Source organism: Limanda limanda, chromosome 19, assembly GCF_963576545.1.
Source record: "Limanda limanda chromosome 19, fLimLim1.1, whole genome shotgun sequence".
NCBI lineage: Eukaryota > Metazoa > Chordata > Actinopteri > Pleuronectiformes > Pleuronectidae > Limanda > Limanda limanda.
Window position 1 is genome coordinate 19,339,125 of NC_083654.1, and position 113,297 is coordinate 19,452,421.

Consider the following 113,297-nt stretch of genomic DNA (forward strand, 5'->3'; position numbering starts at 1 on the left):
GGACGTTGTTGTGTGTCCGTTGCGTTGCTCTGTGTGTTTGTGTCGTCCTCACCGAGCTGCACAGCGGAGGTCACACGCTGGCACCGGGGGGGGAGAATCTCACTGTAAACACACTCTGACTTCAGGGATTGAAACCTGCTGCAGTCAGACATCTTGATTCTTTTAGCTGAATGAAATGCTGCCGGGATCAGAAACTGAACGTGTGCCACAGGCTGAGTTCACTTCTTCCCTAGTTACGAGATGTTCCTGAGGGATTAAAGTGACTCTGGGACACTTGGTCGCTTCTCGTCCAAGTTACACAACAGCGGCTCCTGGACTCACAAATCTGTGTAAAAGAGCAACTTGACAACGGTTTCAAACTTTAGATTCTCGTCCTCAAAGGGTCAAACTTCTTTTTTTTTACTTCAGTGATGTTGACACATGTTGTCACCGTGTTAAAGGTGCAATCAAAGAATCCAAAGCGTCCTGATCGCCCCCTGGTGGCTGGCTGCACACTACAGGTCATAAACCCAGTCTCCTTCATGTTAGTGGATGGGACATGGGCCAATCTAAAAACTACACATCAAATAACTTTTTCTCAAAGATGGTTTCTGTAAATTTAGTTAGTTCTTTTCACCATGATCATCATTAGGATTATTTTATACTATTCTGACTATAGATGCCTTGAACTAAATCTTACACACTTGACCTTTAACTCCAATAAACTCTTGTTTTGGTCTCCACCTCCTCAGGCTCAGTAGCATTGAAAAACTCTTTTGCTTTATCTGTCTTCAAGGATCTGAAACTTTTTCTTCCAGACGTGAGATTTTTACAAGTTAACTTCTGACCTGATTTGTACAATAAACAGGAAACGACTCTGGGATGAATCACTCCGGTGCCTGGTCGATATCAAAGTGAGTCTGTTTCTCTCTGTTGTGTCTGGACCATCAACACAGGACACTGACGATCTGGATCCATCTGGTCCGGAGTGCCCCCCCCACCCGTTACCACGGTGTCCACTAACCAGCACCAGGCCCGAGCTGGAAACACTACGAGCCGCGGCCCCGCCCCTGACGAGTCAATCAGCAGCTGGGCTATTTATTAACTGCAGACGGGTGGAAGTGTTTACCACAGCACATGACGGTGAGGCCCCCCCCCCTTCCTTCCTTTTGCCCCAGTGAGACATTTCCATGAGGTCAAAGACACCAGTGGGGGTCCTGAGACACGTCCCCATGATGAAACACACGGCTTGGGTTTCACAAGTGTCGTCACTCCCTCCCATCCTCTGCTGGAGGGACGCCCGGCCAAATCTGACCTCCCATTGGGTTGAGTGGGGGGGGGGGCACTCATGCCACGAGATGTTGCAGAACGAAGATTTACAGCTGATTCCTCGAAACTGTTTCTCTCACACACAAGTTGCACAAAGAAAAAAGAAACCGGTTTGACCTCTGAAGGGTTCGGCAAACTGTGTGATTTGTGTTAATTGTTGTTATTACTGTATATATTGTTGTTTTGTTTTTATGTACAGTGCAAATATTTCCAATATGTGCAACTTTTCAATTTACTAAGAGGTTAACTTATTTTAACCTCAGTTGACAAGTCACCAGAGTTACTTTTACACACAACAACACACACACACAGCTGTTTTCTTTGTTAATGAATATTAACGGTCACCGCATATTCCAGAAAATCTCTACACCTTAGCACATAACTCTCTCACTGTATATATTGTCTCGTTTTATATTGTTTTATATAAATTTATATATATATATATATATATATACAGTGGTGTATAAAGTACTTGCAAGCCATACTTGAGTAAAAGTACAGATATCTGACCTGAAAGTGACTTCGGTAAAAGTAGAAGTCACCCGTCAGAAAATGACTTGAGTAAAAGTCTTAAAGTAGCTCATATTAAAAGTACTTAAGTATCAAAAGTATCTGGTGTTGAAATGTACTTAAGTATCAAAAGTAAAAGTACAAGTACCAAAATTAAAAATGCAAAGTGCTTTTTATAGTAGGCCTATACAGACACAAAACAACCCAAAATGTTTCTCCTCAAGATTTATCTCAACTGACTGAAAAATTATAACAACAATATGAATATAATGTAAAATTGTTTACCCCTAGATGAGAGAGAGAGAGAGAGAGAGAGAGAGAGAGAGAGAGAGAGAGAGAGAGAGAGAGAGAGAGAGAGAGACAACCTCCGCTGCTCAAGTAACGAGCCAGTTTCAGAATGTAAGAAGTAGAAAGTACACATATTTTTGTTCAAATGTAACGAGTTAGAGTAAAAAGTCGTCAGGAAAAGAAGTACTCAAGTAAAGTACAGATATGTGAAAAATCTACTTAAGTACAGAAACAAAGTATTTCTACCTCGTTACTTCCCACCACTGCATATATATATATATATTGTTGTTTAATGTCTGATTGTTATTTATGTGCACCAACCACACCAAGGCAATTTCCTATATGTGCAAATATACTTGGCAATTAAAAGAATTCTGATTCTGATTCTGACCGTCTGCATCGAGGAAGAGAAGAAGGGAACTCGTCCGTCTCACGTTATAAAAACCGTCTCTTCTCCGTCTCTGTTGTTCCTTTGATGCACTGACACCTCTTCCCTCAGACTTCATGACCTTTACACAAAGACACATCCCACCTCTCTCCACAGAGGCCTGACGCTCCTCCACCCCCGACCCGGGCCCGGCTGATAACAAGCTGAAGTGCTGCAAAGTGGATTCCCACCTCCAGGGATGGACGGCCTCTCTGAGCGCCGCCATGTGACCCGTCGTCGTCATCTCAGAAACCACGAGGCCGGACGCCAGCTGCTGAAAGCTCCAGAGCCGCCAAACATAGCAGCCGAGAGAGAGAGAGGACGCCGACCACAGGGCGAGCGGCCTGTGGGAAACCCTCTGAAGATTCTCAGTTCAGCGTGTTAAATGACCGGGTATATGATATGATTTTTATATAGCACTTCTATGCAAGTATGTGTAATTATGTGTTGTGTGGGGCCGCAGACTGTGCAGTCTGTCAGGAGGAAGTGGAGATCACTTCAAAGTGCATGAGAGAGATCTGAGGGACGCTGCATGTTTTATGTTTGTGTCTCAGGAAGGTGGAGTGTCCGTCCTGGCTTGTTCTCATCTCACCTGTCCTCATGTCTCACCTGTCCTCATGTCTGCTGCAAATAAGCACCATAATAAGCATATTTGAATATTTGCACTACTGCACAAATTGCACATTCATCTGTAAAGATATATATTAAGATATATATATTTTTTTTTTCTATTTTAAATTTTTGATATTATATTTTATTGTTATTTTATTTTATTCTTTTTTATTCTATTTTATACTATTTCTATTTTTTGGGGGGGGTTGAAATTACTGAGAGAGAGCCTGTGACCCAAGTATTTCATTGACAGTGACTGCTTCATGTTATCTCTGTTCATTTGACAATAAAAATCTTGAATCTTGAATCTTGAATCTTGAATCTTGAATCTTGAATCTTGAACCTGACATCTGGACAGTCATGTGATGCAAGCAGGTGATGGATGAGTCTCAGGGGGAGAAACAGCAGCAGCTAAATCAATCAATCAATCTATCAAATATTATTTGTATAGCCCGTATTCACAAATCACAATTTGTCTCATAGGGTTTCAACATTGTGAGACATCCTCTGTCCTTAACCCTCAGCAAGAGTCAGGACAAACTACTAAAAACCCTTTTAACAAAAGTAAATATAAAATCTAAATTTAAACAGTAAAAATACATAGAAACCTCAAGGAGAGACATGTGAGGATCCGTCAAGTGAAGGAAAACATCATCAGGATAAAGGTTTTAGCAGCAGTGATGAGGGTAAACATTCTGAAGGATAACTTCAACACTATATGTCAAATATGTAAATGTGAAATGCTTGTTATGATCAGTCTGAGCATGAATCTGGATTCAGGAGCAGTGATGAGATGCCCTGAGGAGCAGATCCTGCAGATGGATGCTCCTGTTCCTGCTCCTGCTCCTGCTCCTGCTCCTGTTCCTGCTCCTGCTCCTTCTCCTTCTCCTTCTCCTGCTCCTGCTCCTGCTCCTGCTCCTGCTCCTGCTCCTGCTCCTGCTCCTGCTCCTGCTCCTGCTCCTGCTTCTATAACAACACACTATATGTCAAATATGTAAATGTGAAATGCTTGTTAGGATCAGTCTGAGCATGAATCTGGATCCAGGGAGAATCCACGAGCAGAGATGAGATGCCAGGAGGAGCAGATCCTGCAGATTGATGCTCCTGCTCCTGCTCCTGCTCCTGCTCCTGCTCCTGCTCCTGCTCCTGCTCCTGCTCCTGCTCCTGCTCCTGCTCCTGCTCCTGCTCCTGCTCCTGCTCCTGCTCCTGCTCCTGCTCCTGCAACAACCCATCACAGGGTTCCATGCTGTGCTGCGTCATCCAGACTCCACTTTGCTCTCAGGAGGAAGCTCGTCCTGGCTCAGAGAGGAAACCTGCTGGACTCGCTTTAGTGGATGTTTTGTTTCCAATCACTGGAATATCTCCTTTTAAACTCCAGACTCTGTTTCTGTGCCAGCTCCGCTAATCCGCAACCCCGGTGTGAGGAGCGAGGAGGATCTCCATTGGACCCTCCTGGCTCGTGGGTGGGGGCGGGGCTGGAGCCGAGGTGATCCCCGGGTTTAAAAGCGCAGAGATCCTGAGAGCTCCGGAGCAGTGCGTCACAGAGAGCCAGGAGAGAGGATCCCCTCGATACACAGACACACACACAGACACACACACACACACACACACAGACACACACACATCCAGGAGACGACACATCTGGATCCCTCCACAGGCAGTCACACATCCAGGAGACAGCTTCTCCTCAGGCAGAACATCTGGATCCCTCCACAGGCAGAGACACCTTTTGCGCCTTTGGACTTTTCTCCCTCCTTCACTTGAAGAAGCAGCTTTCCACCTATATACTTATTTTTTAACTTTTTTATTAAATATCTCATTCGGTTTGTTTCGGTCGTGACTCAGAGAGGAAGGATCCTGAGTTTGGATCCTGAGCCACAGCTGGGGAATCTCTCCTCTTCGCTATATGGATAAATAATCTTCTCCATCTGCAGCTGCTCTCAGTTTCATCTGCTTCCTGCCCGAGGACGCGACATGAAATCGGCTGAAGAGGGTGAGTGTGACTTCTCTCTCTTCTCCTCTTTTGGTTTCTCACGTCATCACAGCGCAGTGTCAAGCTTTTCTTTTTTAAAACGTGGCGTTTTTATTCCACTTCTCTCTCACTTTTACTTTTACTTTTACGCACGGATCCTTTGCGCAAAAAGAGTTATTTTTTTATCCTGAATTAGAAACTTTGTTGCACTTCCCTCTTTATTGAATGTGTGTGTGTGTCCACCCTCAGTGTGTGTTGTGTGCAACTCATGGTGTCAGTGTTAATGTGTAGATACAGTTACTTTTTGTGTTGCCCCTCCCTGCTGAGCTGGGCATGGTGGGCGTGGCTCTGCTGCTGCTGCTGCTGTGAACCTCCCCCTGACTGAGAGCTGTTCCCAAAATAGTCAGAATTGAACCTGTGCTAATGAGTGGTGACGGTGCATTGTGGGTAAGTGAATCACAGGGCCAGTATCGAGCCTCACTGATTGGCTGGTCGCCCCTCAGGGTTCCTGTTTGGGGGTCCCGGCTCATTCACAGCCGAGTAATTAGAGAAAAAACAAACTGCGAGCGGCGTTTTAAACATCAGCATCATTTTCTTTTATGACCCGGAGTCACATGGTGCAGCGGTGATGTCATAGCCTTTATGGTGGGGCCCCTAATTCTCTGTAGCTCACAGCAGACAGGAGCTGCGGTGACTCCAGATCCACGAGCTCCGGTGACCTCAGCCGTCGCCACAGCCGGAGCCGAGTTTCATACGAGCCAGCGGGAGCGTTGGAATGAGACCATGAGCCCCCCCTACCCCCCCCACCCCCATCCAATGCACCTTTACAGCATGCAAATAAACGAATCGTGTCCCTCCTGTGTTTATTCTTTGAAAGCTGTTGGAACATGGAACTGGCCAACACAAGCGTCAGTGTGTGTTTTCTTAATGTTACAGTTTACAGCAGCGTGTGCGTTAAGTGGCAGAAACCTGGCAGCTCGTGGCGTGGAAAAAAAAACCCACCTGGTCTCTCGCCTCCTCGGGTTATTTTTAGGCCGCAGTTATTTTTGGCCGCTTTATTCGCGTCTCCCACCCGATTTAATTTGCACGATTCGAGCCGTTCAGAGAAGCTTTGTGTCCCCGGCCTGGTGCGTTGGGGGGGACTAATAATTTAGTAGCACTTAAATGGCACTTACTTATAGCACTCTGTAGTTTTGCTTTTATTTTTGAAAGAAATTGTACTTTCTTGATTCTTGTTGTTCTTGGTTTGTGCCCTCGGGGTTGAATGCACTTATTGTGAGTCGCTTTGGATAAAAGAATCAGAATCAGAAAGTATTTATTGCCAAGTAGTTTTACACAAACCTGGAATTTGCTCTGGTTATTGGTGCATACAATGAACATAGAAACATAAAAACACAATAAATACACCACACATAAGAATTACAATAATAATAATAATAAAAAAAACAATAAATAAAAAAAAACAATATATATTTACTCACTATTTACTTCTTATTTACTCACTTTTTCTAATATTTATACAAGGTAATATTTATACAAGCATCAGCTAAATGAAATGAAATGTAATGTAAAACTTCTGCAGATGAGGTGTGAAGTCTGAAGGAGCCGGGTTCAGTCCCAGTAGGGAAGCAGCTCGTTTACCAGCATAGCCAACGGCCCAATGTGGCAGTGAAGCAGCCGGTGAATGTGTCTTTAATTCTCACGCTAACAAACTCCCACCCTTTGCCTTCCAGATGCATACGGCTTCACGCCAAACGTCAGTCTGTCCCTCACGCTGGGCAGCCCCTGTCTCCCGTCCCAGTACCACAGCCTCCAGTCCAGCCCGGTCATATCCGTGTCCGTCCCCGAGCCGCTCGGCTACGACGCCCAGGACGACCTGAGCGCCGGCGGTTACTACTCGTCCCCGAGCAGCCGGCCGAACGCAGCGCCGGCCCTGGAGAGCCCTCGCATCGAGATCACGGCGTACGGTCAGTTTCCCGAGGACGCGGTGGAGGAGAGCAGCCTTCCTGTTGCCAAGCGACTCAACTCCATCGTGACCTTGACCCTTCCCAGTGGAGAAGGTTACCGCGACCCCAGCTGCCTGAGTCCGGCCAGCAGCATCTCGTCTCGCAGCTGCCACTCCGACGCTTCCTACGAGTCAAACTTCTCCTACAACTACGACAACTCGCCCCAGAACTCGCCCTGGCAGTCGCCCTCCGTGTCCCCAGGGGGCTCCACCCTCGCCCTGCCGGGGGAGGGCTGTGCCGCCGGTGCCTCCCCCTCCACCTCGCCACGCACGAGTATCACCGATGACACCTGGATGGGTCAGCGCGGCTCCAGGCCCAACTCCCCTTGTGGCGCAAAGAGGAAGTACAGCTTGAACGGCAGCAGGGCGCCGCACAAGCACTTCCCCTTCTCCCCCAGCCACTCCCCCGGCCTCTCCCCTCACACCTCCCCCCGCCTCAGCGTCACGGAGGAAAGCTGGCTTCCAAACACCAACCAGTACACCAACTCAGCCATCCTGGCGGCCATTAACGCCCTGACCACGGACGGAGTGGCCGACCTCGGGGAGGGGATCCCCATGAAGGCCAGGAAGACCAGCCTGGAGCACAATCCCTCCGTCAGCCTGAAGGTGGAGCCAGGGAGCGAGGAGCTGAGTCACCTTCACGATGACGAGCACTCGACTCGCATGTTGATGAAGAAGGAAGGATACTGCGGCGGGTTCCTGGACGTGCCACAGCATCCGTACCCCTGGTCCAAGCCAAAGCAATATGTAAGGTAAGCAAACAGCCGCAGCTTCAGTTAGAGAGAAAGATTTTGGCCGTTAACGATTCAGACTTAAAGGAGACATATTATGCCCATTTTACCACAAGTTGATGTGGTTCCTTGGGGTCTTAATGAAATGTCTGTAACATAGTTTGGTCAAAATACCACAAGGATCATTTAAACCTTTGTACCCTGTCTAAAGCAGCCCTCCTCAGATTGACCTGTTTTGACGGAGCTCACCCCGGAGCTCACGCCATCATCCCCATCATCTCACCGGCTCCGGTGGTGATGATGGCGATGGTGGTCCAACGCCATGTAGCCAGACTCCCTACATGGGCATGGTGTGACTATGACGTGTATTCTAGTCGTAATCCCATTGGACGCACTCTAGCGTATCGTTTCTGACAGAGAGGAACCACAACAAATCGCGGGAGTTGTTTTTTTTTCAGGGTTTTTGGGACGGTAGACATGCCAGAAACCCAAAGGAACGTGTAGAAGCACTACAAAAGTGGAATTTTCATAATATGTCGCCTTTAAACCTTAAAAAATGTCTTAGTTCTCCAATTATGAATTTAATCTACAGACTCACTGTGCATAGAAACTAACAAGAGGTAAGTTAAGCATCTGTAACACAAACACATATCAAACTGTTCTGCACATTCTACCTTGATAAGTGCATCTAAAATAAGCTCCCCTCCCTCTCTCCCTCCCTCCTCTCTCCCCCCCGACAGCCCGTCCCTGCCGGCTCTGGACTGGCAGCTGCCGTCCAGCTCGGGTCCGTTCAGCCTCCAGATCGACGTCCAGCCCAAGTCCCACCACCGGGCCCACTACGAGACCGAGGGCAGCCGGGGGGCCGTGAAGGCCATGGGGGGAGGACACCCCGTCATCCAGGTCAGCTGAAGCCTTACCCTTTTAAAGCAGCACTATCTTGTTTTTTTAACTCAGCTATAGCGCCCCCTACAGCCACTGGGGTGATAATTCTGAATGCATTGTCCCACTCAACGACCTGAAACACAGCTGCCAAGATCCCTGGTGGCCCTGAAGCAGACGAGCTGCCGTGGTAACAAATCCACCAAATTCTGTTTAGAATTCTTCATATTTTAAAGTTTTCCGCTGAATATTGGAGATAAACACTGGTTTTTAGTGACTTCTGAGCCTTTTTAACTGATCTGAAGTGAGTTCCACACGTTACAAAGAACCGACGTTCAGGGTGAGGAGAGGGAACGAGAGAGGGAACTTTCTCCAGCTATTTAAAAGTTTTTAAAAGTTGGCTTATGTTGCTTTATAGAGATTTTCGTCCACCTGAGACCCTTCATCACAGGTCTCACATTTCAAAAAGCTGAGATCACTTCAGCCAAAGTCTCAGACTCACTTCCATCGTCTCCTTTAGGGAACCACCCAACTCCACTGGTTTCCTGTGGTGATTAGACCAACACACGGTGCAGCCATTAGCCTGCAGCCACCTCCACCTCTTCAACCCCCCCCCTCCCTCCTCCTGTTTTCTACCTCACGTGTTAAAATGGTTTCGGGCCGACATGTGTTTCATGACCCGGCTGTTGAGTTGGTCAGAGATGTCACATTTCTGAATGGAATACCGAAGGTAGACAGGCCGGTCGGCTCAGTCACTTCCTGTCCAGACGAGAGTGAGTCAAACTTTTCCACTGCGTCCGTCCAGCGCAGACGGTTCCAGAGCGAAGCAGCACCGGCCAGTAAACGCTGAGTCATGAGCTTCAAACCACAGGAGCTCCGGTGGTCGAACCAAAAGGAGAAAAAAATGTGGACAACTGCAGATATGTTTTGGTTCTAAAGGCATCTGGTGCCCCGAGCATTACTCCTCACCGCTGACCTCAGCCTCTGGGTAAATAGAAGGGCCTGAGGGGAGGAGCCGGGTGAAGTGAGCGGTGAGCGGCGCCGTCACTTCAGTGAAAAGCTTCGGAGGTTTTATCAACACGTTACGATGAGTCGACACGTTCAGCAGACGTTCGTCACACGGGAGGCAGTGATGTTTTAGACTGAGTGGTTTTGCCACAGAGGAGAAGTGAGCTGGTACACGTGTGAGAAGGGAAAGCTAATGTTGCTACGCAGCCATTTTAAGGAGAAACAGAAGATGTAACCCAAAGTAAATACTGTTATTACTAAGTTTTGGCTAAATAGTGCGTTCACACTGGAAAAGTGACTGAACAACTGATACTGGATTTCATTGGAAAACAGGGATATTGATATTTTTTTGTGTAAATAATGGTGACATAGTTCTTTAGTAACGTCTTTGTGGAGTTGGTATTTCTCTACGTTGTGGTTTCTTGTTCCTTTTCGTCAGAACGAGTTAATTGATGCGTCTGTGATGAGTTGAACTCAACAGATTATTTGGGCTTCAGGTCAGTTCTCAGTTTGGTTTATGAGAGAGGAGGAGTTTTCACAGCTGGACAAAAAAAATTCTAATAGATACCAGATAACGATAAGATGTCTTGGGAAACCAAAAACAAAAATGATTAAATGTTAGTGGAATCAAATTATGATTGATTTCATGTAAACTGACTTAGAACCCTCAGTAAATACTGTTTAGCATGAGTGAGTAGGAAGTTTACACATGACTGTAGTTTCCCTCCAACGTTTAAAGTGTTTTAACTTTAATGGAGTTGTGTTAATTTTATCTTAAAGTCTCCTTCGGGGTTTTGTGGATCACGGCACCCCCCCAGTGGAGCGTTTGGTACGATCCAGTGAGCCGCAGCAGCCGCAGCACATCTGTAAGACGCACGTATGAGTCCATGAGAAGGTGCTAATGATTTAATGACGGGGATCTGGGTTCACACGGCTGAAATAGAGAGAGTGTGTTCAACTCAAACCCCCCCCCCTGCTCCTCCGCCAGCTCCCAGCCCAACCACACAGACTTCCCTTTGTTTAGGAGAGTTCCCGTGTGCTCGGCTGACATCACCGCTCGCCGCTGCGTCCTGCGGAGGCGGCAGCAGCAGCGTCTCAACCACACACGTTTCTGGCCCCGGGCCCCGGTGGAGAAGCTGGAGGGAGCTTCAGACCAGGCGGCCCCATCCCGGTGACCTCCTGATTACATGGTGCAAACGGCGCTGGCTGCCGAGGCCTCTGCGGCTTCTGGGCCCGATGCTCCCGGGACTCCAGCCCTGCCCAGACTCCACAGAGGTTATTCTGGAAGGTTCCTGTTCAGTGTGGTACACGTCGAGCTGCACGGGCTGTGTGCTGTTCTCTCTCTCAGTGCCGCCGCCGCCGCCTCGTGCAACCACACCCCCGCCCGTCCACCGGCGGCGGCAGACTGAAGTATAGTTCCCGTCTAAAGTGCTGTGTGCAACGCTCAGGGTTTCATGCTGAACTCAGAGGAAATACCCCTGTTCCAATCTGTGAGGTCTTCTCCGTTTGAAGTCGACTTTCATAACCCAGATTCAAACCTTTGTTATTTCGCAGTCATGTGTCTTTTTTCTTGGCTTTGATCCTTGTGATCAAATTTTAGATTTCCCAGCAAAAGTCGTATCATGTGAAACACAAAGCGTGATGGCATGAATCACTCGTCTCACACTGGAGGATCCCTCTCTCCACTGGAACACAGGAGACGTTATATGTGTGTGTGTCTGTCTGTGTGTGTGTGTGTGTGTGTCTGTGTGTGTGTGTGTGATCCCCCTTTTAGGGCCTTGGAGAGGTTGCCCTTCTTTCCCTCCTCTCCGGTGCCTTGAGCCGCCAGAGTCTCGGCATTCCTCTTGTGGGTGATAATACCAAACGCAGGGAGGGGCGGCGGTGTGGAGCTGCCAGGGTGGGGTGGGGGGGGGGGCGCTGGGTTTACTTTCGGTGGAATCACAGGGATTTTAATTGCAACAACAAATCATAGCTCCCGCCCGCCCGCTTGCTGCAGCTGCTTCTTTGCAAAAACATATTGTGGATTATAGAGAGCGAGAGAGGGAACCAGGAGGGAAGGTTTCTAGATTTGCAAGATTACAGCCTAAGATGATTTGAAGTCTTGGAAGTGACGGATGATGAGGCTGACACGAGTCCAGAATGTTTCTAGAGGTTTCATGTTTTGAAAGGAAAACAACCAAAAATACATCTAAAGACTGTGATCTTTTCTATTTGTCTAGACCAGAGGTCTTCAACAGGGGGTCCCCCTAGGGGGTCGCAAAATCTTTGGTTGATTAGACAATTTTTTAAATTTTTTGTAATTTTTTTTTTTTTTTTTTTTCCACGAATTTAAATGTCTTTCAATACACATTAACATGCATCCAACGTATTGTGAGGCTGATATGACCCTCTGCCTGACAACCTCCATCCGTCCAAGATTAGATAAGTTGTGTGCTACCCATCAGGGTCCGACATCTCACTAATGTGGGAGTATGTGTGCCATCCACAGATAGCTTGAGGATTCACTGTCTCTTCTGCATGTTTGTTTAAAATAAAAACATGAATCTGTGAATTACTTTAATAGCTCAGTGTTGTATGCAAGATGTACACTGGGTACGGGAAGTATTCAGACCCCTATAAACATTTCACTCTTTGTTTCATTGCAGCAATTTGCAAAAATCCAAAAAGTTCATTTTATTTCTCATTGATGTACACTCAGCACCCCATCGTGACAGAGAAAAACAGAAATGTAGAAATTTTGCAAATTTATTAAAAAAGAAAAACTGAAATATCACATGGTCATAAGTATTCAGACCCTGCACCCATGCACAATATCAGGGTAGTTATGTTTATACATGGCACTAGGCCCACTTTAATATAAAACACACTTGTATACAATATACATAGTAGGGGGTCCCTGCTCCATCTCTCCACCTGTTTGGGGGTCCTTGCCCTGAAAAACGTTGAAGACCCCTGGTCTAGACTTTGTTTCTGATCGTAACTCGGAGCAGATTATTAATAATCTGCTGCTAATTACGAGTTGAAAGTAAGCACCTCACCCTGCGAGCCGCGGCCTCACCTCATCACACCCCCCCCCCTCTGCTGCCTAAATAAACAGCATTGCTAGGCAGCAGCCCATTTCCTTACACAAATACACAGAGCTCCTGCAGCTCTCAGCTCTGACAGGGAGCCGCCTCCAAATCACATGTTGTTCCTCCCGCTCGCTCGGAGCCTCTCGCTCGGAGCCTTTCGCTCTCGCTGCGGCCGCTCGGAGCCTCCTCTTCTCTTCTGATGTCATTGAAAGCTGCGGTCTTTTCGTTTCAACACATCCCCCCCGATCGTCTCAGCGCACACGTTCATCCAGAGAGTGGCGTATGAATAGATGGGGAGCAGCGTCTAAACCTCAGCGCGGCTTTGAAGAGGTTTGATGATGGAGACGTGCACGGGTTGTTCATTTTGAGTCTTTTTATGGTATATTCTGATCAGCTGAGATGTCGATGTCGTTTGTAGAAGTTGAAGATGAAGGAAAGGAACGCGGACCCAGTACTTACAAGTATAATAATGTTTATTACACAAAGGTAGTACAGGTCAGAACGAGCTCTAGAACCTCGGAGATATCACCCAGGCCAAATAGTGAAGTCTGACCTGCCGGGGTCTTACACACATTTATATAGAGAGTTTGGTGCCGCCCATGACTTCAGGTAAATGCCGTTCCCCATGAGATTTCTGACTAAAGAGGGACATGTTTTTGTGTCCGAACATGAAGACACATTGGTCAAGAACATTCCTTCTACACCCATCCATTAGCTAGTCAGAGGTCATTCCCAAAGTCAAGGATCATTTCGAAAAGGGAGAGAATTTCTCTCTGAGAATGTCTGAGAGTCCAGAAGTCAGGTATCATAAATGTAAGCCTGTCATTATGTTTTAAACACACACCAAAATGATCTAGTCTAACGAATATACAACATTTTTTTTATGTAGCCTATGTTTTGGCTTGGGTGACGCGGTGGAGCAGCGGAAGGTTCTGGGTTCGAACCCGACACCTGTCCGGGCGTTGTGCGTGTCCAGGGTGAACCCAGTGTCGCCTGTGATTGGCTCCAGCTCCCCTGCCACCCTCCCAGGGTAACTAGGGTTTTAGATAATGGATGTCATGGCTCAAGATGAAATAATGTTCCACACGTCATCATGTATAACTTGACTTTTACTGGCCAATGATACTTGTCCCTCTAATTAAAAAACACTTCAAGAGCCGCAAATTGCTCAATTTTGCCGAAAATTACTTTTCGAGTCAAACAGCATCAAGTCTGTTTTCTGGGTTTTATAGTTTTAAATTCAAAGCTGAACTCCATTTGCTCTCCACATGATAACGTCATTGGTGAGTCACTCCACATGGGATAAAACACCAGAAATAGCATATTTATCATTTTCTGATGATGGAAATGTCGCCAAATCACTTTGAAACCCTCTGTGGTCGACGATGACGATACTTTCAAATATCATCTGTGAAGTGAAAACACAGACTTGGACTCAGTTGATGATATTTTCACATTTGTAAGAGTGGAGAGTGGAAAATGAAAAAACGAGAACGAGGTGGAAAAGCTCCACGAAGGCCAGATGCTCTTCTATCTTTGCTGTGGGAAAAAAATACTAATTTAACCACTCGAACACTTAATATGCACATTTTGTTCATATGATGTTTTGTAGAAATATTCCTATATGAGCACCGCTTGTATCTCAAGTCTAGTTTTCCCTTGCTCTCTTAGTTTTGGCTTCAAAGTGCTCTTCTTCCTCACGGCTCAGGCTGAATGGAGAACCTACAAAAAACAAAAAACTTAATATGCACATTTTGTTCGTATCATTTCTTCATTCTGTTTTGTAGAAATCTTCCTATATGAGCTCCACTTTTATCTCAAGTCCTTTACTCTCATAGTTTTGGCTTCACAATGCTCTTCTTCCTCCCGGCTCAGGCTGTATGGAGAACCTACATAACTCTCAGTCGCGGTGTCAGTAGAAGCCGCTCTTCTCGTTCCTCAGGCTGCGGCTTCGGGCTCGCTGCCGGCGCTCTGCAGTCTGGGTGGCTGAGGTCATCCTGGCAGGAGGCCTCCTGTCAAGTAACACCTCAGGAGGTCTGGAGGCGCAGCCGCAGCCGGCAGCACTTCTGTTCTGTCTCCAGCTCCGCCGGGCCCGGATCATTTTACTGATGAGAATCAGAGGAGGGTCGCTAGTGAGAGTTTTTCTTGACCCTGAATGACCCGGGCCTGACGGGGCTGACGTGACCTTGACTCCTGTGAAACTGGAGCTCGGTCTTGTCACGAGCCGAGCGCCGGGGATCACACATCCCAGCGCCGCTCGCTGTCGGTGGTTTCACTGCCCCGGAGATTCAGCTCCTGCAGGATCAACATCTTGGCAGGACTCACGTGAGCTGATGGAGGAAGTGTTTTGTTGGCAGTAATTTAAAGAAGATGGAGATGGTGATTAGAAGATCCTGAATGGCCACTTTGTTTGGAAAGCATCTGGCTGAGAGCCTGAACTCTGACAGACCCACGTTTGTTTTTGACAGAAAGCAAGTGAAGGCTTCACCCTGACCCTGGTTTCTCTCCCTCTCCCTCCCTCTCCCTCTCTCTCCCTCTCCCTCCCTCTCCCTCCTCACAGCTCCACGGCTACATGGAGAGCGAGCCTCTGACCCTGCAGCTGTTCATCGGCACAGCTGACGACCGGCTGCTGAGGCCTCACGCCTTCTACCAGGTCCACCGCATCACGGGCAAGACGGTGTCCACCCCGAGCCACGAGGCGCTGCACAACAACACCAAGGTGCTGGAGATCCCGCTGCTGCCGGAGAACAACATGAGGGCCATGTGAGTGATGAGAAGTATGAGAACTGGTCAAGTGTGTTGGATAAGTCTCCAGGGACGAGTCCAGGTCAGGTCTCATGTCTGTTAACTTGTCTTGGATCAGTTGGAAGGTTTAAGTCTGACTCGCACAAACCTGAATAAATCTTTTTGACATTAAGAGTTAAAGGGCATTAAGGGTATTACAGTCTCAAACAAGACCAGGTCCACAAAACCTGAAGACCTGAGACTCTGCATTTAAGACGAAGCCAAGGGAACTTAAAGTCTAAGTCAAGCAGCAGCCGAATAATTTCTTTTTTTCAATTTGGATCAGCTTTTCTTTTTCTGGGATTTATTACAGGTCAAAACGTGACAGACTTATTTGACCTTTGATTTTCAAATAACGTCCTTGGCAAGTCCAAGTCATCTTTCATTAATGATCTGATGTTGCAACCATTTCAAATTTATAAATAATAATAACATCGATAATAAACTTTATTTATAAAACACAAGTGCTTCACAGACAGATAAACAGGAAACACATGCAGTGCAAATACAAATTTAAACAAGTAAATGCAAGAAAACGAATAAAGTGAAGCAATGAATCCAACAAACACCTGGTTGGAAGCAATATGGTTATAATAACAATAAAATAAAACAATAAAATAAACAAAGTCTGGAAGTTAAAAGTTTGTTTGGACTCTGGACCTGAAAATAACCCAAATGTTATAAAGATTCCGGCTCCAGCACCGACATCTGATTCTGTTTCTGCCAATAAACAGCAGCTGCTCAGCAGAGTCACATCCCAGTTGTGAGTCGAGAATCTGAAAACTTCAGGAGTTTGATCCAACAGAAGCATTTTCTCTGAGGGGACATTTCACAGCCCTAATTAAAACCTCTTAGATTGCTTCCATACTGAAAAATAGAAGTTTATAATCCAGAGATACGTGGGTTTGCTTGTTTTCATGTATCTGTGCGTGTCTGCGAGCGCCCTGGCCTCCTGCAGTGTTTGTGTTTTTGAAAGTGTTTTGCCCTCCGCACACAGACGAGTGGCTTTCCCGTTTTATAAGCCTCACAGATCAGATTACTGAGGAAGCTTCCAGCCGCTAACAGGGACCTGGGGTTTCTGCCGGAGCTGCAGGCAGCGGCAATCTGCTTGCATCAGCACTTTCTGCACGTTTTAATGGATGCAACACATAAGCTCCCGTTATACAACGACCTCGCCCCCCCGAGGACACGGTTTCTCTTCCCTCACGGAGCACACGCCTCCGACTGCTGGAAGTTCAGACGAGCGATTTGCGTGAGATGTATTTGTTTTGACACCGCGACTTATCAACGTTTTATTACGTGAGAGAGAACACAGGCGTCCTTAGATCTGTGATCTAGCGCCGCTGGGACTCGAAGGTTTGCTCTGACACGAGCCACAGAGTCAAACATATGAGGGAGGGAGAGAGACAGACACGTGAGGGAGGGAGGGAGAGAGAGACAGAGGGAGACATGAGGGAGAGACAGACACATGAGGTAGGGAGGGAGAGAGAGAGAGAGACAGAGTGAGACATGAGGGAGAGACAGACACATGAGGGAGGGAGGGAGAGAGAGACAGATGAGACAGGGAGGGAGAGAGAGACACGTGAGGTAGGGAGAGAGGCATGAGAGGGAGTGTGAGATAGAGAGAGAGACACATGAGAGAGAGAGACACATGAGAGGGAGAGAGAGAGACAGACACGTGAGGTAGAGAGGGAGAGAGAGACACATGAGGGAGAGAGAGACACATGAGGGAGAGACAGACTCATGAGACAGGGAGGGAGAAAGAGACACGTGAGGGAGGGAGGGAGAGAGAGACACATGAGACAGGGAGGGAGAGACAGACACATGAGGGAGGGAGGGAGAGAGAGACAGATGAGACAGGGAGGGAGAGAGACACACGTGAGGTAGGGAGAGAGGCATGAGAGGGAGTGTGAGATAGAGAGAGAGACACATGAGAGAGGGGGATAGAGACACATGAGAGGGAGAGAGAGAGACAGACACGTGAGGTAGGGAGGGAGAGAGAGACACATGAGGGAGAGAGAGAGAGAGACACATGAGAGAGAGAGAGAGACACATAAGGAAGGGAGAGAGAGAAACATGAGGGAGGGACGGAGAGAGAGAGACAGACACATGAGGGAGAGAGAGAGAGAGACACAAGAGGGAGAGAGAGAGAGACAGACACATGAGAGAGGGAGATAGAGAGACACATAAGGAAGGGAGAGAGAGACACATGAGGTAGGGACGGAGAGAGAGAAAGAGACACATGAGGGAGGGAGAGAGAGACACATGAGGGAGGGACGGAGAGGGAGAGACAGACACATGAGGGAGAGAGCGAGAGAGACACATAAGGAAGGGAGAGAGAGACACATGAGGTAGGGACGGAGAGAGAGAAAGAGACACATGAGGGAGAGAGAGAGACAGTCACATGAGGCAGAGAGAGAGAGAGACACATGAGGGAGAGAGAGAGAGAGACACAAGAGGGAGAGAGAGAGAGACAGACACATGAGAGAGGGAGATAGAGAGACACATAAGGAAGGGAGAGAGAGACACATGAGGTAGGGACGGAGAGAGAGAAAGAGACACATGAGGGAGGGAGAGAAGGACACATGAGGGAGGGACGGAGAGAGAGAGACAGACACATGAGGGAGAGAGAGAGAGAGACACATAAGGAAGGGAGAGAGAGACACATGAGGTAGGGACGGAGAGAGAGAAAGAGACACATGAGGCAGAGAGTGAGAGAGACACATGAGAGAGAGAGAGAGACACATAAGGAAGGGAGAGAGAGAAACATGAGGGAGGGACGGAGAGAGAGAGACAGACACATGAGGGAGAGAGAGAGAGACAGACAGATGAGGGAGAGAGAGAGACACGTCCTAAATTAAATCATTAATCAACTAAACATGTTTGAGCTGATAATGAGGCCGTGATTAACTTGCTGTGACTCCAATTAACTGGAAATAGATTCAAAGATGGCGCTGGACGGCTCCTCCTCCTCTCTGCTTCCTGAGACGTTTCCCTCAGGCAGCGTTCGGACGCCTCAGTGTGAGGTTCTGCACTCGGCCCTCGTGTGCGTAGGTGGCGAGCTGAACAGCTGGGGTCCTGAGCATCAACACCTGATTAGCTCGCCCCTGGTGTCTGGCAGCAGGAATGTGAGGGAGTGTGAAAGTTGACATTAACTGGTCTTTGAGGAATGTGGCGTGGAGGAGCCCGGCCGCGGAGAAGCTGGAATCTGTTTGAAAAGTTCTCTGTGAGACGCTGGAGAGTTTATAAAGTGCCTGATGAAGAGTTCGACACGTTAAAAAAGAATTTTACTTTGCTTGTAAAAAAAAATGTGCAAAAGGGGAACCATCTGCTAGAGATCATCAGAGAGATATCGATGATGTAATAAACGTTCCCAGCCATTGGTTTCTATAGAGTTTGACTTTCGCCCCAAGAGCAGAAGCACTGAGGTGTGGACGCTCGGTCGGGGGGGGGCTGGTGTGAATCTCCTCCGTCAGGGTCGAGCTGACGGAGCCCGGAGCGAAGATCACAATCCACTTGGCTGCTCGGCGCCGTAAATCAGCGCCTGATTAACCGTGACTTCACACATGTCATGACTGCACATGCTGGTTTGTCCTCGTGGTCGCTCGGACCCCCTGGCACACTCACTGACTCTTCATCACGCTCTTCATCATCTTCTTCTTCATCCGCCAACAGAGTCGACTGCGCCGGGATCCTGAAGCTGCGGAACTCGGACATCGAGCTGCGGAAGGGCGAGACGGACATCGGGCGCAAGAACACACGCGTGCGGATGGTTTTCAGGATTCACATCAACCAGGCGACCGGGAGGACGCTGTCCCTGCAGGCGGCGTCCAACCCCATCGAGTGCTGTGAGTCCAACCTCTGTCCTCTCCACCCATAACACCTCCTTCACTGTGCTTTAATGCAAATGGAGAAAAAACATTATCGTGGTTAGGGTTGCAAAGGGGCGGAAAGTTTCGGGTAAATTTCTGGAAACTTTCCATGGGAAGTTAAACTCGGGAATTTTGAAAAAAACTAAAACTACGCAAATGAAACGCTGAGCAATAAAAACATCATTCAAAACTCTATTTTAAAGATGTATGGAACGTTGAGTTTCAACCCTCCACTGTGCATTCTTCCATCACATGCACAGATAACTCCCAGCATCCTTCACTCTACAGCAGGGCTACTGAGGCCTGCTGTAGTGTGCAGGACTAGTCAGGTAAGTTTCAATGATATTACTGGGGAAAATATATTAGCATGCTGATTGAGGATTGTTCATCTGTTCATCTAGCCTATTTCCATTCATTTATCCATCAATTGTAAAATATGTTTACAGACGATTCCAATTGTTTGGCTAACTATTTATATCTCTGGCATTGCATTAGTGTTTTTTTACAAACTTTTTTCTCATCTTATTCTACAGAACAATGCCACGTGCACTATCTCATGTGTGGAGACATTTCACCCCATCCAATGTAGAAGGAAAGGCTGTGTACATTTGCAAATACTGTGCAAAGACCTATGTTAAGAATGACACAACGATGCAGAAGCATATAGTCAAGTGCCCAAAGTTTCCTCAGGACTCAAATCAGCCTATGACACAACAAAATGTTTATATTTATGTCTGTATATGACAAGGTAAATACAGTTAGTTTAAATAACCCACAACATTTCCAGTTTATCCCAGTTAATTCCCGTATATTCCCGTTAATTCCTGTTAATTCCCATGGAAAGTTTCCAATTTTGAATATTCCCGGAATTTTGCAACCCTAATCGTGGTACAGTGGTTAGTCTAATAGATCAGAAGGTTCCTGGTTTGAATCCCACTCAGGGCATGGGCCTCCCTGTGTGGAGGTTGCATGTTCTCCCCTGTGTCTGTGAGGGATTCCTGTGGCTCCTCCCTCGATCCAGACGTGCAGATCGGGGTTAGACTCTAAATGTGAATGTGTGAATATAAATGTGAAGGTTGTTTCTCTATGTATCCGCCCTGTGATTGGCCGGGTGATGAAGGTGTACCTAATGCAAGCTGGGATTGGCTCCATCTCCCTTCCAACCCTCAAATGACAGATCAATAACAAATACACATTAAATTATTGCAATTCAGCTCCATAACTTTAGCTGAAGAGGTTATTTGAGCTTTGCTTGATAAACTCCATTCCCGGTGGCGTTGACCTTCCTCTGGCCCGGGAGACACTTCATGTGGTTCTGGCTCTCAGCGCTGCCACAGAGATTAACTCTTATGAGGTAAATGAAAGACAGTAGTTAAACCGTGATCTCAGCCCCTAGAAATAGAGCATTGTTAGTTTTTTGAACGTCTGCCACGGAGCAATTGTTCCCGACCAGAAACTCCCTCTGTGTGCGAGCGACAGACGCAGGCAGAGGAACTCGGGGATGAGGGAAAGAGTGATGGTTTCCAAAAAGACGGAGAATTAGAGTTTTATCAGAATCAGAGCGGCAGCAAAGAAGATCATCCCAGGAGTAAATACATTCAGCTTTTAATCAACCTCTATTTATGTGTCCTGGTCCATCACAATAAAAGCACCAGATATCTTTCCTAAGAGAGGTCTGGCCGAGACGTAAAGACGTAAATCAGGGATAATCTCAGGAAAACTCAAAGCAAGCAGGGGAACGAGGCGAGCCGGCCAAAAGGTAAGAGAGTCAGGGAGAGGAAACCGAATATTTGAGACCAAACATCCACCATAATTTGACCAAAACACAAATAAACAGACCAGCCGCTCCCTGCTCACGGGCAGATGTTTACAGCTGTGAGAGCTCCGGCCCTGGATGCTCAGGTCTGCATGGGGAGTGGGTGTGAATCAGCCCGAGCACCGAGTCCTAACTCTCTCTCTCTCTCTCTCTCCCACAGCCCAGAGGTCGGCCCAGGAGCTGCCGCTGGTGGACAAGCAGAACCTGGAGACGTGTCCCGCCCACGGGGGGGCGAGGATGCGCCTGGACGGACACAACTTCCAGCACGACTCCAAGGTGGTGTTCGTGGAGAAGGCTCAAGGTAAAGAGAGGAGGGACGTGAGGAGTCTCAGTCCAGCTGTGTGTGTCTGTGTCTGTGTCTGTGTGTGTGTGTGTCTGTGTGTGTCCCGATGTTGGAGAAACCCCAACACTGCTCCCTCCCTCCCTCCCTCCCTCCCTCCTCTCCCGCCGTCAAAATATCCTCCCTCTTGCCAGAGCGCCACATGTGGTGCACATTAATGCTCAGTATTTTTAACCCAGCAGATTTACATTTGCAGAAGTTTCCATTGCCTGTTCGGCAGAGGAATGGATCACAAATGCAGCATGTGTGTGTGTGTGTGTGTGTGTGTGTGTGTGTGTGTGTGTGTGTGTGTGTGTGTGTGTGTGTGTGTGTGTGTGTGTGTGTGTTTGTGTGTGTGGGTGGCTCTGCACGTGGTGTGGATACGTACACTTTTTGTGTGTGTGTGCCAGGCCTCAGTATTTGTTTCTCTCTCTCTCTGACTCGAAGCCCTTTGGGTTTGGAGTGGGGGGGGCGAGGGGGGGGCGAGGGGGGGTGGGGGGGGGACTGCTCCCAGATGTTGATACCAGGACGTTTACAAACAGCAATTTCCTTGATTAGCTGCAGTGAAGCAACGTGAGGCAGCGACATGTAAACACGTGTGACTCATTCAGAAAGAAGAAGCCGAGGGGAAGAGGGGGGGGGGGGAAACCTTTTCATTGTTCCACCTGTGAGAGGAAGGATTCCAGGCTGCACCCCCCATCCCCTCCTCTTCCTCCTCCTCCTCCTTCTCCTCCAGCACAGTACAATGGAGGAGTGAGATTGTTTATCAAAAGAAGAAGTGATTGTCCGAGCATCTCTTCCTGAGAGAAAGAACAGATCACATGAATCGTTTCTCATCCTGCTGCTTGAATTAGGGAAAGAACTTTCCAACCAACGAGCAACTGAACACGTGAAGAATATCCACTCTCTGATATATAGATAAGAATAATAATTTTTACTGTGAATTAACTAAATAAAGATATCCACGTTTAAAAACACTTTTTTTAATTATTAAAATCAGGATCTGCACAAAATCTCACATGATCCAATTCACAAAATGTCTAAAAATGTTAAAAGATGGGAATAAATTCATGGATCTGCCCCCTGATCCAGATCCGCATGAAAAATACATAAGTTGTTTCCAGACTGCATCCTTCTATCGAGTTTCACGCTCGTCCTTCAAGTAGTTTTTGTGTAATCCTGCAAAATAACAAACAAACATAACAATTTATTACTTCTTAGTTGTCAGATATTTGAATATAATCTAAACTTGGCCTGTTTCTGGAAGTTTTACAGAGCAAATACTTGAGGTTTTATTAAGCAATGCTTTTTGTTCTGTGGGTTTTCACTCTGCAGAATGAGTGAGTAGAAGTCGCTCTTTAAATCAGTAATAGAGGAAAACTGTAACATATCATCTTGAATTATTAAGAATCATAAAGTTAAAGTCATATTAGTCATATCTAGAGGATATAGGTGAAAATCTACGCACACATTTCCGTCCCTCTCTTAATTTGACTGTTTTCTAAAGGTCTGAAACATCAACTCTATAGTAATAATCTTATGTCGAACTATATCTCAAGAAGATAAAGAGTTAGACGCTGTTTAAAGCTCCAGAACAAGCTTGTAAATTAACTTTGGCTTCTGATTCCTCTTATCATCTTTTTCATAAATAACAGATTCAGGTTGAGATGAGGATCAGAGAGTCACGTGATCGACTGAAACTCTGATCTGGAAGAGAAGTCGTTCTTCCATTTGTTCTGTGTCAACAAAGGAGGAAGAGAAAGCCCACAGCTTCTTAGTGGTTTGCTCTGGTCTGGGTCGGTACCTGCGCTGGTTCTGGTTCCGAGCTCCGAGTCTGACAGGCTTTAGGACCATGTGCATCTCTGGCCCCGGTGTCGATGGCTGTGCTGCCTTGTTTTTGATGAGGGTTTCCCTGCGTTTGGCACCAGCCTCAGATTCCTGGGCAATCCGACCATGGAAACACCCTTAAGCCAGGCTTCCACAACACTAACCCCCCACCCCCACCTCCACCCCATCCCCTCCACTTCTTCACTTCCCTCCATCCTTCCACTCCTCCATCCAAGCTGCCTCTGTGCCACCAGCTCCGGGTTCATTAACCCTGAGAGAGCGGATCGTTCCCAGAGGATCGGACCTGCTCCTCTCTCCAGCTGCTCTCCCTGTAAATAGATCAGTAAATGGATACAGAGGAGACGTCATGAACCTCGAGGGAGACCTGGCGTCATTGATATAAAGAAAAATAAACACAAGATGCAAAAAACCCCTCATCTGCATCTTCGCGTCAGAAGAGACAGAATCTGGGAAGTTAATATGGTTTTGCTGTTATGTCGCTGGAGCCAAAGCCGAAACTCTGAGAAACGGTTTTAACGATCAAACTCATAAATCCCGAGCGGTGGATTCCGAGGCCGTAAAGAGCTTCAGCGTTTAATTTTACCAATGGACCATTTTCCTGCAAATTTTCCAATTAAGCTCGCTCACAAAAAACCCTGCGGTCAGAGAACATGTGGGCACGACACATGCAAAGAGAGTTGTGTGTGGACATATATGTGTGTGTGTCTGTAACCCTGTGTGTGTGTATGTGTGTGTGTGTGTTTGTGTGTGTGTGTGTGTGTGTGTGTGAGTGTCAGAGTTTCCGCTGCAATTACAGACAGGATGGGTCACTCTGCCTGAAGACGCTGCCAACAAACCAGAACTTTCGTTTGTTTTGGTTTCTTTTTTTTGCGTCCGATGATCTTAACGAGTTTTCCACTCTGCTGACAAATGAGAATCCTGGGGAAACACTGGCCTGAGTGTGAGAGAGAGAGAAAAGAAAAGAAAGGAGGGGAAGAAGCACATGTTGTTTCCCCTGCATGCACGGATTAATATTCATGTTTGTGAGTGGGTTGTTGTTGCGGCCCCTAAAGGAAATCCCTGCCCCCCCCCCCCCCTGTGGAGACACTCTCTGTCACCTGCTCCTCCCTCCTCCGAGCTCGGCGCCTGAAGACGGTGACGTGGGCTCTCATCACGCCTCCGTCTCCCGCCTCCACCTGAAACACCTCCAGATAACATCGGTGCAGTTGTCGCTCCTGGTTACAGCCAATCAGCCGTGAGAGATTTCAGACATCGGGCTGTAATCTAAACCTCAGCCGGTCGCACCTTGCTTCCATTCGCCCCGGCCTGCCCCGGAGATCCAGTCTGTGATAAATCAGAGTCACTCCATTTGTGAAATGAGGCCCCGGCCTGTCCTCTCTTCACCTTTCTGTGGTTTTGCTGCTCTGGTTGTTTTCTGTTGGAGGAGTTCTCCTGATGAGATGTAACGTCTGAAAGAAGAAAGGCTGATCTGCAAATAGAAACACAGAGAAACAGAGAAACAGAGAAACAGAGCGACAGGAGAGTGAACACAGAGTGAAAACAACCTCAATCAAGATATCAGCTCCCAGATAAATACCATTTGTTTCATCAAGATCCAAGAACTGGAAATCTGAAAATCTCACAAAGTTGAAGAAAGTGATAAAAGATTCCTGGATCCGCCCCTTTGTCCCAAAATCTGATATCATATTTCATGGACTATATCTCATCCTTCGGTTTCATGGAAATCTGTTAATATGGGTAATCCTGCTTACATGCAAATCAAAGTTCTTGAATAAGGATTTTAAAAATGAATTAAAAATGAGATAGAGAGACAGATTTATAGACTAATGCAGACCAAAGCAATCAATAACAGAAAAGATAACAATAAAAGAAAGTTAAGATTGTAAAATATATTTAATAAACAAGGAATTTAGTCAAATAAAACAGAATATGATCAATTATAATGATAACAAATAAATATAAATTATAAAACCTATGAAATTATGACTAGATGAGTGAGTTAAAAGTTAAATTATCAACAGTTCAGAGCATAACAAACAATATAAAACCTTATATTATACACACAGACCTATATTGGTTTAACCTTGATGGTTTGTGCATAAAGTATATTAATATCATGTCATATTTCATACCACAGTATCCTGGTAAACATACAGCAGCTGAACTTTCTTGGCTGTTGTAAAATCTGTATTAATGTTACATAGAATACTGTGTATACTCTATATGTGTATACTCTGTGTAGTTTCCCTTTGTGTACTTTCTTCTGCTCCGTGTTTCTCTTTCCTTCAGTTTATTTTTCCCTCCGCTCAGTATTTATCCTTCGTGATTGAGAGCAGCTTAATGTGAGCAGCCTCCCCCAATGCAAAGAGCACGTTCACATCTGGTCAGTTGTGTGTTTGTAACCGTCTGTATCACCGTCAGTAACTCAGCCGCCCCCCCGATCCATCGAACACAATCCATGAGATTTCTGTCGACTCATTTCCTTCACTTCCTGGTCTCTGGGCCCGGATGAGCCGGAGATCCAGACTGAAACCCCCCCCCGACCGGTTCCCTCTTAATTATCGCAGGAGCCTTTTCGTGTAAGACGACCTGAAAATTGAACTGTGGCGGGATTACGGCGTCGCGCGGCTGCCAGATGGCGTCTGGAATTACCTGTAGAAACCCACAGATAACCATCCTCATCCCGTTAAGCCCGGGAGAGACAGGAGAGTAGCAGTCAAGGACACGGCTGGGGGGGTGGGGGGGTTATTCCACATGTGTTAGCATCTAGCCTCGAGCCGTGGTTTTGTTGAGTTGCTGTTTCTCTGGTGGCGCACATGCTCCGCGGGCTTCGGTTTGGTTCATAAAACAATGACTTCCACTCGGTGGTTTGGCTGCTTCAGACACTTCGGAGAACAATGGGTTGTTTTCATAAACAAATCAATTACAGCCACATAAACAGCGGGGATTATGTTTTTATAAATTACAGTGTATGATTCATAAAGATCTCGTCCGGAGACGAGGTTCTTGATGAGCGCGCTGCGGGCGCCTCCGAAGCTCGAGGTTAGCATCGAGCGCTGGAATGTAACTCAGTACTTTCACTTACTTACTGTAGTTACGTACATTTTTCATTTGTCTGTACTTTTACTTGAGTGGATTTATTTTCAAGTACTTTTCACTTTTGCTCCACTGCGTTACAATGCTCACTTTGCTTTTTGCATTTAATCACAAGAGAGTAACCAATCAGAGCGGACGGTAAGCATTAGACCACGCCCCAAACTTTCTTCTAATGTTACATTTTCCACCAAGAACATAGGGATCTCCGCCATTTTGCTTTAGCATGTCACTGCAGAGGTTAGCGTAAACTAACCTCCCTTGTGCTGCTGGACATTTTCGTAGGAATACACACAAAAATATATGCAAAACTTTTCGTAAGATATTTAACGAGCTGTTTCATGAGAATATGTTGATGGAGAAACACCTGAAATGGATTAAGAAGAGACCGTAACATTGGCTTTTACTTGTAATACGTTAAGCATATTTAAAAGCAAGTACTTTTACTCTTGTGGCGAAGTTAAAGGTTCAGTGTGTAGTGACATCTAGTGGTGAAGTTACACTTTGCAACTACTAAAAAACATCTCTAGGATTATTTTATCCCTTTCACCTAAATCACCATTTTTACTTCTACTTCAGTACACTCTTGTTGACTTCTTGGTTTGAGCGTAGCGGACGTTAGTGGTTGTGAGTTTCTGCCGCCATGTGTCGATCCAGAGGTCGCCTGAGCTCGTCTGAGCTCCGCCCACTCCGCCCACACGACTTCCCGAGTCCACGTGTTTTCTGGGCGGCAGGACGGACGGAGTTCCAGTCGGAGGACAAGGGAACTCTTTCAGCGTGCCACAGCGGCCCGGGCAGAGCATGTGTTTATATTTACTGTACGTTCTGAGGGCTTGGGCACACGCCACCCGCTGCTTCACTCTGGGCACCACAGCTTCACTCCACCCAGCTCCAATTAGTGAGCACAAGGAGCCGCTTGATTCCGTTTATAAACCCAACTTGACAAATAACCGTATTGTATATTGTTGGATGCCCCTCGGCTGCCTCGGCTCTGCTCAGCTCACCTCCTCTGTGTCGGTGGACTGCTCTGTGTTGTGTCGGTTCTGGGAAGGTAACGACTTGTGTAGATTGTTCCTAACGAGATTTGAATCTTAGTTCTGGTGCTGGGACGCAGCCGAGGAGCTGGAGCGGCCCGCTGGCTCCTCAGGTTGTTTACCTCAGAGAGCAGCGTGGAACCAGCCGGTCACAAACCAGACTGAGCCCGGTGAGGTTTGGAGAGAAGCTGTAGCGGCAGTTTCTCTCCGTGTGTTGGTGCAGGCGTTGTGCAGATGTTGCCCCATAACGCTGGAACATTTTGTGGTTATCAATTATCCGCTACACTCTTTTCAAACAAAGGCATCCCATGAATTCAGCTGTTTTCTTCTTCGTCTTCTTTTTTCTTTCCCCGGCTCTCGAGAAGTTTCCTGGCAGTAGGTGCGCCCGGGCACCGAAAAACAAATTGCTCGGTTGGATTTTTCTATCTCTGTGTTGCCCGTGAAAAACGATGTGACTGTGAGTCAGGGAAAGAAAAGCACACGAGGGGGAAACAGAGGGAGAGAGGGAGATCTGGAAAACATGTTTACCTCCTGTGGCTCGACTGCGAAGGCTTCCCTTCTGGACCGGCTCCCAAAGAGAAGAGCGATGGAGAGAGAGAGAGAGAGAGAACGATGGAGACCAGAGGTTTTCATTTTATAGACACATGAACAGATATAAAGTCAAAGCTGCTCTGAAGGACAAAGTCAAGGATGTTGACTTTGTTCAGGGTCGTTTTCGGACATTTCATTTTTAAAGAAGACATGTTTTGGGTGAATGAACTGAACTGAATCCCAGACAGTCGGGGGGGAAAGTGCAGAGATGTTTTCCCACTGAACAAGTTATTCATGTCACTGATTCGTTCCCGGAGATTCATGTTAGACTGTGAATGAAGATGGACGACATGACAGCTAAAGAGTCTCCGTCGCCCCCTGGTGGCTGGAGGTCATAAATCCAGCCTCCTCCATATTAGTGGATGGGAAATGGACCAAACTTAAGTTGTTTCTGAAAAGTTTGGATGTAATTAGTTGTTTGATGCTGGTGAAACATTGTGATTGACGGCTGAGACACATTATCAGGACCGGGTTAAAAAAACTTTTTTCAAAATAATAATAAGTCACCAAAATGTTAGAAATCAATGTCATGCATAGTTTGAAAATGCATTTTTCGGAGGTATCTCTTCATCCGATAGATAAAACCTTGGAGATAGAATCTAAAGCCGGTCTCAGTTAACCAATAACTTGTGATTAGGTTTAAGTTGCCCCCCCGATGCTTTTCATTGGTAGTTGCAGCTCATCACTTGTTTCCTTCCCTCTGCCTCCACGTCCGCTGCTTCCCTTCACGTTAAATCATCCCTGGTATTAAACTTTATATTCCTCTTCCCCAGGTTGAACATTTTCTCCCTCGAAAAACTCATTGTTATAAATAACAGCCTGTGTTTTAATAACAGTCTGAGGCTCCGTTGGTCACTGTGAAGGCCTCCGTTGGCAGGTGGGGCCTGAAATATGAAGTCCACCACATCACACTCACAGAGATGTGGCCAAGAAATAATGATATTAAGACCAGAGCCACGTCCCCGATTCCACAGAATAACTCTCAGCAGGTGCTGGAGAGAAGTGACCGAAACTCTGTGTAACTGAGAAAGTCTGTGAAAATAAAAAGGTTTGGAACCGACGGCTCGAGATTGTTTTACTTTGAGACCAAAAAAAATTCAAGGTTATAGAGAAAAACACCTAAAACCTTACTGGTGCCAACTAATTATCTTTTTAATCAGACAGTTATATGATTAACATTTGAAATCTTTGCCCTTTATTATAATGCAGATATAGGAAAGAGGTGTCAAGGTGTCGTTTAAAATCTCTAAACACATTAATACAACACATTTTGTTGCATTTCAGAGCAAACACACAACCAGCGAACACAACCTTACTGAGGTGATAATCCTGATCGTACAGTTTCCTGCAGAGCTTCACCTCTGACTCAGTGTGACGAGCAGGGGAACTAAAGAGGGATCAGAACAGAGGAGAGGAAACGCTAACAGGTTCCCAGTGTCTCCTCAGACATAATAGAAGCTGTCAGTGCCTGGCTGCACCTCCTCCATCTCCTCACTTCCCTGCTCCTCCTCCTCCTCCTCCTCCTCCTCCTCCTCCTCCTCCTCCTCCTCCTCCTTCTCCTCCTCCTCCTCCTCCTCCTCCTCCTCCTCCTCCTCCTCCTCCTCCTCAGCACAAACAAGTTGCACCTGTCCCCCCCATTCAAACCCTGGAGTTATCAAACTGCAGACGACCTGAGCAGCACAGCACGAATCTCAGTTCATCTCCTTCACAACCATTTAGCTACAGTCGACCTTTTTTCCTCTAGAAGCTCCAGTTCCACGTTGAGAGTCACTTTCACACTCGTTTAACATCTTTTCAGGGTCTCGTTAATGAGTCAGGGTTCTAGAGAAAGTTCAGCAGTTTCCCTCTTTGTCAAATTAATTGTTAAAAATATAGTTTTGCTCACTTCTCATCGGGTGGAGTGACAAATTAAACTCCTTTTAGCAAGTGTGTGTGTGTGTTTACTGCCTGATGGGGAAACTGCTTATTGTTTATGTTCGAGGAGAATCAAAAGAAAAGTGGAGAAAAAGGAGAAAAATACCAAAAGCGATTAAGCATCATTCTATGAGCATAACAGGAAGATTCCTCTGAGAAGAAAGAGGCGAGTTGTCAGTTTCCAGTCGTATTAATGATTCCTGCAGCTGCTGGGATTCCACTCAGCGATGAAGTCAAGGTTTCTCTCAGTGTCGCTCATCTCTCTGGTATGACTGGTCTTTCTTTCTCTTTTTTGAGATGTTGCATCAGATTTCTGTCTGTGTGGGTTTCTCAGACTGAGGATATGAGCTCATGAGGTCAGACACGATGACGTCCACGACCCCTCGGATCCCAGCAGCCGCTTCACATGTCACTGATGTAACAGACGATAGCAAACAACACTCGTTCCATTTCTTCATCTCTGCTTGGATCCAAGTGGGAGGATTATATTCATGAGTTGTCATCACAAAACCCTTTTCTCCTTTTTCTTGTCTCCTTTGTCTTTTAGACGGTCATCACCTCTGGGAGACTGAGGCCAAGCTCGAGAAAGACGCCTCCAAGCCTGTAAGTGATGAATCTGTATTTGTGGATGAAAGTGAAGATAACAAATCTGTTTTTAACCTTTTGAACTAAGTGGCAAAACATTTTCAGTGACTGGGACCATTGTGACCATTATCCAAAAATCTTTAAGGTTGTGCTCATTTGTTTCATTGACGGAGTTCTCGAGTCTGGTCTCATGTACAGCTGACTTCTCCTGCAGTGATTGTAACTGCTGGTTGACTTGGCCATAGTATTTTATACTGACGAATTGTTTTATACCTTGTATTACTGTATATACATATATGCATATTCATTCCATTCTTATTTATTCAATTTATTAACTCTTCAATGTATCAACTTTTTATTGTAACCTCGGCACCATTGTAAATGAGGGTCTTGTCCCTCAATGTGTTTTCCGAGGCTTAAATAAATATTCAATCAATCAATCAATCAATCTACACTAGTGGACCTACATCGAAATTAACATACACCTGTAGAGAAAGTTTAATAATCTCATGTCATACTTTTAATGATTGTTTAAAAGAACTAAATGTGTTTAAAGCATTTGAAAAAATACCCATGTTCTCATATTCTTAGAATTACACTGGTTGACTAAAAATTCATAGAATGAACACACACACACACCGACTCACACACACAACATGAGGAACACACTAATTGAACAGACGTGTACCTGGAATATAAAGGTACGTGTTCTCTGCTCAGAGGTGAAGCCAGGTCCTGGGGGGGGGGGGGGTGAGAGACGAGGGAGAAACAGCCGTGTTGTGTTTGAGACGTGTGAAAAGTTCAACCTTCAACATGTGGGAGTTCGACGAAGCCTCCAGCTGGCCTGAGAGAGAGAGAGAGAGAGAGAGAGATGGAGAGATGGAGAGAGAGAGAGATTGGAGGGAGACGGAGAGAGAGAGAGAGAGAGAGAGAGAGAGAGAGAGAGAGAGAGAGAGAGAGAGAGAGAGAGAGAGGGAGAGAGAGATGGTGGGAGGTAGATAGACGAGGGGATTAGACGGTGTCTATATTTGAGGCTCTGCACCTGCTCCCTGTGTCTCCTCATTGCAAAACACACACTTTCTCTCTCCCTCTCCCACACACACACACACACACACACACACACACACACGAACACACACACACACACACACACACACACACACACACACACACTTTGACACATCTGTCGGCTTGAATAGACAAAGGCTCTCTCGCCCTCTCTCTCTCTCCCAGTCTGCTGGACTGGTCCCAGTTTAAACACTGGCTCGGCCTCGGCAGGTTTCACCTCAGGACTCTGAATACCTCTCCACCTCCGTCAGCCCCCCCCCCCCCCCCCCCCCCGACCCCCCGAGAGAGAGAGAGACGCAGATCTCTGAGCAGCGTAGGGATGATTTAGTTTCCACCGTGGGGATGATTTACGATTGGAGTCGTCATGGAAACGCAGATAAAAGGCCCGAGCCGCTCCCTCGGGGTCCGTTCGTCACGTTTACTTCACTCAGGTGAAAACAGCTCGACACCTTTTGTAATTCTCGAGCTGTTCACACGGACTCAGCGCTCGGTGAGTTACGACACACGTGCACATGAAACTTTTTGAGTGATTCCACTCGGTTCTGGACTCACAATCCAGCTCAGGTATAAATTGCCGTGTTGGAAAGACGCCACTCCAGAGAATTCCCTGTTTCACACAAAACGCTGAAACGCTTCCAGAGCTTTTATCAGCCGGGTCTCCGGAGGCCGGACGGACGGACGGACGGAGGAGCCTCATCTGGCTTCACTTGACTTTACGGCTGCGGTGATTTAATAAAGCGTGTGTCAGCTTTCACCTGTGCACGCCGGGGCCGGTGCAGACGTACGACTTCCTCCCTGGCTACCGAGCAGCAGCTCACACGTGTGGAGGCTGATGTGTGTTCACAGGCTGAGAGGAACGTGGTCGCTCCCGGCCTCCGTGGTCTCTGCAGGCGAGAGGAACCTCTGCCGGGGAAATAAACCATCCGGACAACCCCTGGCTTTTTAATTTATTCACATCAGCTGAGTTATTCACTGTTCAAATAAGCAGGCTCCTCTATAGGCGTCGTTCATGGTCCCTCTGTGGCTCGTTCACAATTACAACCAGATTGTCCGATTTGATCTACCGGCCCCTACACACACACACAGACACACACACACACACACACACACACACACACACACACACACACACACACACACACACACACACACACACACACACACACACACACACACACTTCAGGACTTATGGAGTTGAAGAAGTACTGATCCTGATCTTAAATCCACTTTCCCTGACCCGCACTCACAATCTCTCTCAACGAGCTCCATCAAGCAAATACAGAAATAACACAAAACTCTCCATGTGCTGTACAGTGTGTAGAGCTGGTTGTGTGAATAATTCATTGCAGCACATTGAGTTATGTCTTTACTTATGAAAATACCTTTATAGAAAGTGGCTAAACTTAAAATGGTTTATCATGTTTTCTTCGTTCTCCTTCTTTAAACTTAAGATTTGATAAAAATCACATATTCTCAGGTTGGAACATGAGACAGATTATGTTTAATTAATGTTAAATATGTACCAAGCAAGAGTCAAATAAGAGAACTTCACACAGTATAACTACTGTACATTTCTACATTGACGATTTTCTGGGGATTTGTTGTTTTGCAGAATTCGCTGCTGGTGGAGATTCCTCCGTATCGGAACCAGAGACTCTCGACTCCGGTTCACGTCAACTTCTACGTCTGCAACGGCAAAAGGAAACGAAGCCAGTATCAGCATTTCACCTACGTTCCTGCCAGCGGTAAAACTCCTCTCTTCATTCTGCTCACTGGGAATGAGACGTTACAGGGAAAAATCTGTGGGAATATTAATGTATAAAGAAACAATTAATTGTCTTGTCTTTGAGTTTTAAGCTTTTGAAGACTGAAGCTGTTAGAATAGAACAGAATAGAAAGTCTTTATTTCCATTGTTTGAGTGAAGCTGTACAAAGACATTAAATCTTAACTAGGAAGACTGACACTGCAGGAGTGGAGTTGTTTGTTTGCGGCTCAGCATCAAAGGATTCATGGTCCATGTATGTCCTCGTTACAGAACATCATGTTTTTATTGGCGTGTAATCAAACTTTGACGCCACACCACGGTCACACCGTGTGACTAAACAAAAATCTCTCAGTCTGTTTTTATCTCCATCTTGTTGTGATGACACTCATCTCAATTTGAAGTTGATCTGATGAAAGCCCTGGTACAAGCACATCAAAGTAAAAATGTGGAATATGGCCAAAATGGCCACTAAATGCAAAATAGCAGGCTTCCTGTTGTGTTTTTCCAATTGCACCTAAAGACTTTTTTGTTTGTCTGGTCATGATACACCTGTATATTGATTTTTGTGAAGACCGGTCAATGTGAACACATTCCAGGGGTCTCGGGGGATGAGCCATTTTGCGACGCCCATTGAAAATTCCTTGAGAATATGTACCACTTTCACCACTTCACCACTTTCCAACTTTCTGCAAATTTTGGTAAGAATTTGAGCATTTTAAAGCCCTCAAAAAGCCAATTAATTTGCCTGAATAATAATAATCCTTACAATTTCAATAGGACCTCACCTGACCTCTGATCAGAGCTCGGGCCCTAAAAATGGATTTGCTGCTCCTCAAAAACAGCACAAATGAATATAAAAATCACAGCTTCACTTTCTAACTTTTGGATGAAGTTGCATCATCCAAACACAACATGTTTGCTGTGACTTTAAAAATGGACAAAAGTTTGTTGGATCCTGAACTTTTTGGTGAAAACAGAAAATGCCACACATGACCAACGTGTCAAACTGAGGCTCTTCCTCCTCCTCTTCTTCTTCTCTCCTGTCTTCACCCTCGGACTTCACCTCCCTCCGGCTGCGCTCGGCCTTCACCTCCCTCCATCCCAGACCAATTAGAATCCCTTCATCCAGTTTGTGTTCCCCTTCGTCTGGTGGTTTCTCCAGGGAGGAACAAAGCAGCGCTATTATTCCTCCATTGTAAAAAAAGAAAAAACAGAAATGAAAAACTATAAAAAACGGGTTATTTTTTTCCGTACCTGTAGCTGCAGTGGCTGGACACTGGGGTGGGGTGGGGGGGAGGCATGGGAAAAGTGTGTTATTTGAATAGGGAACCTGTTGCCAAGCTAAATATAAACAGTGACCCACAAACTGAAATGTAAAAAGCCGTCGCTAATTGCGCTCTGGGCTCGGAGAGAAAATCCAGTGGGCGGTTCAAAGCTGTGACTCAGGCGCCCGGGCCCAACCCATGAGCGTGGGCGACCCAGTGCCCCCCCCCAACTGTGAAAGTGCAGCATTGTCCTCGGGAAGGGGGGGCGGACTCGGGGATGCTCAGTCTGGACAGCGTCTCCTGAAGGGCGAGCGAGAGCCAGGCCTCGGCGAGCGAGAGAGAGAGAGAGAGTCAAGAAGAGTTTAAAAGCCGATCCGGAGAAAAAGCTCAATTTCTTTTTTTTTGAACAATGTTTTTTTATTAATTTCCAATAAGAACCTACAAAACACATTGACACATACCACACAAGTTGCACAATGAAATGCCGGCGAACTTCACTGCACTTCATACACATACATGCAAAAAAAACAAAAAAATAAAAAAATAAAGATAAACACGCACACAAACATACATACCTATGTAAAATAATAACAATAATTAATTAAACAATAAAAATGTTACACTCGATATCCCTACAGATAGATATAATCTACTGTTGCCTGAGAAAGTCCATTAAGGGTGCCCACACCTTATTAAATTCCTGTGCTTTACCCCTGATTACATAGGTTAGCTTTTCTAATGCTCAATTTCTTTTATTAAGAATTTAACTTTTTCCATTTTTTGAAATCACTAAATGAATCATGTGGATTTGTGTCGTTGCAGCAGCAGCAGGTGTGCGACCGCAGTTTGTACCAGAAACACTTTTATTCTGGGACGCACAACACACACTTTCACGCTCAGGAACCACAGACTGTTTTGTGGTAGACAAACATTTGCACTTCTTCTTCTTCTTCTTCTTCTTCTTCTTCTGCTGCTGCTGCTGCTGTGTGTGTCTGTGTGTGTGTCTGTGTGTGTGTCTGTGCATCAGCTTCCTCCAAACACCCAAAATAGGGTCGCGTGTTCTATTTCCGTCGTGCGGTCGGCGTCACCACCTCATCGCAGTTCCTCTTTCTCAAACTCACACACAACACGACCCACTTTCACTCTCTCTCTCGTCTCATTAGGCTTCGTTTGGCAAAACCTACGAAACCCAAAATATCTTTTTTTTTTTTTTTTTTCAAAGAGACAGAAAAAGAATCCAGATAAACAACTGAGAGAGAATGTGCGTCCAATAAAATATCAGCATCACAATTGGCAGAAGGAGAAGTGAAGTAATTTACTGCTTCAGACACATGTTTGGAATCAGAGCCGTGAAAAAGCAGAAATAGATCCAGAGAGCGAAGCAGTGAGAGTCGCTCGGGGTCAGAGACGTGAGGTCGTTCGGTAACTGGAGTGAAATGTGTTGGGTTTTTTTTGTGTGTGTGTGTTTTATGTGAGTGTGATGTCGTGTCCCCGAGCTGCGGCAGATTGATGGACGCCACGTTCTGAAAGTGCAGAGTCCAAAATGTTCTGGAGCTGGAATCCGTCTGAACTCAGCGTCGGTTCCGTGCTCGTTCGATCACCACAACCCACGTTCAGCCCCGAGCCTCCATTTTGTGTCTTCCAGCTCAATCTTTCCATTTTTTTCCTCCCTTTGTCTCTAAGCAGTAATTTATTTTAAAAGGACCGAGCTCTGCTGTGTGTGAGGCCGACAAACATATTTCAAATCTCACGTTCGGTGGATATTAGCACCGGAGCAAAGTCCAAAGAAAACAAACCTTTTATTCTAGGAGCTGATGATGATGACTCATCACTTTCCCTCTTTTTTTTGGAGTTTGGTGAATACTTGCAGGCAGGCGGGGGGGGGGGGGAGTCGGGCCCAGACACAGAGGCTCATTGATGAAAGTGTTTGTTTGGCAGCGGGTCTCTGAGCCACAAACCCACTCGCTCGCCCTCTCTCTCTCTCTCTCTCTCTCTCTCTCTCTCTCTCTCTCTCTCTCTCTCTCTGGACTGTGTGTTTACTCATTACGCTTTCCCTTCTTTCCCTCTGGTTCCCCCCCCCCCCTCTTCCCTCTGGTTCCCCCCCCCCCTTCCCTCAGCTCCAACCATAAAGACGGAGCCGCACGACGACTTCGACGGCCCCCTGCTGTGCTCCACTGTGTCCCTGCACCCCAAGCCTTACTTCCCCCCGCAGGTCATGACCCCCATGATGACCTCTGACCTCCGGTCGTGTGTCGTGGGCGGAGCTTACCCCGTCAGCCAGGAGAGACTGGCGGCCAAACCCTCCTCCTCCCCCCCGAGCTCCAGCCCCAAGCTGCACGACCTGTCGCCGTCACACTTCTCCAAGTGCCTCCCTGCCGGCCCCCCGGGGCCCCAGTCCCCGGCCCCCCACGTCTCCATCATCCAGGAGACCCCCGGGCGCTACCCGCTGCCCAGCCTCTACCCGCCCAGTAGCTCCTCCTCCTCCTCCTCCCCCACCTCGCTGCCCTCCACTCCGACCGACGGCCCCTTCTCTCCGGCCCCCCCGGGCAGCGGCAGCACCAGCCCGGACCCCCAGCCACGCCCCAAGGCGGCGGCGAGGGGGCGGGCCTCGCTGCAGGAGGACGGCAGCCCCCCCCCGCTGGCCGTCAGCATCAAGCAGGAGCCACAGGAGCTGGACCAGATGTACCTGGACGACGGTGAGTGGAGATGAATTTAAATATGATTCTTATTCTGATCTGCTTCATGATCCCGTCCAGAAGCTTGATTAACAAAGAGGGTTTTATTACCCATAATGCATCTGCAGGTGCTGATGGTGTTTTTCATATGAAAACATCGTATGACTCTCTGATCGTTTTGCCAAGAACTGAAACATTTGACCTTCAGAACTCAGAGTGCAGCTTTTAGTTTTGGCACAAATCTCCTCGTGATTTAAAGGAATCGTTTTTCTTTCTTGTGGAGAAAACATGAAAACATGAAAACATGAAAACATGAAAACATGAGACAACGTCCAGATCCGCTCGGTTAATAATCTATTAGCTCCGAGGCCGAGGAGGTTATGTTTTCATCTGGTCGTCGGCAGGATGAGACGAAAACTACTGGACAGATCATCACGAAACTCAAAGGAAGGATGTGGTGAAGCTCGGGGATAAAAACTTTCAATTTGGGGATGAATCCAGAAATCATTAATCCAATCAGGGAATTTATCTTGATGAACAAAAATCAGGCAAACTTTAGTAATTTGGTGCAGATCCAAATAAAAATCTGAATCTATTGACCTTTGAGATGAAGGTTTCCGCTATAGGTTTGTATTCCACATGTTAGAATGTGCTGAGATCACTGCAGGAGAAGGAGAACGCTGTAGGAGAGATGAGCCAAGATTTTCATTATTGCTTTTACTTTACTGGAATAGAATCAAAAGTTCTGCATGTTTAATATTCCCTCACGTTAGTGGTGGTTCCTCTTGCGTTCAGCTTTATTCGTCGTCTGACTTTTAATTGGATCAAAGACGCCGGGTGGTCCTGTGTTTGATAAATGTGGCTTTAAAACCCGGAATGAGACGAGCGCCCAAATCTCCCTGATAAAATAAATGCTTTTTTGCTTTTTTTCTTCGCTCTTTTATTTATCTCAGCGCGAGCAGGGTTTTAGGAGCAGAGTTTATGATCTCACCGCTGTGGCCCTCGGCGCTCGCCACGGAGGCTTCGGGGGCCGCCTGCTCTGCGCTGCTGTGATTTGAAATAAATTGGATAAATTATCTTCCTCTGGGCAAGAAACAACACAGGCCCCGGCCGTGTGTAACGTCCCCGTGAGGACAGGAGCTCAGTGAATGAAGAAACACGAACCAGCAGCTATCAGCGTTCGGCTTTGATCCGTCACCGAGCTCCTGCTGACCCGTCTGGTCCAAGCTTCCTGACGACGGCGAGCGAGCCGAGCCGGTCGGGCCGCAGACTGCGAGTCCCAGACTGCTCCCGTGCCACTTCCTGTGAGCAGTCTGGGTAAATACATTAACACTTGTGAGCTCTGTCTGCAGAAGATGTTTGGCTGGATTCAGAGAATTCATCTGTAATCGTGTGAATGGTGCCACCGCCGCTCGCGTCCCGGGAGGATTTTCTTTTAGAGCTTCAGACGAGCTGCAGTTCAGTTAAAAAAAAAAAGAAAAAAGAATTCAAAGTATTAAAGTGAATCACCAGGAGGGTATAATGGGTTTTTCTGAGGTAGTCGGCCCATAATTACTCGTGTTTTCATTGGAAAAAATTGAAGGACATTTTTTTCTCGCTTTAACATTCCCGACGCAATGCGGCTTCTCACTTCATTAAAACCTCTGGCAGACGTGGGACTGGGACTTTACGGCCTCGCTCAGGTGCGGCGTCACCGTGGTTACTTGTCGCGGACGCTTGTTAAACGTCAGCCAGCGACTCACCGGACCCCCTTTCACGAGTTAGGACCCTGAGTGTCATCAAGTTTGGGGCTTTCGCTCAGTATTTAATCACGTGTACGATTCAGAAGCAGATGTGACGCTCTGTGTTTGCACTGCTGCTCTTTTCATTCATCTCTCTTGACTCAGGCTTGGTAAAATAGTTTAACTTTATTTTCTGTGTCATCTGCAACAACAAACGGGACACAGTCATCAATAAAAGAAAAGTTCCAAAAGTTTCATATTATTAAACATGTTTTAGATAGATAGAATCCTTTATTAGTCCCACAGTGGGGAAATTTGAGGGTTTTACATCAGCAGCGCAGGCACAGTGCAACAAGAACAAACAAAAGAGCAAAACAACAAAGTTAGAAACAAAAAACAACAATGAGCAAAAAGAAAAAGTAAACAGTCAAATAAGCAAATAAATAGTAAGTAGTAGAACAACTGACCAATACAATTAAATAATTAGATAATTAAATTAAATAATTAAATAAATTAAATTGCAAATATTGTGTTGTATGTTAATGGGGTCACAGCTGGTTATACAGTCTGACAGCAGCGGGAAGGAAGGACCTGCGATACCTCTCCCTCACACACCGGGGGTGAATCAGCCGGTGGCTGAAGGAGCTGTTTAGGGCTGCCAGGGTGTCCCGCATGGGGTGGGAGGAGTTGGCCATCAGGGAGGATAGCTTAGCAACTATCCTCCTGTCTCCTACCACCTCCACCGTATCCAGTGGACACCCCAGCACACTGCTGGCCTTTCTGATGAGTTTATTAAGTCTCTTCCCGTCTGCTGTCGAGATGCTGCTGCCCCAGCAGACCACTCCAAAGAAGATGGCTGATGCCACCACAGAGTCGAAGAAGGTCTTCAGGAGTGCTCCCTGCACCCCAAAAGACCTCAGACTCCTCAGCAGATAGAGTCTGCTCTGTCCCTTCTTGTAGATAGCCTGTGTGTGATCAGTCCAGTCCAGTTTATTGTTTAGGTGAAGACCCAGGTATTTATATGATCTCACTATGTCAATGTCCATTCCCTGAATGTTCACTGGTGTCGGAGGAGAGTGTTTACTCCGGCGGAAGTCCACCACCAGCTCCTTGGTTTTTCCAGAGTTGATGTGGAGGAAGTTCCGCTGGCACCATGTAATGAAGTCCTGGTTCAGTTCTCTGTATTCCCTGTCATCACCGGCGGAAATGAGGCCGACGATTGCAGAGTCATCAGAGAATTTTTGCAGGTAGCAGTTTGTAGAGTTGTATGAGAAGTCCGATGTGTAGATGGTGAAGAGGACTGGAGCTAGTACGGTTCCTTGTGGGGCCCCTGTGCTGCAGGACACCAGGTCAGACTCACACCCCCGTATACGCACATACTGTGGACGGTTGGTGAGGTAGTCCAGGATCCATGCTGTGAGGTGGTGGTCCACTCCGGTCTGCTCCAGCTTGTCCCTCAGAAGTAGAGGCTGGATGCTGTTGAAGGCACTGGAAAAATCAAAGAACATGATCCTCACCGTGCTTCCAGCCTTTTCCAGGTGAGAAAGGCATCTGTGTAGCAGGTAGATGACAGCGTCGTCCACCCCGATGCCAGACTGGTAGGCGAACTGGAGCGGGTCCAAAGATGAGCTCACTAAATTAACCACACTAAATTAACCATAATCAACTAAAACACTGACAGACAGAGCGACACAACTTACTCAGAGCTGGGGAATCTGCATCTGAGGTAAAAAAAGGTGAGCCACACCTAATCCCCGGAAGTTCCCTCTGTGGGCCTTCAAAATAAGATAAACACGGCAAAATAAAAGAAATACATAAAAAAACTATGACTGCAGTTCCACGTTGGACAGGATTTTAACTATCAACATATTTACACCGTTACACAGACACCAAATAATTTTTTTTTTTTATAAATCTGTTTATTGAAACACATCACATCATGTTACATGACCTTTACAAATAGATGCATGTTTTTTGTTTTTTTTGCCAAATAAACAAACATACAAACAAACAAACCAACAAGTAGAAAACATACAAAACATTATCCCACCCCCCCCCCACCCAAGTTGGTCTTCCATTTTCAAACAGAATATCTCATCAGCCACCTTACATTTTTACTTTCACATTGATGTAAGAGCACAGCTGGACAGAAAAAAAAACAAAAAAAACATAATGTGTTGTTCACCCCTACACCGAGTTGTAGCTACATTATCAAAATATGAGATAAGAGGTTGCCATATAGTATAAAATTTCTCAGTTGACCCTCGGAGTGAAAATTTGATTTTTTCTAATTTAAGGAATGACATTAGGTCAGTCTGCCAGGATTGGTCCCCCGGGGGGTTTGGGCAGCTTCCAGTGTAGAAGGATACGCCTGCACAGCAAAATCTGTAGTGTTGTTTTTTCAGTGTTAATATTTTCAGTTGGTGGGTGTTGATTTGGGAGTTGTTTTAACACCACTAGTGTTAAAAAAGCTCTGTGAGCGTTGTCAATCAAGCGAGTTAAATGTTAACACCTGTGACTGAGTTAGATTCACTTCAGGTGGAGTTGATCATAAAATATGGGAGGAGCTTCACCACAAATCTCTGCACCAAAGGAACCATAACAAAATCCCTCGGCTCTCTTTATCAAGACAGGTGTGAGACTGACCCTCGGTCATATTTAGTGTTAAAAATACACTTTAATGTGTCATAAAATAACACAATGTATGTTAAAAATTAACTATCATAGTGAAATGAAATAACACGATTTTAGTGTTAAAAATACACTTAAATGTCATAAAATAACACTATGTATGTTAAAAATTAACACTCAAAGTGAAAGGGAATAACACAATTTAGAGTTAAAGGTGCACTTATGTGGTGTCATGAAATAACACCAAGGGTGTCAAATATTTATCACTGTTAAAGAGTTAAAATATTAACACTTTTCAAAGTGTAATTTTAACTCAGAATCCGTGAGGATTATATAGACTCAGAAAAAGTGTTAAATTTAACACTCTGTGAGTTGAATTAACAATCAGAGGCAAATGCCAAAACATTAATGTCTGCTTACTGAATTCTGAATAATTTGAGGGAACGTTGCAACCAGTCCCAGCAGTGAAGCTGACAGTCGGGTGATTTGAATCCACCTCCCGTGTTGCCCTGCTACCTTGTCTGTGTTTGTGCAGCCCCTCTCCCCCCCCCCCCCCCCCCCCCGTCCCCTGAGAGGTTACAAACATGTCTGCTCATGGAAAGTGTGAATCATGTCGTCTGGCCCCGGAGCCGGAGCTATAGGCAGCGGGGGTGCACCCTCCGATTCTCCTCCTCCTCCTCCTCCGGGGCCGAGAGGAGATGGAGGCCGGCCACGCCGCCATAAAACTTGCTGACTGGAGCGTGTTTGCGACGCTTCCCTTTGGCTCGAGACGAGTCTGGGAGCCGAGGCCAGAGCCGTACGTTATCCTGCACAGTAGTGAGCCGAGGACGTGTGTCAGCGGTGAGGTAACATGAGAGACACATGTGCGTTTCCAAACCCGATCGGAGCCAAGCTGCATGACGACACGCTCCTCATGGCGTGCTGTGGCCTGGTTAGATGTCAAGGCGAAGTAATGGATGGGCGGAGTCTCTGGACGATCACAGGCAAAAGGATCTGAGAGTCGGAGACTGAGGCCGAGTCGGATTTCAAACTTCCTCAAACTGTTTGCAGCCACTGCTTTCAAAAAGGAGATTATTCATCATTATCTGTGTGTGTGTGCGTTCAAAATATACCATATTATTTATATATATTATAAAGTAAACCACAGCACAGTACATAGTGTTTTCTCACTGACTTTACACAGGCTGCTATGGTTTGAATCATCTATTCACCAAATGTGTAGGGATCATATTAATCAATATCCACATCTGTTGTGTATTACTATAGTTACCACTCACAGATATTGATTCATTACTAAACACAGAAAACACAACACAAACCAGAATGATGTAATACAACAGATCTGCAGTAAAAGATAACGTTTAAAGGTCAAATGTGTTTGATTCTTTGTGCTTTGAGACTTTCTTATATTCGATCATTTAAACATATGGAGGATCATGAATGTGAGACACACGTTACACTTCTCATACAAATCGAGTCTGGAGCAACACTTTGTTCATAGTTATCATGCAACATTATTGAATTTGCCGTAATGATGAGGTGCAGGATGAGAAGTCTGCAGGGTTCATCCCCTGAGGACCATGAATGTCTGCACAACTTGTGAGAGTGAGAGGCGGGAACGTGGGTTAGTGACGGACAGGTAAATCATTTCATTCCCACTGGATTAAATGATTATTACAAAGAAGATCAGGACCCGGATATTCATTCTGTTCATTCTGAAGCGTCAGGATTAGGGTTGCAAAATTCCGGGAATTTTCAAAGTTGGAAACTTTCCATGGGAATTAACGGGAATTAACGGGAATTAACGGGAATAAACGGGAATATACGGGAATTAACGGGAATAAACTGGAAATGTTGTGGGTAATTTATACTAACTGTATTAACCTTGTCATATACAGACATAAATATAAACATTTTGTTGTGTCATAGGCTGATTTGAGCCCTGAGGAAACTTTGGGCACTTGACTATATGCTTCTGCATCGTTGTGTCATTCTTAACATAGGTCTTTGCACAGTATTTGCAAATGTACACAGCCTTTCCTTCTACATTGGATGAGGTGAAATGTCTCCACACATGAGAGAGTGCACGTGGCATTGTTCTGTAGAATAAGATTAAGAAAACACTAATGCAATGCCAGAGATATAAATAGTTAGCCAAACAATTTGAATCTTCTGTATAAATATTTTACAATTGATGCATAAATGAATGGAAATAGGCTAGATGAACAGATGAACAATCCTCCATCAGCATGCTAATATATTTTCCCCAGTAATATCATGGAAACTTACCTGACTAGTCCTGCACACTACAGCAGGCCTCAATAGCCCTGCTGTAGAGTGAAGGATGCTGGGAGTTATCTGTGCATGTGATGGAAGAATGCACAGTGGAGGGTTGAAACTCAACGTGCAGCGTGTGATGCATTCCATACATCTTTAAAATAGAGTTTTGAGTGATGTTTTTATTGCTCAGCGTTTAATTTGCATAGTTTTGTTTTTTTCAAAATTCCCAAAATTCCCGAGCTTAATATTCCCGTGGAAAGTTTCCGCCCCTTTGCAACCCTAGTCAGGATTGTGATTTAAAACTCATTTCTTTACTTCCACAGTTTTTCTTTCTCTTCACGTCTTGACTTTATTACAGAGAAGTTGTTCTGAGTTGAGTCACACCACGAGTTTCCAATCTGTCTCATCACCGCTTGTGCAAACGAACACGATATTGTGATCATATTTCTCCTGAAGTCTTTTCTGTGTTCGCGTCGTTCTTTGTCGAGGATTCTCTCGTCCTGAATGACACCTGAATGAAAACCTTAAAGGAATAAAAAGTCTTCTGGAGGCTGAACTCCAGCTCGGCTCAGTGAGACCGACTCTGTTCCTCAGTAGAAGCTTCGTGTCGAGGGCCAAGAACATCTCGTGGCTTGTGGCCTGGACTTGACGTGGCAGTAGATGGAGAGGGGGGGTGGGGTGGGGGGGAGTTTGTGGCACTTTTTTCTCTCATTGTCTCAGCTCTGCTCTCTCAGCTGATTTATCCACGGAGGCAGTTGGATATCCTTTGTAGAGTTTGTGTTGTTGCAGGCCGGATCCCCTAACGAGTCACCCTGTGCCGTCCTGCTAATTGTTTGGGAGTTCCTCGTGCGTCGGGGGGGTTTCCTGGTCGGAGCGCTGGGCTGTATCAGTCGGCTCCAGCTGCTGTCGACCGCCGTGGAACAGGAAACCAGTTCCTGGATTACTTCATATCAAACGCCACCTTCCTGCTCGTGTTACACACACAGAATAACAACGTTTCTCCATGACTACACACGCAGCCTCATGGGGAAGTAGCAGCAAAGCTATCAGGACAACCAAACGTGTTATTTGGTGTGTATATGGAGTTATAAGAATATAAGATTAAAGCTATTATTTCAAATACCCCAAATAATATACAACGTAGTACACACTAATAATATCCTACCATCCTCCAGGACTGTATTGTCTCATAGAAAATCCTGCAAACTTTAGTTGTTTCTTCAAGTTGAAAACAACAACAGACTTAAACTCTTGTTCCAGAAAGTTCCTGAAACCTGTATTCTCTCAAATGACCAGAGGAGGGCGACTGCATGGATACAAAAAGTAGTTTGATTAATAAAGTCAGTAAAGATTTCTTTCAGGAGTAAATAAATCTCCAGTTCCAATACACAATGATTTTCATTTTTTAAATTTAGTCATTTGGAGTCAATTAGACGATAAAGTTCCATAATCCTTTAGGGCGTGGATAGCTCTCAGTCAGGCTCCACCCCCTCTCTTCCAAAAATGGTTACTTCCGGTTTCAAACAACCAAGGACAAAATGCCAAAACTCATGGCTTCAAAATGGCAGCTCACAAACCAAACGCCTACATTCTCCCCTTCGAAGTAACGTCTAAAATAGTAGAGTAGTTTCTTTTTTTAAATAAATCTTTAAAAAATTTAACAAACCCAATGACAGACCCCCGCTCGGTTTGCTCAAACGTTTCTCTGGAGCAAATCAATGATGTGAAAGAGCCACATGACACAGATGTCACCCTGGTGCCGCATGGGCCTATTTTTAGGATCTTTGTTGAACACACACTTACAGATCAATAGATTGACTCCTTTTCAATTAGATCCTCCGCATCAGATGTGGCAGCTCAGTGAAAAGTGGGTCATGGCAACGGACACACAAACAGTAAACGCTGTGGCCTGAGTTGGACCGAAGCTTCACTGTCTAGTTTTCTTTGGTTTCATATCAGAATAAATATCTTTTTTAGCATTTTTCTGAACTGTTGAAGCAGCTTCTCCACATGTGGCAAACGCTGTGGTGTAAAAATATCTTAATGCCGTAACTCATCTGTGATTCTGAGAGCTGCCAGACAGGTCTGACGACGTCTCGGCCTCCTGGCTCGAAGTGAGTGTTTTAAAAGTGAGTGTATTAACGTCCCCTCGAGGTTTGGAGTTATCGCTCCACCTCCAGATGCTCGGGGGGGTCAGAGCCGGATCAGACAGAGGAGCACAGGTCAGCAGGTTCAGTCTGAACCGGAGCTTTCATATTCTTCATATTCGTCAGATTCTCACTTTCACGCGGCTGCTGTCCTGATGTGTTTGAAATCCTCTCGTCTGACCGTTACCACAACAGAGCCGATCCTGATGACCAGTCCAGACAAAGTGATTCAGAGCGTCAGGATCTAAACGCCGCTGCAGAGTTTCCTCCTCGCGGCCGAGTTCTGAACCGAGAAACCAAGTCTGAGGATCGCACCTCGACTCCAGGGCTCAGTGTGTTTCTGAGACGCTGTTATCAAACCTCTCAGGAGGTCGCCATGTTTTCTTTAGCACCTCCACCTCATCCGCTTGTTGACGACTTACTACTTGACGAATCACGAGTATATAAATATGTATTATATCTAGGGCTGGGCAACGATTAAAAGTTTTAATCGCGATTAATCGCATGATTTCCCTGATTAATCACGATTAATCGCATTTGTATACGCAAAATCCAATAATGAATTAAAAAGTAGTGTAAAGCGCAATTTTATTTTCAATGTTCTGCCATATGAACGAAAGTGCCATAACATTTGTTGTGCAAACACTTTTAACATCAGCATTTAATACAGTAGCAGTTAAATAAAATATTCAGTGTAAATCTCAACTTAACAATGTTATCAAAGCAAATACAGAGTTAAAGCTCAATGCCACTGCCAGGGCATTAATGTTATCCTCTTCGTTATGAAACATGTATACTCCTCCCTGAGTCTAACGTAGTCTGCCGAAGCCTCGCTCCACTCGCTGTTTCGTTGAGTGATTTGCTGATATCAACTGTGTGTTTTGCATTTAGGTGATATTTTAGACTGGAAGTACTCCGGTGATAAGAAAATTCACCTCGGCAGTGGCTACAAATAACTTTGGTCCTGTCGACTCCGCCGTCTGGAAGAACTTTAAAATGAAAATAGCTCCGTACCCTTATCCATGGTTGTTTATCCGCCAATTATTTTCTTTTTTCCGGTTCCGCAGCAGTCAGCAACAGACTTTCACAAAATAAAAGCCTGACTTTCACAATAAAATAATAAATAATCAAACTTGAGTAAATGCGAGATAAAATAATTGTCTGAGTTAAATAAGTGATGAGTTAACTCGAAATTAACTAGTTAACTTGCTCAGCCCTAATTATATCTGTTCTATTTGTGGGAGGATCAGATCGAACACATTGGATTTTGGTGCAGATCTGGATCAGGGGGCAGATCTAAGATTTTTTAAGATTTGCCATATTTTCTGACATCTTCACTTATTTCCCAGCTAGTAAATCTCTGATCTCAATGATAAAAATCTGACACATTGAGGGAAGTGAGATTTCTACATTAGAGTCATGAGTAAACTGAGGATCTGTGTATAAGCTGAGAAAAGCTTGATTATCACACTTTTTGTAATGATGACACACGTTTGTGTTTTGTTTTTTTACCATGGTAGCCTCCCACGCAGGGTTTGTGTGTGTGTGTGTGTGTGTTTGTTGTGTGTTTGTTGCGAGGCGTCCACACCCTCTCGTCTTTTTTCGTGATAGGAAGTGAGAGGTATTTCTGGTAGGAAGCGGCTGTGCCAGTGCTGGGTCACCAGGGGGGGGCAGGGGGGAGGGAGGGCTCCTCCGCTGCCTGTGATGAAAATACATTTTATTTAAAAGGAAAAAAAGTCCCTCCATTGTGTGTGTGTCTGTGTGTGTGTGTGTGTATGGTTTCCAGATTGCTTTTCCAGTCACTCAGAGGGAACTCCTCTCCTGCTTGCTTGGATTCTCAGGGTTCCCCCCCACCCACCCCCCCACCCTCACATTTCTCATCTTGAACCTGAACCAAGACGCTGATTAGAAAAGTGAGAAGCAGATTAAAGGAGGAGAAACTGAGTTCAAAGTGAGGAATGAGTTCACAGATGAAAACAGTGAACGCTAATGACAGGAGGAGCGTCTCTCTCCTCTGTGGTGAGACGGATGAAGATGGTTTCCTTCTCTCCCGTGTGATCGGTGGATCTGTGTTCTGCTCGTGAGCCTGCAGCGTTGCTCTGTGATCGTCTCACCTCCGTCGACACAGAGCGGATTCAACCTGATAAACAAGTGCACCTGGATCCTGCTCAGACCACAGGAGGTTGCATCATCTCTCCTGATAGCAAACATCTGGGGATCTCTCCGATGTGAAGTGATTCGATTCTGTCGGCTCCGAGGGAACAACAGACTAAACAGCTCGGAGAATTGTGTTCCCACAGGTGGAAATGGTAACTTAGAGTCACATGAGTTTAAAGATTAGCAATGAGTTCAGCAAGTATCTTCACCAAGGCCCTTGTGAAACCACATCGTAATCAGCTGCTTCCAGATTTCTATTTGGATCAAATTGCACAAACTCATAAATATCAAGATTCATGAATTATTCTCTTGAAAATTGGTTAAATAAGCAGAAATTCCAAAGAAAGTGAAAACATTTCCTTGAATTTTATGGGTTATTTCTGGGCCAATGTCTCATTCTTCCACCGATTTTCATGGAAGTCATTTCACCGGTTTTATCATAATTCTTTAGACAAAGAAACAAACTAGAAAGTCACTCAGTTCAGCACATCTCTCCCAAGGCCCAACAACCTCTAAAATCAATCAAATTGCACACATTCATAGATATTTATTCACTAAATTTGTCTAATTTCCTTTTTTAAATCAAGACCCGTGAATGATTCTCTGGTAAATTGGTTAAAATCTGAATCATCAAATATCACAATGATAAAGAAAGTAAGAAAATACTCTTGGATCCACCTGAGATCAGGATCCACTCCAAAGTTTAATATTCAGTGTTAAATAGTTGGGTAGTTTTCGTAATGCTGCTCAATTGCATTACAAAAACTTTATTTAACTTTTTATATCTTGTATATATTTTTGTTTTGCTTTATATACAGTTATTTCTTTCTTATGTGAAGTACTTATTGTGGTTTTATGCTTTATGTTAAATGGATGCACCTATTTACCAAAGAAAATTCCAGGTAGGGATAAAACCTACTTGGCAATAAATCCTTTCTGATTTTGATTCTGATTCTGACAAACAAGCAAACAAGCCGACACGAGGTGAAAACATAACCTCCCTGTGGGTAATCATCACCGGACTCTGCAGTTTCCATCTGTTTTATTATCCTTCAGCTCATTGTGCTGGTTTTCAGATCCAGTTGTGTCATGTTTGTGTTTCACTGTTTTCAGAAGGAGGAAAAAACAACAACAAAACTGGTCACATTCAGCCTAACACAGACAAAGATTACCGACACTTTGAGATCTGCTCCCAAATTTGTTTCTTTCTTTCTCCTCGAAAGTTCATGGAAATCAGTTTAGTAGTTTCTGAGTTAATCTGCTGATAAACAAACAAAATAATAAACAAACATAATAAAAACACGACTTCCTCGATGAGACGACTGAAGCATTTAGCAGCTGAGAGCCACATATTTCCCAGAGGAGTTGGAGGAGAACAAGGAAAAGAAGCAAATATCTGACTTATAATACATCAATATAATGTTTGTTGCACCTGGAAAAATAAATCTAGTTTGGCAGATTTTCTTCAGAGTCTTCAAGACGTTATTCAAACAATAAAATGTCACGAGTCAATAATCATCTATCAAAGTTTAAGTTGGAATGGTCTGTTATTTTCTAAAAGCTTCCACTTGCCTGTGTGTGTGTGTGTGTGTGTGTGTGTGTGTGTGTGTGTGTGTGTGTGTGTGTGTGTGTGTTTGATGTGATTTTATCGACGTTAATAACTCAATCATCAATATCAACAGATTCTAAACTCTGATGTTTGCATGGAAACAAGTGACTAAAGCCCAGATGCATTAAAAAAGGTTTTTGTTCCCTTCTCTTTTATTCCCTCAGCCTGTTCAGATGTTTTGATGCTTTATTCTTCTTTGCGTCGCCTCCCCCAGTGACGTGTGTGTTTCTCTCGTTTCCTCCACAGTCAACGAGATCATCAGGAACGACCTGTCCAGCATCACGGTCCACAGCCACGCGTAGCTTCCTTCCCCCCCCACACACACACACACACACAAAACTGACAGTAAAAACAATGCCCGGACCACAGCGTGCAGGAAACAGCTGAGGGAAATCGCAAGAGGAACAAATGTAAATGTTTTGTCCAGACGACCAGGGTCCAAACGCGTGCCTTGTTTTTCATATATTCCGCCTTTTATGCAGAAATTATCCAAGGAATAAAAATCCCCATGAGTGAGTTTTGAGTATGTAGCACCCCCCCCCCCCCACCTGCTTTTAGAGGACCAAGAATTGTTTTATACGTTTCTTTTATTTGTTTGTAAATGACCCAGTGCCTATGTGTTGTGTAATTTGTGTGTACATTTGTGTCTGCGGTGCTTCAGTTTGCATATCTGGCTTTAAAGAGAGAGAGAGAGAGAGATGGAGAGAGAAGTGCCTTCGACTGGACGAGAGACAAGTGTGGCCTCACTTTTAAAAACCTCAACATTTAAAATTACACACTTTTTTTATATATGAGTGTGATGATGCAACTTTAGCACAAACAGATCATTAATAATATGAGGTGAGGGGAACAATGTCCATTATACAGTCATATTTTGACATTAGCTGACATTAGCCAGCATAAGCTACAGGTCGTAACAGACCAAATAAAGTCGTAACTTGTTTCCAAAGTTGCTTTCAATCATCATCACGTCTGTAGGAAGTTTAACGATTAATAAAAGTGAGTATTTTCTAGTATTCACAGGCGACAATCAGCACTTAACCACTAAACCTGTGGTGGTAGTTCTAGTTACTGAAGGTTTTTCTGTCATTTTAAGTCATTTTAACAGATTTCAGCTCATGTTTCTCAAACCAAGTTGCTTTACCTTGATGCACTATCGACAATAACGAGTCCATTTTTTTTGTAGATAAAAAGCCGAAAAATGAAATGCACGACAAACCGACTTTAACGGCGAAACGATAACGACAATCATCTCAGCTGTGACGAAGCTCGACTCGTCTTCCTCGCCGGAAGCATCGCTCCAAGAATGTAAACAATCAGCGTCGTCCAAAGAATCCTTTATAACCGTGAATCAGCAATATATGAATTCTTCTGTGTTTTTGTATTTTCATATTTATTCTCTCAGCATGTGCTCTGTTTATCCGTGTTTATCATACAGCTTCTTTTACATGGTTACTCTTATACAACACACACACACACACACACACTCGTTCCAAGTTTTCTGTGTATTTATGAGTCTTAATTCCCGAGGGGCGTGAGAGAAGAAGCCAAACCGACGTGTTTACCAAGGAGGTCGTTTTTTTTTATCGTGAGTCTGTAACGCTCAGTTCAGCTTTGTGATGTATTGTGTGTATTTGTCAATAAATACGCCTTCATCTCTTCCATGTGTGTAACCTCTGTCTCCTCACATTAAATATTAGAGCGACCAGGAGGGAGTTCTGGTATTTCTCACGCCACATTTATAAATGTGAGCGTGTAAAAATGAAGGGTAGTTACAGAAGTATTTGAAACTGGTCCAGGAGACGATCTCTGCCGTGACAGCAGCTGTGGCTACATTGGGAATCCAATGGGGCAACTGGGATTTCCTCTAAAGAGTCATTTTTCTATCACCGATAAAACGCTCAAATTGTCTCTCTGGGTCTTCGCTAAGAGTCTGGTAACAATTCACGATATTATTAAATGGTGGAGAAACAGATAGAGGACATTTTGTGGACTGTCCCGTAAGATTTAATGTCCTTTTATAGCTTCTGTGTTAAAATCTGTTGAATTCTAATTCCAGATATTTGCCCGATAGATGTTTTAAAGTAGAGCATCGTTAAAAACAAACCGATACGCTTGTAAATTTAATGTGATATAAAACTAAATGAGAACAACGTGTAGAGAAAGGCTTGAAACCCAGAAGGCCTCAACATGAAATAATACACTTCTAATAAAAGAAAAGTTATTTAGGTAAACTTTGGTTATTAGAAAAATGGTATTAAACCAAAAACTAAAAGCAGCAATTAAATAATCTGCATTTTATTACTTTGGATAAATTGAAACATCACAGGAAACAGGAGAAGAATTTTGTTTTTGGATTCAAATCACTTTCTCCTGCATCTATAAACTTTCTTTATAAAGAATCTATTATCTGACATCTTCTGTTCTAATACTGTTCAAGCTTCCTCTACGACAGGGGGAGGATGCACAAAGTCGTGGTGCACACTGACACCCTGTGGTCTCTCTAATAATCATATCACACATCATACTTTACTCTTTATTCTTTAATCTTAAATACGTTTAAATTATTGAGCACATGCATTTCTGTTTCACGCTCGCTCGTGTCAGAGTCTGCTCCCGCACGGAAACTCGGCTGTTAAGAAAATCAGGACGTGTGTGAGTCTCAGTTTGTGGGTTTCGCTCGACGCTCTGGCACCTGTTTCACATCTATTAGGAAAATCAGATGTCATCAGTGTGTAAATCATTCTGTTCCTGACTCTGACGCCACAAGCAGCAGCCGAGATCAGCGGGTGAGGCTTTATATTATATTTATATTAAGAGTTTCATTAATTGTTTTTTTTTTTGGAACAAATGATTTAAAACCATATTCAACAAGTTCAGTGTTTGTTCTGTTTGCTTTCACTCCTGTTTATAATGTTTGTTGGGGAGAATAAAGTAGTTTTTCATTAATTATCGTTTCAGTGCAGTTAATCTGTTTATTCTGTCTCAGCTCAACATACTTGTAAAGAAATTGATCTTAAGATTTAACTTTTAATGCTTATTAGACAAGATTAAGTGAAATTTGATAGAAAATAATGTATTGATGGTTCAGGAAATGGCAGAAATATAACAAACAGCTTCGGGCATGTCAAATGTGGATGAATTTCGGTATTTGAATAAAACCCGCAGACTTTTACAAGAGGAAATTATAAGATCATCATGATTCCTCTTCTTTCAGCTCTGATCCACGCTCTGATAAGATGGGGGTCGGCCTCAACTCCAGCAGTACAGAGTGTGCGTGTGTCCGGAGTTCTATGGTTTTTCTCTCAGTGGTCGACTTCATCACTTTTCTCACCGGCCAACCTGTGGTGGTCACGCTGCTCTGGACCATCTACACCTCCAAGAGGACTCCAGACATGCTGCATTGTAGCTTAGCCATTTTCCACAACAGTCAGTACTGGATCTCCCTCGTTCATCTCTGCCTCCTCTTTCTTGTGCGAGAGGTGCAGTGGAAGGTCTTCAGCTTTCTGATGGTGTATGCACAGACCGGAGGGCCCATGAGTTTGGGTTTCATCTGCTTCCAGAGGTACATCGCGGTGATTTACCCGACGTCCTACCCTCTGCTGAGGAAGTACAGGTACAGGGAGGTGTGTGTGGCGACGGTTTGGATCTTCTCTTTGTTCTTCGCCTTCACAAAGGTTTTGGATCCAGAGTCCATCGACTCTGTCGCGAAGGACTTCGTCAAGAATGTCCCGTTTGGTGTGATGATGTCCATGACGCTCATGATGGTGCACTCCACCGCCAAAACCATCAGGATGCTGAAGAAGCCCGGCCCAGAGAGCAACAAGATGAATCCGGCCAAGAGGAGAGCCCTCAACGCCGTCCGAGTCACGTCCTTCATCACCATGTGTTTTTACTTTCCAGTCCTTGTGATTGAAAAGATCACATCTAGTTGCACCTTCGGATGCAAGTCAGCACCTTTGTCTTTTCTCCTGTTGTCTGCTGCGAGTGTTGTGCATCCGCTGTGTCACCTCTACACCCTGAGAGAGTTCTTCACCTGCTGCAAGCGTGAGGAAAAACCCAAACTGCAGCCAACTCCACACCCACCTCAGTCCTCTGAATAATATAATTCACCAAGATCCACAAATTATTACCCGAGAAATCGTCAATGTTAGAGAAAGTGACGAGAAATTCCTGGATCGGCACCGAATGTAATGGTTTCCTTCTCAACTAGTTCATGAGAATCTGCGCTAGTTTATAATAATTTATAATCCTGCTGAAAAACAAAACCATGAACCAACAAATTATTATTACCAACAAGGTAATAACAAAAATGTTCCATGACCTGAACTCAGAATTAGAGAACACATCTATATTTCTGTATTTAGTGACTTCTTTTAAATCACCTCTTAAAACACACTTTTATTGATTTGCTTTCATGTGCAGTCATATATTCCCATCGTTTTTAATCATGTTTAATGTTTTTATTTGATGCTGTTTTCTTAACGCTTTATTTCTTTGTCTTTTAAACCCCTGTGAATACAGGTGATATATAAATAAAGTTATTCATTCATTATTATTATTATACAGTTGATATTATGTGATGAGTATATTGTATAAATTAAGATGGCTTCATAGTTTTAGAGTTGATTTGAGTTATATATTGTTTTGCTTCTGTCTGTGTTGAAGATGAAAAGATGTATCAGAGATAATTTGATGTTTTCACGCTGAGCTGCAGACAATAAAATATTGTGTCCTCAAATGTCACAAATAAAAGACACACATGTTGCATGTTTCTTCATAATTAAGGGTTTATACCTTTATGATGTTATATAATATATCATCAATAAACAACAGGATTAAAACACATCTCAATAAAAAAGTTATGAATTCAGTTACAAGCAAACCGGTAAATTCAAATAAACAAGTTTTAATCTATAGACAAATGAGAAAGAAAAGCTTCACACAGTTTTAAGTCCACGAGGTAAAGTAAGTTTGAAATGGCAAATACGCTTCAATATTTTGTGAATAACTTTAATCACAAATTTTATTCAATACTCATGTTGATAATTTGTCTGTTAAATGGACTTTTACTGCTGGCAGGTTTTCAACAAGTGTAAATAAAGATCTACAGACACATTTATAACAAAGTTTATATTCAAATTACATCGTTCTTTTTGTTTTTCTAACAAATGAAATTCAGACGTCTCCACGTTAATACATCACGAGGAGGAAAAAGTCTTTCAAACTGATTCTCACGTCCTTTCCTCTGAAGTCCGGAGGGAACTCGGAGCCTGGTCGTGGTTCAGGGACACTTAGTGTTGCACGGGTCTCCTGACGAGAAGAAGCTGAACACGCTGACCAGTGGAAACATGGTCACGGCTCCCAGTAAGGATCCCAGCTGCACCACAGCCCCACACCACACCAGAGCGCTGTGGCCCTCGTCACGCAGGATCACGCCGATGATCACCTTCACGTAGGACAGCGTGAGGATGAAGACGATCCAGGACAACACCTGTGGGGCGGAGACAGGAGGGCAGGACATTCTCAAACTGGGTTTCTTCCTTTTGTCACACCGCGGTGAGGTTTGTTTTGTCTTGGGGTTTTTGTCTCGTAACTTCCTGTTTTATTTTGAAATCCTAACTCTCCTCTCGTTTCAGGTCACTTGCCCTTCCTCATGTGTCACCGGTCTGATTGTCTCTGATTGTTTCCACCTGTTCCCTTCACCCTCATGTGCTTATAGTCTGCGTCTCCCCTTTGTCTTGTGCCGAAGTGTTTCGTTCTTGTTCGTGCACCTAAGCCTTACCCACAGTCATTGTCGTTTTTGCCAAAGAGTTTCTTGCTACGCCACGTAAGTTGTTTTCTGTTTCCTCCTTGAGAGTGATTTTTTGTTTGTTAAAGTTTTCCAGTTTAGCTTTGTTTTGTGTTTGTAAACTGTTTTTCTTCCCTTTTGGAGCGATTTATGTTAAGAGAGATTTAGTTAGTTTGTTGAGCCTCCTGTTTAGGTGAGCCTTTTCTTTTGCCCCATTTATTAGTAGTTTGGTTTTCCTCCTTCGGGAGCGCTTTTGATTTCTTGCTCTTGCCGTTTGTTTGTCCTCCTTCGGGAGTGGTTTATGTTTAAAAGCTTTTTCTTTTTCTAGTGTATGTTTTGTATTTATTAGGAAGTTCTTTTTCCCCAGTTATTGCTTGCCAAGTATTATATTATTATATAGATATAGTTAGTGAGATTTTCATAGCCTTCTTGTTTGTCACTCTGCATTGAGGTTCTGAAATCAATAAAGTGTGCTGGTACGTGATATTCTCTGCTTCTGAGTCCTCATTCCAGTCCAGGCCTGACACCTTTATCTCTCGTCTTCTCACTGGTTTATAAGAAGATGTGTAACTGGAGAGTGTACTCACTATGACGACACCACCCGAGGTATCATTAACCAGCAGAGGACATGGACTCAGCACCGCCGTGCCCATTATGTAAGCTCCAGCTCCAGTGCCGACCACGGTGAGAGCTGCCATCACCAGCAGGGATCTGAGGAGACACGCAACACATCACTGTGTGAACCGTGAGAATCTGTGGAGAGTCTGAGTGGTGCAGGAGCAAAGTGCATCTAAATGTTCACTAGACTGAACCAACATCTCCTTAAATTCAACCAAGTTGCATCAGATCGTAGATTTTACTCGTAGTAACACGTCCGATATGTTTCATCAAGATCCGTTAATCACTCTCTGCAAAACTGGTGAAGATACTATCGCCCAATTTCACAAAATAAAGAAAAGAAAAGTTCCCCGGATGAGCCACAAACTTTAGTTGGCTTCTTCTTGGCCTGAGTTCCATCTGTCCATCAAGTTTTGGTGGAAGCTATTAACTTGTTTTAGTGTAATTATGCTAATAAACAAATGAATAAATCAACCAATAAACTGACGGAGAAGCATGACCTCCTAATGATGTGGTTCTTTGAAGTTCCCCAGAATTAAGAAGCTGGGTTATTTTTAATTGAATCATTCTCATTATTCTTTCATTAAATTTTGTTAAAGTGAAGTGAAGTGTTCTATTCAACATTTTCTAAATCAATGTCAGTCTCCGGAAACTACATTTAACTACATTTAAGAACGATAAAACTCACATTTTACAAAAATGTAAATAAAATTTGTAATTTGTTTTCCACTAGCGCCACCTGGGGTTTATTCTTTATCGGTTGTTTTACTTTTGTGCTGAAGCCTCATAGGCAAAGTTGTGATTTTGAGGTTATAGAAATACAAACCGTCTGTTTCTGACCTTATGGGGAGGAAGAGGGCGATGAAGCAGGCCAGGGGGTTGGACACGGCGGCCATGGCGGCCGACAGGTGATAGATCTTGTTCCCGTACGGCATGCAGGAGTACGACTGCACCGAGGGCAGCACCACGTTGGTCAGAGCGTTGGTCCAGGCCAGAATCACAAAGATGTAGAACACCTGCATCCAGCTGTAAGCGCCGCTGCCAAAGCTGCTTCTGCGCTTCTGGTTCGCGGGTTCGTACGGATCCATCATCGTCTTCTGCTCGGCCCACTTCCTGTTTGTCGGCGATTTCTCTTTCACGCCGTTTGTGTAGCGGCCGGCGGGAAGCTCCCGGGCCACGGCCGGGTGGTAGTTCAGCAGCAGGAAGGCCACCAGGCACACCACCATCATGGCGCTCAGGAAGAAGAAGAACTCCTCGGCGGAGAAGTTTGCAGGCTGATAATGGGCCTGGAGGTCAAAGGTCACAGAGCCGTTCAGGCCGGGGGTCAGAGACTGGGTGCTGTTCAAGCAGTGGACCACGCCAACGCCCTGGATCAGAGCCACCAGAGCCGGAAGCAGGCCGCTCAGCCCCTCCCCGATGTAGTAGGTGGTGAGATACTGGGGCTTGAGGCGCATCATGAAGGGCAGGAAGGTGACGGAGGACGTGCAGTCCACGGCGGCGAGGAAGAAAGTCAAGACCAGGAGGGCGACGCTGCGACTGGCGCCCGCCACGACCACCGTCTCCTTCCAGAAGAAGCCCAGCAGGAAACTGGCCACGGTGCCCAGCCCGATGATCACGTAGATGACGGCGGTCTCGTTCAGGGCGCCGGGCCGGAAGCGATGCATCAGGGTGACGAAGAGCGGCCCGACGTTGGCCATCTGGATGAGGATGGAGAGGTAGGAGGGCAGGTACCAGCCCTCGGGGATCTGGGGCACGATCAGGGGCAGCTCCACCCACAGGCCGTTGATGGAAACCCAGGCGCCCATCCCGAAGAGGCACGCCAGCAGGTGCGTGAGCAGCGACATGGTTCAGAGGGTTGTCCTCTAGGAAATACAAAGAGTTTCTTTATCAAAAAGATGCCGAACTTAAATTCACGACTGGATTCGCTAACTTTGACCTCAAGTCCGAAACGGAATTTTTCAGCAGCGTGGGTGCAAAATGAAAAAGATCACATGTTCCACCATATTTGCTTTATTTTCTCATCATGAAACTGTGATATAATTCTTTGTCATGGATGAATCCTTCAGAGTTGAATTTTTAAATTGTTTTCGTTAAATATAATTAAATGATTTTCAAGAAACTCAGTTCTGGCTCTGATGTTCCTTCGATGATAATTCTGGTTGACTGTTAATTTAGCTCCATATCGGGACAAGTCTTTATTTTGTCTTATTTCTAATCTGCTGCTCTCTGACTTAATGCTAACTTACTAAACCTGTCAGAATCATAGAGAGTAAAAACAACCGTTGGCCATATATTAGCATGCTAAAGTTAGCATGTAGCTCAAAGTGCCTGTAGGCTCCCAGGGCCGGCGGACTGCTGACTAACTTTGTCTTCTTATGTAACGGACGTTAAACTTTATTCTTTATCTATATAAGCCATAAACTATACAGCTGCTGGCTGTTGCTCATTGTAGAACATTCAGTTAGCCATCATTAAACGCTCGGAAATTCTGCAGCAAGAACATTTGGATGCAGAAATATAACATTTCTTGAAAATCAACACACAGAAACGTTTCCTGATTATGTCAGACTTTGTTTTTCAACTAAAGAACGGACGATGCTGGTCCCAATTTTAAGTTAAAAGTTTCAGACATAATTTCTTTGAGAGGAAATAATTCTTAGAAAATAAGTTTTTCTTTAAATTTGAAGATCTCAAACTAAACGTTCTAAAAACAATGTGTTCAAATATCAAATCAAAACAAATTAGTAAGAGTATTTAGATGGTTTAAGATGAGAGGAAGTTGTAAAGTCTGCTCATGGGGTGGATCAGGTTTGTCATTCTAGTGATTCTTTGTTCTCATGAGGAACAACAACAAACAGGCGTGTGTTTGTTTGTCTCGTCCTGTGTTGCTGAGCAGAGACTGAGGATGAATCCCAGGGAGTGAAAACCAGTCAACAAAGGGTTAACTCAACATTAATATGTCACCAGGAGGAAGAATTCTCCTCCAACTCTTCCTCAAGGTTCAATCTGTGACTCCTGCATGTGGTTAATGTGTCTTGTTTATTGTCTGAAGATACTGTCGGTAGACGTCTAAGGTTTTATGTGCAGATTCTCAGACGTTCACATGACGTGAAACATTACAGGTTAAATGCTGAAAAAGCTCCGGTGCAAAGTGTTGAAGTTATTTCATTTGATCGAGGCAGCGTTTGGGTTAAACCTCCGACATGGAGCATGAGCAGCTGCTGAACTGGTAACTATTATATAACCTGAGAAAACATCTGACCAGTACATTGTTTATTGAAATAGAAACCATAGAGGCAAAAATAATAGACAGTCCTGCGTTGTGTAAGAAGAATTATCAATTAGTTCTGGAAGTGCAATCATAAAGATCCAAAATAAATGTCTTTCAAAGGAAGACAGATCAAGAACATAACAATATAATGTTTAAAACCTGCAAAATATTAAAACATCAATAATAAGTAGAAAAAAAGTGAAATCAACATGTCTCTTTTTACAGCAACTTCAAACAATTAATGTAAAAAGATGAAAGTTTGCATCCGTGAAGATACTCACTCGTCTGGTGGAGAGATCTCTGCAGAGAGAGAGAGGAGCCTCGGTCCTGTGCAGTAAAGTGTGTGTGTGTGTGCACCGGGCGATCAAACCCTCCCGTGGGCGAGTGGGTGTGAGACCATGTAGCCAACCATGACAAATGTTTGGTTAACTAATCAGCGTCTGAACCTCGAGCTCCGTCCCGGTCAGGACTTCAGATCATCACTGAACATCCCGACTCTCAATCACCGATCTGTGTTTCCTGAGGCAACAACATCTGAGGAGGCAACTCAAGAATCTGCAGAATTTATTAACTCTGCTTAAGGGGATCATGGGAGCAGAGGTGTTTACGGCCGCTCGGTTACACAACAACACAATTCATCGTTTGAGTAGCAACGCACAAAGTAGTAGAAATCCTTAATTCATTGTTGCAGGAAAGAAAACAGATTATTGTAACGTTATGTAATCATTAAAAACTATAAACTCTAATTACCAAGACCGATGTGAGATAAGTCCAGGGATCAGATGCTGACAAGTTCTTTAAAGAACAGTTTGACATAATTTGCTTTATTATCAAGAGTTTGTGCAGTTTAGAGATAAAAATACATTATTTCTGTTACACTACAGAATTTGAAAAATGTGTTGTTGTAAAATGCTGTTAAACTTTGGACAGAGTGAGACTGGACGTCTACTCCCGGCTTCGTTTGGACAAGCTAAACATCACACGGCTGAAAAGTTTAATTTAACATCACATTTAAAGTGAAACTAACACACTTCAGTCGGGTTTAATTTTAATTTGTCCAATTTTCCTCAGCAGATGAGGAGTTTTCATCGGATGTTACGAATTCTAGTAACAATTAAAGCTCATTTATAAATTATTCTTTTTATCTTTGTGATCATTTCCATCTGTGGTGCCAATAAACAGCAGATGGTTAATTACATTAAAGTAGCATCACAAGTTCAATGTATAAAAGTCATATATATCCACTTCATTCTTTTTTTATATTTCTAAATAAAGTACAGAATTGATTGTTTATCCTTGTTTGTATGAACTCTAGTATTATTCTATTTCATATCATTTCACACTGTATTAATCTTAACTGAGCTAATATCAGTGTTTGTTTCTCAATAATGCAAATAACAATTTCAACAAATCATCTTCGTTCACCAACATCAGCTGTTTAATGTCAAGATGTATGTTTACATTACAATCATATTTTTTTTAAATCAACAAAAAGGCCACATTTGTGAATAATTCACATTAAAAAAACCTGATATATTATTGAAAAGATAAAAAACAAAAAAACAGGATTTCAGGCATGAAGTTGAGGCACGTTTGACAAGTGTTATCGTTTCCTTTTGGTTCAACGTAGTAAAGCATCTGTTCTGTAGTCGGGTGACAGATTTAACTCACAGGGTCAAGACGCAAATCAAAGATTGACTTGATAAAATCCCTTGCTTCCCAAAACCGTCCACTAATTGCTTTGCTATTCATCATCACGGACAGATATTGTTCCCTGCAGGTGGCAGAACATCCCAGAATGAACAACCAGCAAAACCATGTAAAACTATTTCATAAAACATTACGAGAAAAGAGGGTTAAACATTGTTTGAAATAAGAAACGTCACAGCATCTTTGTAGAGTCGTTCTGAAGTCACGGTTTTCACACATAATACTGACTTGACCCTGAGCCGCAGATGTAGGAAGCTGAAGTCAGACATTTGAAAATGAAATAAAAACAAAACAATTGTAGTAGTTTGCATCCTTCACATAACTCGGCTCCAGGAGCAACAGATGTGGACGAACAAGTTCATGATTGTGTCCCTGAGTAAATAACTTTTCACATGATCTCAGAGGGAAAACCTCCATCATCATCAGCTGCGGCTCCTTCTTCAACTACAGGGATTCGTTATAAAAGACCCACACAAAGCTCTTGTGGTGTAACTGCATCATACGTGTGTTACATCCCCTCGGTCATGTGCAGAAACACAGAGCTCCCATTATCGTGATTCCACTTCCCTGAGGCTCCGGGGCCTCGAGTCGGGGGAGGAAGCCTCTCAGGACGGTGGCATGATCCTCTGTTTCACTCAGGAGCCTAAAAACAAAACCAGTCTGTGGGAACCCTGAGGTATCTCCTGTTAACTGCAGTTGTCCACACAGTCCTGAGCGCTGGAGAACACGTGGTAGACGTTGATCAGGGGGAACATGCTGAGGGCCCCGACCAGGGAGCCGGCCTGGATGAAGATGCCGCACCACAGCAGGGCGGCGTGGCCCTTCTCGTGAAGCAGAGTCCCAATCACCACCTTCAGGTACGAGAAGAGGCCGGTGAAGATGATCCAGGAGACGACCTGTAGGGGGCGCAAACACCAGGCCGGGGTCAGAAGTGGATGAGGAGAACAAGGAGACACCTCTGTGGTGTTTGGGATCGGCCACCGGGGGCATCAGATACTTCATTTACAAAAGGCAGAAAAAAGGATTTGTATTCTTGTTGTTCAGATTTATAAAACTCAATCTTCATCCAGTTCGTTGCAGATGCAGGAGCCTGATTTCTCAATCAGCTTTTATTACAACCTGTGTTCAGGTCTGAGAATAAAACAGAGAACACAACAGTTTCGAAAAAGAACAAACACTCATATCATCGTTACATCACATGTACCAACTGTACATCTCCATCATTGTGAGAACGGCGATAAATTATCCATCATGAATATAATTATCACAGGAAGAGAAATTTATAAACCTACAATTTAAGATTGAAAATATTATTATTATATTATTTTATCTAGAAAAAAAAAAGAACCTAAATAGAGGGGGTCGAGCGGTCGTCCTCTAACCAGAAGGTCGGGGGTTCGATCCCAGTTTTTCCCCATTTTGAATGATGAAGTGTCCTTGGGCAAGAAGCTGAACCCAAATTTCCTTCTTATAGAGAAAAGTGCTGCACATAGATGCACTGTATGAATAATTGTGAACTGTGAATGTGTGAATGTTAAGTGCTTTGAGTGGTAAAGCTCTTTAGAAATACTGTCCATTTACCATTTTAAATACAAATTATTATTTATTATTGGCGTTTCCCCTTGTTGTTAAGTCTTGATCTTACATCAGTCACCCTGAGATTGTTCAGATAATTCATGTGATGCACAGTTTTTAACAGTTAACAGAAATCAATGTGTGGAAAATTACATGTGCATGTTTTTTGTGAGTAAACTGTGTAGGACTTGTTCAGAAATATATATTTATTTTTGTATTGACTGATAGGAATCCACAGCACCAAGTATCAAACACTGTCCAGTACGAAAAAATATCATTGAATGTTTGCCCAGAGTTTTTATACATACATTTTCTAGCTTAAATTAAGATTTGCAAATTAAAGATTATTTACAATGCTAATGTGAAAAATGTGAAAAATTCCACTGATCAATGTCTTAATACTGTTGTGACTGTTTTCTGTGCACGTAGCTGATACAACATCAACGTCTTCCACTTCCTGTTGAGCTTTATTCCTGCGACTGTGAGCTGGATTTGATTCCTCTTTCTGTAGCAGTGATCCCGTCTGCTCTCGGTTTTGTTTCCTGTTCATCACTTTGTATAAAAAGCTTCCTTCTTAACTTCTGGTGGTTGCACTCTGGGCCGTGTTGCTGGCTGTGTAACTCCCTGCAGAGCGAATAATTTAAACTCTAAAGGCAACTCCTGTGCTGAGAAAGTAATTATTTCGAATCTCTACACTAATTTATTGTACGAGTAAATTCTTTAAACCACGTGTATCAATTGCAACCTTTGACTTCTTGACAACTAAGCCTCAGCATGAGCACTCACCACTAAAGCCACGCCAGCAGGATTCCCCAGGAGCGGAGGGCAGGGGCTGAGAGCTGCTAACGCCACCAGGTATGCAGCGAACACCCCCCCCGCTAGCGACAGGAAGCCCAGACCGGTGGCCGTCCTGCGAACAAAGCACAGCAGGAAACACATGGTCACAAACATCAACATTAAAATGATCACACACAGTTTGTAAGGATCTGATTGTACTTGATCTCACCTGAGGACGAAGAACATGGCCAGGAAGCAGGCCACGGGGTTCGCCATGTTGCCGAGGACGACAGAGAGGTGATAGGTCATGATGCCGTAGGGCAGGCAGGTGAAGCTCTGCACGGACGGCAGGACGCCGTTGGTGAGGGCGTTGGAGACGGCGAGCAGCGCCAGCAGGTAGATGTTGTGTGACGTCCAGAAGGTCTGAGCCAGCGGAGGCTGCTGCTCCTCCAGCTGCACCTGCTCCTCAGACACCGGCGTCCCTCCGTTCCGCAGGGGGTGTGTCTCTTCGCCGCTCTTCACCGGCTCCGCGGCGTCCGACGCCTGGGGCGGCTCGCCGGGCGTCGGTTCCAGCTGCCTCCGCGTCAACGCCAGGAAGCTTGCAGCCGAGATCGAGAGCATGACGAACAGGAACCAGAAGAAGTTCTGGGCGGGGAACTTCTCCTCGAAATACTGTGGCTGCACCGTCCCATTCACCGTGGTACACTCCAGTCTGCTGACGCCTTGTCCCAACGCCACGACGCACGGGAACAAGGCGCTGAGGCCCTGGCCGATGAAGAAGGTGCGGATGTACTGGGGCGGGTAGTGGAACATGAAGGGCAGGAAGGTGACGTTGGACGTGCAGCAGACCAGGGACAGCACGAAGGTGAAGAGCAGGAAGGGCAGCGACCTCTCGTCTCCCGCTATCGTGACCGTGTGCGACCAGAAGATGGCGAGGAGCGCGGACGCCACCACGGCCAGCAGCTGGATGGCGTGGATCAGCAGGCGCTCGTTCAGACGGCCCGGGGCACAGTGGTGCGTGATCGTCACGGCGATGGGACCCAGGTTCCCAAACGCTATGAGCACGGAGAGGAAGGCCGGAAGGTTCCATCCTGAGACGATAGGGGGGGGGGATATCAGTGAGGTCATATTTTTAAAAAAAATATTGGATATTTCTTTGATTATCAGTTTATTTTTATTTATTTTTATATTTTAACTGTGTTCTCTCAATCTGAAGATGTTTTTCTGATTATATTTGTATCTGTTTCTGATAAGATAAATATACGTCTTGATAATTATACGTGATGACTTTTGACCGGTTGTAACTAGTTTCACACTCCTTGGTAAAATAAAATATTGATCTCCAATACTTATATTTGACAACTTCAGTAACGTTTTTCATATAAAACATATTATAAATAACAAGATTTGGTCCAGTTCTAAATTAGTCTTTCTTGTGGGATGTTGTTCGTCTATAATTGAGTCCATACAAGTACCTGGGTGTCACACTGGACAATAAACTGGACTGGTCCACCAACACATCATATGTGATATGTGTTAATATAAACCATATTGATATAATATATCATTTTATACAATAATATTGTCTTTTGCACACTCTGTCTACATATTCTTACACTCATAGTATATTATATTACCTGTTGTATAGTCAAATACTTATATTCATATTCATACCTCTACTATATATCATATATTATATCATACTCTCTGTATATTCTTTGTATACATAAGTCTATTCTATACTATTATTATTATATATACTGTTACTGCCATTATTACTATGTACTGCTTTTATATTGGTATAGTTACTATCATATATAAATATATGTTATATTCTATACTATATATACTGTACTTTTCTTATATACTGTCTAACAATAACATTACCATCATATCATCAGTACTATTACCATCATCTTGCCACTGCACCTTATCCACCTATTTATCTTGTGTTTCTGTTTTTTATTCTTTCTACCTCAATATTTTTTATATATACCGGCTGCTATGACAACTTAATTTCCCTTCGGGGATATATAAAGTACTCTACCTATCTATCTATCTATCTATAGATGTATTTTAAGTTCAAACTGTGTTCATACTATTTATACTTTATTTTATCTGTACACACCTTTGATACTTTGATATATCTTTATATTGCTTGATTACTTATCTTATTACTTAATTGTATTATTACTACTTCGTTGTACTGCTGCCACTCAGCTAATTGACCTCTAGTGACACTAATAAATCTAATCATGTTTGTAACCATGAGTATTTTGTTACTCTAACTTGTAATGGAGTATTTCTCAGTGTGCTGATGCTTAAGAGAAGTAAAGTATCCGAGTACTTAAAAGCATTACACCACACACACACGACATCACTTCCGGTGGGCTTCAGTTAAATGTGTCGCTAGCTTCCGGGTGGCTAACGTCGCTAGCTTGACTTTAGCACCGAGTTGAAACCACAATGAAAAGATGTAAAAAACAGAAGAATCACACACAACAAAGTCCTGGAGAGACAACACAAATGAACACACACAACAGACCCACAAGTAGCGGGAGAAATCACCTTCCGGTAGAACCCGCACCACCACCGGCAGCTCGACCCACAGACTGTTGACGGAAACCCACGAACCCATCCCGAACAGAGCCGTGAGCAGGTGGGTCACCGCGGCGCTGCTCCACCAGCGGCCGGACATGGTGCCTCGGATCCGGCCTCACGAACCAGGAGGACTCGGTGGGTGTGTGGAAGGGGGGGGGAAGTGGTTTCTAGCGTGGACGCAAACAACAAGTGTGAAGGATCCACGCGTTGGTGGAGCAATGGAGGACGTCACCGCCCACCTTTCCTGCTGCGTTCAAGGACACCTCGTGAATGAGAGTTACATAGATTTGTAAAGGTCAGATGATAGAAGAAAGAAAGAAAGAAAGAAAGATAGATAGATAGATAGATAGATAGATAGATAGATAGATAGATAGATAGATAGATAGATAGATAGATAGATAGATAGATAGATAGATAGATAGATAGATAGATAGATAGATAGATAGATAGATAGATAGATAGATAGATAGATAGATAGATAGATAGAGAGAGAGAGAGAGAGAGAGAGAGAGAGAGAGATAGATAGATAGATAGATAGATAGATAGATAGATAGATAGATAGATAGATAGATAGATAGATAGATAGATAGATAGATAGATAGATAGATAGATAGATAGATAGATAGACAGATGGACAGATAGACCGATAGACAGATAGACAGATAGATAGATAGATAGATAGATAGATAGATAGATAGATAGATAGATAGATAGATAGATAGATAGATAGATAGATAGATAGATAGATAGATAGATAGATAGATGGACAGATAGATCGATAGAGAGAGAGAGATAGATAGATAGATGGACAGATAGATCGATAGAGAGAGAGATAGATAGATAGATAGATAGATAGATAGATAGATAGATAGATAGATAGATGGACAGATGGACAGATAGACCGATAGAGATAGAGAGAGAGATAGATAGATAGATAGATAGATAGATGGACAGATAGATCGATAGAGATAGATAGATAGATAGATAGATAGATAGATAGATAGATAGATAGATAGATAGATAGATAGATAGATAGATAGATAGATAGATAGATAGATTACTTTATTCATCCCCGAAGGGAAATTAAGTCGTCATAGCAGCCAGTATATTTGAATACAATAAAATAGAATAAAATAGAATAAAATAAAAAATATTGAGGTAGAAAGAATAACAACAGAAACACAAGATAAATAGGTAGATAAGGTGCAGTGGCAAGATGATGGTAATAGTACTGATGATATGATGGTAATGTTATTGTTAGACAGTATATAAAAATAGTACAGTATATATAGTATATAATATAACATAAAAATATATTTATATATGATAGTAATTATACCAATATAATAGCAGTATATAGTAATAATGGCAGCAACAGTATATATAATAATAATAGTAATATAATAACAATAATTATAACATGTACACATGTATAAATATGTGTATATAGACTTATATATACAAAGAATATACAGAGAGTATGCTATAATATATGATATATAGTAGAGGTATAAATATATATATATGGGATAATATATATGGGATGTTGTTTTAATATTAAACCGGAGTCACGTGGATCAATGTGTTTTCATTACATTAGAATGAGTCTGTATGTTCACGAAGGCAGTCGTGTTACTCCACCGTGTTTCTACAGTGGACCAATCCAAAAACTATCTTGTTTTTCTCTTATTTTTCATGTTTATTCATTTTTAGTGTCCCATTAATGCTTTTCTGTGATTCGTTTTCATGTGACACAGCTGCTCTATATTCTTTCATTTATTTTTGAAGACTACCTTGTTTCAAATCACTTAAAGTCTGCTACTCATCAGTGATGAAGTTTATTTCTCAGTCAAGCTATTCCCGGGGCTACTAATATTTGTCATATGTGTCATAATACAAAGTCTGTTCCCAAACTGAATAGTTAAAATAACACATTCTTTAACGTTAACTTCTCAGGCGACCTTTGCACAAGCCTTTCATAACTTTATTGTACCAGGTTTAGTAGATTCGTCAGTTTTACAGATGCTCCTGAAGGCATCATAAGATGGTGCGGTCGTTTTAACTACTGGTGACAACTAATGCGGGCGGTATTTCCTAAAAAAAAAAAAAAGTTTTTCCCTTGAAATTATAAGAACTCTGAGAATTTATTTGTCAATTCCGTCTTTAATGGAGACAATTCAAACACTGAACAGCTGACAAGGGGACACGAGTACATCGAAGTTGTTCAATCAAACACAAAAGATGTCTCCACCTGCACCTCATAATAGGCATAACCAGGAAAAACAAACATATCTGCACAATGACCCCTATAATCTCCTTATTGACCCCCCCTTTTCTTCAGGCTCTGTCAGTCAAAGCTTCTATAAGCATGAACTCACTGACATGGCTGCTGGACGTGATGCAACCTCTAATGTCCTTTGTGCCCAAGGAACCAGAGCTGAGGCTGTTCTGTAACATTTAACTCTCGGATCGAGGAGAAGACGTTTGACTAACTGTTTCTACTTTATCACAAAGTTAACAAAAACAAAATAAGACAAAAAAATATATATATATGTATAAACATAGGAGGGGTTTATTGTGACAGTGTATCATTGATTGAACATATTTTAACTCTGCATGATCACAACAGGTAAACTCTTGGTCTAAACTTATATATACATGTTTAAATGTGTCTTTTTTTAGTATCCAGTGCCATGCAAATGAAATAGTTCAGTGTTATCAGAAATAAAAGTGACAAATCTAACAAAATGTCCCTCGAACAAGCCCGGCATCAAACATGAAATCTGTCAGTTTTTGTATTTTAAAAGGCAGCAGCGGTTTCTTTGTCTTCCAGAGAAACTATAACATCCTTTAAGTCTTTTTTCTGCGTCGGTAGCAACAGCCAAACAAACATGAGCTGACTGGTGCACAACATGACAAACAGAACGATACATAAGTCAATCCTATCTCTGCACAAGTCATCCCCCCCCCCCGTGCTGCTGCCTTCCCTCTGCTCAGCTGCAGCTGCATCACTTCTCCGAACACCTACTTTAGGTATGTCCTCTTAGGAGCCAAAACCAGAGAGAACCCAGGTTTAATCCTGGGAAGTGCAAGCTTCAGCTTCAACACCATCTGGGAGGAGTTGCGGAAGATGCCGTTCAAGTGTTTGCTGGTGTTGTTGAGAATCATCTTCTGGTAAAGGATCTCGCACCGCATGGCTTCTCGTGTCTCCAGCCGGTTTTTCCCGTCAAAGCGCAGCATCATTCTGTCCACGTCCTGCTGCGTCAGGCACGGCCCCCCGTTGGTCCTCACTGTGGACGTGATGTAGTTACTGTCCATGTTCTCCTCCGTCTCTTCTTGTACTCTCACTGACATTTCTCTGTGACTGCTGCTTGCATCGTCTTGCTGGCCAGAGTGTGAATTCTTCACAGCCGGCCCACTGGAAGATTCATCCGAGCTGTTATCCAGCGAACCAGACCGGCCTTCTTCTTCCTGAGAGCTCTCCAGGGGCAAGCTCTTCTGTGAGGAGGCTTTCGGGGACTTGTCAGATATTTTCTTCGTGTAAGGGTACACGTGGGTGATGGGATATTTCGCCATCAGGACGGAGAACGTGCAACTCGCCAGTTGCAAGCTTAAATCTGGTGACGGGAGTTTGGACAAAGTTCCTCCGGGCAGGAAATTCTTCAAGTGATCCTCAGTGACGCCTGCAATAATCTTTATCGCCCTCTTCAGGCAAGCTTTGATCAGGTCCCGATTTGTGCGCCACTCACCACAGTAATCAAACACGCCATCAAAGGTATTCTCTTGCGATGGGCACTGCAGAAAAACGTTTGTAATCTCCTCCGGCTCCAGCAGAGTTGAAGGATCTTTGGACCAATCCAGGAACTTCTGGTAAAGACGGAGCATGTACTGGCTAAAGAGAGAGAACTCGCCTCCACTTTTTAACAGCTGCCAGTACGGGCCGAGGATTTTGCAGTAAATGATGGCCAGGACGCACACGAGGCACTGAATGATGGAATCACTAGCATCAGCGGCAACGCTCTCAAGAATGACGTTTGAGTAGTTATCGTTGTTCAGTGACAGCACGTCGGAGAAGAAGAGAGCAACCTCCTTGTGATGGTGGACGAGACCCGCTGCGGCTTCGAAGTAGTTGTTGAACTTGTTTGACTGGTTTGCTGCGAGTTTGGACGGGTTGTTCTTCTCCTCACAGAAAGCGATCCAGTGATTTTGGGAGTTCTGCCAATCCCTGTTTCGAGGGCTGAGGATGTCAGAAGCCATGTGGATGTAGCGGGAGGTGGCACTTTCTGTCAGATTCACAAACCCCTTGAATTTGGGAAGCTTGTCCCGGCCTAGATTCTCTCCCGCTGAGAGAGTGATCTCTTTTTCAAAGTTCAAAATGTGCTGCTCGACTGCATCATGCACGTCAACGAGGAAAATGGCGTTGTAGTGTATAAACTTCACAGGAGAAACCAGTGAGATCTCCTTACCGAGCAAATTGACCTTGTCATCAAACTCTGCCATGGCGGGATGCTCCTTGCACGTCAGAGCAAACTGATTTTTGAGGAAATTGAAGGAAACTTGTTTGCATTCTGCGGTTTTCCCACCGTACACTTTTGACAGCCTGTGAACAGACAGCATTGTGATGTCCAGAAGGGTCAGGGGCCGTCGGACGTCTAAGATTCCCTCTCCGTTGCTGGATCCTTCCGGACTCACATCCCCTTCTTCTCGTAAAGAGAAGCGTTCTTTCACGGTCACTTTCTTCACGATCCCTCGGTCCATCCCAGAACCTTCACCTGGCATGATTTCAAAACTCTCATATTCTTCCTTGATTCTCACTCTTTCACCTTTGATCTCTCTTCTCATGCGTTTCTTTGGAAAAAACTTCGGCTCTTTTTTCCACACCAGCTCAAATGGACTTTGAAGCAGATTCTCCATCGCTAAATTCCTCCTGTGACTCCTGGTTTCATAATTACGGTAGCAAAACTTCACCTTTTTTATCCTGGGTTTAAGGACTTTATAAGCACTTTGAATATTCCCATTCTTGCAAAACTCCCGGTTGAAGTTTCTGAGCCAAGTTACTAAGATGACCGGGGCGAGCTTCTCCCTCGCGACAAAGTTGCTCAACTCAAGAATCAATCCATTTGTGACTTCAATCGATTGCGCTCGCTCTGAAAAATCCCTCATTTCCAAAAGATGTGTCCGTTCAACCCCAATGCTATCGCATATGGGGCCAACAAAGTCAAAATTGACATCCGATGCCATGAAGGTCCGCCTGGCTTCAGTTCCCAGACTCAAGGTCGTCGCGATGCCTCTTTCAATCAACCGACGGAAGTCAGCAGCATAGTGTCTGGGGAAAATGTTTTTAAGCCAATTAACAACGGCAAGCCACGGGAAGTTATTTTCCTCTCTCATGACTCCCACTTGCATCAGGAGTCTGTTCTTGCATTTCATCTGTTCAAGCTCCAATCCTTCCCCCGACTGAGGCCCAATGAAATCTGCAACAAGCTTCCAATAGTACTCATCTCCTGAAAAGACAGAGAAGACAGCAAGTGATTAGAGAGAAAACACTTCAGAGGTGAGGGCGCAGGTTTTGAATGAAGTGGAAGCAAGTGTAACAGAGATAAGAATGCACTGTATTTATTTTTGTTTATAATTTGTAGTTGTGTGAATTTTATTATGTTATTTTATTTTGTTAACCCTTCCTGCGGAAGTGATGTCACTGTGTACCACTTTTTGTGCTCCCCGAGTGTGTTACTTCCTGTCAGTTCTTCTGTTCCCTCAGTTAAACTTTTCCTCACAGAGGGTAGGTGGCATGCAGAAAAGCTCCGCACTGTTTATAGTTTTCCTTAAAGAAATTACCGTTGTAAATTGTATATTGTATATATAGGTATCTTGTGTTGTTGTTTCGGATGTTTATATGTTTTGTAAATGTTGTTATTTATCATCCACGGAGATGTTTTATTTTAATGCGGCCGCCATTTTGTTTTCGCCACGTGGATTTTGACAGGCTCTGATGTTAATGTATTTTATTTTGTAGACTGTTGTGTGGAGCTGCTAACTTACAGTGACATTCACTCCATATCTGCAGGTCTGCAGGAGAATAAAGCAACAAATATCAAGTCCTGAGTTGCGTGTGTTTCATGTCTGTTACACAAGGTTGCTGTGAAAGAAATATTCTCACACCAACAATAATTAAGTTATAGATAGTTAGCTCACACAGTCAGTTTACTACATGGTCAATGTTTTCATCTTACTCAGATTAGCTTCAGCTACAACTTCTTTTCCCCACAGAGAGAAACTTTCGCACTCCTCCACTGGGTTCTGTAAAGTTTTAAAAGAGGAAAACACATTAGTTAAGTTTCGATCCTCACAATCTGTAAACCTCAAGAAAAAGGGAAATGTGAACTTCATGATAAAATGCTTGCTCGTCCTTTCTAATTGTCACCAATGTCTGATCACACAGTCAATTTGAATATGTTGTTAAATGTACATCAACACTTTCATATCAACCCTTAAGAGTCATGGGCTGTTATGGCCCTTTTCAATGCTTTTGATTTAGCCTTTATAGACCAGTAAAAATATTACAACATGAAAGACAAAAATTATTACAAGTAAAACTGCATCAGAGGCAATTATAACAATCAGATTTACTTTTCAGTCAATGTCGTTTGAGCAAGGAGAAGAAACCGAACAGAAACAAGGGTCGTACCTTTGGTGTCGTCCCCGGCAACGAGTCACTGCTCAAATCCTCCATTCTTTCCTAACAGAGAAAACACAGTGTTAACAGTTTGCAGCATTTAGTTTTTTTAAGTTATAGATCATTCTCCTTAACTTCTGTAACTAAATATCCGAATAGTTTAGATGAATTATCTTGTATGTATTATACTGTGTTGTAATGAGACAACACAAATATGAGGCGTCTCCTCATCAAATCAACACAATGGAATGTGTTGGACAGGAAGAAATCGCTCAGCCCCGCGGTGCAAAAGTTAAATTAAAATAAAATCAAATTAAAAAGAGCTGACTGTAAAATATAAATGTTAAATACAAAAAAAACCTATATACAGATGTTAGTCATGAGTTGAGTGAGTTTAGGAAACTGAGGGTGGAAACACGTGTGAGCAACAACATCTACACACTTTGTTTCCTGTTAAACAAAAAATAAACAAAACCAACACAAGTCAATCCACGTGGTTTAACTGGTTCTGACACTAAATTAAAAAGCTTCTACACAACATCTGCAAATGAGAAAGAGACAATTCTCAAATAGCCACCTGGAGGCTAAGGTTAGCCTTGGGAGCTACATGCTACAAAAGTTAGCGCCAACGCTGAGCTGCGGGGGAACTGAGAACAACACACAACAATAAACTTCACAACAACACGGAAGCAGAACAGCTGAGGCGTTTCCAGTTAGTTTCATATTAAAAAACAGGGGGAAATTATTAAAAAACACGAATTAAAAACAATGAATTCTCACCACAGGCTCCAACATCCTCGCTCCACTCGTAGCGGAAGAGCAGGAACCGCCAGCTCAGCCGGTGATTGGATAAGGAAACGCTAAACAGCCTCTGATTGGACAGTTCTACAGCAGGCTGGCTGTGGCCGATCCCTCCACCAATCACAGAGCGGACCACTGATGCATTGTGGGTCGACTAGCTAGTTTGCAGGAGCTAACAGCAGGTAACGTCAAAACAATAACAAAGGACCAGAAATTATCGTTTTATGGCTTTAAATACTTTCCCGCAGGTTTTCTGCAGCGTTGATGTCTTAGTTTGTGTTACGTTGTGTTATAGGACGACTTGTTCGGTGGCTGGTCACATTACAGGTTAGCTTAGCCAACGTTTACAGCTAATGTTACTGTTAGCATGTTATGCTAGTGATCCCGCAAAGAAGCAGGCTGCTACGCACTGGGCATGCTAGCTAACATAGCTGCTAGCATAGCAACAGCTAGCATAACAACAGGTACAAGCCCACTCACCGGGTTCGGGTCGTGTTCCTGCGAAGCGTCGGCGTGAATCGAAGGAACCGCGTTCGGGTTAGTGGTCGTCCTGTCGGGGGAGAAGTGTCGGCGGTGGCCCGGCCGGGGTACTTAAAAGTACTTAAAACCCGGACCCTGTAAGCTGCTCTTTAATGTATCTTTAAAAAAGTGCACAACATAGCAAATTTAATGCATTTCTTAGTCGTAGTTAAGTGACTATCTTTGGGTTTAGGACAGTTGGTTTCATTGCATAAGCAAAACCTTTAAGCAACAAATTGATGCAAGTATACTAACGAGGATATAGTAGCTGCTTCCTTAATACTCTTTATACAGGAGGTTTTATTATACTATATTAATGTGGCATGAAGGTACGTGATACATCTTGTGTAGAAGCATATAATAGCATGATGTTTATAAATTACATAAAGGTAACTGATGTAAAAGTATCTCTAAATTGTACTTGACTTGCTTAGTTATCTTTAACTACTGGGACTTCCTGTTGTGTACTGTACTGTAGATAAAGCCTGATTCATATTCAATTCAATTAACTGCATAACGACTCCTCATCACATATCCACACCGACACTGGACCCTGGTACAGGATTCTGCTGTATTGCATTCGATTGTACCGCTGTGTGTAACATTGTGCTTTACCCCTGTAGACTTTTAATGATTGATGATGTTCTAATTATGTTTTCAGATGCTGATGTGTCACTACTCTCCAGATGTCCCGTTTTCCTGAAATGAAGCTCACTATAAAGACGAGATAGCAGCCCACGATGGACTCCTCTGCAGCGGAAGCTTCGACCCCGAGTGAAAGAAAAGACGACACCGCACCAAGTACCTCAAATAAAACCTCTCGAGGAGGAGACGGACCAAAGTCGAAGAAGACATCGTTGAAGAGGAAAGCAGGGGAAACAAAAAATGCAAAGACAAAGAAGCCAAAAAAGGCACGAGTCTCCCGGCCTGCCCAGCCTGGCTACACTGTCCATCAAGGGGAAGACATGCTACTGGTCATAGCAAGTTCCACTTCTCAGTATGACGGCTCAGTCTGGAAGCCTCCAAAGAAGGGAGGCAAAAAGAAAAGGCTCGCTAAAGGGAAATTAAAAGCAGCAAAGAAGAAGAAAAAACCCACAGTCCGTGCTAAACCTAAACCAGCAAGTGATCCTGTCCCCAAACCAGAAGAGAGCGCTGCAGTTTTTGTGCCTGAGAAGCCAGCGGATCATCGATGGGGGGAAAGATTACCTGAGGAGGTGCTGGTCAATATATTTCAGATGGTGGTTGTCCAAGACGGAGCGGTACCATTTTTATGCAGGTAATAAACACATGTAGATAGAATATTTTATAATATTATAACATATTGTTTTACAAAACGTGTGGAGTAAAGGTTGTAAACATCATCTATGACAATATTATGGACACACTATTATGTCATGATCAACTGCTGATTATTCTCTTGATCAATCATGGGGTCTGAAAAGAGTCAAACTAATATTAATGACGTTTTCTTCAGATTGCTTGTTTTGTCTGCCATACATCAAGATAACTGTAGAACAACAACAAAACAATGGTATATTCACATTTTAAAAGGTGTGACCAGGGTTGAATCAAATCATTGATTGACTTATTAGACGCCAGAAACATACACATAAATGTGCTATTAATTTAAATAATAATAAGAATCACGATAGAGATTTGAATGTGCTCTGAGATGAATCCCTCTGGTCTGCTCTGTCTGTGGTGCAGGGTCGGGAGAGTCTGTCGGCTGTGGAACGCCGCCGCCTCCAGCCCGGTCCTGTGGCGTAAAGTGACGGTGGGTCACTGCTGGATCGCTCCGGGGAAAACACAGCTCCCGAAAACTGAGAAGAGGATTCAGGAGACTTTTGACTGGCTGGCGCAGAACAGGTTTATATTATTAGTTTAATGGAAGAGTTTTGACATGTACGTGATTTGTAAAGGAAGTAACAGCTGTATTTCTTGTTCTACAGATTTTCTCAGCTACGAGACTTTTCTCTCTGTCACTGGAAAAAGAACAATGACTTCGCAGTCGAGGTGAGTCGAAATGTATTTTTCAACATTATTAATCAGTTCTATCTGGAACTGTTACAAGTAGTTGATTAACGCTTTTCTTTTTCTAATATTGATTAGTGAAAATCTTCGATGATGGTCTTTTGGTTGGATCAAACAAACATTAGTAATTATATATCATGTAATATCAAATATATATATTTAAAATAATTGACAGTTCTGCAGACAAATCTCCTCATTCGTAAATAATCTGGAGATGGAAGAAATAATGAGTCACAGTCCTGAATAGCTCCATCTAAAGGGGTTTTGATTTAAATCATTAGATTCACCAACGTTAAGAGGCACCTTAAATCATATATATATTCACATTTTCCAGTGTAAAACTTTGTATTTATATCTGTGTGTGTGTTTTTCTTCTATTTGTATTGTGATCATATTTAGGTTGTTTCGCAGTTCTGCCCTCACCTTCGCTCCCTCACACTTTCTTACTGCACAGGCCTGACAGCGAGCGCCTTCCAGAGCCTCGGTCTGCACAGCCGCTCGCTACAGAGCTTAAATCTCCAGTATTCAGAGGTATGTGGCTGACCAGCTTTTTATCAAATGTACCGGTTAGTTTCACGGTTAGAAAAGTATGATCATAACAGTGGAGCATGTTTATTATCTGCTCTCAACTCTCGAAGAAATTCTCTAACTTATATCTGGATAATGTCCACATTGTTCAGTATATACCTTCCTACTATTTCCCTTCAGGTGTTTATTTAACACAGAGTTTTACATTTGTAGACATTTTGTTTTTGTCTAGTTTCAGGTTGATGGCCTCCTGGAGTACCTGGAGAATCATGGGAGCCAGATCAAGCAGATTTGGTTCACTCATGGAATAAAGAATGACAGACTTCTGACCACCCTCACTGTAAGCCTCCGCCTCCCTCTCCACAGTATTAACTTTATCAGTTACACACAATTAAAAGCCAGTGAGCACAAATTAACACATTGTGTTTGATTGACCAGAGGGGGTGTTGTCCTGAACTGGATTTGCTGGAGGTCAGCACAAAGCTCGACAGCAAAGACTGTGAACTTCCCATTTGCATCCAGGCTCTGCAGGGGGCGTGTCCCAAACTCAAGGTAATAGACCTCAACCTTTTTATGCCAATGTCCCTATTGTGACTTCTAAATGCAATTATCACCTAATGTTTACCTGTAACTGTAATTTCCTTTCTTTGAAGGCGTAGTAGTGCCACCTGGGAAAACTGATCAGTTTAAATAATACATTTTACAACTTAAGTGCAGACATGAAAACAAATTGATAAGTCAATCAAGAGTGAATATTTCAAGTTCTCTTGATCCTAGTGTTTTGAATGAGAGGATTTGTTGTTTATTTTTGTCGTATATCATTGTAAATAGAATGTGTCAGTCCAAACAAGACACATGAGAAAGTAACCTTCATATGTTATGGACATTTCCCCTTTTTTGACATTTTATACACAAAAATCTACAAAAAGAAATGAATTGATACACAAAATAATCTATAGCTGCAGCCCTGAAGATTGTCTTGTCTTGTTTTTCTCTCTGAATCATTACACTGCCATGTTTACCTCTGGACCATCCATTGTAACTCCTGTCAGACCTTCCGTATGCTGAATGTCCGACCTCTGCACAAGACCATGCGTAATGGTGCCGACTCAACCTCAGGCTTCCCGTTGTTGGAGGAGCTTTGCATTGCAACCACGTCTTACTCCTACATGAGTGACAAAGACCTGTTGGACATCCTCTACGGCTCCACCAAGCTGCGGGTGCTGGACTTGCGAGGCTGTTCGCGAATAACTCCATCGGGTCTCGCAGCGTTACCCTGTCCCGGTAGGAATCCACACTTTCACTTTGTTCAATTTATAAAGTTACTCATTTGTGATTTAAAAATGACCCATACTGAAAAGCTTAGTTTGATCTTTTCTGTATTTAATAGAAAACTGTGAAGTTCTACTGTAGGCAAAGAAATAACTGCTTTATACATAACTGTAAATATTGAATAATTATGAGTAGTATCAGCATTGTTTGCCAACATGTAAACGTTTATTTAACAGATTAAATATTTATCATTGCCCCCAAAAATCCATCTCAGTCGGGCTCTGTTCAAAACCCAATTACTAACGAATACTTTGCTGCTGTTTTCCCTCAGAGCTGGAGTGTCTGTTCTGGGGACAGTATTTCAGCAGCCATACCGGGTTGTCCTCGCATAAGAAGGGACTTCACATGGTGACACAGAAGTGGAGTCAGACTTTGCAGCAGCTCGACATTGCAAACCAGCTCTTTGTTGAGGAGGACCTGGAGATCGCGATGAGTTACCTGGCGCAGGCCACAGAGGCAGACACGCTGCGTTCACTCAACCTGAGTGGAACGAGGATCACATCCCCGGCCCTCAGGTACGCGTGTATCATTTGAACAGGTTTTACGTTTTCTTTTCAAGGATTTCCTGAGTAATAAGAAATATATCTGCTCTTGTATCTTGCAGGTCAGTCGTCGGCCGGATGACTTCTCTTAATTACCTCAACCTTTCTTCCTGCCGCTATCTACCAAGAGGAGTCAAGAGACTTTACCGTGGCACAGAAGACATTCGCCAGCTGCTGGACAAATTGGAGTAGCTCATTTTGCACTGGAATGTCTTGAAACTTTCTAACTTGTATATAATGTTATCCAGGTTCTATGTTTGTTCACACCAAACGGATGCAGAGCGCTCCATCAATCCAGGGAGAAAACCTGCAGGTGCTACACACATTATAACAGCTCAGTCTACATTACAATTTTAAAGAGTCACATTCACATGTTTGAGTCAGAAGCTTTTGAACGTCTCCATGTGTCCTGTTGTTATTGAAATGCACATGGTGTCATGTCTCTGTGTTCTCTTTAATTAAAGCTAATAATGAATAAATGACACTGTTTGAGAATAAGGAATCATAAAACCTCTTTGACACATTCAGCAGCACACGTTCACGTCGTTTACTTATTTTAGACCAAGTTACAGTAATTCCAGGCAAAGGTTTGTCAAGAAATATTTGAATTAAAAACTGTTCAAGTTTCCATATCCTTCCACTAGGGAGTGTTGTTCTCTCAGCTGAATGTGCATGAAGACCAACAGAGGCCTGTTTTGGAAGGTCTCACAATTAAATGTCAATGCCTCAGTCACTTCACACCTTTTTTTTTTTACTACATGTGTTTATATTGTATTTGCTACATTTGAAATAAATGAATGTACATTTGTCGTGTACATCAACATGAGAAATGGAAAAAGCAAAGAAAAGCTGTAGTTGTATCTTGTTTATTGAGCCACAGTCAAGTTTTTACAATAATAAAAGTCTTGAAAAAGCTTGCAAGTCAACACAGCCTCAGAGAAGCTGTGTTTAAAGTTCTGATATTTTCACTTCCTAAAGAAATACAACAAATTTTTGTCCATAGTAAAACATTCTCATGTAAAAATTCTCAAGTACATAGTTCCCACAAATACAAAACAACAGGGAAAAGAAAAGTGTCATAGTCTTGTCACAGTTTGTTCGCACAGTAACTGCAACTTGTGTTTGGTCAAAGGAGATCAGAATTCCATAAAACAGATTGAAGATCAAGGCCATAAATTTTCAATTTTCATTTACACTTTAAAATAACTTTTTTAACACAGGTGTAACAAAAAGTGTTAAAACAATCTATGTGTATAATCGACTTCTTACAGGTTATGAGAGATTCACTGTCTATTGATATCAGATTATACCAGGTTGGTTTAAAAGAGGCTAAAATCCTATTTAAAGTCTGTATCACAGCCCTGGTTTTGTGAACAATGCCTCAAAGGTACAATAGTACTCATCATATTCGTATAATATGATAGACAAATGTTTAGAGTGCATTTCTTTCTCTATTTTCAAAACAAGAAAGGTTTTCAGCACAACAGTATCCAAATACAGTTACTTTCAGTAGGGACGTCATAAACTAAACAATAACTACAGACTTAAAAGAAGTACACCGAAATTGATTTCTAACTACTATCCAAAAAAGCTAAAACAGCAAAGAGGAATAAGTATGATTTGCTCAGATATGCAAACAAAAAAAGTTATTGATTTTTCTTTCCTTCACTTGCGCAAGGAGAGTAGACTGAGGCCTGTGATGGGATCGGTGACACATCTGTCCACCAGCTTGAGATAGGTGAGGTTCTCATGGGTGTTGGGGTCAAAGAAGCCCTTGGTGTCAACATCAGAATCAGACAGAATCTGGTTCATCTCTTCATCAAAGTAACCTCTCTGGTATGCCACCTGTACAGGCACTCTGTGACTGTGGACGGGGTCAATGATGCCTCCTGTGGCAATTTGTGCTTCAAGGAGACGAATCCCATGCTCTTTCACGATGAGATCTTTCTTCAAGGCCTGGAACAAAGAGATGATGTCTCCAGTGTAGTGATCTTTGTACCCTGTGACGGCTCTTTCTGCCGACAGCAGTTTTTTTGCCCACTCTTTGCCAACCACTTTTTGGTCTACAGCTTCGTCTACTGAGAGTTTCTTGTTGTTCACTGGGTCGATAACAAAACCAGTAGCAGCTTGGGCCTCAAGCAGCACCAGAGAAGTTCCAGGGGTCAGTAATCTGCGTTTGTAAGCTTCATAGATACTCAGTGTCTCCTTGGTGGACTGCCGGTACACTCCTGCAATGCTGTTGGTTCCCTCGAGGTACTTACGCACTGAGTCCATTTCAGTGATTTCTGTCACTGTGACTGTTCCAGTTTTCAGACTTTTGTAGAGATCCTCAGTGATGATTTGTGATTCAAGCAGCTCATTAGCAGTGACATCCTTCCTGATTCCATGGAACTTGGGAAGTTGACTTGACTCTGTGATTGTGGTTGTGGTCATTGTAGTTTTGGTTGTGCTGCTGCTGTCCACTTTGGTTTCTGGTGGTTGGCATGTGACAGTTGTTGAAGACGAGGTTGTTGTTGTTGTTGTCTGTTGTGTGATGATGGTCAGGATGATTTCCATAAAGCGTTCAAGTGAGATTGATCCAGACTTGTATTGTTGCACGAGCTCTCTCCTCCTCTCCTCTGTGATGTATTTGGAGAAAAGCAGATCCCACAGAGACACAGTCTTTCCTTGGTATTTCCCTCCTGCTCTGGTTGTTGTTGTAGATTTCAACATGAGCTTTGTAGCTTCATCGACAAAGAAATAAAACTCTCCTTTCTTCACGATGACCAGTAAACTTAGGCCTGTGATGGGATCGGTGAAACATCTCTCCACCAGCTGGAGATAGGTGAGGTTCTCACTGGTGTTTGGGTCAAAGAAGCCCTTGGTGTCATCATCAGGATCAGACAGAATCTGGTTCATCTCTTCATCAAAGTAACCTCTCTGGTATGCCACCTGTACAGGCACTCTGTGACTGTGGACGGGGTCAATGATGCCTCCTGTGGCAATTTGTGCTTCAAGGAGACGAATCCCATGATCTTTCACGATGAGATCTTTCTTCAAGGCCTGGAACAAAGAGATGATGTCTCCAGTGTAGGGATCTTTGTATCCTGTGACGGCTCTTTCTGCCGACAGCAGTTTTTTCCCCCACTCAGTGCCAACCACTTTTTGGTCTACAGCTTCATCTACTGAGAGTTTCTTGTTGTTCACTGGGTCGATAACAAACCCAGTGGCAGCTTGGGCCTCCAGAAGAACAAGAGAAGTTCCTGGAGTCAGCAGGCCTCGTTGTTTAGCTTCATAAATGCTCAGTGTCTCCTTGGTGGACTGCAGGTACACTCCTGCGATGCTGTTGGTTCCCTCGAGGTACTTACGCACTGAGTCCATTTCAGTGATTTCTGTCACTGTGACTGTTCCAGTCTTAAGACTTTTGTAGAGGTCCTCAGTGATGATTTTGGATTCAAGCAGCTCACTAGCAGTGACATCCTTCCTGATTCCATGGAACTTTGGAATTTGAGTTGACTCTGTGATTGTGGTTGTGGTCATTGTAGTTTTTGTTGTGCTGCTGCTGTCCACTTTGGTTTCTGGTGGTTGGCATGTGACAGTTGTTGAAGACGAGGTTGTTGTTGTTGTTGTCTTTTGTGTGATGATAGTCAGGATGATTTCCATGAAGCGTTCAATTGAAATTGATCCAGACTTGTATTGTTGCACAAGCTCTCTCCTCCTCTCCTCTGTGATGTATTTGGAGAAAAGCAGATCCCACAGAGACACAGTCTTTCCTTGGTATTTCCCTCCTGCTCTGGTTGTTGTTGTAGATTTCAACATGAGCTTTGTAGCCTCATCAACAAAGAAATAAAACTCTCCTTTCTTCACGATGACCAGTAAACTTAGGCCTGTGATGGGATCGGTCACACATCTGTCCACCAGCTGGAGATAGGTGAGGTTCTCACTGGTGTTTGGGTCAAAGAAGCCCTTGGTGTCATCATCAGGATCAGACAGAACCTGGTTCATCTCTTCATCAAAGTAACCTCTCTGGTATGCCACCTGTACAGGCACTCTGTGACTGTGGACGGGGTCAATGATGCCTCCTGTGGCAATTTGTGCTTCAAGGAGACGAATCCCATGATCTTTCACGATGAGATCTTTCTTCAAGGCCTGGAACAAAGAGATGATGTCTCCAGTGTAGGGATCTTTGTATCCTGTGACGGCTCTTTCTGCCGACAGCAGTTTTTTCCCCCACTCAGTGCCAACCACTTTTTGGTCTACAGCTTCGTCTACTGAGAGTTTCTTGTTGTTCACTGGGTCGATAACAAACCCAGTGGCAGCTTGGGCCTCCAGAAGAACAAGAGAAGTTCCTGGAGTCAGCAGGCCTCGTTGTTTAGCTTCATAAATGCTCAGTGTCTCCTTGGTGGACTGCAGGTACACTCCTGCGATGCTGTTGGTTCCCTCGAGGTACTTACGCACTGAGTCCATTTCAGTGATTTCTGTCACTGTGACTGTTCCAGTCTTAAGACTTTTGTAGAGGTCCTCAGTGATGATTTTGGATTCAAGCAGCTCATTAGCAGTGACATCCTTCCTGATTCCATGGAACTTTGGAAGTTGACTTGACTCTGTGATTGTGGTTGTGGTCATGGTAGTTTTTGTTGTGCTGCTGCTGTCCACTTTGGTTTCTGGTGGTTGGCATGTGACAGTTGTTGAAGACGAGGTTGTTGTTGTTGTTGTCTGTTGTGTGATGATGGTCAGGATGATTTCCATGAAGCGTTCAAGTGAGATTGATCCAGACTTGTATTGTTGCACAAGCTCTCTCCTCCTCTCCTCTGTGATGTATTTGGAGAAAAGCAGATCCCACAGAGACACAGTCTTTCCTTGGTATTTCCCTCCTGCTCTGGTTGTTGTTGTAGATTTCAACATGAGCTTTGTAGCCTCATCAACAAAGAAATAAAACTCTCCTTTCTTCACGATGACCAGTAAACTTAGGCCTGTGATGGGATCGGTCACACATCTGTCCACCAGCTGGAGATAGGTGAGGTTCTCACTGGTGTTTGGGTCAAAGAAGCCCTTGGTGTCATCATCAGGATCAGACAGAATCTGGTTCATCTCTTCATCAAAGTAACCTCTCTGGTATGCCACCTGTACAGGCACTCTGTGACTGTGGACGGGGTCAATGATGCCTCCTGTGGCAATTTGTGCTTCAAGGAGACGAATCCCATGATCTTTCACGATGAGATCTTTCTTCAAGGCCTGGAACAAAGAGATGATGTCTCCAGTGTAGGGATCTTTGTATCCTGTGACGGCTCTTTCTGCCGACAGCAGTTTTTTCCCCCACTCAGTGCCAACCACTTTTTGGTCTACAGCTTCGTCTACTGAGAGTTTCTTGTTGTTCACTGGGTCGATAACAAACCCAGTGGCAGCTTGGGCCTCCAGAAGAACAAGAGAAGTTCCTGGAGTCAGCAGGCCTCGTTGTTTAGCTTCATAAATGCTCAGTGTCTCCTTGGTGGACTGCAGGTACACTCCTGCGATGCTGTTGGTTCCCTCGAGGTACTTACGCACTGAGTCCATTTCAGTGATTTCTGTCACTGTGACTGTTCCAGTCTTAAGACTTTTGTAGAGGTCCTCAGTGATGATTTTGGATTCAAGCAGCTCACTAGCAGTGACATCCTTCCTGATTCCATGGAACTTTGGAATTTGAGTTGACTCTGTGATTGTGGTTGTGGTCATTGTAGTTTTTGTTGTGCTGCTGCTGTCCACTTTGGTTTCTGGTGGTTGGCATGTGACAGTTGTTGAAGACGAGGTTGTTGTTGTTGTTGTCTTTTGTGTGATGATAGTCAGGATGATTTCCATGAAGCGTTCAATTGAGATTGATCCAGACTTGTATTGTTGCACAAGCTCTCTCCTCCTCTCCTCTGTGATGTATTTGGAGAAAAGCAGATCCCACAGAGACACAGTCTTTCCTTGGTATTTCCCTCCTGCTCTGGTTGTTGTTGTAGATTTCAACATGAGCTTTGTAGCTTCATCGACAAAGAAATAAAACTCTCCTTTCTTCACGATGACCAGTAAACTTAGGCCTGTGATGGGATCGGTGACACATCTGTCCACCAGCTGGAGATAGGTGAGGTTCTCACTGGTGTTGGGGTCAAAGAAGCCCTTGGTGTCATCATCAGGATCAGACAGAATCTGGTTCATCTCTTCATCAAAGTAACCTCTCTGGTAGGCCACCTGTACAGGCACTCTGTGACTGTGGACGGGGTCAATGATGCCTCCTGTGGCAATTTGTGCTTCAAGGAGACGAATTCCATGATCTTTCACGATGAGATCTTTCTTCAAGGCCTGGAACAAAGAGATGATGTCTCCAGTGTAGGGATCTTTGTATCCTGTGACGGCTCTTTCTGCCGACAGCAGTTTTTTCCCCCACTCAGTGCCAACCACTTTTTGGTCTACAGCTTCATCTACTGAGAGTTTCTTGTTGTTCACTGGGTCAATAACAAAACCAGTGGCAGCTTGGGCCTCCAGAAGAACAAGAGAAGTTCCTGGAGTCAGCAGGCCTCGTTGTTTAGCTTCATAGATACTCAGTGTCTCCTTGGTGGACTGCCGGTACACTCCTGCAATGCTGTTGGTTCCCTCGAGGTACTTACGCACTGAGTCCATTTCAGTGATTTCGGTCACTGTGACTGTTCCAGTCTTAAGACTTTTGTAGAGGTCCTCAGTGATGATTTGGGATTCAAGCAGCTCATTAGCAGTGACATCCTTCCTGATTCCATGGAACTTTGGAAGTTGACTTGACTCTGTGATTGTGGTTGTGGTCATGGTAGTTTTTGTTGTGCTGCTGCTGTCCACTTTGGTTTCTGGTGGTTGGCATGTGACAGTTGTTGAAGACGAGGTTGTTGTTGTTGTTGTCTGTTGTGTGATGATGGTCAGGATGATTTCCATGAAGCGTTCAAGTGAGATTGATCCAGACTTGTATTGTTGCACAAGCTCTCTCCTCCTCTCCTCTGTGATGTATTTGGAGAAAAGCAGATCCCACAGAGACACAGTCTTTCCTCGGTATTTCCCTCCTGCTCTGGTTGTTGTTGTAGATTTCAACATGAGCTTTGTAGCCTCATCAACAAAGAAATAAAACTCTCCTTTCTTCACGATGACCAGTAAACTTAGGCCTGTGATGGGATCGGTCACACATCTGTCCACCAGCTGGAGATAGGTGAGGTTCTCACTGGTGTTTGGGTCAAAGAAGCCCTTGGTGTCATCATCAGGATCAGACAGAATCTGGTTCATCTCTTCATCAAAGTAACCTCTCTGGTATGCCACCTGTACAGGCACTCTGTGACTGTGGACGGGGTCAATGATGCCTCCTGTGGCAATTTGTGCTTCAAGGAGACGAATTCCATGATCTTTCACGATGAGATCTTTTTTCAAGGCCTGGAACAAAGAGATGATGTCTCCAGTGTAGGGATCTTTGTATCCTGTGACGGCTCTTTCTGCCGACAGCAGTTTTTTCCCCCACTCAGTGCCAACCACTTTTTGGTCTACAGCTTCGTCTACTGAGAGTTTCTTGTTGTTCACTGGGTCGATAACAAAGCCAGTGGCAGCTTGGGCCTCCAGAAGAACCAGAGAAGTTCCTGGAGTCAGCAGGCCTCGTTGTTTAGCTTCATAAATGCTCAGTGTCTCCTTGGTGGACTGCAGGTACACTCCTGCGATGCTGTTGGTTCCCTCGAGGTACTTACGCACTGAGTCCATTTCAGTGATTTCTGTCACTGTGACTGTTCCAGTCTTAAGACTTTTGTAGAGGTCCTCAGTGATGATTTTGGATTCAAGCAGCTCATTAGCAGTGACATCCTTCCTGATTCCATGGAACTTGGGAAGTTCACTTGACTCTGTGATTGTGGTTGTGGTCATGGTAGTTTTTGTTGTGCTGCTGCTGTCCACTTTGGTTTCTGGTGGTTGGCATGTGACAGTTGTTGAAGACGAGGTTGTTGTTGTTGTTGTCTGTTGTGTGATGATGGTCAGGATGATTTCCATGAAGCGTTCAAGTGAGATTGATCCAGACTTGTATTGTTGCACAAGCTCTCTCCTCCTCTCCTCTGTGATGTATTTGGAGAAAAGCAGATCCCACAGAGACACAGTCTTTCCTTGGTATTTCCCTCCTGCTCTGGTTGTTGTTGTAGATTTCAACATGAGCTTTGTAGCCTCATCAACAAAGAAATAAAACTCTCCTTTCTTCACGATGACCAGTAAACTTAGGCCTGTGATGGGATCGGTCACACATCTGTCCACCAGCTGGAGATAGGTGAGGTTCTCACTGGTGTTGGGGTCAAAGAAGCCCTTGGTGTCATCATCAGGATCAGACAGAACCTGGTTCATCTCTTCATCAAAGTAACCTCTCTGGTATGCCACCTGTACAGGCACTCTGTGACTGTGGACGGGGTCAATGATGCCTCCTGTGGCAATTTGTGCTTCAAGGAGACGAATCCCATGATCTTTCACGATGAGATCTTTCTTCAAGGCCTGGAACAAAGAGATGATGTCTCCAGTGTAGGGATCTTTGTATCCTGTGACGGCTCTTTCTGCTGACAGCAGTTTTTTCCCCCACTCAGTGCCAACCACTTTTTGGTCTACAGCTTCGTCTACTGAGAGTTTCTTGTTGTTCACTGGGTCGATAACAAACCCAGTGGCAGCTTGGGCCTCCAGAAGAACCAGAGAAGTTCCTGGAGTCAGCAGGCCTCGTTGTTTAGCTTCATAGATACTCAGTGTCTCCTTGGTGGACTGCAGGTACACTCCTGCGATGCTGTTGGTTCCCTCGAGGTACTTACGCACTGAGTCCATTTCAGTGATTTCTGTCACTGTGACTGTTCCAGTCTTAAGACTTTTGTAGAGGTCCTCAGTGATGATTTGTGATTCAAGCAGCTCATTAGCAGTGACATCCTTCCTGATTCCATGGAACTTTGGAATTTGACTTGACTCTGTGATTGTGGTTGTGGTCATTGTAGTTTTTGTTGTGCTGCTGCTGTCCACTTTGGTTTCTGGTGGTTGGCATATGACAATTGTTGAAGACGAGGTTGTTGTTGTTGTTGTCTGTTGTGTGATGATGGTCAGGATGATTTCCATGAAGCGTTCAACTGTGATTGATCCAGACTTGTATTGTTGCACAAGCTCTCTCCTCCTCTCCTCTGTGATGTATTTGGAGAAAAGCAGATCCCACAGAGACACAGTCTTTCCTTGGTATTTCCCTCCTGCTCTGGTTGTTGTTGTAGATTTCAACATGAGCTTTGTAGCTTCATCGACAAAGAAATAAAACTCTCCTTTCTTCACGATGACCAGTAAACTTAGGCCTGTGATGGGATCGGTGACACATCTGTCCACCAGCTGGAGATAGGTGAGGTTCTCACTGGTGTTGGGGTCAAAGAAGCCCTTGGTGTCATCATCAGGATCAGACAGAATCTGGTTCATCTCTTCATCAAAGTAACCTCTCTGGTATGCCACCTGTACAGGCACTCTGTGACTGTGGACGGGGTCAATGATGCCTCCTGTGGCAATTTGTGCTTCAAGGAGACGAATCCCATGATCTTTCACGATGAGATCTTTCTTCAAGGCCTGGAACAAAGAGATGATGTCTCCAGTGTAGGGATCTTTGTATCCTGTGACGGCTCTTTCTGCTGACAGCAGTTTTTTCCCCCACTCAGTGCCAACCACTTTTTGGTCTACAGCTTCGTCTACTGAGAGTTTCTTGTTGTTCACTGGGTCGATAACAAAACCAGTGGCAGCTTGGGCCTCCAGAAGAACCAGAGAAGTTCCTGGAGTCAGCAGGCCTCGTTGTTTAGCTTCATAGATACTCAGTGTCTCCTTGGTGGACTGCAGGTACACTCCTGCGATGCTGTTGGTTCCCTCGAGGTACTTACGCACTGAGTCCATTTCAGTGATTTCTGTCACTGTGACTGTTCCAGTCTTAAGACTTTTGTAGAGGTCCTCAGTGATGATTTTGGATTCAAGCAGCTCACTAGCAGTGACATCCTTCCTGATTCCATGGAACTTTGGAATTTGAGTTGACTCTGTGATTGTGGTTGTGGTCATTGTAGTTTTTGTTGTGCTGCTGCTGTCCACTTTGGTTTCTGGTGGTTGGCATGTGACAGTTGTTGAAGACGAGGTTGTTGTTGTTGTTGTCTTTTGTGTGATGATAGTCAGGATGATTTCCATGAAGCGTTCAATTGAGATTGATCCAGACTTGTATTGTTGCACAAGCTCTCTCCTCCTCTCCTCTGTGATGTATTTGGAGAAAAGCAGATCCCATAGAGACACAGTCTTTCCTTGGTATTTCCCTCCTGCTCTGGTTGTTGTTGTAGATTTCAACATGAGCTTTGTAGCCTCATCTACAAAGAAGTAAAACTCTCCTTTCTTCACGATGACCAGTAAACTTAGGCCTGTGATGGGATCGGTGAAACATCTCTCCACCAGCTGGAGATAGGTGAGGTTCTCACTGGTGTTTGGGTCAAAGAAGCCCTTGGTGTCATCATCAGGATCAGACAGAATCTGGTTCATCTCTTCATCAAAGTAACCTCTCTGGTATGCCACCTGTACAGGCACTCTGTGACTGTGGACGGGGTCAATGATGCCTCCTGTGGCAATTTGTGCTTCAAGGAGACGAATCCCATGATCTTTCACGATGAGATCTTTCTTCAAGGCCTGGAACAAAGAGATGATGTCTCCAGTGTAGGGATCTTTGTATCCTGTGACGGCTCTTTCTGCCGACAGCAGTTTTTTCCCCCACTCAGTGCCAACCACTTTTTGGTCTACAGCTTCGTCTACTGAGAGTTTCTTGTTGTTCACTGGGTCGATAACAAAACCAGTGGCAGCTTGGGCCTCCAGAAGAACCAGAGAAGTTCCTGGAGTCAGCAGGCCTCGTTGTTTAGCTTCATAGATACTCAGTGTCTCCTTGGTGGACTGCAGGTACACTCCTGCGATGCTGTTGGTTCCCTCGAGGTACTTACGCACTGAGTCCATTTCAGTGATTTCTGTCACTGTGACTGTTCCAGTCTTAAGACTTTTGTAGAGGTCCTCAGTGATGATTTTGGATTCAAGCAGCTCATTAGCAGTGACATCTTTCCTGATTCCATGGAACTTTGGAAGTTGACTTGACTCTGTGATTGTGGTTGTGGTCATGGTAGTTTTTGTTGTGCTGTTGCTGTCCACTTTGGTTTCTGGTGGTTGGCATGTGACAGTTGTTGAAGACGAGGTTGTTGTTGTTGTTGTCTGTTGTGTGATGATGGTCAGGATGATTTCCATGAAGCGTTCAAGTGAGATTGATCCAGACTTGTATTGTTGCACAAGCTCTCTCCTCCTCTCCTCTGTGATGTATTTGGAGAAAAGCAGATCCCACAGAGACACAGTCTTTCCTTGGTATTTCCCTCCTGCTCTGGTTGTTGTTGTAGATTTCAACATGAGCTTTGTAGCCTCATCAACAAAGAAATAAAACTCTCCTTTCTTCACGATGACCAGTAAACTTAGGCCTGTGATGGGATCGGTCACACATCTGTCCACCAGCTGGAGATAGGTGAGGTTCTCACTGGTGTTTGGGTCAAAGAAGCCCTTGGTGTCATCATCAGGATCAGACAGAATCTGGTTCATCTCTTCATCAAAGTAACCTCTCTGGTATGCCACCTGTACAGGCACTCTGTGACTGTGGACGGGGTCAATGATGCCTCCTGTGGCAATTTGTGCTTCAAGGAGACGAATCCCATGATCTTTCACGATGAGATCTTTTTTCAAGGCCTGGAACAAAGAGATGATGTCTCCAGTGTAGGGATCTTTGTAGCCTGTGACGGCTCTTTCTGCCGACAGCAGTTTTTTCCCCCACTCAGTGCCAACCACTTTTTGGTCTACAGCTTCGTCTACTGAGAGTTTCTTGTTGTTCACTGGGTCGATAACAAAACCAGTAGCAGCTTGGGCCTCCAAGAGAACAAGAGAAGTTCCTGGAGTCAGCAGGCCTCGTTGTTTAGCTTCATAGATACTCAGTGTCTCCTTGGTGGACTGCAGGTACACTCCTGCGATGCTGTTGGTTCCCTCGAGGTACTTACGCACTGAGTCCATTTCAGTGATTTCTGTCACTGTGACTGTTCCAGTCTTAAGACTTTTGTAGAGGTCCTCAGTGATGATTTGTGATTCAAGCAGCTCATTAGCAGTGACATCCTTCCTGATTCCATGGAACTTTGGAAGTTGACTTGACTCTGTGATTGTGGTTGTGGTCATGGTAGTTTTTGTTGTGCTGCTGCTGTCCACTTTGGTTTCTGGTGGTTGGCATGTGACAGTTGTTGAAGACGAGGTTGTTGTTGTTGTTGTCTGTTGTGTGATGATGGTCAGGATGATTTCCATGAAGCGTTCAAGTGAGATTGATCCAGACTTGTATTGTTGCACAAGCTCTCTCCTCCTCTCCTCTGTGATGTATTTGGAGAAAAGCAGATCCCACAGAGACACAGTCTTTCCTTGGTATTTCCCTCCTGCTCTGGTTGTTGTTGTAGATTTCAACATGAGCTTTGTAGCCTCATCAACAAAGAAATAAAACTCTCCTTTCTTCACGATGACCAGTAAACTTAGGCCTGTGATGGGATCGGTCACACATCTGTCCACCAGCTGGAGATAGGTGAGGTTCTCACTGGTGTTTGGGTCAAAGAAGCCCTTGGTGTCATCATCAGGATCAGACAGAACCTGGTTCATCTCTTCATCAAAGTAACCTCTCTGGTATGCCACCTGTACAGGCACTCTGTGACTGTGGACGGGGTCAATGATGCCTCCTGTGGCAATTTGTGCTTCAAGGAGACGAATCCCATGATCTTTCACGATGAGATCTTTCTTCAAGGCCTGGAACAAAGAGATGATGTCTCCAGTGTAGGGATCTTTGTATCCTGTGACGGCTCTTTCTGCTGACAGCAGTTTTTTCCCCCACTCAGTGCCAACCACTTTTTGGTCTACAGCTTCATCTACTGAGAGTTTCTTGTTGTTCACTGGGTCAATAACAAACCCAGTGGCAGCTTGGGCCTCCAGAAGAACCAGAGAAGTTCCTGGAGTCAGCAGGCCTCGTTGTTTAGCTTCATAGATGCTCAATGTCTCCTTGGTGGACTGCAGGTACACTCCTGCGATGCTGTTGGTTCCCTCGAGGTACTTACGCACTGAGTCCATTTCAGTGATTTCTGTCACTGTGACTGTTCCAGTCTTAAGACTTTTGTAGAGGTCCTCAGTGATGATTTGGGATTCAAGCAGCTCATTAGCAGTGACATCCTTTCTGATTCCATGGAACTTTGGAAGTTGACTTGACTCTGTGATTGTGGTCGTGGTCATGGTAGTTTTTGTTGTGCTGCTGCTGTCCACTTTTGTTTCTGGTGGTTGGCATGTGACAATTGTTGAAGACGAGGTTGTTGTTGTTGTTGTCTGTTGTGTGATGATGGTCAGGATGATTTCCATGAAGCGTTCAAGTGAGATTGATCCAGACTTGTATTGTTGCACAAGCTCTCTCCTCCTCTCCTCTGTGATGTATTTGGAGAAAAGCAGATCCCACAGAGACACAGTCTTTCCTTGGTATTTCCCTCCTGCTCTGGTTGTTGTTGTAGATTTCAACATGAGCTTTGTAGCCTCATCAACAAAGAAATAAAACTCTCCTTTCTTCACGATGACCAGTAAACTTAGGCCTGTGATGGGATCGGTCACACATCTGTCCACCAGCTGGAGATAGGTGAGGTTCTCACTGGTGTTGGGGTCAAAGAAGCCCTTGGTGTCATCATCAGGATCAGACAGAATCTGGTTCATCTCTTCATCAAAGTAACCTCTCTGGTATGCCACCTGTACAGGCACTCTGTGACTGTGGACGGGGTCAATGATGCCTCCTGTGGCAATTTGTGCTTCAAGGAGACGAATTCCATGATCTTTCACGATGAGATCTTTTTTCAAGGCCTGGAACAAAGAGATGATGTCTCCAGTGTAGGGATCTTTGTATCCTGTGACGGCTCTTTCTGCCGACAGCAGTTTTTTCCCCCACTCAGTGCCAACCACTTTTTGGTCTACAGCTTCATCTACTGAGAGTTTCTTGTTGTTCACTGGGTCGATAACAAAACCAGTGGCAGCTTGGGCCTCCAAGAGAACAAGAGAAGTTCCTGGAGTCAGCAGGCCTCGTTGTTTAGCTTCATAGATACTCAGTGTCTCCTTGGTGGACTGCCGGTACACTCCTGCAATGCTGTTGGTTCCCTCGAGGTACTTACGCACTGAGTCCATTTCAGTGATTTCGGTCACTGTGACTGTTCCAGTCTTAAGACTTTTGTAGAGGTCCTCAGTGATGATTTTGGATTCCAGCAGCTCATTAGCAGTGACATCCTTCCTGATTCCATGGAACTTTGGAAGTTGACTTGACTCTGTGATTGTGGTTGTGGTCATGGTAGTTTTTGTTGTGCTGCTGCTGTCCACTTTGGTTTCTGGTGGTTGGCATGTGACAGTTGTTGAAGACGAGGTTGTTGTTGTTGTTGTCTGTTGTGTGATGATGGTCAGGATGATTTCCATGAAGCGTTCAAGTGAGATTGATCCAGACTTGTATTGTTGCACAAGCTCTCTCCTCCTCTCCTCTGTGATGTATTTGGAGAAAAGCAGATCCCACAGAGACACAGTCTTTCCTTGGTATTTCCCTCCTGCTCTGGTTGTTGTTGTAGATTTCAACATGAGCTTTGTAGCCTCATCAACAAAGAAATAAAACTCTCCTTTCTTCACGATGACCAGTAAACTTAGGCCTGTGATGGGATCGGTGACACATCTCTCCACCAGCTGGAGATAGGTGAGGTTCTCATGGGTGTTTGGGTCAAAGAAGCCCTTGGTGTCATCATCAGGATCAGACAGAATCTGGTTCATCTCTTCATCAAAGTAACCTCTCTGGTATGCCACCTGTACAGGCACTCTGTGACTGTGGACGGGGTCAATGATGCCTCCTGTGGCAATTTGTGCTTCAAGGAGACGAATCCCATGATCTTTCACGATGAGATCTTTCTTCAAGGCCTGGAACAAAGAGATGATGTCTCCAGTGTAGGGATCTTTGTATCCTGTGACGGCTCTTTCTGCCGACAGCAGTTTTTTCCCCCACTCAGTGCCAACGACTTTTTGGTCTACAGCTTCATCTACTGAGAGTTTCTTGTTGTTCACTGGGTCAATAACAAAACCAGTGGCAGCTTGGGCCTCCAGAAGAACAAGAGACGTTCCTGGAGCCAGCAGGCCTCGTTGTTTAGCGTCATAGATACTCAGTGTCTCCTTGGTGGACTGCAGGTACACTCCTGCAATGCTGTTGGTTCCCTCGAGGTACTTACGCACTGAGTCCATTTCAGTGATTTCTGTCACTGTGACTGTTCCAGTCTTCAGACTTTTGTAGAGGTCCTCAGTGATGATTTTGGATTCAAGCAGCTCACTAGCAGTGACATCCTTCCTGATTCCATGGAACTTGGGAAGTTCACTTGACTCTGTGATTGTGGTTGTGGTCATGGTAGTTTTTGTTGTGCTGCTGCTGTCCACTTTGGTTTCTGGTGGTTGGCATGTGACAGTTGTTGAAGACGAGGTTGTTGTTGTTGTTGTCTGTTGTGTGATGATGGTCAGGATGATTTCCATGAAGCGTTCAAGTGAGATTGATCCAGACTTGTATTGTTGCACAAGCTCTCTCCTCCTCTCCTCTGTGATGTATTTGGAGAAAAGCAGATCCCACAGAGACACAGTCTTTCCTTGGTATTTCCCTCCTGCTCTGGTTGTTGTTGTAGATTTCAACATGAGCTTTGTAGCCTCATCAACAAAGAAATAAAACTCTCCTTTCTTCACGATGACCAGTAAACTTAGGCCTGTGATGGGATCGGTCACACATCTGTCCACCAGCTGGAGATAGGTGAGGTTCTCACTGGTGTTGGGGTCAAAGAAGCCCTTGGTGTCATCATCAGGATCAGACAGAACCTGGTTCATCTCTTCATCAAAGTAACCTCTCTGGTATGCCACCTGTACAGGCACTCTGTGACTGTGGACGGGGTCAATGATGCCTCCTGTGGCAATTTGTGCTTCAAGGAGACGAATTCCATGATCTTTCACAATGAGATCTTTTTTCAAGGCCTGGAACAAAGAGATGATGTCTCCAGTGTAGGGATCTTTGTATCCTGTGACGGCTCTTTCTGCCGACAGCAGTTTTTTCCCCCACTCAGTGCCAACCACTTTTTGGTCTACAGCTTCATCTACTGAGAGTTTCTTGTTGTTCACTGGGTCAATAACAAAACCAGTGGCAGCTTGGGCCTCCAGAAGAACCAGAGAAGTTCCTGGAGTCAGCAGGCCTCGTTGTTTAGCTTCATAGATGCTCAGTGTCTCCTTGGTGGACTGCAGGTACACTCCTGCGATACTGTTGGTTCCCTCGAGGTACTTACGCACTGAGTCCATTTCAGTGATTTCTGTCACTGTGACTGTTCCAGTCTTCAGACTTTTGTAGAGATCCTCAGTGATGATTTTGGATTCAAGCAGCTCATTAGCAGTGACATCTTTCCTGATTCCATGGAACTTTGGAAGTTGACTTGACTCTGTGATTGTGGTTGTGGTCATGGTAGTTTTTGTTGTGCTGCTGCTGTCCACTTTGGTTTCTGGTGGTTGGCATGTGACAGTTGTTGAAGACGAGGTTGTTGTTGTTGTTGTCTGTTGTGTGATGATGGTCAGGATGATTTCCATGAAGCGTTCAAGTGAGATTGATCCAGACTTGTATTGTTGCACAAGCTCTCTCCTCCTCTCCTCTGTGATGTATTTGGAGAAAAGCAGATCCCACAGAGACACAGTCTTTCCTTGGTATTTCCCTCCTGCTCTGGTTGTTGTTGTAGATTTCAACATGAGCTTTGTAGCCTCATCTACAAAGAAATAAAACTCTCCTTTCTTCACAACGACCAGTAAGTTCAGGCCTGTTATTGGATCTATGACACATCTCTCCATCAGCTGGAGATAGGTGAGGTTCTCATGGGTGTTTGGGTCAAAGAAGCCCTTGGTGTCATCATCAGAATCAGACAGAATCTGATTCATCTCTTCATCAAAGTAACCTCTCTGGTATGCCACCTGTACAGGCACTCTGTGACTGTGGACGGGGTCAATGATGCCTCCTGTGGCAATTTGTGCTTCAAGGAGACGAATCCCATGATCTTTCACGATGAGATCTTTCTGCAAGGCCTGGAACAAAGAGATGATGTCTCCAGTGTAGGGATCTTTGTATCCTGTGACAGCTCTTTCTGCTGAGAGCAGTTTTTTTTTCCACTCACTGCCAACCACTGCTTGAGCTACAGCTTCGTCTACTGAGAGTTTCTTGTTGTTCACTGGGTCGATAACAAAGCCAGTCGCTGCTTGTGCTTCCAGCAGAATCAGAGAAGTGCCAGGGGGAAGCAAACCTTTTGTTTTTGCTTCGTAAACGCTTATAACTTTCTTTGTAGATTCAACTCTGACACCTGCTATACAGTTTGTAGCTCCAAGGTACTTTTGAATTGATTCCATTTTACTGACATTCTCCTCCGTTACCTCACCTTGTATGATCTGAGTGAAAAGCTCCTTTGAGATTATTTTGGACTCATACAACTCGCTGGCCGAGACCTGCTTTCTCAGACCTTTGAACTTCTTTTCTTTGGACGATACCTCTGTAATGATAACTGTGAGTATTTCAGTGATGTCCTCTATCTTCAGGGCTCCTGTCTTGAACTGTTGTATCAGCTGCTTCCTCTTTTGTTCCGATATGTATTCAGAGACCAACACTTCCCACAATGTCACCTCTTTGTTCTTGTACTTTCCTGCATTCATGGTTATAGTTGTGCTTTTCAACGTGAGCTCAATTTGTTCATCTGTGTGGAACACCAGGGGTTTCTCTTCAGACACGGGTAGGAGAAGTAGCCCACTTTCCAGATCCACCTCACACCGACTTATCAGCTGACGGTAAGAGACGTTTTCTTTCGTAGTTGGGTCAAAGAATCCCTTTGCATCATCAGTGGGGTTCAATAGAATGTTGCTGATCTTTTCATCAAGATTTCCCCTTTTAATAGCAACGTGAACAGGAAGCCTGTGACTTAGATTTGGGTCAATGATTCCTCCAGTCGCCATCTGTGCCTCAAGAAGACGAATGCCGTCTTTTCTTTGGATCAGCTGTTCATTCACGGCTTCAAACAGTGATATGGTTGCATCTGTGTACGGATCTTTGTAGCCGGTGACAGCTCGCTCAGCTGACAGAAGTTGCTCGTGTACATCCGGTCCAATTACTCTCTCTCTTGCTGCCTCATCCACAGAATAGAACTTGTTTTTGATCGGATCAATCATCCATCCTGTGGCAGCCTGTGCTTCGAGCAGAAGAAGTGCAATGCCAGGTGTCAGGAGATCCTTTGTTTTTGCTTCATATATGCTCATTACTTTCTGGGAGGGAAGGACCTTGATTCCGGCAATGCTCCCGGTTCCCTTGAGGTATCCGCTCACAGATTTACGTTGGGTCACTGCCTCAAAAGCAAGTTCTCCCTCTTTCACTTGTTTGAATGTAGCTGCATCGATGATTTCTGAACTCAGAAGCTGTTGTGCGGAGACGGGCTTTCTGAGGCCCATTACCACCTTGGGAGTTTTACTCTTCTCCAGTTTTTCAATGGTGGAAACCACTACTGTGATTATGGTTTGTGTGGTAGTCTTCTTTGATCTGTATTTTTCAATGAATTCAAGCCGCTGTTCCTCAGTGAAGTACTGAGAGTGGATCAGGTCCCATAGAGAAATGGATTTCCCTGCGTAGCGTCCGGACGATATTGTCACGGTTGTCTTTTCAAATTCTTGCTTAATCTCTGTGTCAGTAAACATTTTTGTCTTTGTTCCTGTAGCTTTTGGTGTGTCACTCAGCGTCAATAGAAACAGTCCTGTTTCCTTATCTTTAATGCATCTGCCCAGCATCTCTATGTATGTCAGGTTTTCTTTTGTCTGCGGGTGAAAAAAGCCTTTCGTGTCATCACTCGGATCCGTCAGGATTTGATTAAGTTCTGCATCAAAATATCCTTTTCTGTAGGCGACCTCCAGGGGGAGATGTAGACACTTCAAGGGATCAATGACTCCACCTGTAGCAAGCTGGGCCTCAAGTAAACGGATGCCATGCTCCTTGATAATTAAATCCTTTTGCAAAGCTTGGAAAAGTGAGATCTTCTGACCAGTGTATGGATCTATGTAACCGGTGACTGCCCTCTCTGCAGAGAGAAGTTTCTCATACACGTTTGGCCCAATGACCTTTTCTCTGATAGCTTGTGCCACTGTAAGCTTTTGGTTATTCTGCAGATCAACAATGAACCCTGTGGCTGCTTGTGCTTCCAGGAGGCAAAGGGCAGTGCCAGGTGTGAGGATACCGAGTCTCTGTGCCTCATGGATACTTAACTTCTTGTTGGAGGGTTGCAGTATCACCCCAGCTACGCAGCTTTTCCCTTGCAGGTACTCTCTCACGCTCTCCATTTCCATCACATCCGTGCTTGTCAGCTTTCCATGGAGCAAGCTGTTGTATGTTTGTTCGGTCACAATTTCAAGCTCCAAAAGATCCACCACAGAGACCTCTCCTCTGAGACTTTGAAAGTTCAGCCCAGCTTGCTTTTTGATCTCCTTATTTTCAATTATCTCCAAAATGGTCACAGTAAGTTGCTCGATTGTGATTTTCCTTGACTTGAAGAGCTTGAAGAACTCCTGCCGTTGGTCCTCAGACAGATACTCAGAATTGATGAGATCCCACAGTGTCGTGTGCTTTCCCTTGAACCTGCCGTACCGAACAGTAACTGTTGTTTTGAATGTTTCTCGAAGATTAGCGTCAATGTTGATTTTGTTACTTTTGCCTTTGAGTGGCAGCAGACACAGACCTGTACTGGGATCTGTGACACATCTGGCTATGAGCTGCAAGTAGGTCAGGTTCTCAAGAGTATTAGGGTCGAAAAATCCTTTGGTGTCATCACTTGCATCACAAAGGATCTCATTCATTTCCTCATTGAAGTACCCCCTCTTGTAGGCCATGTGGACGGGAATGCGATGGCTGTTCACTGGGTCGATGATCCCACCAGTGGCAATCTGGGCTTCCAGGAGCCGAATTCCATGATCTCTTACGATGAGATCCTTTTGCATTGCTTGGAACAAAGAGATTATTTTGCCAGTATATGGGTCTTTGTACCCAGTGACTGCTCTCTCTGCTGACAGCAGCTTTTGAGATATATCAGGCCCCACAATCTTCGCCTTGACAGCTTCATCCACTGAAAACTTTCTGTTTCCAATCGGGTCAACAACAAACCCTGTTGCTGCCTGGGCCTCCAGCAGAATCAGAGCAGTTCCCGGCATCAGCTTTCCTTTCCTTCTGGCCTGGTAGATGGTCATGATCTGAGAATTAGGAAGCAGAATACCTGCAATACTGTCTTTCCCCTGTAGGTACATATTTACGTTTTCATCTTCCAGCATGTCTTTCACTGACTTTTTTCCCTTTTTCAGATCCTCCATGACCTCTTCACTTATGATGTCTGCCTCCAGAAGCTGTTTGGCCGTGACTGACTCTCTGATGCCTTCAAAGACGACTTTAGTTGTTCTCACAGACTTCTCTATCACTTCCAGAACTGTTGTAATGATCCTCTGGATGTTGAGCATCCCCTGTCTGTACTTTTGACAGATGCTCATCCTCTGCTGTTCGTCAAAGTACTCGGACATCAGCAGCTCCCACAGAGACACAGTCATTCCCATGTACTTCCCACATGTCACTTTCACCTTCACTTCTTTCAAGGTCATTTTAGTTTTGTAGTCAATGAAGTGATAATTCAGCCTGTCTGACTTCTCAACGAGTGGGAGGAGGCACAGTCCAGTGACAGGATCAGTGACGCATCGTTCCATCAGCTGAAGGTAAGAAAGATTTTCTTCTGTGTTTGGGTCAAAAAACCCTTTGGTGTCATCCCCTGAATCCTCGAGTACGGAATTCATCTCTTCGTTGAAGAAACCTCTCTTGAAGGCCACGTCTGTGGGAAGTCTGTGGCTGTGGATGGGGTCTATGATTCCACCTGTTGCAATCTGCGCCTCAAGTAGACGAATCCCATGCTCCCGAACGATGAGGTCTTTGGACAGGGCTTGGAACAGAGAGATGGTTTCACCTGTGTATGGATCTTTGTATCCAGTGACGGCTCTCTCAGCAGAACGCAGCTTTGCATGATATTCTGGGCCAAAGAGTTTGATCTTGACGGCTTCATCCACGGTGAACTTCTTATTTTCTACTGGGTCGATCATGAACCCAGTTGCAGCTTGAGCCTCCAGGAGAACCAGTGCCGTCCCTGGCATCAGGATTCTTTTTTTCATGGCCTGATAAATGCTCATTCTCTGATTGGACGAGAGCAAAGCAATTCCCGCAATGCTGCCTTTGCCCTCCAGGTATTCTTTCACTGTTTCCATCAACAGCACATCCTGGGTCGTGGTCTTTCCCTGTCGCAGTTCATCGAATGTTTCTTGGTCAATGATCTTTGACTCAAAGAGTTCAGTGGAGGAAATGCCTCGTCGAAGGCCTTTGAATGTGATGCAGACCGGGAGGAGCAGCAGGCCGGTGCCGGGCTCCACCATGCATTTCTCCACCAGGTTTTGGTAACTGACAGTTTCTTGTGAGCTTGGATTGTAGAAAACTTTGAGCTCTGACATCTGGTCATTGAGCAAGCCTTCCTCATAGTAGCCTCTCTGAATTGCAGATTCAACTGAGAGACTTGTTTTCTCAATGGGGTCGATCAGGCCTTGTGTGGCGATCTGTGCCTCCAGCAGCCGTAAGCCGTTATCTCTTGGGACCAAATCTTTTTGCATTGCTTGGAACACAGATATAATTTGGTTGGTATAGGGGTCTTCATAGCCACTGATTGCTTTCTCTGCTGTGAGGAGTTTCTCTTTCAACTCCGGTCCAACTATTCCCTCTTTAACAGCCTCTGCAACAGGAAGTATTCTATTGTTTATCGGGTCTATGATGCCCACGGTGGCAGCTTGTGCCTCCAACAGGGCCAACGCTGTGCCTGGTTTGAGCAGACGCTTTTTCATGGCTTGATATATGGTAATTTTCTCCTTTGTCTTCTCCAAGAATATACCAGCCACAGGACTGTGGACTTCTGTGTGGCCATTTTGCTTTATGTCTTGATTTTCCATCTTGACCCTAAAGAATTTTACAACATAGAGACTGTTGTTTACATGGGATTGAATACTGCATGCATTGTCTATAATTATAATTACACTACAATATGTGTTGTTTTAGAAAGGTGTTGTTTAAAACCTGTTGGGAGATTGGGAAAGAACTGCATGGAAATACGCATGTAACATTTCTAAATAGTCTTCTCACCACTAATAAGAGTGTGTAAATAGCACTATTTTATATTGATATTATATTGAAATGTAGTTTATGCAGCAGAGGATAAGTGTGGATAAGTACATTTTACTTTAGTGATCTTTATTTTGCTATTTTAGCAGATTAATGCGATATAGCTGGTGTGATCCCTACACTTAATGTACAAGAGTAAAAGTCTCTTTCAATATTTATGTTTCACTCATAGTTTTAATTCTTAAGCTTTTAATGTATACAATTTCATGATAATAAAATCAGATAACTCAAACGTCTAACCCTATAATAAGTATTCACTATACATGTTCGATTTTACATTTTACACAACAAACCTTCTGGGTTGCGTCTGATCGCTGGAAGGTTTCTCCAAAATCCTGGATGAAGACCAGAGGAACTCTTTATTGTCCGAAGCAGAGACTTTGAAATGTCGTCCTGATGGAGATGAGGAAAGAAAACGTACATTTGTCAAACCTCCTTCTAACCAACAATTTTATGATGGAAAAGTGCCAATATGTGTGGAATCTTTTGTGAAAGTTAATTAAACGTAATCAAGATAAGATCGACATTTCGACACACAGGTAAGAAAGTAAATAATAAGAAGAGCAATGAACCTCTGGACGTTCATGAGCGTCTTTTACAAGCACGCTGTATTTGTTTTGGCACGCAGGACACAAAGCCTCAAAACTAGAACAGCCAGATGCCCGGTGTTCTAACAACACTCCAAACACAAACACTTCTCTATTCTTAACCCTTTAGCTGCGACATAAGGATTATCCGGATGAACAAGCAGCCATTGTTCAAGTTTACACTTCTAATGAAAACAGCCCGAGAACGTCAGGTTGAAATTAGAAATGTGTGGAAAGGTGTAACCATAAAAATATGGAGCTCAATGTGCCACACAACTTGTATCAAAAGTTAAAGAAAGTGATGCAGAAATTCTTGAAATTGTTATCTTTGCATGATGCTGTTGAAATTTACCTAAAACAGAAACTACGATAGTTAGAGCATTCTTTTTGCAGCAGCAGCAGCAGAAAGTCAAGGCCTCAGCTTGTCGAATGCTTGAGGCAACGACTTCATGTTTCATTACAAGTGTAGGAAACATGTTGATGAAGCATTTTGGTGCCAGAGAGGAGCAGAGCAAAGTGGGCACATCTCCAAAAACACAAATATGTGCGTAGTTCCAGTAACTGATTGAGAGTGAAATGTTTTCGTATCCATGTTTTATGTGGTTATTTGGCGATTGATGTTAAAACATGTCCAATGTTTATTATTTATTAAATCATAACTCAATTTTATAACTTTTTATGATTGCCTATGTTTTCTTAACAGCTTTTATCTCAGGTTGAACAGATTTGAGATTAGATGAAACATTTGATAGATGCTTTATTTTTTAAATTCATAACCCAATTTGATTACTTTTTATGATTGCTTATGTTTTGTTAACAGCTTGTATCTCAGGTTGTACAGATTTGAGATTAGATGAAACATTTGATAGATACTTTATTTTTTTAATTCATAACCCAATTTGATAACTTTTTATGATTGCTTACGGTTTGTTAACAGCTTTTATCTCAGGTTGTACAAATTTGAGATTAGATGAAACATTTGATAGATACTTTTCACACGGAATGGCATCGCAGTAAAACAAAAATATCGAAGCAGACACAATTTATATTGCAGAGTTCAAACTATTTTCAAAGAGGTAATTATATTATATTATCTACTAGTAGGGTACTACTACTAGGACTTCTACTTTGCTACTGGAGTTCCTTGAACCCAAAGTACTGTATGTATCTGAACTTTATTTATTCTACATGTTACTTCAGGTTTGAACTCTTTGTGATCACACACACAGACAAAGGCCTCTCTCTGCCCCGCCTGCTGAGATCCATGTTAAACATGATGTCACCAGGAGTGACAGAAGAGAAAGAGGGTGTGGAGGAGAACTCTCCTAAACCTGCTCACTCTTTTGATAACACCACTCCGAGGGGAAATGTGGATCATAGACAAGCCTCCATTCTGTGGATTATTGCCTCCACATGTTACTTTTGTAGGAAAATCCTTTTTAAAAAATCACCTCAATTAGCGTCGCTGTGTGAAATGCAAATCAGTATTTAAAGCCGTGTTCACAGCAGCTCGTGAGCAGCGTGCAGTTAAAAATACAGCTCTCCTGCCATTTATCATCCCCGCGGAATAAAAGGCGTGAGCTGTTGTTTCACTGCGTACCGAGCAACAGCGGCGTGGCCACCACGGAGCAGTCACGACATCGACCTCTATCAACACAAACGTCTGCCTGTAAAAGCAGAGCAGCTGTTTGAATCCAACACCCACTTTGTAAATGTTTGATTTAAAGATGTTGAATATTCACTTTAAGTTCACGACACGATGTGGGTTTACTTATCGTACCATAAAGTCAAATCCCCTATATCAACTGCTGAAAGCTGCTCCCACCAAGTGAGAGCAAACTGTGACAACACTAATTGATCTTCACAGTTTGCCGTCAGCAAGTTGGTAAATGTACTTTCCTGCCCTGAAGCAGATATTTAAACATTTCATTCTCTCTGCCAAACAGGTCTGCGGTGCCTTCTCCTACTTGTTTGCAGGATTAAACAAAACCAACAGATTACCACAAAACATGTGATCAAACAAGATCCCACTAAGTGTTGCAGCAGATCCAGGATTCATTTCACTTTCTTTAATATTGCGAAATAGTAAGTTTTTTTCAACATTTCTCTTGATCTCTCAGAGAAAATGAAAAAAATCGGACATGTTTGAAGATTCAGATACAAATCCAGATCTAGTTAGGTAAGATTAAATTGGCAGAGATATTGTGGTTGACTTTATAAAGTTTAAAACTTAATTCAAAAAGTGAACCTTGAGTGCACTATGAATTTGAACTTAAACTAGTTACACCTCATTGTCTGTTTACCATTAACGTCTAATTGTATTGCCTTTGCTGATTGTTTTTTCTGTAAAAAACAATTTGTCTCCATAACTTAGAGACACTTATAGATGATCTCTTCCCCAAACATGTTAGATTTATTGACTTTGACAAATAATTACTGGTCGTAAAAACTATATAATTAACTTCCTATATCACTCAACTAATCCCCGCAGCTCCGATTATGATGACACCGTTTTTTCAATAGGTTAAAAATACTGTATTCTTCAATCCTTTCTATCAACAATTTAAAATGAATTAAGAAAATGCAAACTGTGACAGGTTTGAAAGTGATTTATAGGAGGAAAGAAAAGGGAACGTCTCTGACAATTTTGGGGTTGAACAAATTTGTCAGATTAAATTATATGTTCTCACAATTGAAGCCTCAACTCGGCCAAGAAACTGTCAAGACTGAGAAACCTGCTGCCTCCTTGTTGCCTGAGAGAAAACAAGAACCTGCAGAACAATCACGAGATAAGAAGCCGCGGAGCAACTTACCACTTCTCTTGGCTCAAACTCACATGTGCACACAGCAGTCATTATCACGGGGTGCATTCAAGATCCCGTCTCATTAACAGTAAGAATGCATGAGGCACCTGAGAACAATTGAGTTGCACAAGAGTTTCCACAGCTGTAATTGTGGAAAAATGCCAGATTGTAATTACGTGTGTGCTCACTGCTGCAGACACAGTGTTCTGATGTTCTCTCTCAGCGGTGACACACAGGCCGTTGGTGTGCAACAAGTTTATTGTGGCAGCCACCGCGGTCAAAGGTGATAACACAGAGGACTGTTTGCTTTCCCTTTTCTATCAGAGGGGTGTTGGCGGTGGGTGCAACCCACACAATGTTTTTCTTTACTTTGGCTTCTACACTATTCTCTCTCTCCTGGTCCGACTTGTCCCACTCAAATGAAAATAAGTTCAAATGAGTTGTTTCTTTCTATGTCATTAAACCACATTCACAGAAAGAATCAGCTTCTCCTTACTCACACAGATCAGTTTCTTCTCTTAGAGCTTGAAAACTAAAACAATTAATTATGACATTTCCCATTATTGATTTCTAAAAACAAAGCCCAGCTCTTACCTGAGTGTGCTTGAGTCCCAGCTCGTCACGGGGGGGGGGGGGGTGGCAGTCTGACTCGGCTGCAGTGAGTGAGATCTTGAAGTGAAGTGCTCTCTCCACCTCAGAGGCAGTCACTTGTCAGATATACAGTAAGTCCAGCTGTGGAGTCCCTCCCCTCCAGAGGAGCAGCCTCCTTTCCTCTCCCTGGGACGGACCAGGCGCTGCACAGATGCCAGAAATTCCTCCAGACTCCCTCAGATAAACTCTATTGTGCTGCTGGACAATAAGGGCCGAGCGACTGTGCTAAAGGTGAAGACATTCCATAAAATGCCACTAAACATTAACACAAAGGTCGAAGCTTAAAGATTTTTCTGCTCAAACATGAAACCTTTTGTGTGTCTTAATGATGATTCGTTTTGTAAAGACAGCCGCACCCCCCTGAAACCATAAGAAAGCAATAACACTTGTAATAACAAAATGAATAAAATGATCAAATAAGCAAAATTAAACAAGTAAAGGTCGTTTTGGGGGAAATATACATTTTCAATTCCCTCCAAAGTTTCTGAAATTGCTGAAGCCTGGAAAGAAAAGAAGGCTCTTTTCAAATATTTCATGAATTGGATATGAAACATGAATGTGAAATATGTGTTAGATCAGATGAGATGTCTGTTTGAAGCTTTTCCCAGCAGCCGCACTTTATCTTCCAAATGAGTGCATGAGCCCAAAAAGGAGTTTGTCAGGTTGAATGTGAAGTTTCTCCCACACAAAGGTCACAGCACACGAATCACATCATTTCCAAAAAGCCCCAAAGATCCCTCATGTGTCGGGGGGGGGGGGGCCTCCTCGTCATTTCCCTTTAACTCGTCGCCCCTGTTTGGCGTAAACAACGTGAATGAGAGCAACTAGTGCGTGAAAACTCTCATCACACTTATCTAAGCAGCCAGTTGGAGACAAGAGGAGCCGGCTGCCTCCCTTTGTCTCTGTGTGTGTCAACCTACCCTCAGGTCTGGCAGGTTCTCAACAGAGAATACCAGAGGTTGCTGGCTCAGGTCGGGGAGGGGGGGCGGCTGGCATCCCACACACAGCTTTTATATAAAATAAAAATCCACTGCGTCACAAGAAGAGGTGACTGGGTACAGAGAGCAGCTGTTACCGGCTGAGGAGACGTTACTCAGGATTTAATGACAATGTTGTTAGTGACTAACGAGTCGGTGGAAACAGTTTGTGAACCTGAGAGTTTCAGCAGGTGACTGAGAAACTCTTAATGTTCTGTATAGTGTGTGTATCAAAGTCATTCACTGGAACTGAGCTTCTTAAATTTCAATAACAACTGGATAAACTGGAAAGTCCCTCAGTGGAGGCCTGACCTCACCTGCAGATTTTCAACCCTGTACATTTAAATCCACTACATCCATTTCTGTTATCCAACGTTTACACACTCGTAAGCATCAGTCTGCTCGATCTTATTTTATTAAAATCAATGAATTATACAGTGAAAATGTAAAAGAAAGAACTCCCTGTCTCTGTCCGAGCTGCAGGAGGAGCCGAGGACATTAAGAGGAAGAGAACACGAGGATTTGAACCTGTCCCAGACTTCACCCCCGATCCAGAGCCGCTCCCTACACAGGACGTGAGCCCCGGCAAGGATGTGGTGTTGTTGTTTTTTCAGTTTTGGTGCAGATCCAGATCATGAGGTAGATTTTTCCACTCAACTGGGATTAAAGGCTATTTTCTAACCTTTTCTAAAAATGTCTAAAGAAATAATAATACAAAAAGACCAGGCGGAGGTTTGAGCGGGATGGAACACGCAGCCTTCGGTGTGCCAGCACTTTGGACTGGTGTCATCATTTCTATCTCTAGGCACTTTTCATGGTAAGAATTACACAAAACAATGTAATAGATAGGAAACCAGGAGTTCTCACAATGGGTGAAACTCCTCCCAGAGATAATAACAGATAATAAAAAAGATCAAGTGTCAATCAAATGCGCCGTGATTCACTTCCACACCTTGAAATCAAATGTCAGCACATTCTTTGGCTAAAGTTTGATTTAGCCAATAATTTTTCACTTCACACCATCTTGTCCCCTCTGGTTGAAACTGGGTGTGGCGCCGGCGAAGAAAGGAGGATTTGGAGGGTTATCTGGAAGGTCATGTAGAAACTCATTCCTGCGTGACATTCAAACGGACACATTCCTCAGAGGTCGCGGTGTGAGTCCTGATTCAGACTTTGATTTAAGTGAAATCGGTGGATTAACACAGCTTTGTTTTGTCTAATTTTTGAGGGTTTGTCGTTGAGAGCGAGCGATGACCTCATGCTCAGTTTACGTTATGGTGAATTGATGTCACATCTGTGGTTTACTCAGATGACAATTGATGTGTGAGTCACTGAAACTGACGGTTCAGTATCTACTGTCTCACACTGGTGAGGCAACACCATCACAGGGAATCTAACACCACAGATTTATACCACAGATAAACTTTGATTCTCTGGGATTTTGAAGTTTTCTCTGAACCACACCTGATTCTGTATTAAACAAACACTGTTAAAAAAATAAATAATAAATAGTAGACAATGCTTTGTGGCACTGGCAGAGGTGGAGGAGGTAATCTGATCATTTAAAAATGAATACTTTCAACTTGGTATGCTAGATTGATTAGTACAAGTAGAACCACACCTGTGCGTGATTTGGAGTCTAACTGATACATTCTTCAGAGCTCACAGTGCCAGACTGAGATTGAGATTGAGATTGAAAGTGAAATCGTTGAATAAACACCTTATAGAAAAGTAGCGGAGCAGAAAGTACAGATATTTTCTTTGGCGCAGTTAAAGTGAAAAGTATTTAAAAGTAAATCTATTGAAGTAAAGTACAAATACATGGAAAATGGGACTCGAGTGTTGAATACAGTCAGAAACAAACAAAGCACGAAGCAGCAAAACTCAACTTAAATAATTAATAAACGTGTTGAGTTACATTTAAACAGTTTCCAACAGGAACTGATGCGTATTCTGTTCCCACGTAAAGGTCAAATGATTCAATTAAAATTATCTATTGACACGAATATGAAATGAATCGTACTGATGTGTCAACATGTGTGATTATCTCTCTCCTCTTCCCTATTACTGCACAATCCTCCTTTCTTCGGAAAGCTGGCGCCCGCCACACCCAGCGTCCAGCAGGGCGGAACGAGGCGGCTGGTGTGAAGAGACAAATACCACGAGGCAGGTGACAGGCGGGGGGGGAATCCTCCTGTAGCGATATCATACAAATTGTTCTTTACCCTATAGAATGATTCCTTAATATGCAAATATAAAGTATTGACAGAGAGCGGCTCCATATGGTGTCTGTGTTTTTAAAACAAGTGAGGAGTGAAGTTATTAATCTGTTAATCATTTCTCCTTCATAATCCTCACATCAAACACATCCCAGGCTTCTGCTGCTAGACAAACATTAACCCCCCCCCCTCCCCCCCGGTTCACACTGTGGCCAAGAAATAAAGGTTGATAATGACCGAGCAGAACATTAAAGTGCTGAGGCGTCCAATCGGTGAATAGATCAGATCACTTTTCATTCAAAGGAAAAGTGATTATCTCCCTGAGGCAAGATATCACAGGACATCGCTTCATGCTGATGGTTTATAGATAATAATTGAGTTTAATGATTCTGAACAGGTTTGTGCAACTGCCTCCGTCAGTGATACCTCTGTTAGGAACGTGTGTCACTTTTGTGTTCCTGTTAACACCAATTCTACTGGGGGTGTAGGGGTGTTCTGCACTAACCTATTTCGTAACTTTCCGCTCTATTTGGAACTGGGCATGTTTGAGACAGGCGTCACTCTCAAGTTTCATCCTGAGAGAAAGAGCTGTGAGTAAGAATATCACAGCAATTAAAAAACGTTTATTTTACGAGTGGAATATTCCTGCGGAATAAGGAAAAGACTTGTTCAGAATCGGGCTGAGGTGCCGGAGCTCGAAGAAATTAAACTGAAGGAGAGAAAAAGTTTTTGCATATTCAAATCTGCCTTTTAAGGTCTGAACAGGTAAAAGAAACATTTCTCCATCGGCAAAATGATCAAATCTCCAAAAATCCTGTCCAGACAATTGTTCTCTGTCTAATAGATAAAGAAAAATGGTTGACCTGTGTCTTCTACAGGCCAGGCGCTCAATAGCTCTGACGTGAGGGAATGTTCGTTGCCCCTCTCTAGGCCACTGGTTAAAGCTCTGGAGAAGTTAACATATATAGTTAGGAAGAAAGCTTCTCAATTTCACAGTATCTGGGAGATGTTTTTGGACTTTGTTAAGAATGGTGACATTGAAGAGGCATTGGAAATGTGAAGTGACTAATCTGGTGTGAGGAATGTGTGCTGTGCTATGTTTATTGTTAGTGACTGTATTTTATTTTACTTATATATATATTTAATTTTGTTTTAATTTAGTTTAAACTAAATTAGTATTTTCATTGTAAGTTTTTGTACTTGAATTTATGTTGTAATCACATCTTAGCAATTTCTGTGACTTTTGTATTATTTATTTCCATTTATGCTGCCATATGTTCAGGTTGGGGAAGGTTCTTGTATGTATGTAAATTGATGTAAATGTATAAAACTATATAAAACCAATAAATATATGTTTAAAATTTTTTTTAAAAAAACTCCAAAAATCTGTATGTGTTTATTCAGTTTTAAACAGGAGCGGATAAAGAGGGCAGGGCCTGGGGGGCCCCGGCCCCAGCTGGAATCTGATTGGCCCCTGTCGTCCCCCTGTCCTGTCAGTGTCTGAATCAATAACTGAATCCTTCAGAGGACACGGTCTAGATCCATTACTCCTTTTAAAAGAACTCCCTTCTGCTAAACATCAAATCGCTCTTTTCACTTCAGTTTACTCCGTCCGACCCTTGTTGAAATCTCCACATTGTTGAAAGCCCTGCAGGATATTGCTCAGGACTTCCCTCGGTCCTCCGGCAGCGGCTGCACCGGACCAGGAATGTTTTTTTGAATAGATTTTCGGATTTGTCGGTTCCTGTTGGCACCACACCCGGCCCCGGCCTGCCGCGCTTCATTAGCATCTGTTCACTCTTCTTTGGAAGCGTCCTAAAAATAGATTTTGTGCGATAATGTGTTTCCATTCAATCAATTCATCAAATTTGAATTGTGAAGCCCGGAGTCACAAATCAGAATTTGTCCCATAACATCCTATCGCCCTCTTTTCTTTAATCATAAACCTCATATCTAATCTGAAACTCGCCTGTTAAAGAAGAAGGAACCAGATCATAAACCACTGACTTTACAACTTTAAAACATTAATCTGATTAAAACTGCAAGTTAAACCCACTCAAGCACACGCCACTAACTTGGATTAAGAGATAATTGGTTGCTTCAGATCATTTTTAGCTTTGAATGAAGAAATGTCATGTTCGTAATTCTTATAAAAACTCGTTATCTGTTGAAACGATCATCTCCTTAATCCTGCCGAGTCGCTCTCAGATAACACTCCGTTCCGTGTTCTGCATTCCAAAGCCGCACTAGACAGGTTTCATCAGCCGCTGTTATCTCAGACACACCCAGCCTTTAAGTGTACAAATATCCTGGCAGCTTTTCTCCACTGGCACTGACCTGTTTGCTCGCTGCTCATTACACATGCCAGAGGAGCTGACATGTGTAATGAGCAGCGAGCGAGCGAGCGTGCGAGGAGAACGAGTATCAAACTACAAACGGCTGCTTCTCTCAATCTGTCACCAACACGCAGGTGACAAATAAAACTGTCTGGAGTGATTCATACAGGTGAATAATCTGTTTTGAACTGTTTTCCGGGTCTTACAGAGTCTCTCTGTTCATTGCAATTAAAAGCAGCACAAGATCAGATAAGAGATTATACGGCTGCCGTGCAGATATGATTCATGTATGTTAACACAGCTCTGGAACAATTTCAAAGATCACAGTTTGGTCTTAAATCTGCAGCGATGAGCTGTGCAGTGTTGTTCACTTTATGATTCCTCTGCTGCTGCTCTTTGCACAAAACACTCGTACAGAAGCAAGACCTGTGTTCAACCTCTGTTCTCATGATTAATCCTTATTCCTGTCGCCACTGGAGGACGAGCAGTGTGAGATTTTAATTGAACTGTGCATGTGACAGTAAAGAATCTTTAATTTCATTCCAGTGTCTGTTTGATCACCTGTTAAGTCAAAGCAGAGGAACTGAGAATCTAGCAGTGGCCTGTTCATCTTTACCCGAGTTGTGTGGTTCAACAGCTTGAGATTAAACCTTCCATTATGTGTTAGTTGAGCAGATTGTTGCTGCTCTTCACTCAGTTTCCATGAAGCTGCGACCTTGGTTGGCTTAGTTTGACCTTTCTTAACTTGGCTACAGCGCACGGATCTGGGCAACCTCAGGCGAGGTGGAACAGTGGAGACTTTCTCTCAGTTTCCAGCGTATCCCAGTGGATTCAGTTGCTGGTGAAATGAAAAAACAGTTTCTCTGAGCTGCGTTCACGCTGTTACAGATTACAGATGTTTGAAGTTATGAAATAGTTTCAGGTCAGGGGGCAGGTGAGGCTGGGTTCCATGTTTCATTCCTCTGCCTCAACGGGAGGATTTGTTCTGCAGCACCATGTGTTGAGCTGGTGTGTGTAATGTTTGCTTTGTGTTGACAGATGGGAGTTGTTGTCTTTGTACTTCGCTCTGAACACAGTTTGGATCAAATCTGCTCAGATCTGAACCTGTTGCCTCGTTTTATAATGAAATCTGAATTGAGAGCTGAATTGAACCTGACGCACCTGCTCTGTGTTGATCGAGGTGCAAAAAGGAAAAGTGTGGATGGTCTTAAAAAATCATTCAGTTCATCTTCTTCTCACTAACTTGTTGAAGGTACTTTATCAATTTGTATCTACAGACTCAGATATTAATTTATTTTATGATCTGGTGGTTCCTGCCTTTTATTTTGAAAATTGAATTCTAATATTATACAACTTCATATAAGATTCACAGTCATGAAAAATAAAGATATAATAGATAAGCTAAGATATGTGATATATATATTGGTATCAGAGTTTATATTTGGGCACATAAACACGTTCATTTTACGTGAAAAAAACTATTTTGAAAATAATGTAATTTATGTTTAAACTTTTTACTGTAATATAAGCTTTTTCTTGAAATTAAGTTTTATAGATTTTGTTGTGTTTCTCTTAATGTTACATGATTAAAACTGTAATAAATCAAACACAGCATACACAGTCCTCATTTCTCTGCAACTGCACTGACTGAACCGCCTGAAGCTGCTGATGTTGACATGAATCATTGTGATGAAAGTCCCAGCAGCCAGGTGAAGAACCAGGGGAGAGGCCCTGAACGCCTCCTCCTGGAATTCTGGATAAAGGTCCAACACTGTCACAATAAATACCAGTAACCAGCAGTAAACCAGCACAGGGGCAGTGGGATGTACTGTGGGATAAACTCACCTCATTTACATTTAGGTTTGTTGTGCATCCAGAACCAAACCTGTGATAATGAACATGTGTCTGACTTTGTGCCACAGATCCAGAATCCTCCCTCAGGCCAATTATCATATAACATGAGATCACAAGTACCTCAGAGGAGGAACTTCACAGATTCATGGTAATCAGAACCACGAGGCTGGATTTGAAAACATCTGTAAAACTGCAAAGAATAAAATATTAATGTGTGAGACAATTATAAAATAAACTTATTACTCATCTACTATTTTATCTCTCTCTTGATGTTTGCAGAGCAGAGATCAGTCATGAGTTATTACTTCAGATACATGTTGGGGGGAGGGATGCATTTGCGCTCCCTGGTGGACAATAGTGCAAAATGCACATTTCTGCACTAACCACTGGTTGAAAGTAACGAAGTACATTTACTCTACTTTTGCTTTCATAACAATTTTGATGTTTTCTGCCACTTTAAACTTCTGCTCCTCATTTCTTTGGTCAAATATTTTTCAGATTAACATGACAGAACAAAATGATAGTAGCTGGTGATTGTGATTGTTACAGGTTAATGTTAAAAGACTTAAGATGTGTTTGCAAAAAAATTAAATAGATAATCAATAACTGTTCTATATTTAATAACTATTTTAATGTTTTCTGCGACTTAAAACTTCGGCTCCTCATTTCTTTGGTCAATTATTTTTCAGATTAATACGACAGAATAAAATGATAGTAGCTGGTGATCGTGATTGTTACAGGCTTATGTTAAAAGACC

The 113,297-nt window shown here is 43.8% G+C and overlaps 6 protein-coding genes across 8 annotated transcripts; 2 read left to right on the plus strand and 4 right to left on the minus strand.

Moving 5' to 3' along the window:
* Positions 1-4,997: 4,997 nt before the first annotated feature.
* nfatc1 (nuclear factor of activated T cells 1) lies at positions 4,998-50,288 on the plus strand. Its single transcript, XM_061093392.1, has 10 exons — positions 4,998-5,138; positions 6,851-7,874; positions 8,594-8,753; positions 15,372-15,574; positions 19,271-19,443; positions 21,444-21,584; positions 30,630-30,685; positions 33,348-33,480; positions 36,884-37,462; positions 50,233-50,288. Exons 1-10 carry the CDS (start codon positions 5,120-5,122, stop codon positions 50,286-50,288), a joined length of 2,544 nt encoding a protein of 847 aa, XP_060949375.1. The 5' UTR covers positions 4,998-5,119.
* A 4,982-nt stretch (positions 50,289-55,270) lies between these two features.
* Positions 55,271-58,239, minus strand: si:ch73-196l6.5 (riboflavin transporter 2). Its single transcript, XM_061092979.1, has 3 exons — positions 57,236-58,239; positions 56,365-56,488; positions 55,271-55,480 (listed from the first exon to the last, which is right to left on the minus strand). Exons 1-3 carry the CDS (start codon positions 58,237-58,239, stop codon positions 55,271-55,273), a joined length of 1,338 nt encoding a protein of 445 aa, XP_060948962.1.
* A 2,843-nt stretch (positions 58,240-61,082) lies between these two features.
* Positions 61,083-66,502, minus strand: slc52a2 (solute carrier family 52 member 2). The gene is made up of 4 exons (XM_061092976.1): positions 66,297-66,502; positions 63,958-64,819; positions 63,738-63,861; positions 61,083-62,272 (listed from the first exon to the last, which is right to left on the minus strand). Exons 1-4 carry the CDS (start codon positions 66,424-66,426, stop codon positions 62,063-62,065), a joined length of 1,326 nt encoding a protein of 441 aa, XP_060948959.1. The 5' UTR covers positions 66,427-66,502; the 3' UTR covers positions 61,083-62,062.
* Positions 66,503-68,492: 1,990 nt separating this feature from the next.
* LOC133026095 (uncharacterized) lies at positions 68,493-73,814 on the minus strand. Its single transcript, XM_061092950.1, has 4 exons — positions 73,786-73,814; positions 73,018-73,068; positions 72,563-72,629; positions 68,493-71,833 (listed from the first exon to the last, which is right to left on the minus strand). The coding sequence occupies exons 1-4, from the start codon at positions 73,798-73,800 to the stop codon at positions 69,354-69,356; spliced, it is 2,613 nt and encodes an 870-aa protein (XP_060948933.1). The 5' UTR covers positions 73,801-73,814; the 3' UTR covers positions 68,493-69,353.
* Positions 73,815-73,952: 138 nt separating this feature from the next.
* fbxl6 (F-box and leucine-rich repeat protein 6) lies at positions 73,953-79,674 on the plus strand. The gene is made up of 10 exons (XM_061092965.1): positions 73,953-73,988; positions 74,987-75,601; positions 76,033-76,191; positions 76,275-76,338; positions 76,756-76,887; positions 77,117-77,224; positions 77,323-77,436; positions 77,937-78,168; positions 78,488-78,731; positions 78,821-79,674. The coding sequence occupies exons 2-10, from the start codon at positions 75,066-75,068 to the stop codon at positions 78,948-78,950; spliced, it is 1,719 nt and encodes a 572-aa protein (XP_060948948.1). The 5' UTR covers positions 73,953-73,988; positions 74,987-75,065; the 3' UTR covers positions 78,951-79,674.
* eppk1 (epiplakin 1) lies at positions 79,609-105,116 on the minus strand. 3 transcript variants are annotated; one of them, XM_061092928.1, is made up of 4 exons: positions 104,513-104,666; positions 101,406-101,505; positions 89,953-100,890; positions 79,609-88,869 (listed from the first exon to the last, which is right to left on the minus strand). In XM_061092928.1, the coding sequence occupies exons 3-4, from the start codon at positions 100,881-100,883 to the stop codon at positions 80,424-80,426; spliced, it is 19,377 nt and encodes a 6,458-aa protein (XP_060948911.1). In that variant the 5' UTR covers positions 100,884-100,890; positions 101,406-101,505; positions 104,513-104,666; the 3' UTR covers positions 79,609-80,423. The 3 variants fall into 3 exon arrangements, with proteins under 3 accessions (XP_060948911.1, XP_060948910.1, XP_060948909.1); XM_061092927.1 differs by lacking the exon at positions 104,513-104,666 and adding an exon at positions 105,098-105,116 and having other exon boundaries at positions 79,609-100,890; XM_061092926.1 differs by having other exon boundaries at positions 79,609-100,890.
* Between the last annotated feature and the right edge of the window lie 8,181 nt (positions 105,117-113,297).

What these genes read in the sequence shown, in the direction of transcription:
- nfatc1 (XM_061093392.1), top strand. An exon ending in AAGCCAAAGCAATATGTAAG is followed by an intron (nt 7,875 to 8,593) that starts GTAAGCAAACAG and finishes CCCCCCCGACAG; the next exon opens with CCCGTCCCTGCCGGCTCTGG. An exon ending in CACCTACGTTCCTGCCAGCG is followed by an intron (nt 33,481 to 36,883) that starts GTAAAACTCCTC and finishes CCCTTCCCTCAG; the next exon opens with CTCCAACCATAAAGACGGAG.
- si:ch73-196l6.5 (XM_061092979.1), bottom strand. Translation starts at nt 58,239, where the DNA reads ATGTCGCTGCTCACGCACCTGCTGGCGTGCCTCTTCGGGATGGGCGCC. An exon ending in GCCCTCTTCCTCCCCATAAG is followed by an intron (nt 56,489 to 57,235) that starts GTCAGAAACAGA and finishes GTGTCTCCTCAG; the next exon opens with ATCCCTGCTGGTGATGGCAG. An exon ending in CCTCGGGTGGTGTCGTCATA is followed by an intron (nt 55,481 to 56,364) that starts GTGAGTACACTC and finishes TCCGCCCCACAG; the next exon opens with GTGTTGTCCTGGATCGTCTT.
- slc52a2 (XM_061092976.1), bottom strand. Translation starts at nt 66,426, where the DNA reads ATGTCCGGCCGCTGGTGGAGCAGCGCCGCGGTGACCCACCTGCTCACG. An exon ending in GCCATGTTCTTCGTCCTCAG is followed by an intron (nt 63,862 to 63,957) that starts GTGAGATCAAGT and finishes CTTTGTTCGCAG; the next exon opens with GACGGCCACCGGTCTGGGCT. An exon ending in CTGCTGGCGTGGCTTTAGTG is followed by an intron (nt 62,273 to 63,737) that starts GTGAGTGCTCAT and finishes CGCCCCCTACAG; the next exon opens with GTCGTCTCCTGGATCATCTT.
- LOC133026095 (XM_061092950.1), bottom strand. An exon ending in TGCCGGGGACGACACCAAAG is followed by an intron (nt 72,630 to 73,017) that starts GTACGACCCTTG and finishes AAAACTTTACAG; the next exon opens with AACCCAGTGGAGGAGTGCGA. An exon ending in TGTAGCTGAAGCTAATCTGA is followed by an intron (nt 71,834 to 72,562) that starts GTAAGATGAAAA and finishes CTGTCTTTTCAG; the next exon opens with GAGATGAGTACTATTGGAAG.
- fbxl6 (XM_061092965.1), top strand. Translation starts at nt 75,066, where the DNA reads ATGGACTCCTCTGCAGCGGAAGCTTCGACCCCGAGTGAAAGAAAAGAC. An exon ending in ACAATGACTTCGCAGTCGAG is followed by an intron (nt 76,339 to 76,755) that starts GTGAGTCGAAAT and finishes GATCATATTTAG; the next exon opens with GTTGTTTCGCAGTTCTGCCC. An exon ending in ATCACATCCCCGGCCCTCAG is followed by an intron (nt 78,732 to 78,820) that starts GTACGCGTGTAT and finishes TGTATCTTGCAG; the next exon opens with GTCAGTCGTCGGCCGGATGA.
- eppk1 (XM_061092927.1), bottom strand. Translation starts at nt 100,883, where the DNA reads ATGGAAAATCAAGACATAAAGCAAAATGGCCACACAGAAGTCCACAGT.